General features: G+C 41.3%; 7 protein-coding genes across 13 annotated transcripts; 4 read left to right on the plus strand and 3 right to left on the minus strand.

The window, feature by feature from the left end:
* Nucleotides 1-4356: 4356 nt before the first annotated feature.
* Nucleotides 4357-13162, minus strand: LOC138590140 (translocating chain-associated membrane protein 1-like 1). Its single transcript, XM_069660709.1, has 11 exons — nucleotides 12791-13162; nucleotides 11800-11860; nucleotides 11574-11692; nucleotides 10737-10853; nucleotides 10587-10645; nucleotides 10248-10332; nucleotides 9537-9607; nucleotides 8074-8178; nucleotides 7820-7963; nucleotides 7547-7707; nucleotides 4357-7433 (listed from the first exon to the last, which is right to left on the minus strand). The coding sequence occupies exons 1-11, from the start codon at nucleotides 12908-12910 to the stop codon at nucleotides 7360-7362; spliced, it is 1116 nt and encodes a 371-aa protein (XP_069516810.1). The 5' UTR covers nucleotides 12911-13162; the 3' UTR covers nucleotides 4357-7359.
* Nucleotides 13163-18338: 5176 nt separating this feature from the next.
* Nucleotides 18339-37991, plus strand: LOC138589339 (MYND-type zinc finger-containing chromatin reader ZMYND8-like). Of its 7 annotated transcripts, none has more exons than XM_069659581.1 (21): nucleotides 18340-18464; nucleotides 18563-18798; nucleotides 23630-23700; nucleotides 24291-24454; nucleotides 26820-27041; nucleotides 27523-27636; nucleotides 27771-27863; nucleotides 28137-28224; nucleotides 28302-28375; nucleotides 28467-28544; nucleotides 28648-28763; nucleotides 29092-29567; nucleotides 30541-30669; nucleotides 30800-30964; nucleotides 31121-31627; nucleotides 33148-33633; nucleotides 33735-33883; nucleotides 34135-34215; nucleotides 34304-34382; nucleotides 34489-34728; nucleotides 36846-37991. In XM_069659581.1, exons 2-21 carry the CDS (start codon nucleotides 18785-18787, stop codon nucleotides 37022-37024), a joined length of 3525 nt encoding a protein of 1174 aa, XP_069515682.1. In that variant the 5' UTR covers nucleotides 18340-18464; nucleotides 18563-18784; the 3' UTR covers nucleotides 37025-37991. The 7 variants fall into 7 exon arrangements, with proteins under 7 accessions (XP_069515688.1, XP_069515682.1, XP_069515685.1 ...); XM_069659584.1 differs by having other exon boundaries at nucleotides 26898-27041; XM_069659582.1 differs by having other exon boundaries at nucleotides 18341-18464; nucleotides 28320-28375.
* Nucleotides 37992-38148: 157 nt separating this feature from the next.
* LOC138589376 (uncharacterized) lies at nucleotides 38149-68474 on the plus strand. The gene is made up of 16 exons (XM_069659639.1): nucleotides 38149-38227; nucleotides 40028-40093; nucleotides 40202-41366; nucleotides 41470-41728; nucleotides 42277-42570; nucleotides 42692-42872; nucleotides 55995-56529; nucleotides 56906-57065; nucleotides 57162-57278; nucleotides 57411-57512; nucleotides 57659-57827; nucleotides 57936-58557; nucleotides 58663-58816; nucleotides 58923-59012; nucleotides 59110-59305; nucleotides 60312-68474. Exons 2-16 carry the CDS (start codon nucleotides 40039-40041, stop codon nucleotides 68006-68008), a joined length of 11796 nt encoding a protein of 3931 aa, XP_069515740.1. The 5' UTR covers nucleotides 38149-38227; nucleotides 40028-40038; the 3' UTR covers nucleotides 68009-68474.
* Nucleotides 68475-70751: 2277 nt separating this feature from the next.
* On the plus strand, nucleotides 70752-73241 carry LOC138589377 (transcription factor-like 5 protein). The gene is made up of 6 exons (XM_069659640.1): nucleotides 70752-71323; nucleotides 71403-71559; nucleotides 71655-71814; nucleotides 71912-72095; nucleotides 72422-72563; nucleotides 73116-73241. Exons 1-6 carry the CDS (start codon nucleotides 70752-70754, stop codon nucleotides 73239-73241), a joined length of 1341 nt encoding a protein of 446 aa, XP_069515741.1.
* Nucleotides 73242-73554: 313 nt separating this feature from the next.
* On the minus strand, nucleotides 73555-90175 carry col9a3 (collagen, type IX, alpha 3). Its single transcript, XM_069661055.1, has 32 exons — nucleotides 89955-90175; nucleotides 89029-89097; nucleotides 87791-87826; nucleotides 87129-87200; nucleotides 86910-86963; nucleotides 85062-85097; nucleotides 84528-84551; nucleotides 84283-84336; nucleotides 82705-82758; nucleotides 82517-82558; nucleotides 82347-82403; nucleotides 82133-82186; nucleotides 81943-81996; nucleotides 81727-81780; nucleotides 81567-81620; nucleotides 81388-81441; nucleotides 81251-81304; nucleotides 81115-81168; nucleotides 80971-81024; nucleotides 80680-80724; nucleotides 80537-80590; nucleotides 80334-80387; nucleotides 79586-79639; nucleotides 79430-79501; nucleotides 78522-78557; nucleotides 78267-78311; nucleotides 77565-77597; nucleotides 76773-76919; nucleotides 76601-76655; nucleotides 76330-76512; nucleotides 75216-75293; nucleotides 73555-74940 (listed from the first exon to the last, which is right to left on the minus strand). The coding sequence occupies exons 1-32, from the start codon at nucleotides 90018-90020 to the stop codon at nucleotides 74756-74758; spliced, it is 2037 nt and encodes a 678-aa protein (XP_069517156.1). The 5' UTR covers nucleotides 90021-90175; the 3' UTR covers nucleotides 73555-74755.
* A 1897-nt stretch (nucleotides 90176-92072) lies between these two features.
* On the minus strand, nucleotides 92073-97791 carry ogfr (opioid growth factor receptor). Its single transcript, XM_069661056.1, has 7 exons — nucleotides 97518-97791; nucleotides 96896-96961; nucleotides 96727-96808; nucleotides 96557-96635; nucleotides 95826-95892; nucleotides 95140-95288; nucleotides 92073-95049 (listed from the first exon to the last, which is right to left on the minus strand). The coding sequence occupies exons 1-7, from the start codon at nucleotides 97647-97649 to the stop codon at nucleotides 93942-93944; spliced, it is 1683 nt and encodes a 560-aa protein (XP_069517157.1). The 5' UTR covers nucleotides 97650-97791; the 3' UTR covers nucleotides 92073-93941.
* Nucleotides 97792-106050: 8259 nt separating this feature from the next.
* Nucleotides 106051-108498, plus strand: kcnk15 (potassium channel, subfamily K, member 15). The gene is made up of 2 exons (XM_069660255.1): nucleotides 106051-106559; nucleotides 106741-108498. The coding sequence occupies exons 1-2, from the start codon at nucleotides 106064-106066 to the stop codon at nucleotides 107742-107744; spliced, it is 1500 nt and encodes a 499-aa protein (XP_069516356.1). The 5' UTR covers nucleotides 106051-106063; the 3' UTR covers nucleotides 107745-108498.
* The last annotated feature ends 35219 nt before the right edge of the window (nucleotides 108499-143717 follow it).

The following is a 143717-nucleotide window of genomic DNA, read 5'->3' on the forward strand; positions in this document are numbered from 1 at the left end:
CCTAATATACACCCATTAGATGCTTACAGTGTGGACGTAACACAACTGTGCTTTATTTACCTGCGCTCAGTTTATTGTTGAGACGTTCCCTCAGTGAGATTTTAAAGGACTGCAGAGAGAGAGAGAGTTGTGGGAAGGTGAGAGGAAACCGGGAAGCTGTTTAAAATTCCACACAGGTAGAGACGAGGCTTCAGGAGGGTAGTGGAACAGCTACGAGCATGCACACACACACACACATGCACACACACACTAATACAGATGTGAGACATGGAGAGAGAAAAGAAGCGAGCCACATGCAGGAAACGCTCTCTTTGATGACATCTTTCTGAGCATCTTCATTGTTTCTTTACATTTTACAGACCCAATGATTAATAAAGATAATTGTTAGATGAGTCAATAATTCTTAGTTGCAGCCTTATATGTGTCTCCTTTATATGTGACCATGTACACTATGAATAAAGGCAGAGTGGAGGTAAAGTTAATGTGAGCTTACACAACACAGGCTGACTGGAAGAATCTTCTTTCCCCATTGAGTTTTTCGATGAGCAGCTTTCATGAGGGTGATCTTCGTAAAGACGGCACCTTAAGAAGAGCACCGAGTTGGCTGGTGTTGTATCGACAGCACTTACATACCTACATATTGCCAGGAAGCTCAACAAAGATGCAGCAAGGTTAAGAGGTCACCAAGACTATGTATGCATGGTTTGAAGTAGGCTTGTGAGCGCTCACATGGACCTATAATGTGGATTCAAAAGACGAGGAAATTCTATAGAGAAGACTCCAGAAAAAGGAGATGTGGAAATCTGCCTTTAAATAAAGGAGCAGCGATAAAGATGAAGCTATGAGTAAAATTTAGCTGTCATTGATTTATGAATCATCATATGCACTCTGCCTCCAATGCTGTTTAAGAAGCCTACCAACGGTTCATCCAATGCGATTTCCATGCAATGCGATTGAAAAATACACAAAAATAACGTGGGCAGCTGTATGGCTGTTTAAAAAACTCATCTCAAATGTGTGAATAAGTGAGACGGCAAGATGGAGTGTGGCATTGTATGTTTACCGCCACCGTGGAAGAGTGCACAAACACGCTGAGTGTTGCCGAGCGAGTTCAAGCTATGGAGGAACAGATGAGACTGTACAAACACACGTGACCCTGCTAGTGCTGTCAGCTGTCCCAGTTGCAGCTGGGCCATGTGTGTGTGTGTGTGTGTGTTTATGCACATGTATGTGGGTAGGTGTGTAAAGATTCATGTACCACATGCAAAGCTTGGTGTTGCACAGCTGCACGCTAGAATACTCAATGAAAACAGTCCACACAGTCTACAGGACAGGCGTAAATGATATTCATATTACCTTTACGTTAGGGATCATTTCTGTTTCTCAATGAACGCTTGAGGCAAAAGCAACACATGCTGACTCCATAACTGAGGTCGTCACTGGCTCTGTAAGCTCGCACTGCAACATGCAAACAACAGCCATAGGCACTAATGCCACTTAAGACATAAACATAATGACCACAGCAGTTTATAACAATGAACAAATCCAAGCTGTAACCAATCGAGATTTGAGAGCACACAGGGACAGATATAAGAGTTTAGTTTAACATGTACTCTCATTATTTCTCCAGCAGTTTTGATTGGCTTTAAGCTTCCAGGAACTAAACAAGAGGCTGGAAAACCTTGGCCTCTTTTATAATGTATTAGCAGGCCAGGAACATACCAACGCTAGCTAGTTATTTTATTGATTGTACAATGTTTACCAGGATTATACATCATTTCGAGTAATTGAAAATAATAGGGAGAAAAGCTCTTCAAGATGGCAGTTTTTCTATCAGTTTGGTTAGCTTGGTTGCTAACATGACATTAAGTTCAATCTGTTTTTAGGAGTTGGACCATCAACTTTCAGCAAACCATTCCTCTTTGGTTGAGTAGTCAGCGCTCCGACATAGTCTACAGCTAACGGTTACATGATCCCGGAAGTGGTTGAATGCTAATGTTAGAATTAAACCACTTCCTAGCTTACAATACTAGCTGTTAGGCTGTTAGATAGCTAAAGTTAGCATAGTGTTTCAGGATATGATAGGAATGCTAATATTTCTAGCAAACTATAACGTTAGCTGGGAAGTGGTTTAAGGCTTGTGCTAGCTTCTTTAGCTTGACATATTTTTGATTCTAACCATCCATTGTTAATCCAGAAGCATTTAAATGATTTGTCAGATTCACTACATTTTCACCACTTGAAACCTGGAACACATAATTGCCACATTATGACAGCACTTGAGCTTCCAACGGGGCAAGACGTCAGAGGAAAATGGCGGCCCTTTGAAAATGGTAAAATAAAATCTGCACTGTTAAGTCAGCTTTCTTTCGGTCACTTGCTCGAATACACCTGCACCAGAACTTCCCATCCCTTAGATTTACTTGCTTGCTCCAGACTGAAAGCATGCAACACGATTACTACCAGTTTAGGCTTCTTCATTTTGCAGGATCAAAACATCTATTACTCGAACCTCTGTCCCTGCTTACCTTTACGACTCAAATCTGTCCCTGTGCTAACTCAAAGTTTGACTTGAAGACTGATTTCCATTTTAATTTGTTTATGCCCGTTTAGTTGTTTCACAGTTTATGAACTTCCACACATAAAGATAAATGTTTAGCCTCAGAGCCTTTTGTTATGTTTGTCTTCTGTTATTCCGCTGTTTGCCAAAGAACTTATTCTGCTTTGTTTTACCGTAAATTTTAGCACTCTGCTCAGCATTGCTCCGCCTTTCTTCTGTCTTCTCCGACTTTCTGTACTGTTTATTCTTCTGCTCCGTCTGCTTTTCATTCTCATCCCTCTGATCCGTCCAGATGTTTCCGCCCCTTCCACCCTCTGTCCTTCACCGGTCTCTACACCTGCTCCTTTTCTCACCTCAAACACTCCCCTCTCGTCTGCTCGCTCACAAATAGCCGCGAGGTCGTGAACGTCTTAGATCTCCACCCCGCTTCATGGATCACTGCGAGTAAACCTGAATGAGAGAGCAGCTGCTGCCCAATTTGCTCTTTTAAGACAATCAATGAAAATAACAAGGAGGGCCCACAATACTTCCAAAGGATTACACACACAAACACAAAGGATCACACACACTCGCGCACACATGCTCCGGTCCTGCTAATTGTCGGCTATTAGTCTGCAAGTCTGGGATTGCATGTCTTATTAAATACAGAATTTCAAATGAGCTTCGTTAAATAAGAAAGTACTCCCCTTTTAATGAAGCTAATTTATATGGAAATTACACATAATACTGACGATTCAGCGAGAGATTTATCCTCATTGGATGAAGGGGAGGAATTAAGGGGGGGGAAAGAGCGGGATAGTGATTCCCCCCCCCCCCTCTTGCTTTGGCCGATCCCTACTCTTGGACGCTGCAAGTTTGCTTTTAGAGCACACTCAGTAAGTTCAGGTCATGTATGTTTGGGTTAGTGATACAGCCATCAGTGTGTGTGTGTGTGATGGAGAGCGTGTGTGTGAACTCTTGTCCTTGTGCTGACCCTGCAGAGCTCCAGCCTGCCTCTCCGGGTCCCTCTGATCCATCATGCTGTCTGATTGCCCAGAGAAAAGCCATTACTCTGAAACAACACAACACATTAGCAGTGAGCTGCAGGTGTCTCTTCTCCGCGCGGTGCTCGTTCCTCACCCTCTGGATGCAGACGTCATGTTTACAGTGCCCTGACAGACAAACAGTGAAGCAGAGGTGGAGGTCGAACGTGTGAAATATTTGGATTAACTCATCAGTCGTTTCATTTTTGTTGGTTTTGTGCACACTTAAGTCTGCTAAACAGTGTTGAGCTGCATGCTGGGTGATAAGACAATGTTTCTGTCTTCCTCACTCTGACTGGTGATTTATTAATGCAGGTCTGTATGCAGCTCTGCCCCTGCAGACTGCCTCTGTCCCTCAGGCAAAAAAAGCTCACTGTTGCCCCCTGGTGGTAATTAGCAAAAAAGAAAAAGAGGAAAAAAAGGAGGATTTGACCAACATTTCATCATGTCTCCTGACACCAGCCCCAAAGGGAAGTATAAATGAAGAATGTTTAAAATCAAGTAGGTCTTCAAATATATCCTTAAGTGAAATAGGTGGAAAAATTTGTAACGAGCAGAAGTCGAGAGAGGGAAGCTTTAAAAACCAATACCGTGCGTTGTGAATTTCTGTGCTGCTTCACCTCAGAAGTGGATAATTATCTACAGCTCTCATCGTTCACGGTGCACTCTGAAACCCTGTTCTACTACATCTGTGGGCAGTGTGAGAAACATGTTCGACAAGTTTGCGTAATGAATAAAAGCTTTATTCAAACATGAAATAAAAAAATAGTGACAAAGAAAAATGATCAGAACGCACAAGAATTTGCATAAATATATACCATCAGAGCAGTTCAGAGACGACGTATTTGAAAAGGAAATATATATCGTAACATCTATAAATAAGCTGCAAAATAAAAACAAATCAATGCAGAATGAGTTAATAGAATACAACAAACGTGTGTCTCTTTTGTCTTTTTTTAAAAGTGGTCAATGCATTAATTGTTGTTGCCATCTAGAGGTCGCTCCTACAGCTGAATCATTGCAGTTCTTTAATTTAGTTTTCAATAATAAACAATTTAAAATTGCGCAACTCCTATTTGTAAATCACTGCGAGTCAATGCAGAGGCAGCCCAAGTGAGGACGCTGTGTTGCGGTGCCCTGACATAATGCATATTATGCAAACAAAAAGTGCATTCCTGTGGGATTATACAGGCCATTGTGTCTCGAAGCGAGGAAGGGGGGCGTGAACTGCACAGCGGCTCGTGTTTCAGAACCTGAACGTCTGCTGATTGTTGGACGTACGATGAGCAGGAAAATCTTAGAGATGGTTTCACTCTGCAAAGTTCTACATGCAGGTCTGTAATCACGACAAGAAAAAACACCTGCAGGACTTAAACAGACACAACGTGATACGTCCTCTGATCATATATTTAAACTCATGTGTCGATGACAGTGTAATATCACTATTATAAAACACGTAGTTGTGAAAGCTGCAGCGTAAGCCTGCAGCATACTGTTAAGTGAGCACTGTTATACGCTTGAGTTCATTTTGCTCTAATAAGGCCATGAAGTTAAATAAACCATTAAGCTAAGTAAATGTTTACACTCATACCACAACGTATACCCACGCTAACAGTTCAGCAAGCTTCATTCTTATATAAAAAAACAATTCATATTAATATGGATGCAAAACAAATATTCACACGTGTGTACTGAACAACAGTGAATTTCAACAGTTCCCCCTCTATAAAAATAGCTTAAAAATCTGACACATATTTCAGTACAGTGTAGGGTTAAGTCAGCTTTTTTTTCTCTTTTACATCTGAGACAGTTTTAATAACAGGCTGGTACAAACGTCCTCTGCTCCTCCTTTCCTCCTATGACACTGCCATGCACAGACGCAGGGCTTTAAAGACCACCAAAGTCCCAATAAGGAGCGCTAAAGGGAGCAAAAAAATGAGTGGCATCTTCATCTCCTCCCTGCTCTAGACTCCAACTGTCCGCAGACAGACAGTACAGTCTTTTCTGTACAGAGCGTCACATGCATGGTGGTTAAGTAGTAGAGCAGGACACGGCCGATAAGAGGGAAGAGTTTAGCCAGCAACAGTTTAATGCGTGCACTCCGTAGCAATGTCAGAATCATTGAAAAGGTGGAGCAGAGAGGACAAAACAGAAGTCACAGAATCTCTCTCACACAGGAAAGGTCATCTGAGGGGGCGGAGACGTTCGCACAGAAGCATTTAGTAACCTATAGAACACACACCGATCCACAGCTCAGTGCTTTAACACACGGGAGTGTCGTGGGAGCAGAGACGGGTCCGACCGAAGTGAACTAAAAGACAGGAAGTGGTGGTGAAATCCAACACAGGGCAGGAGTCAATGAACAGATTGTCACATTTCATGCTCTGCACGCAGGCAATTAGTTTTTTTTTAACGAGACAAGCAATAAACATCGCTGTCATCATCATTCACACCCAGTTAATTCACATACACAGTAGGCGAAACAATACTGTACCCACACGAGTTAAGTGCACAGGCATACAAACACACCTCCCATTGCACCATGGGATGTCACTTTGAGCGTAAGTGGTGAATAACTTGTCCCCCGATACCCAAGAATTAGAGAGCAAACAGAGAAGGCAAACAGAACGCGACACGAGCAGAACGAGTGATACAAACCACCGACATTATAAGGACACTTGAAGAAAGATTGTATTGTTTGGATTAACTGAACGCAGTTGCTATGTACCGCCGTGTTTGCTGGTTATAGCGTCTCAAAGCGTAGAAAATAATATCTATCTGTAGTTTATGGCAAAAATAAATAACTCAAACCTCTTGCAGCAGTTGTAAAAAGGCCACTGAATGCTTGTGTGTGTGTGTGTGTGCGTGTGTGTGTGTGTGAGAGAGAGATGCAAACTCAACAGCACATGTAGGAGCTAGCCATAAAGTCTTTAGCCTTAAACCCTCATGCATGAACATTACCATTAAAAAAAAGCTGTTTCTTGCTTTCCAATCATGCCATTATAAAGTTTTAACTGTATGCATACAGTACAGCATCTCAGGTCAAAGTAAAGCTTCCTCTTGGTGCGTCACCAAACCTGGACGAGCCCCCCGAAACAGGGTGAAGCCGATAACCAGGCTCGTGATAAAAGCAAACACAAAAAGTGCCTCAATCCTGTCATACGTAGGATTTCAAAGGCAGAGAGTCAAAAAAAATGGCAGTAAATGATCAATGAGTTAAGTACAAGCTTCAGTTTTCTGGCTGCAGCTATGTTGAATATTTAAATAGCACAAATATTCCTCTGGAGTCACTTATTTAGGATCTTTTCCCGACCGCAGCAGATCATCAAAGTGCTGTCCTGCAGAGAAACAAAGGCTTGTGAGTTGAACTGAACAAGGTCCAAACTTAAAATAACATCCCGCACAGATTTTTACGATACCTTGAAGAACACTGGTTCCTGTTAAATTACCAACTCAGTTTAAAGCACCCAGCCAGTTTGAAACAAAAGGACACTTTGAAGAGCTAAATCTATCCTGTTAAAGCATCAAAACCACCTCTGTCCTGCCAACGTCCCGTCCACACACGACCCGAATCAATAATAAACACTTCTCGCAGACGGTAACACTGAACCTTTCTCAAAAAGGAGCTTCAACTGCAAAGGGACAGTTATGTAAGGTTTCTTAGTGCGCTTAAACATTTGTTTTGGAGAGCCAAAATCTGAAGTTGTGTATAGACATAATGTCACATTGTCAGAACTCCCTCACTCAGGTTTTTTTGTCCCCCCAGTTCTTCCGTCTCTATGAAGCTTTGGCTTTTCTTGCCCGCGGCGATGTTTTATCCTCTGACTTTACAACCCCATTGGCAGCACCTCCTGACAAGAGAATAGAAACAATCCTGATGAATATTTATGTTCAACAATGAGAAGAAATTACATCATATATATTTGCCGGACTATAAAGATGCTGAGGTTTCCTGAATGCTCACCCCTCGTAGGCTCCCTTTTGTGAGGTTTGCTCTTTGGGCTGACCACCTTCTTCTTTGACGCCTGGTTCTGGCTGTGCTCCCTCCACTTTTTCAACTGGAAGTTAATGAATTTCCACATCATCCAGGCCTGTGTGAGGCAGATAGCTGCCAGACACGTCATCCTGAGGGGTGTGAAGGAAACAATTTAGTTAAAACAAAAGTAAAAGTGATGAAAAGGAAAGTAAAACCTCCTTAAATTTAACGCAAAAGCTAAAATAGCTTGGTGCTACTTGCCTTATAGTGAGCACATTAAAGTTGCCGTCTGCTAGAGAAAAGCCCTGGTTTTCTGTACGGGGCAGTCCGAAGCCAAATGTCAGAACGGAAAGTGTGAGGGTGAGGAGGCGGGCGATGACAAAAAGTAGTGCCCACAGAGTGAAACTGTAAAGGCAACAATACATCACATCAGGTTGTTCAGATCAAGGCACAACTGCCCTTTGAATATTAAACGCCAACTGAGACAACATAGACTTGTTGGAGGAAAGATTTACCCCTTCTGCTTGTTCTCGTCACTGAAGTAGAAGAGGCGTGAAGCGTGGAACAGGAGCTCCACCAGGTAGTGAGGGACCAGCAGCACCAGGCCCAGTCGGTGGAGGCTGCACATGACGGGACACAGAGAGAGGGGAGGTTAAAATTAACAGTTTTACACCCTCTGAAGACTTTCTACAAATCTCTGTGAGATAAAAAATAAAAGGAAGGGGATAAGCAAAGATAAGAGTTTCGTTTGTAGAGGTCTTCAAGGGTCTACCGGAACCTCAGGACCAGGGACCCGGACGGGTTCAGGTCCACATATTCCTCTGTTCCGGGTCTGTTCAACATTATGAGTAATACCCAAGTGGATCCGGGAAGATCCAGCCGTGATAAGAAAGCGTTCGTGATTAAAGTGCTGTGTGCTTCTGTGTTTGTATTTTAACTTGCAAAAATGTGTCATTGGCATGAGAACGTGTGGGAGGTAAAGTGGAAAAAAATGGAAGAAAGAGCAACAACGAGTTGAGTGACGTGTCACGTGACTGCAGGTTCAGAGAAACGTTGAAGCAAAAACCGGTAACGATGGATACCTTCCTCACTGATGTGGACGAAAAAACTAAAAGAAAATGAATATAAAGAAGTAAAACCTTGTTTATGCAAATTGTGGACAAGTTATGCGTAACACGTGTGTGTGTGTCTTCTAAACGAGCCGCGCGTTTGTCATCCGTCTGCGTGACAGCATGTGGACTTTCAATCAGAAATAACGAGTGGATTAGCATCTCTGTTTTTATCAACACGACATGGATAACACAATACCTGGATGTGTTTAATGAACTGTCTTGGCGGAGGATGGAGCATATGCACAGCCAGGCAAAGGGGAGAAGGCTGCGTCACACAGGTAGGACAAAAAGTGTTTGTTGGAGCTTGTTTTGACAGCTGACTAGCAGTAACTTGTTAATAGCAATCAGCTGTGAAGTCGTTGCTGATCGGGTCTGTTTCGCCCGGCCGGGGTCGGGTCCGACAGAACTCAGTTTGGGTCCCAGCTTTCAAATAATAGTGGGGTCCGGTTCCGGGTCGAACAATTACAAGTCTCTTAGGGTTCAGGCATGAAATTTTGGACCCGTGAAGACCTTTACTTGTTTGTAAAAAAGACAGGAAGAGCTCACAAACCAAAATACAGAATTCTCCATATAGAGGAAAAGTCAGCTGACCAGGCGTAGAGTTTAAAGATGACCTATGTGAATTCCGGACAATAGGAGAAAGCCAGATAGGACGAACATTGTCTATCCTGTAATTTTTATTTCACTTTTATAGCCTTTGCTGCAAAGTAAACTGCGTTTTACACACTGAAAGGTCAAAACAACTTTCTCAGACACTGGTTTGAAACATTGTCATTACTTTCCAAGATAAATTAGATCTGAGGGATCTCAGAGAGAAAACTTTTCTTTAAAAATTAATGCTAAAGAAAATGTATTATTTCACTCACTTTAAGACGTAGGCACCCGTGATGTGGACAACATAAAGGCAAATGTAATAGAGCTGGCGAGGGATGTCCTCCTGTGGGAACAAAACAAAGAGGGAGAGAAACATATTTTTACTGCACACAACAGTGATGTTTGCTGGAGGGGTATCTGAATGACAAAGCAGTTTATTATGTAGATTTTTAGCCATTACAGCTTAAATACCTCAGTATACATTTAAAAGTCATTTTACTTACTCTATATTGAAACATTCTTAAGATGCAATGATTTTATTTCTAGTCTGCGACCCTTAAAGCACAGCCCAGGCTCATTAACCACATTTTAGCTTTGACGCTAGGATGTATTATCCAAACTAATTAAGCCTTGACATCCGCTTGGCTCCAATTTACACTAGATAATGAATGTATGCAATACGTATATGCATAACAGCTACACACACATTCAGCATTTTAAAAAACCCAAATCAAAAACAGTGTTTATACAGTGGGAAAGGAGGAATAATACGTGATAGCTTCTACATGCTAATTCCACTAAGAAAAGACCTATCTCGAACCTTTATAAACATATTGCACACATGATCTGTCCATGTGTGACAGAAGACTACTCATTTACATACGTAGATTAATTGAAGCTCCTCTGCTTACCCAGTACAACTACAAAAACCTGAAATCTCTTTCTGTACAAGTACTTCATTTAAAAAAAAAAATGACACTCACCTTTCGTACTTTTTGAAAGTACAGCTCGGGGAGTGCATGGAGCCAATAGGCAATTTGGCAAATGTAGAAGAACTTCACCTGAAAACTAGAGAGGAGAACAGTTGGGCAAAGGTGAGAGCCTGTGTGGTACTTCAGCACAGACAGTTGTATTATATTATATAAACATACAACAGATCATGTTGTGCGTGGTGCACTGTTCTCTAACTTCTATTTAAAATAAAGTGCCATGCACGACAAGTCAAACCAGTGTGAGAAATGGAATCAAACAAAGCCTGACCTAATATCCAAACTATGATAAACATGGACTTTAGAGGCAGGTATCAATACATCTGTACTTACACCATGTGAGTGTGTGGGTAACCCTCCCATAAGAAAGTAGGATTTGTAGCAAAGTCCTCCTGTGAGAGAGAGAGAGAAAAAGGAAAAGCATTAGATAAAGCCCTAATGCAGGCTGGGACATTGTGTTTCTGTGCCTGCTGACCCTCGTACCGCTGTGAGGATGCTGCAGCCCCAGATGAAGGAGAACAGGTAGAACGCTGCAAGCTGTCCAGACTCGTTGAACTTGCTGTGTTTGGTTTTTGACAGGTGCAACCTCCTGTTCATTTTCTGAAATAAAAACACACATTCAAATGATCAAATGTGGATGCGGGGGACATTTAGTTCTTGAATTTTCATTTGAGAAGTGTGCTTCGTGCTGTAACTCACATCCCATTTCAGGACTAAGATATAAGGTGTAACATTTTTAATTGTAAGAACATTAGAAAATGATCTTTTAACAGCCAATTTTACTGCAAGCAAAACCTGTTTCAGTGATCACAAGGGCACCTGATTAGTGTTTGAAGACAGACATTAAGAAGTGGAATCCTGTTCTTTAAAGAGAGACGGATGTTTAAAAGAGTCTTTCTACACTGTTGAATGTGTTCCATAAAAAGGTTTTTATTTTTGGAATACAAATATTTAAAAATAGTCTTCTACTAACGCTCGCCTGCTAGCGATTTTTCACACGAAAGACAAAAGATGTGAGGAGAATCGTGAGCACTGTTTGGTTCAGAGCAAAGGCAGCTGGAAGGTGTCGACCTGATTATCTGCAAACAGCTTTGTAAAACTTGAATCATAGACAAGAATAGAGACAATGCATGTGGCAGTATCTGATGGGTTTGAAGTAAAAAAAAACTAGACAAAGACGATTGTAGTGAGTGCACAGGTTGTGTCATCTTTTATAATTGTAATGATAGTGGAGAGACATAAGTAAATAGATAATAATAGGCCACTGTGTAACAATGTGAGCCAATATGATGGCTGCTGTTTGGATGTTCATATACTCACATCGAGAATGTATTCTTGTATCAAGGCATGAAGGATGACCGCTATGAGCAGGTAGAAAAAAACAGTTGCCACATCTTTAGGGCCGTACTGGTAAAGGTTCACTGGCTCACTCTTTTCGTCTGCAGAAAAACAAAGAAACAGTTAGAAGCTTAAAGTCTAAAAGATGGCTTAAAGAGGCAGAATTAACATCAATTAAGTGTCACGTTACCATAAAACATGGGCTCACCTAGAACTTGTGTTACATTGTACTGGACTGTGATGAACATGATGGCGAACTTTGCTGTGACCTGGAACACAATACAACAAACAGGATTAATGGACTGATTCAGAGTGAGAAGAGAGATCTGTCTGAGAAGCTAAGCCTTTGTGTTAATAAACTAACTCTGTAATAGATGTGACTATAATCCTTTGAATGGTACCCAACTCTTTGTCATGATAACTTTTTGCTGACAAGTAAACATAAACAGGGTGTGAAGCTTTAAACATCAAACAAATGTGAAAAATCAATTCATTTAGGTGCTATAGGCGAGGGCTGCTGTGTCATTGCAAGAACCTGTATCCACTTCTTCCTGCATAACTGGGGTCTGGGGACCCCCAGGGGCTGCCTAGAGCGGCTGCTAAGTGCCTCTAGCAAAATTGTATTTATATTATAAGATAAGATTAAACTATGATTACTGCAATAACTTTATTGTGCCAGGATGATAGTGTGTTGACTCTGGACAAAGCAACAACCAATATTCATCTTCACAGATAAAGGATTATTAAGACAAAATCTGATCAGTTTTCACAGTATTCTCAGCTCTCAGTCTGTTGACTGGGTTTGGTTGAGGACAGGTTAGTGTGGGGAAAGCTATCTTGTTTCATTCAAACGTGGCAAGGTACCAATCAGCTCTGTCGAACCAGAAGGCTGGCTATTAAATGTGTAGCATGCAGACAGACTTCTAGCCTGACTATGTTGTTACTAAAGGCCAGGTCCACTTATTGATATACTATGGAGGCGAGGGATTAGCCTACTAGTAAAATGACCTGTTAGCAGAGTCAGTGGGCCTCCTCGCCATCTTCTTTGGCAAGCAGTAAGACACATGAGATGGGAAGGAGAAAGACACGCTAGCGCCCTGCCCCTGGAGTGCTGCTGCTGTCATATCAGCTAACGTTAGCAGCAGCAGCTAGCACGATTTGGCTAACAACAGCTCCTGTCCTGTCCACTCACACAGTACCTCGAACATCAGGCCGAGGAGGATAATCATGGCCAAACACGAAACCATGTCGGCGTGATTCTGGATCACAAACTCGTGGCTCAGCACCGGTGGGCTCTTGTTCTTCTTGCGGAAACCCATGGCTCACCGACACGGCTCTCCACTCTCACGTCAGGCTGGGTTGGAGCTAGCTTTCCCCCGCTGCACGGCGGCAGTTGGCCTGCACGTCTCAACGGATGGATGTTTGCTCTGCTCGCGGCTGATCTCTCCAGCGCAGTCAGTAAGCACAGTGAACTGCCTCTCGTGTGTTTAAAAACAGTCATGAAGATGCATCGCACCAAACCAAACACTACAGCGCAGCAACACCCACTTTTTCCTGCCTGGTAAAGTCAGATCACGGGCCCTCCCACTTCAAAACCCCATTCATGAACCGCCCAGTGTCATTGACGTAGAAGGAGAACCCAGGCCCGTGGTGCTTTCACGTACTCCACGTAAGCGCCTGTTTCAGAGGAGATAATTATTTACGTATATAGGCCTATAGGCTACTAGTTCTAGTTATTGATTCCTGTTTTAGTTTGAATAATACTTCAGAACAGCATACTTTGAAACTAAAGATCTGTTTGGAAATTGTATTGTAATATCAGAATTGCAGCAATTACAGCAACCCTGCAACTGAAGGAGAGAAAAAACCCACATAAAATAATTTAGTAAAAAATAACAAATATAACTAGTACATGAATAAAAACATTATTGAATCAGAAGCCAACAATCCAATAAAAATACACGAAAACAATACAGGGAAAAAGAAGAACAGAAAATGTGAAAATGATCAAGATCTCTTGTATTATATAAATATAAACCATTCATACAGAGGGCTCTGCAGACAAATTGTACTTTAAAGACCTTTATTATTAGTTTGTTTATTTATCAATTTCATTTTATGCTCACAAGGTGCATATTGCCAAAAAGTAATGTTTCATAAAATTAGGAGAAACTATTGGACACACCAAAAACTTTCCCCAGATAGTAAATTATTGTAGCACAAGAATAATAGGCTAGTGCCTGACAATATATTTACCCTTTGACTCCTCAATAAGTTTCATGTAAAACAGTAATGCATGACAAATACTTGTATTAACTTTTATACAATATACTTATGATAACCTGCTTAGGAATTTTTATACTTTGCCCCCTTACTGCCCCTAAACATTTTTTTGAAAGTAGAGCAGGTATTTCTGTTCTGTGATTGGCTAGGAAAGCCATTAGGTCTAACCTACCGTGTGACTTTTATTCTGGAGACAGTTTTTCGAGTGTTGCTCTTACCAGTGTTGCTCAGGTGCTCTTTGCCAACCGACGTGTAAACCGTGTAAAGCCATTTTGAACGTTCACTTGATATTTAACCTAAACCATGAACTTTACTTTATCACAATCCAGTCGGTCACGACACCAACACTAATCGGGTAACATCCTCTAGGGCTCTGTCGGTGAAAAAACGAACGTGCTCGTCAGTGCTCCCATTTAAAAGTCAACCCAAGTCGGCTACCAGGTAATATGTCGTATGATGTGTCTTGGGTGTTACCGTCATTAACGGACAATTCACTGAGAAAACAAACAGTCACATAGCTAACGTTAAAGTGGTGTTCAAGAAATGCGTCACAAACTTTCATCGCCAACCGTCAGATAACGTTTGCACTGCCTTCATCCTATTAATGAACGTTGTTCGATTTGAGGCTTTTGGGTGGTCTTATTCATCTTTTTAAACGGAGGAACGTTTATTTTTTTCATAAGGTTATTCTTTGTGGCTTTAAAATAACCGTTAAAGCAATAGTCTACATTAGACAGTCAACAGTTTGCTCTAAGACTCGAATGTAATTTACTGTTCTTTGACGCTAGGTGGCGGTATGAGACAGAATCGGGAGAGCAGGCCTCAACCTTGTCTATCTCAGTTCAGTTGTGCACACCAGCACAGCGTTAATGTAACTTCACAATCTTATCAACACTAGCCGTATACTGTACAGATATAAAAAGTTATTAGCTTTTTTAGCATTGTCATCGCCCGGCTAGCGGCACCGCACCCCCGTCCGACTGTTTCCCAGCCTCCAATCGCGTCCTCCCGATTTCAGCTTTCAAAGCCAATCGCGTCGCGGGGATTTCAGAATTTTCATCTTTCCCAACCAATGGCGCTCGGGGGATTTCAGCTTTCTAGCTCCCGCCCCCCTCCCTGCTCTCAGCCAATCTTAGCCACGCAAGTCCAACTTTCTGCGGGGAACCGGATGCGGCGGCAAACTCAAACTCGAAGCGGAATTTCAGCTCTCAATCTCAAGGTAAATGGCATCAATACAACTATTGTCATCCATATATTATTATATTGATCGTTCGCGCCATTGTGGTTAGCGTCTTTGTGTCAAATCCAGTTGTCGGTATAAAAAAAAAAAAGACCGACAGTCGTCTTGGTTAACACGGTCAATGTCTTCATTCACTACAATGATTATTGTTGTCAGCGTTAGAGACGCGTAAGTTATGTTTGTATTGTATTTTGTCGTGTTACATCGTCATGCATCCTGTATCTCCGCACGTCGTTGTCGTATCACCTCGATACTAACGTTGTTGAGGCCATTTCGGCTAAGTTTTTTATATATAGAATATAACATTGCCCTATTTCATGAGCTTATTGATTATTTATTAACATCTCGTGGAGGGAGGGGTCAGTTACTAAAAAAGAATGGGGAGTTTTGCTGTGTGGTAGGCTAAATAACAATTTCACAGTAACAGTGTTTTGTTTACAGTATGACCTTATAACTTATATATACTTCTAATGAAACTTGAATTATTACACACAACATGACCCTTACTGACCCTTACTTTTACCTGTTGTACCCTTCGTTTATGTATTTTTGCCCTATATTCCATGCTTAATCGCTATGTTTTATTAGTAGTTGTGAATAAGTTAATTCCACATATCTATACTATATTAACATTGACTTTGTTCTGTCTTATCTTACCTTATGATGGTAGCATTATGTGTTAAGATGGTGGGATTTGATAGTGTACATTTTTTCTCCTCTTTGGCCACAGATGGCTTCAACACAACAAAAACACAGGACTATGGGTGATGATGAATGGATGTGACGCCTGCGGAGGTTTGCTGCCGCAGGTGTTTGGCCGTCCGATGCAAGAAACAGGCCTGCTCCCCGCCAGAAGAAGTGGCATGACCTCTATCAGAAGGTAGAGTTGTATAAAGCAATTAGCATACAGTTATAAATGATGAAGCTAAATGTTTTTAAAAAGACACTTGCTTATTTGTTGTCATGAAATATTACAGATTGAGGAATGCCCAATGCAGCTGAGGGGGCAGGCAACTCTGTTCAGGGGCCCACAGACATGTGACTGTGGTTTCAATACTAAGAAGGTATTTGTAAACTAATATCAAATTGTCATGTGCAGATTGTTGATGTTGTATTCTTTATACTAATGTTTCTGCTTCTCTTTAGCCTCCCAAGAAAGTGTAGCCACCGAAGAAAGCGGCCACAGACCATCTACTGTCAGACCCACGCAGGGATGCCACTGGAGCAGTGGCTGGAAGACATTTAGTGGAAAAGGGCAGACATTTGTATTTTATTCTTTTTTTTTGGTATTGTATTTATTCACTATTGTGTTCTTTGCACTACTGGAGTCATTTGATTAATAATTTTTGGCATAATTTTTCTTATTTATTTTGTTGTGTTCAATTAATTGTCGTTCTATAATGTTGTGTGCGTGTGTGTGGAGATGGGGTGCGTGAAAGAGAGGGTTTGGGGGGTGGGACGTCTTTGTTTTCACTGTGTTTTCTATTTATAATAAATATGTGGTTTGTTTCTACAACAATTCTTTCATTTGACTTATTTAAATCTCAGTGTAAAACCAGGAGTCAAACAAGGTTTTGCTTTTTGCCCCACCATGCAGATGATAACACAATACAGTACCATAATATTGTGACTATAAAATTACTTAGATGGAAAAGAGACAATAAAAGCTAATATTTTCAATTCATTAGTTCGGAATAATGTCTTATAACTTATACAGTTCTTTGAATTAATGTCAATAAAACTATAAAACAATAAAACTAAAAACTGAGGTGAAATGAAAATCACACTATCACTTTCCTGCACATCATGAATGCATAATAAAATACAGAATGACAAATAGTATTGATTTCACTAAATCTGAATACTAATAAGTGTTTTCTTATGTCATATAACTCATATAACTCATTTAACTTATTTCACTTTTTTAATCTAAACAATCCAAAGCACTTTGGGTGAAATTTGTGTTGATCCAGGCAGGGATTGAACCTGCGACCTTTGGATCCATAATTCCTATTTACAGAAACCACAAATATTCAACATTTGGGTGATTTCTGGAATTATTATAAAAAATTATGAGCTGGAGGGGCTTTTCACATGCAGAAGAGCCATTAAGAGTCCTCATTTTCTCTCCTTTTCTCTCTTTTTCTCTCTTTTTCCTCTCTTTTCCCTCTTTTTCTTCCTTCCCCCTTCTTCCCCTTCTTTCCTCTTTCTTCCCCCCGCCATACAGACTATTGTTCCCCAGCTTTAGCTCAGTCGGTAGAGCATGAGACTCTTAATCTCAGGGTCGTGGGTTCGAGCCCCACGTTGGGCGAATATCGTTTTCTCTTTCACACATACACACGGTTCCCAAGAGCAGAAAACAGTATACAATAGTGCCCCGATCCAACATTTGATTTTTGTGGCAATGAAGGAGCATGCAATCAAATAATTGTTCATAGTCTATATTACAGTTTAATGTATTCACATTATATTGAAGGATATTACCAATATTTTGAAACCCTTTTTGCATCTGTGGAGGAGGCTATCAGTGTAAATAAAATCCATATACCGCTGAAGAGAACACAGTTACCACAAAATCTGCAATCCAAGATAATCTTACAATTCAATGCAGTACAAGTATAAAACCATGAATTGTAGCCCAAGAAATCCCCAGAGAGGAGACAACAATGGACTCTGTCTCAGTAAAATAGGAACATTTATGTATTTATGGCACAAGATTTCATCACACTTTGTGTTTCTATTTTCCTGAGCATTGATTATTTTCCACGGCTGTCAAATGTACAACCAAAAATACTGGTTAATCCAGTTGTGTTTAGTTTTTAATAAGACATTTGACAGCACAGTGATGACAGGAAATGCTGCACACGTTTTGATATTTTGCTCATGCAGGTTGAGTTGCTTTATTATTATATGTACAACATTTGTGGGTTTGCTTACCACTATGTCAAAATATATTAAGATTATACAGTAACAACAGTAATGTGTAACATAAAAGGCACAGCTTCCTCATTGCTCTTAGTATTTTTCACTCTTTTTTTTAACCACACACAAGTGGTTTGACTTCATGATTTATGATTTTGGCTGCCTAATTTTCTTTTCTTTATTTGCAGACTGAAGAGCCAAATTAGGTGAGGAGCTATAGCCTCTCTTTTCTCTGGTAACAGCCAAGAGGGAGGGAGGAGTTTAAACAAAGGCCCTCTCCACAGAAAAAAAATGGAGGCTTGTGCAGAGAAGCCATGGTGTCCTGCTCCTCTCAGTCTACATGCTGCCATTTCCACTTCTAAAGGCTTCAAATAAGACAACCACCGCCAGATTCTACACTGAGAAGCTTAAAAACACTCGTAGATGGGGTTTGTATGTCGTAAATACTTGTATTAATCATGTTATTTCGTGTTTTAAGGCCTAGTTCTGTGCTTATTTTTTCTTCCCCTGTCTCTGACACTCACAGTGCTGCCCCTGCCTGCACTGAACAAAGATAATTACTCAGGAAACATTTCGGCCAATCAGAGGCAGCCTTGTATCTTGCCTGTGAGGGAAGCGACCAGTCAGGATCTGGCTAACATCACTGGGGCCTGATCGCCTTGCCTGAAGAGCGGAGCCTTCCCCGGCTGAGGGCTGAGAGTGTCCTCCATGTTTTATAAGTGTTGACATAACAGTGTGTCAGGCAGCCATGCATCCACAGAGGTAAGCTCTGTCTTTTTTATCTCAACTCTCTGATAACAACATGGCTTCCTTCTTGTTGTTGTGCTGACTGTTGGTTTCTCATGATAAATGTGCACACCTTAAAATCAGTTTAGTGTGCAGCAGCAGCAGGAGGAGGAGGAGGAGGAGTTGGGGTGGATTGGAGGCCTCGCCAGGCCTCTCTGTTCCACAGTGCTGAGGAGGGTGGGGGGTTGGGTAACGACTCTCACCCTTGCTCTCTCTCTGTGTCTCAGGGTCACATGGGTGCCCCAGACAACCAGGCTGCCATACAGGAGGCAGAGTGGACCATGGCAAATCCTTTTCCTTTTTTATAATGCAAAAGAGAGTTAGAGTTAAAAATGGCACCCACATCTCCTTTCTGTTGTGGCAGTCTTGTGTTGTAGCCTGGCAGAGAAAGAATGGGGGATGGGCAATGAAAGAGGAGGGGGATATTATGTACCCTTTGTAAGTGGATTGCCTCTATGCTGTTTTCTTGTGCGTCATGCCAGGTCCTGGAACAGACGTGGGGGGCAACAGATGTGCTTGTTAGGCGGACAAGGAGCGCAAGGCATAACTGAATATACTGGTTTTCAGTTATGTTCTAATTCAGTAACAGAAATCATTCAGAAACTGAAAACTGAACGTCACATGTAAGAAACAAGTACTGAGAATGGAGTTTCCATATTGGTCAGAGGATAATCCCAAAAGAAACAAACCCTTTGTCGAAGAGAAGTCCTTCAATTCTTTCAGTCTAATCTAAAGGAGTGATATGTTGAGAACACTCTGTTCACAGGCCCTGAGTCTACAGCTCGGTGCTCTGTCGACTCTACAGCACGAGTGTGACACTGCTTCCTCCACTCTCCTCTCTGATCCTCAGACTCACAAACAGTGGCCATTTTGTGTTTCAGAGAGCTCTTATTTGGAAAACTAATGGCCTTGTCTTCACAGATCAGACAGCAGGAAGGAGAAACAGTACGAGCACAGTGCATGTTTTTGCACGATCTGCGTGTGTGAGAATATAAAACTCATCTGTCTGTTTGCTTTATGTCCTCCTTTTTTCCCCTTAGGCTGTCGTACTCTAGGTCTTTCCTGTTTTTACACATTACGCACATTGGAACAGAAATGCCCTTGTTAATTAAGGCACAGGCAAAGATATTTATAAGAAATCCACATAGAGACGAGCTGTATGAGGAAGCTCTGCCTTTTCTCACAGCATAGATCGTGTACTATGTTGCATCATCTTTCTCAGTCTCAACTGCGTGGGGAAAACAAGGAATGTTTTCTCTCTTGTGGCCTGACACGAGGCGTGTTTCATCTACAAGACAACCAGAAAATAATCGTGTTGCAATCAGCGTTTCCCTCGGATTATGACTAATTCACTCTTTCCCTAAAACCAAAAGTGTGCAGAATAATTTACTCATCGTAAAATAAATGCTTCATTGATAGTTAAAAATGTCAGCAGTGCTTAGCGTCATGGTGCTGGGACAGGTCGCCTGGGCCTCTTTCTGAAGCAACGTAGCCGTTAAACAGGACGGCAGAGGTGCGGCATAGCCACTGAGTTATGCATCACAACCACAAACATAATCTCCCATAAGGCCTTTTTTTAATCCCCTTTGGTTTCTCATAAAGAAATGCCTGTTAAACTGAAGGAATATAAAGCGTCTAACGCGCGGGGAAATCTCTGCATTGCAGCAAAAAATGCTTTTTAAGAGGAAGAGGGGAGCCTGCACACTGTGCTCCGTGTGGCAAAGCTTAGCCGACCAATAATGTTCCACCCTGTTGGCCCTGCAGCCAATTGCAGCTGCAGTTGAGGTTAAAGATTGACAATCACAGGGAGAGCAGCAGGGAGAGCAGGGGCCTTCTGGAAAATTCCACAGCCATCTTTGATTCACCCTTAACAGCCTTATATAAAATCCAGGTCAAACCTTTCTTTTTATAAAGGATATTCTGTGCAAATAAGTGTTAAACTTTGATGTTCAGACGTTGTTTTGACATTGTGAAGGAGGCGTGCTAAGACAGGCATCTTAATGTAGAATAGAATGTAAACCTCCTGCTTTTAATTATAGTGTTTTATTGATTTCAAGAAAAGCAAAAGCTATGTGTGCGCATTTCCTCATTTGTCTGCATGCGGTTGTTGGTCTTGTGAAAGCAGAATGTGTCTTGCAAAACCTCATAATCTCTTAAGGGGTTTATTGAACCAGGGTGAGTAGGATATTTTTTAGTCAATGGTGCTAAATTCAAAGTGTTTTCAATAGCAGTTTTAGTAAGACAAGTACAATATGATGTGTGCATGGAGTGCCATATCGATAGAAGGTTGTTACAGATATTTGTAAAAAATCTGCATATTCTTTAAGGAGTGAAGAACAGCTCTGCCAGGATCTGAGCATGGCTTCACAGTGTTGGTCTCTCTTTCTTCAAAATGAAATCTAATTATTCTATGACAGCAGTATTCACAGGGAAGGAGGGAAGCCAAGATCGAGGACATGAAAAAAACAAAAATATATAAATAACACAGAGAGATTGGTGCTCTTCACTTTGCTGGATTTTCTCGTGTCTCCCTCTCTGTGTTTCTCTTCTATCTCTGTGATCGACCGGGGAAGGTTTGTCTTGACAGAGCCGTGCTTTTTTTAAAAATGTTGGTCTGTAATCTCCACAGATCTCTATGGTCCTCCTGCATGGATGTGCCAGTGCCTGAGTCTGAGCCTCGGAGTGGGGGATGGGGGAGAGGGGGGAGGGGAGCAAGCTGTGGCCTCCATTTTCTGTGACGAGAGAACCCTGCTCGTCTCTCACAGGAGTGGAATCTAAAGGCATTGAGTCAGTGTTATTTCCTTTTTGTCCATCAGGTACTACATGCAGAGGGAATACTGTCAGTGTTTTCTTGAACCCACGTCTCTCTGGAATATATCCCAGAATCTGCTGAGGATTTATTTGCCTAACTCTTCCTGTGTGATGGATCATAGCTCCTGATCTGCCCTTTGGATCAGCACACTTTTTTTCCTGCTGATCATCCTGTCTTCCTGGTAGTTGCAGCATTAGTATTAAGTGTGTGGATAATATAGGGCTGTGGCATTTCTTTAAGCAGCTCTGAGCTGCCTGGTGGTGGCGAATGTTCTCTCTTTTCAGGGCTGTGGTACACGCAGCAGAGCGACTTGGCTAACGTTTTCTTGTGTTCATGTGGGCCTCGTTTGTTCTCTCAGTCCGGAACAGGAAGGCCCCGGAGGGGTTGGGGCGTGCGTGTGTGTGTGTGTGGCTGTTGGCAGGCTGAAACAAGATACCCATATGCCATATTTTTAAAGAACTCTGCTCGACCCATGCCATTTCTCAGACAACACGGGCTATGATGCATTTATTCTAAGTTTCAGATTGGTAAGCTCCCTGTGAATGCCAAGAACTCTGAATATACTAGCCTCGATGGTTGTGAGCTACAGTGTTAGCTTGGTGACAGTGTTTGATATGTTGTTTGGTAGAAAGAAGATCTTTGATCAATGTGAAGCCTCTGAATTGTGAAGCAAACATCAATGTTGACTTAGTGCTTTAATAGCTGATGTAATCACATTCATTAAATCATCCATGGCATGTATTTTAACATCCCTTTGCCTATCGGAGACCTGACTTTTGATCAACGTGGAGTGGATTGTCTCTTTAAGGCTGGAGGAGGGGACCAGAAGAGCATTCCTTAACTTTCAGAGGAGAAGAAAATGCTTATCCCACTAAACGTGGTTGACCTTTGAGTCGTGGCCTGTAAAGCCATCATCCTAGCTGGAAACCAGAGCTGCAGCCAAAGCTATGAACTGGTCAAGTGTGTGACCTGTCAGGGGTCCTTGCGAGGGGTTTTCTTCCCGGGGCTGGAGAATAAAGGCTACATCCTTGGAACCAGGCCCTTCTGTTGCTCTGACAAAGGAGGAGCCAAACACTCAAAGACTTTAATTTATCGCCAGACCCCCTTTCATTCTCATCTCTTTTTTCGCCCCTGAGGAAATGAAATGAGAGCCGGACTAGAGAGCTGGGAAATCAGGCTTTCCCTATGCTAGATGAGTGTTTTGGAGATACTGTAGTCTTAGCGTTCAGACTTGGAAAACACAAAAAATATATTGTTAATAGAAATGGCGGGGTTCCAAATGTGCAGGTAGATTGACGGATGGTGATATGGGCCAGCATGGCTACTCTAACTATACTATGAAGGAAAGATTCAGGTCCTGTTTGAAGCTTATTAGACGTATCTTTTGCTATTGGTCTCCAAGAATGGGCCCAAATCCTGCGGGGGTACGCTGTTGTTACTGAAGGGGCTTGAGAGGCAGCAGAAATATATACTGTTAATCGCCCTGAGACACAGTCCCTCCAGTAATATGGAGTACTATTCGACCAGTCGCCGTCTGTAACATTCAACATGCAGCGAAGATCAGAACCTAGTCAGACCACAATCGGCAGCCGCGGTCTCTGCTGAAGGACGGAGGTGCAGGCTAGTGTCAGCTAAATTGCCCTTTGTGTCGTTGTGAATATCAACTTGTGCTTAGCGGAGAGGAGCGTTGCCATGGTGATTGTTTCCAGTCTCATTCTTGTAACATAAAGACCAAATTCAGAGATGTTCATCACTGATATTATGGGAAGGATTCAAACTTCTTACCCCCTATGTCAGATATGTGGTGAAATCAAGTGAAAACAATAACAATGGAAACCTGCAGGGTCCCTATTGACACATCCTGAGGGACCCGGGTGCCTTAGGTGGTGTTCCACTTGTTTACTGTTATGCTGATGTGGTTTCTGAACACCCTTTCTGACTTTGTGTTTGCCTCTCTTTTTGTGTTCCTGTGTGCTCTCGTTCGGTGCTCTGCAGTCTGGCTGAGGAGGAGGTAAAGACAGAGTCTGATGTGGTAGAGGGGATGGATGCATCTGCACGAAACAAAGGTAAGTCTCTGAGGCCGAGCACCTCGCATTAGGAGTCAAACATCTTAGTTTCAGACGACGTAGAGGTTATTTACCGCGAGTTTCGAGGGCAGTGTAATGCATTTTGTTTGTCTCTGAGGATTACAAAGACAATCCATTATGCCTGGCTGCCTGCTTGTTTAGAATCTGTGTCAAGTATCAACACAGGGTCTAGTTAGTTCAGAGGAAGCCCTGCAGCTATTGTTACTATCAAGTGCTTATTTAATATGTATAAGTGGCATCTTCAATAATTGCTTTGTGGATCAGTTATGATTGCTGTCATTAGATGTTATCATAAGGACATAATTCTAAAGCTGAATTCTGCATAAGCATCAAATCACTCGGCTGAATCTGACTCGCTTCAATTTGTACCCTCTTGGTTTAAGAATGTGGCATGATGGGAATATCATTGTTTTCATCCTCTTGGTTTGTTCTAGGAATAGCTTAATGAGAGTCGAGGCCCCTTGTCTTTTAATCTTCTTAAGCTTCAGTAATGTGTTTGACTTAAGTGCAGTGAACAATACAAGTCTGTCTTGTGCCGTCTGATGACCTGATTTTCCCGCCTCATCCAGTCCCTGATCCACCGGGGTCAGCAGAGCGACCAGTGGCCCCGCAGAAGAGAAAGGTGTCGAGTCCCACCCACTCCTCCAATGGACACTCTCCCTCAGACACCTCCCCCAGCCCTCTGAAGAAAAAGAAGAAGCCAGGGGCCATCAACAGTAACAGCAAAGACCAGGTAAGGGCTCCACTATACTCAACTTCAAGATCTGGCGTGCTCTCAAAGGCTGTGGAGGATGCTGCTGTGGGCAGAAATGACGGTGTACGTGCCATGGCGTCAAAAATAATCCCACAAAAAAAACCCATCAGTGTCAGCTGCTTCTTTCACCCAGTGAGCAATTCAACACATTCCTACGCAATTCACTCACTGAAAGGGTAAATTGATAGCAAGAACCACGGCATCAACAACATGCGTTAAAACCTTTTATTGATGTTCAATCCTTGGAACTCGCTTTGGGTCATTCTGCTTGGCGATAGTGTTGTGGGGCAGCTTTGGTAGGGAATCAGCCGTAGCACCTGTTTGGCCAAGGTGTGTTCCTGCTCCAGAAACTCTGCTAAATAGCTTCAATGAACTGTAGCCCTTTTTACACTGGGGTTCCGTCACAGCAGCGTAACGAAGCTCCACCGTCATGCCACCTTTGCCGTTTTACATTGAACCAAGCCACAGTGTGTGTTTTTACACAGCGTTCCGGCGGAAGCAAAACGTGCGCGTGCTTCAAATACACACACTGACGCCATTTTGCCTCTGTTACTGTCTCCAAGGCTGAATGACTTCGCCCCTCCGTTACACCGCCGTTCGTTTTACATAGATGATGAAACGTAACAGAGGCGTAATAATCCTGCCTTGAACTGGCAGCGTAAAAGGGGCTACTCACAGAGGTCTACTGAATGGGTTTCGCCCAAAGGAAGTGGTGCTGACGACTTTAAAACCAACCTTGAACAACAAAAGCAAATGTGTTGTTAATTGCTCTGCGCAGGGATCATGATTAGTTGTGAAAATAATGATAAAAGAGCACTTGAAAGTGAAACTCCAATACCGAATCATTTCTCTACGTCACACAACGATCCAAGTTACTATGCCTGACGTGGGTGCGAATGTCAGATTGTTTGTTTCAGGAAGTTACAGAAACTTTTGGACACAGCACACCTCTAATCCGACATCAGAAACTGGTGGTTGGGGGAGGGGCTTATTAGACTGGCTAAGTTATCGGCACCTGTAGGCGATGAGAGAGCCCCACTGCCTTCATGTTCGATTCTACAATTAAAAATAAAGGAAGGAAGAATCGCGTTTGCATTTTATTTAAATCATTGCTGGGCAACCATCCAATGACCTGTCAACTCAATAACGGTTATCTACTAGTGAAAATACTGTTTAAATTAATGAAAATAACTTAACTGAGAACTCAACTGCTGCGTCAATTTGCCTAGAGGCCTGCTGTTTCCTGTTCAAACCATGGTGATTATTAAGCGTAAAATCATCCATCGAGTTTGGCCATCCAGCACCACCACCGCAAGCAACTTTGTCATCACCACAGAAAAACACAAATGACTTTGGGCTCTTTTCTGCTCTGAGCTGTAGTTTTTTTTTCAACTTGCAACGGTCAAAGTGCTAGTGCAGAAAGCATTGCGCTTAAGGTGCATAAGCAGCACACCAAACACTCACTGTCAATAGAAGACAGGAAAAAGACACCTCACTACCAAAACCGCACTTTCGTTTGACTGAGGTTTCAGTCTTCTTTTCTCACCTCCACTCACTGAGAGGTTATGACAAAAGTTTTGACCTAATGAACATGACTGAGCCACACCGCCTTCGAGAGCACGCCAGTTTTGATTTTGACTGTAGTGTAATGTCCCCTCACAGAGGGACACATGTATGGATGTTATCTGCAGTGATGGTGGATGTGTCTTGCTGTGGGTTTGAAGCAGTGCCATGAATGCATACTCAACTCAGTTACTTCATCAGTCTTAAGACATTTTGCAGCTATGGTAATTGAGCAATTTAAGTGTAATGCACATGCTTTTATGCTCTTAAGTTAAACTTTAAGTTGAATTTGCATGATTACAAAAGATACATTTGCTGTTGTTTTGTAGTTTAGGTTTGATTCTCAGATAGATGTCAACTGAATTAACGCCTGAAAGCCTGTAAGCTCAAGTGATACCAGTTAACCAGTTATAAGATTCTAAAACATCATTGTGAGCTCTACTAAGGTACTTAAGGTACTAAGGGCCTTCTCATGCATTGTGTCAGCTCTCAGGTGTAATGTGAGCTGTTTAATTAGATCATAAAGCACTCTTCCTGAAGCTCACACCCTAAAACCTGTTGGGCTAGTTTAGTTTGACTCACAGTTAAACCAGTCCCACGATCAAACGTTCAGTTAGTTTACTTGAGTCTCATGTTGGATTTAGCACCTTAACTGCCCTCTGTGCTGCTTACCCTGCTTTCCCCACCTCACTGCTGCCTTGTTTTTGTTGCACTGCACCTTTTTTGTGTTCCTGCGTGTTTTTTGAAACCTTCCCCCCTGTTTCTCTTGCCTGCATTTCAGTCAGAGCTAAGACATGGTCCCTTTTACTATATGAAGCAGCCAGCACTCACCACAGACCCTGTTGATGTTGTACCGCAGGACGGCAGGAATGACTTCTACTGCTGGTTGTGCCACCGCGAGGGCCAGGTGCTCTGCTGTGAGCTCTGCCCCAGGGTGTACCACGCCAAGTGCCTCAAACTACCAGCCGAGCCCGAGGGCGACTGGTTCTGTCCAGAGTGTGAGGTATCTCGTTGTAGACGTGTGTATGTGTGTGGCTGTACACAACTGGTTGTGGGATTAAGGCACAATCCTGCTTGCTTAGTAGAAAAAAGGGATGTTTGACTATGTGTCAGTCAGAGAGGAGGATAAAATCAGTGAAACTACCTGCTTTTGTCTGCAGTAAATCCACAAACCTACAGATTCTTTGCCCTCTGTGACACATGGTGTGACACCCCTGCAAGCTAGTAGCTCACACTTTAAGTCTCAGAGACGTTAGCGTGTTATAGATTTGATCTGCTTCTTTACGTTTAGGCAAATTTACAATGAACCTCTTTTCATTGGCACAATTTTATGTAAGTTAAATCAACGACAGCAGATGATATACATTTTACAGAAGTAAAGTAGTAGTCTAAATTAGTATCGGTGTTTAGCCCTTTGCCTGATGTTTATTTTCATCATATGTTCATTTATGTGATTAATTATTAAACATTTGTTGTTGTTGCAGAAAATAACAGTTGCTGAATGCATTGAAACACAGAGCAAGGCAATGACAATGCTGACAATAGACCAGCTGTCCTACTTGCTTAAATTCGCACTCCAAAAGATTAAACAGCCTGGGGTAAGAGAACCTTCATGTTATAGAAAGTGTTTTATGTTTGAAAAAAAAGTGCAGCACATATACCAGGAACTTAAACATCCAATCACATCTAATGAAAATATTTCTTGTTTTTCATATTTGTCCGATCCGAGCAGACTGAGCCTTTTCTGAAGCCGGTGTCTCTGGAGCAGCACCCAGATTATGCAGAGTACATTTTCCACCCAATGGACCTGTCTACTTTAGAAAAGGTACAACATCTTTCTTTCTTTTAAAATGGTTTTTAATAGAATCAAAAAAGATGCAGACAGAGATGTTTCAATGAGCAGGATAGGACAACAAAAAATATCCCACCCTGACACATTAAAAATGGGAATCACGAAACTGAAGAAAAGAAAAAGTTAACACAAAGAACATATTTATTTGTTACAGCTCACAAGTTACAGACATTAAACCAAATATTAAAAGTTACATACAATCAGTGGTCTATCTGTTTTGATTTTGTTACTTTCTCTTTTTCATAGAACATCAAAAAGAAAATGTACGGCTGCACTGAAGCCTTTCTTGCTGATATGAAATGGATCTTACACAACTGCATCATCTATAATGGAGGTAAGTCACTTTCACTCTCACAGTAATCTCCCCACTCTGCTTATTTACAAACGAAAATATAGGTTAATTAAATTAAGACTGTGACTTTATTCCAGGTAACCACAAATTAACCGCAACTGCAAAAGTCATCGTAAAGATTTGTGAACATGAGGTAAAGAAGCTTCACTTACTTGTTAAAAGCTAGTAGATGTGTCTGATTGTACAAATAAATGACATCTTTGTCATTAAATCTGCTTTTCTAGATGAATGAGATCGAAGTGTGTCCAGAGTGCTACCTGTCTTCATGCCAAAAAAGAGACAACTGGTTTTGTGAGCCATGTGTAGGTCTTTACACCATCTTACATAATATATTCAAGCAGTGTTTGTACATTTTGCTGTAGAGTTTAGATCTGTGAAGTACTCTTATTTTTCTTTCTCTTATAGAGTCAACCGCACCCCCTGGTCTGGGCTAAACTTAAGGGCTTTCCCTTCTGGCCGGCAAAAGCACTACGGGAGAAGGACGGGCAGGTAGACGCACGCTTCTTTGGGCAACATGACAGGTGAGATACGTTTTTTTTTTTTAAGTTTAAACCTGGCATTAAATGCGTCCTGGGTGAGCCTATATCAAGTTGCATCTGAAAATTACTCACTTTTTATTTGCATAAAGAGCATGGAGGTGAAATCCGATCCTTAGTGGTCACATGAGACGCATGTGGAGTCCATTTAAAAGCCAAGTACGTGACATACTGTGAGAACTGGCGACTTGTGATCGACTCAGCCAGGATGCATGTTAATGCCGGGTGTAAATGGGGCCTATGTATTAGGGATGTTGGCCAAAAACCAAGCATCTTAATTTGACAATGTTCTTTTCACGGTGCTTTCTTTCAGGGCCTGGGTCCCCATCAACAACTGCTACCTCATGTCCAAAGAGATCCCTTTCTCTGTGAAGAAGACTAAGAGCATTTTCAACAGTGCCATGCAGGAGATGGAAGTCTACGTGGAAAACATTCGCAAGAAATTTGGGGTCTTCAACTATGCACCCTTCCGAACCCCCTTCACACCCAACAACCAGCTGCAGATGCTCCTGGACCCCTCAAACCCCAGTGCTGGAACAGTGAAAACAGAGAAGCCGGATAAGCTTCGCTTCAACTTTGATATAACTGCTTCTCCCAAGATGGTCCTTGGAAAGAGTTCGACTCCCAGTGGCATGAGTCGGAGGGTCTCAATGACTGACATGCCTCGCTCTCCTATGAGCACCAACTCCTCGGTTCACACAGGGTCTGATGGGGAGCAGGAGATGGAGAAGGCCAGCAGGAACCCTGCCTTTCACTACAGCACCGGGGAGGAATCGATGGACTGCACTGGTAAATAAATGTGACATTTAAGTTAATTTTTGTTTTATATTTGTATAATAGCATTGTATAAAAAACAATGTGACAGTGTGAAAGAGGTGACTCGTAGAGGTGGACAGATTACAGCTAATTGTTTTGTGGGCTACCCTACGACTACTGTTTGATTAACTTTGACCCCTCTCATAGCATCGTTTTCAGCTTGAGGAGGCAGTTGTTCACAGATAAGACACTGGCTGTGTTCGAAATGTCATGCTATACTAGCAGTGCGTACTAGTTTTGGCCAAAATGTAGTATTTAGTATGCAAACAAAAGCCCAATTTACAGTAAAATGCCATAAACACCCGGATGTCGTACTGATTCGGAAACAATCTCTAGTATGCATCGGACCAGTCTACCTCGCCTACTGTATCCCACAATGCAAAGCGCTGAAACGTCACAACAGCAGTTGTTTAACTTCCACTTTCCAAAACCAGAAACTGGCGCCTGGTGTAGCGTACTGGGAAAAAAATGTGAACAGCTCCGTACTAGATACTACTGCCAAACGCAGTATGTAGTATACAGTATACAGTATAAAGTATGGCTTTTTGAACACAGCAACTGTTCCCTTCCTGCTTAGCAGACAGATAAAGTTAGCAACACAGTGGATCATTAGGTTTTCCCTTCAGGCAATGGTTTAAGAACAAACCACAGCTAAATGAATAGTGATAATTGGACTTACTGTATGTTCTCTTAGTAGCTAGAAACATGATTTAAATGAATGATAATGTAACTGCTCAATTTATAAATTAGCAACTGTTTGCTCATAACTTACCTGTATCAGCTTTTAAGAAGATGGAGTGTCAAAGCCTACAACTTGTTTCTGCAGCTCCTAAGAAGCCAAACATCAGTCGGCCTGTGTAACCTCAAGTGTAAAGATGCCATTTACTAAAAAACATACCTCAACACGTGAAGCTAAAATAACATTTTCATTATGTGGCAATTACAGCCTCTCCTGTGTCCGGTAAGATGGGTCCTGCAGGCAGTGTGGCAGGCAGCCCGAAGCCCTTCAACCCTGGACTGGTGCCCAAGCAGGAAAGGACTGCAGGCACAGGGGGCATCCTCAATCTGAACCTGGGTCAGTACCGACAGCACAAATATACTACCACAATGCTGTCGTAAAGGCTAATACTCCACGCATCATCCTCACTAGCATCATCATGCTAGGTAATACTTGAATATGTACTGAAATCTAATTATCCTTTCAGATCGGGTGAAGGCTGAGATGGATCTGAAGGAGCTAAGCGAGACGGTGCAACAACAACAACAACAACAAAATCAGCAACAACAGGGATCTTCATCTGCCCTCCCGACCCCAAAGAGACCCATCAGGAGCCTGGACAAGACTATTGAGAGCTGCAAGGCACAGCTCGGTACATACACTTCTCACATAGTACTATTTATACATATGTATATACAGTTATATCGGCCCCAATAACATTTTCTTGTAGTTTCTAAAACATTGAATCTATTTTGGCGGACAAAACTGCATTTTAACTGTAATTAAGACTGTGTGTTCCTCTTTACAGGGATAGATGAGATTTCTGAAGATGTGTACAAAGGTGTGGATCACAGCGACTCCGAGGACTCTGAAAAATCAGACTCCAGTGACAGCGAGTATCTCAGCGATGAGGACCACAAGCCAAAGAGCTCCGCACAGGAAGACAAAGACAGAGCAGAGAGAAAAAGGCCCAAAGCAAGCACGGAGGAGAATAAGGAGGGGATTACAGGGACAGCGGATAAGGCCACCCCTGAACCCCCGCACAAAGACAAGCAGGCCAGCAATGGCCCAGATCGGGACCTCCAGGAGAAGCCCAGAACGCCCCAATCTCAGCCCCTCACTGACAAGCCCAAAGCCCCAGAGGAGGGCAGAGCAGCTGCTACATCAGCGGCTGAGCAAGACTCTGACTCTGAAAGAGAGCTGGTGATTGATCTAGGCGACGAACATGGAGGACGTGACTCAAAGAGGGCGAGAAGAGAGGCGGGGGCTTCTGCTGCTAAAACTCCCAAAGAGTCTAATGCTGTCAAATTGGAAGGTGAGACCTTTGATATTCTATATTCACCTGATTCTCATTATGACTTGTGTCTTAGTAATGAGGACAACTTGGGGGAATTTACCCTCATGTTAGAATGGAGGAACATAGACACAGTATGATGCGGGTCAGAGTGAGCTGTCATGCATGTTCACTCACCATCCTCTCAGCTATCTCGTCAGGGTGCTGTCTGAGGTGGTTTTTCAGTTCCACTTTATGTGCAATCCATGAATCATAGATGCGTGTGTGTGTGATAAAAGACTATGGATATAATACGTTTACAAATATATTACTTTTCTTGAAGATAATATTAACAAATGACCATGACTCTTAGTGGATATGAAGAGTTATAAGAAATATGAACTGCCATAAATACAAACATACATTTATATAAACCATCTTTTTTAAATGTAATAAATTAAAGTTAACATCCATTGATTGGTTAAAATGGTTAAATAATACATTTTCAGTATGATCCAGGAACTGAGTCAGAGTTGGAGGATCAGATCTATATAATGACATCATTCTACATCAACACATTAATCATGCACTAAATGAGGGGTCATTAAAAGGTTGTTAGCAAAATTTAACACCAATTTTAGAACGCTTTACCTGCCAACAAATATTTATTTACTACGTCTATTTTATAATCAAGAGCTGTAACTACATCACAGGTATGGTTACCTGCATGTTGGCTGTAATTACGGCTTCCTTATTAACTCTTAGTGTGGCTGACTGGATTGAACTCTCTCCAGGAACTGTCTGACAGGATAATCAGTGCCCTGGTTAATTTGATTAAGTGGGTCACTTTTAAGACTCCAACTCCAACCTACCATGAGTTGCAGGAGGTTCTATAAATAGACTTTATTAACGGAAAGTAAAACCTCTTTCCCGTCACAAGTACTGGTATCCTGTACTTATATGTCCTGCATATCCAAGTCAAAAAGGTGGAAAACATTCAGTTTAAACCTTTTTTATTAATTGTGATGTTATCATGAATTTACTTAGGGTGTGCTTCAGCCTCCCCACAACCTGTACTTCCCACGATAGTGATACAATACAACCAATTCTGTTTTCTTTAAAGCACACGCTTAAATCACTTCTGTCTCTAAACATATTATGGATAATAATAATAATTTGACAGACTGCAGTGGACCATAACGCATCCATCACTTGAAGGAGAACCAAAGAAACTCTGCACTTACATGACTTCAATGCAATTTAACAACCAACAGTTGGGCCACAGATTCAGTAGCTTTATTTCACTTGTAGCAGCTGATTTAGCCTCAAGCTGCTTGTCTGAAGCAGAGATAAGGAGTGAGATTTATAGGTCTTGTAAGCTCACCTTCATCTAATTTCACACCCCTTGATTTTTTTAATGGATCAAACTTGTGGTGTTTAACCGCAAACTGATGACAAACTTCTGTCCCCTGAGGACAGTCACCAATAGACAAAAATCTTTAAAAGCCCAACTTACTTTTTTTTTAACTTTAAAAGCGTAATACGTTTTTCTTTCTGCGCAGGTAAACTGCCTTCATCTGCTGCAGCAGTCACACCATCACGAGAAGCCGCCTCTAACCTGAAAGACTCTTTACAACCCGCCATCACAGCAGCCCTCAACCTTGTGTCCACTGCAGTTTCTGGTCAGCCCAGCGCCACCACAGCAACCAGCGGATCCACCAGTGCTCCTTCTCCCGCCTCCACCTCTGTCTCCCAAACATCCCCAGTACCCGCCTCTGTGAAGAAACAGCGCCCTCTACTGCCTAAAGAGACGGCTCAGGCCGTGCAGAGGGCGGTGGTTTGGAATCCAACCAAATTCCAGACGTCCTCTCAGAAGTGGCACATGCAGAAGGTGCAGAGGCAACAGCAGCATGGAGAGCAGTCGCCAGTGCAGACGCAGTCGCAGGGGCAGGGGCAGGGGCAGGGGCAAGGGCAGGGGCAGACACGCAGCCCACAGCAGCAGAACTCCTCTTCAAGTACACGCTATCAGACCAGACAATCTGTCAAAGGTATAAACACAAGCATAATATTCATCTTAACATATATATCATAATAGAATAATTATTAAATGATGTACAATTTCCCTTATTTCCACCTTTAATTCCTGTAGGGCAACAAAAGGACCCTCCTCAGGGTACATCCTCCTCGACAGCCGCTCAGGTCACATCTGGTAGCTCCTCTTCCTTCACATCAGGAGACTTACAGATCCCCACAGTCTCAGCAGACGTGGCTGCAGATATAGCCAAGTACACAAACAAAGTAAGTTTGGATCCACTGTGATGAAATGTTTGAAATGAGAACAGGACTCCAGGAGTTAATCGTTGAGGAAAGGGCATTATTTCTCTCTATGTAATTTTCCCTTGATTTTAATGTTGCATTATCCTGTATGTCACACAAAATAAAAACAATTAAGAGCTGGTTTTAATAACTATAAAAAGGATTAATGCTCTGTGCAGGATGAAATGACTTGAACAGTTTACTAATGTGACACTTTTGCCTAAACTCTGCAGATCATGGACACGATAAAAGGGACAATGACTGAAATCTACAACGACCTCAACAAAAGCACATCAGGAAACACAATCGCAGAGGTAAAGTCATATGGCATATAGATGGACATTTATTAATATGTCATAATAATACCAGGCAAGTTTTAACCTCGGTGTATTTGTACCACAGATTCGACGGTTAAGGATAGAGATCGAGAAGCTCCAGTGGCTGCACCAACAAGAGTTATCAGAGATGAAACACAATCTTGGTAAGTTTCCTGCTGCCACGTACACATGCCTCCACACCTCTACTGAGCCGCTCTTTTCACAAATGTAAAAACATAAATATGTTCTTATCGTCCGATTTGATTGCAGAACTGACGATGGCAGAGATGAGGCAGAGTCTGGAGCAGGAAAGAGAACGGTTGGTGGCTGAGGTGAAAAAGCAGACGGAGTCGGAAAAGCAGCAGGCGGTGGACGAGACCAAAAAGAAACAGTGGTGCGCAAACTGCAGGAAGGAGGCCATCTTCTACTGCTGCTGGAACACAAGTTACTGTGATTACCCCTGCCAGCAAGCACACTGGCCAGAACACATGAAGTCCTGCACGCAGTCAGGTAACATCAAAACACACGGGAAGCACTTGTGTGTCCCATTTGGAGATTAAATTTGGCCACCTGCTTTGATAAAGTAACAAACATCTGTCACACAGTGGTTACAAAATGTATTGGCAATTATAGATATAAAAAGCTACACTTTGTTAGATGTTAGAATGTTGGTGGAGCAGGCGCCCCGTGTACAGAGGCCACCCTCCTCTTTGCACTGATCGCAGGCTTGACTCCCGGTCTGCTGATCATTTGGTGCGTGTAATCTCCCACTCTCTACTCCCAACATTTCCTGTCTATCTGTCTATAAGCTGTCCTATAAATAAAGGCAAAAAAGCCAAAATAACACTAATAATAAAAAACAAAAAACAAAACAAGTATTGTATTATTAAGTAACTTATTGTTTGTCATTAAAAGTTAAATTATAGGAAGGTAACCTAAAGGCACTTGCTTGTTTTCCCCAGAGCCTTTTAAGGCAGTGTTTTCTCAATGATTGTAACATGAACAAATCCTTCTGTTTTTTGCCCCTTTTCTGTTTTATTTAATATTCCTACTAAGCTATTTACTTGGCGAATGAATATGAAAATACTCCTAATATTCCTGTTGGTATGCAGTCAGGGATACTCTTACAGTAGTTGGTTTGTTTACAACCCACAGAGCTGACCGTAAATGGGCAAGAAGCTGAATGCTCTGTATAAATGTCTGTAAAGGAATATATCTGCTGTTGTGATGGATGCGTCTCTGGACATTAAACAGGTTTATAATTACAGTAAAGAAGTTATTTGACAGGACAGTCTTTCTTGTTCAAAAAACAATCATTGTAAATCTATATTACTTTTTTTACTTTAGCAGTTTCTTTGATAAATGCATTTTTTGTAGAAGGCTTGTTTTTTATGTTTATTTAAAACAAACAAAATCTGTCTCACTCTTGACTGCATTGAGTTTTTGAAACATTCAGATACAAATTCCAAGACAGCATAAATATGGCAGGGTTGAAGAAGGAGCTATGATATCCTGCATTTAATGCTAAATGTATTATGTGACAAGATGACGACCCCCCACAAACGCATTGGTCTATCACATCACCCTATTGTCACATTTCAGGGTGATGTGATTGAGTCTGTATCTTCTTATAAATACCTGGGATTCTTAATTGATGATTCTTTTATTATATTACATATTCAGCAACTCGTAAAGAAGTTAAAGCTGCGGCTGGGCTTCTATTTTAAAAACAAATCATGGTTTTCTTTTGCTACAAAAAGAAGACTTGTTGCTGCTACTTTTATGCCACTGATTGACTACGGTGATGTTTTATATATGCATGCGCCTTTACTCTCGACTCTGTACACCGCGGAGCATTGAGGTTTATTACAAATCTTAAGGCCCTCACTCATCATTGCTCCCTGTATGCTCAGGTTTGCTGGCCTGCATTGTCCGACTGTAGACTAAATCACTGGCATGTCCTTATTTATAAGGCAATTCTTAACTTGCCTCCCTCATACTTATGTACTTTTATTAATCTGACCCACTCGCAAGGCTTCATTTTGCTATCTGTCCCCAAAATGCGTCTTGAAGTGGGGAAAAGGTGTTTCAGGTACGCTGCTCGTGCTGCTTGGAATCTGCTGCAGGAGGATTTGGGTTTGGGGGAGCTGATCTCTTTAAATCTTTTTAAAAGTAGATTGAAGGCTCTGGAGGAAGATGCATCAGGTTATAGATGCTTTGATTAATAGCTTTCGCTATGTGACCCAGCATATGCTGACTTGCTTTTGTAATCGTTTTGTGTTGTATGCCTGAAACGTTGTTAAAATGTGCTGCTGCTGTCTTGGCCAGGGCACTCTTGTAAAAGAGATTTTTAATCTCAATGAGGCTTTTACTGGTTAAATAAAAGTTTAATAAATTAAAGAAAAAATAAACCCAGGGCCATTGTCGACTAGCCCCCGGTATCTCTCTCGTCTTTAAAAACCCACTAATGTGTAAAACTAACTGATAAAGTATGAGGTGACTTTGCAATAATAAATAAAAATGGATAACCTCGTCCTTGTCAGAGAGTAAGAGGTAAATTCTGCAGACAAACACACGCAGATATACAGTGTCCATGTTCTCATGTTATATTTTGCTTTTCCTTCCAGCCTCAGCTTCACAGCAGGAGCCAGAAGCAGAACCCTCCTCAGACCCTTCAGTCAAACCATCAGGACACTCTCCTGCAACACAGACCCTGCCCTCAGCAGCAGGATCCATATCAGACAAAAGCAACTCTCCAACATATATGGAAAAAAGCAAGGACAGTGCTGGTGTTACTGTGACCTAAGTGCTACACTACAGATACTCTCGCACGTTTTGCAAGGCCACTGTTGTGCTTGTCGTGGCAGACTTAAAGCTTCAAGGCCTGTTCATCTGTGACACATCACTTTCCATTCCCATATTTTGGTTCATCTCTCATTCAGTTTCCACAGGTCTGTGTTCAGGTGGATATTCACCATGTGAAAGTAGTCTGTCTTGAGAAATAAAATGTGAGTCTGTATGTTTTCATACTGTAGTTTTGTTTTGACTTTGTTACCACTTTGATTCAAGACTGAACAAGATTGTATAAAATTGCAGAATATTTGCTACATTAACACTTTCAATGCTGCTCTCAAGTACTTCATGGCTGTTCACTTCGTGGATGCTTTCCATATTATGAGACAAATCATTTGAAACGGCCATCAACAGTTGTTGCTCATTAATCGCGGTGCCATTAGAGGTATTTTGATTTATGCAAGTTTCATCCTCAGTTTAATACCATGTCCGCTGCATGTCATCATCCTTCGACTATGTCCTCTTCATGTCTGCGGTGGCATTTTCGGCTCATACCTGTTTTGTATTTGTAGTTCCACATTGTACAGACCTACATAAAAAAAATCTGTGATTTATCAAAAAGAACTTAAAAATGTAAACTGTACAAAGTTTTTGTAAGAAAATACCTGAACAATATTTATAGTGCTATATATAGTGTTTTTATAGTATGTTTAATTAAATCACATTTCTATGTGTCTAAACAAAGTTATTTGAAAAGAAATTACTTCACATGAATGTCAGCTCAGAGCAAACTCTGTGTTTAACCGTTTATCCAAAGCTGATGATCAGACTTTGTTTAAGAACTCAGTAGGCATAAATAAAAACTGCATTTTGGCTGGATGTTCTTTCCTGTGAGCATGTCTGTTATGAGCTTGTGTCTCGTTCGTGTTTACATATTGTACATACAATAAATGGAGTCGTGAAGAAAAAATAAAAATGCTCTGATCAACTTAGCACTGTGCGCCTTAAATCATTCAAAGTGTCAGACCTCTTTCAATGGAAATGAGCACAAATCACATTATCGCAAGATGAACAGGAAACCGCGGTGCTTTCCGCCAGTGAGTAGTTCTCGCGAGACTACGTTATCAGCAAGGCAGAGAAAATGGATGGCTGTACTAGCTAGCTACCTAGCTAAGGGAATCCATTAATAACTGGAAACTTATCATTTATATCCAAGGTATGATATCAGTTTTCTTAGATGTGTTGATGTTGAAGCGTGCAACATTCAATTATTTTGCTGGTAGCGTTGGAGACAATTATCTGTGCAGCGTGTTGCAATTATATACCAGCTGGTTAAGCAGCTAGCGGTTAGCTAAATTAGCTGCAGAGAACAATGTCGCCACCAAAAGAAAAGACTCCTCTACTCCCTTCATCGAATAATTGTTCAGTGGTTATAGTGTTGCAGGGCTAGGCTGCCTCTGTGCTTGCCTGGGGACTAAAAGTAAAGGGCTGTTAAATTCGTTTCTACTTTGAGTATGTAATTACAGGGCATTTTGGACTGGCATACTCCTGTTGATAAGAATTTGTTAATTGAACCATCTGCACCAGTCTGATTTTGCTACGGGAACACCAGACATAACAGTAGTACTTAGACGAATCCTTAGCTCTGCTAACTTAATAAGTACATTTTGTAAATAACTCAGAGAAACACAACATGTTAAATAGTTGTTTCACCTTTCTCCTCTTCATGTGTAATATTAGGGGTAAGCCTGTAGTTTTGAGTTGTGCCTAGCCTTACAGATGTACACTCACGTACATTTTACTAGGCACTCTTTGCCTTCACAACAGACTAAATGCTGGAAACGTTCCTCAGAGGTTTTGGTCCTAGTTCACATGATAGCATCACCCAGTTGCTCTGCTCAAAGTCCATGATGCAAATGTCTCATTTCACTACAGCCCAATTTTACTTGACTGTTTTTACATTTAATATCTAGTGAATGCCATTAAAAGAGCAACTAACTCTCTGTTGAAATCATTTTTCCAAAATTCATCATTTTGGCAATTTCACTTTGTTGTTTATTCTACCTGAATAAGATAAGATAGAACTGTATTCACCGTGAAGGAAATTATAGTGCCAGATAGCTCCAAAAATACAGTACAAATGAGCGAAATAGAAAAAAACAGCTTTAATATAAGTGATTATGATTAAAATAAAAAGTGTATGGGTTAATGCAAAAGAGACGGTGCCTAAAAAATATAACAAAAGTAAGCAGGAAGTAATGGTGGCAGTTAAATTGACAGTAGTATTGACAGTTATTACGCACTATTGCGCAGGATTATGAATTTAAAGATCAGTACTGTGTGCTCCTAAAGGGAGAGGCATGTAAATATACAACATTGATCCATGATAGCCAGCCTGAACTTTAAATACAGGCCAGAACAGATAAATTCTTTCACACTGTTTACACAAAACTCTTTCCCTATCGTCTGAATGACATGGCGGAAAATGAGACTGAGCAGACCAGGAAGCATTTTACCAACCTGCCATCTTATTTAGTTGAGCCTGTGACCATAGCTACATTTCCAGATGCATTGAGTTGCTGCCATGTTAATCGCTGATTATAAACTTAAGCTCAGGAGCAGCTAATCTGATGAGTGTACATACAGAAGCAGTTGCTCAGCAGTTAAAGTTAATGCAGTCTAATGCAACAGCTTGAAATGAATCCTAGTTGTGTTGAGGTTATAGTGTTGTAGTTTTTGTTGAATTAGTTTGTGGTGTTGTTAAATTATTAGAAACACCTCAGTATAGTACATTTCTACAGTTTAAACAAAGGTAAATAAAAGTCTTTATGTATTTGTGATGTATTGCAGGGCCCTTATATTAGGCAGCATTAGTTTATCAAGTGAAATTATACTTTGCATATCCTAAAATGAGGCTTTTGCAGCCTTCTACTTATTGCAGCACATCAAACTTACCCAATAGTAAACTTTGGTTTGAGCTTGTGTACTAACAAATTGTTCTTCTGTGTTTCGACAGCCTTGACACCCATGGATGTCAGTATGGACCCAATGGAAAATAACGACGCTGCTGATAATTATTCAGGTAAAACTGATCTATGAGTTTCTTATAAGTGCAACTTGTTGCCACAAAGGATCATGAATGCAGTTTTGCGTCCCTTTTTGTTAATCCTTTGTTCCTGTCTTTGTACAGAGGGGCAGCAGGGTCAGTCAGAAGGGGCCGAGTCGGGCGTGAGGCCATCCCTGTCAGAAGCTAAAAAGTCCTGGGGCTTCAGGAGGACAACCATTGCTAGAAGGGAGTTCTTAGATGTAGTCGGAGACCTAAGCCACAGTCCTCCGCCTGTCCGCAGAGCTAGAGGTCGTCGAGCAAACCAGACACCTCAAGCCTCTCAAGAAACCCACACCACCCAGAGAGCCTCTCGTGCAACCAAGAGTGTTATAGATGAGCTGGAGTGGTCTGCACCGTCATCACCTGCGTCAGAGGACAGCAAGCCAGCGTCAGAAGCTTCCGCTGGAGGGAACCTTGACCCCAGCTTATGGCAGGATTTTGGGTCTGCCTTCGACACTGCCTTCTCCCTGCTTGGCGGGGGTGATGACTTATCAATGGATATGTCAAATCCTCTGCCAGTTCCTGACAGTTTGGAAGCTACTGATGCTGTTGAGCCTCCTCCTCCACAGTCTACAGATGAAACTGAGGTGGCTGTTATCATAGACTCTTCTGATGAAATGGAGATTTCCCAGCCTGTTGTTCCCGACAATGTGGCAGAAGAGGAAATGGACAATGTGGTGTTGATCTCCAGTCAGGAGGAGGACAGTGATGAAATGACTCTGATACAGATTAAGGAGCAAATGGCAGCTAAAGGCAAGCAAGGAAGCACGAAAGCTAGAGGGGGGAAAGGTGGAAGAGGAAAGGCCAGAGGGAGGGGGAGAGGCAGAGGAAGAGGGAGGGGAAGAGGTAGAGGAAGGGGCAGAGGGAGGGGCAGGGGAGTGGAGCTTCTGTTGAGCATCGCAGACGATGAGGATGACGAGATGATGCTTGTTAATCCAGTTGAACGGCACCTGCAAGAGGAGGAAAAAGTAAATGATCCACACATCCCTTCTGAAATGGTGACCTCACCCGCTCACTCTGTAAACAGCATGAGTCCTGCTCAGCGATCGAGCTCAGACTGCATAATCATAGACTCTGATTTAGACCGTGTTACTGATGTAACTCCTGGCCAGTATGATGATGCACCAGAGGAGGAGGAGGAGGAGAAGAAAGATGATAGTAATGTAGGAGAGTATTCAAGCATACCAGACTTGGATGGGCATGACTTAGATACTCTGTACTGCATCTGTCGACAGAAACAGGATAAGAGGTACACACTTTTCTCTGCTATGGTCTCTTGGGCTTTAGAGGTTTGCGTACCTCATCCATCTGTCAGTTTCACTTCCTGATAATTGTTCATTCACTGATTCCAGGTTCATGATCTGCTGCGACGGTTGCCAGGACTGGTTCCATGGTGAGTGTGTCGGTATCAGTGCGACGCAGGGCCGTAAGATGGAGAGGCAAGGGCAGGAGTACATCTGCCCCCCTTGCACTACACGGAGGCAGAGCCAGCTCCAACCTGAACCTGAACTCCACCCTCAGCCGGAGCCTCAGCTGGAGCCCCAGCTCAGCTTGACACTAAGTCCTCGTGGTGACGAGGGGGAAGCGCACGAGGAGCCGCAAGCCCGCAAGGTTAGTGTTGCATTTGGGTTGGCAGCGATCTCCACATGGCTGCCTTTTCTCACGACAAACTATAAATAGCTTTTTAGCAGTCATTTCTTTTTTGAGAGTAAATATGTGTCATGTCACAGCATGATATGCATGATATCAGAAACATCTCCAATACCTGTAACTTACAGCTTCATGCCTATCTGCTGTTCTGCAGTTTTGCACAATTTTAAACCGTCTGAATTTCTTTTACCTTCTAATTGAAGCCAATTAACCTGATGGTTGCTGACTGCTAGCTGGAGCTTTATCTAGCCTGGCCTATGTATGTAGGGCTCTATCTGATAGGTCATGTATTCACATGCTTAGTGAGAAAGCATGCCACTATTACATTCAGTCATTTTTCTAAATCTGTTGTGACGTGTTTATTGTGCATGCTCATATCCCAATAATGATGACATAGCGATTTATTGTGCAGCCCTCCTTCATAGTATTATATTTATCATCATGAGTCATTAGCCAGTTTGCATGTCAGAAGCCTGGTCTTTGTGCCTGAGATGCAATTATGGTTACAGGAGACTGTAGTGGTGTTTGAGGAGGAGGAGGAGGAGAAGGAGGAAGGGCAGGCGGTAGCTCTTGTGACGAAGCAGGAGCCCGAACCTGAAGCCGAGATGGAGACCGACAGCTCTCTTCCTCTGTGCATTGGACCCTCGTGCGGCAAACCGGCTCTACAGGACTCTGTCTACTGTGGCACTGACTGCATCCTGCAACATGCTGCCTTTACTATGAAGACACTTTCTGGCCCTAAGGTGCCAAAATCTAAAGGACGGGGACAGAGAAAAGCTGCCACCGCGAGACCCCCTGCAAAGGTAAGTCATTTCAACAGGAAGACTGAGTGAACATTTACATGTCTGATTTAATGTGAAACCAGAGTAAAAATCTATTCTTTACTGTGTATTGTCTTTATTTTAACAACTACTTTCATCACAGGGTCAGAGGTCGAGTAGGATGTCTAAGAGATTAGCAGAAAAAGCTGAGGAGAAGGAAGAAGAGGAGGAGGTGAAGGAAGATGATGGAGGGCAGAAGGAGGCTGCATATCCCTTAGCCCGCGACCCGAGTCTCACAGAAGTTCAGGCCTCCTCCGTACCATCATCTAAGTTTTACACAGCGTGTATGTACCACTCGCTACTCACACACACTCAGATCATACAGCAGTTTACACAACACGCACCGAGTTCCTTCCTCTTTGAATCCTGTCACTACGTAACACAATTATACACAAGCACGCACACCTGGACACGTTCAAACTCTCTCTGACAAGTACAAGGTTTCGACAGTGGGTAAGTATGTTCACTTTTATAGTATTTTTGCCCAAAATGCGCTCAAACAGTCATCACTTGTCGGTTTACAGTACCATGACCAGACCAGACGCACTCATTGAAACCAGTCTCATAACTGGGAACTGAAACACAGCTGCAGTGTGCAGGGTTGTTCTGGGTAGGCAGGGTGTTTTATTGCGTTTGGTATCGGTGTCTTGAAACACTGCTCCTCTCCTGCAAACTCACTGAAGAAAAAGCCGTACGTATGCACCTCAGAACATGTCAAGCAGTCGCTGAACGATGAACGGGGTAGAAGAAGCTTTAGTGGGTGTGAAAGGAAGACTTAACACACCAACACCTTTGGTAAACTAGAAACATGCTGCGTGTAGTGGAACAAGCTGCTGCTTAGTGGTGTATGAAGAATACTTTACAGTCAAGGCTGGTGTTTCTAACCATCACCTGGCGTTCACATAAAGCATACAGTCGGTATGTTTTCACACGTTCAGCTCAAAGTCAACAGGAAGATGGCTTCATACACACACACACACACACGGGTCATCATTTCAAATATTAAACAATGGCAGTTTTTCATTTTCACCTCTAAGGATCAGGCTTGAACTGGACTTCCATCCTACGTCTGTAGACATTTAAAGTTGTTTGTCACTTGTGAAGTTACTTTTTATAAAGCTGAAAATAATCAAAATATAAACTAGTTAATTTTAGATTTTATTGTAGATTTTAGGTTGACTACTAGTGTCCACTGCGTATTTGGTTTAAGTGCTTTGACATGAGCTAGAAAGATTGTCGGACATATATACAAAGATAAGCTTTGCACTCTATATTCTCCATACCTTATTTTATGATACTTTTATCTACACACTTGATTTTATTCTGACTACTACAGGATCTGTTGTACCTATCAGAAAAGTTCTTTACCCTCAAATTGAGCACTGCCCAAATAAGGTCGTCGATTGACCTTTACATTTTGAATGACAATGAAAAGATCTAACCTAATCTAAATAGTGAACTAGTTTTTTATCGTGAAAAAATCTGTGGCTAGACATAAAAGAAACTTGATATAGAAAATACTGATCATTTGATACAAACGGACACTTTTAATATCGAGACTTCTGAAACTCTTATTAGCTGTAAGAAAGAGAAGGAAACTGTCTCTGCTGTCAATTTAGTTTGCCAATTATTATGATCATAATATCCAGACATTTGGAACTTTAAGACGTCTTGTTGCAAAAATAAATCTAACTCCACATTAAATCAGATACAACTCAAACGAACAACAGGAAAACGACATCACGTTCCCGGTAAAGATAACTCCATTTACAGTAGTTGTCCTGAAGTCCCTGGTGATCACCTTGCAGCGACCTCCCGAGACCTCATGGAGCCAGTGAGCCCCTCTCATCAGTCAGTCCACCAGCTTTCGCTGCCATGCTGGTGTCATGGTAGACATTTGTAAAACTCAGAGCACACAGTTAAACTGAGACCCCGTACATCAAACATTTCAACACTCCTCAGTATGAGTAAATGCATCAGTCTTGTGATGCCTGCTGAATGATGTTGTCGTGTCACGTTGTTGGCAAAGCACATCACAACTTTTCAAACAAGAACCGCAGCATTCGAGCACCAGCACATTTCTTTTTGTCTTCCAGTTGCATTGTCTGTTTAGTCAGTAACTCAACATATTTCTGCACTTCATGCATGGAATCCACTTTATAAACTTTGGACACACAGCATCAGAGTTCATAACTTCCCTTGTCCTTGGCTCTTCTTCAGACAAAACCCTATGTATCTCAGGGGAAACCTTTTACATCATGTCTCTTGATGCCGCAACTTATAGTGCCTTATAAAACTCTCAACACACACACACATACACACACACACACTCATCACACACATGTACTCTCTTGGAGCAGTCGTGGATAGGGACTGGGCAGCTGGTTTGGAGGAGGCGGGGCAGTTGACTTCTTGCTGCTGCAGAGACGCAGAGGGGCCTGGAGGATTCGTCTGTGCAGATGCTAGAATGAGTTTCAACCTGGAGTCAAGCGAGTGGTGAATGGGAGATTTGTTGTCACGTTTCCATGACGATGATTTCAAAGTGTCAGCTGGCCACCTTCAGAAATATGCTCCTCTGAGAAATGACTTCCCCTTCTGCGAATGAAGATGGCCGACAGTTCACCTCACAAGCATACAAACTGTAAAGATGAAGGATCGCGTACATATCGCGGGTATAGTGTTTACATAATCTTGCTTTGGCCACATTTAGTTAACAGGTAGACAATAATGGGATTAACACAACTATGCTTCTTATATTCTCAACCTCTGCCTCTCACTCAAACATGCATCCACATTTCTCTGTATAGTTACACAAACACACAAACACACAGACAGCAGCCAACAGCATTTGTAGCTTCTGAATTGAATGTGTGTTGTTTCCTTGTGATCACTGACCCGGGGTCAGCTTTTACACACTTTTTCCAATAGTTTTTGACTATTGTTCAACTTGACCTCTTATTCCCAAGTACAATAAAACAAATGCAACATAAAAGTACACACAGCAGATATTAAGTCTCCCATTACATATTTATTATCATCATACATAATGTAACTGGAAAACATTAAAAATACATTAATATGTTGGTATGAAACAACACACAGATTCATGCATTATTGAAAAGATTAAAGGCATTAACATGAACAGCTACACTTCTTAATCTCCCTTAAAACCTTAATATTTAAAATAGGGATAGACCGATTATCGGCTGGGCCGATTATTGGCGCCGATATTCGGCATTTTGACCGACGGCCGATAAGAGATCAATTTAAAACTGGGTTATTTTGGCTCTGATGCATATGCTTAAAGGCATTTAAACAAAGTTAAGTGTTGGAGTTTGTATTATTCAAAATTTTGACGCCAATATTTTCACTTTTACTGCAAATGAATATCGGCTTCAAATATCGGTTATCGGCCTCCTTGACTACTAATAATTGGTATCGGCCCTGAAAAAACCATATCGGTCTATCTCTAATTTAAAACATCAGTTTTGACACCCCTTACCTAACAGTGGAAGCTGATCAGAATATCAAGACGTTAGGATAAACGTAAGTCTTATTATAAAATACATAATAATAATAATAAAGCAAATACACACCTAACACCACATTAAATAAGGTACAAATTAAACCAACAACAGGAAAACTGATAACCCCAATAACTCCAGTTGCATTAGTTGTCCTGAAGTCCTTGGTGATCACCTGTTGCGGCCACCTCCTGAGACCTCGTGGAGCCTCTGAACGTGCAGCCGTGAGGTCCTGGCTGAGCTGCTTCCTCTTGGCAGGCAGAGGTCACGTCTCCAGCAGGGCGTCTGACAGTTTCACAGTAGGGTTGAGGTCAGGAGATGACGCAGGCTGAGATGATCCTGCTACCCAGCGATCGGCTCAAATATGTGTTTGCTGCACAGTTTTGTCTCTGCATCACACACCATCATGGATCTCATTGACCTAAACTGTACAGCTATTTTAAGATGAGTGGATTTTGATGATGCTGGGCATCAAAGTACGGCCAAGTGAACCTCAAACTGACAACTTACAGATCCTTCTATCAAGTTTTCACCTCACTTTTAGATGTGACTTTTGCAACTTCCCAAAACATACCTGTCAGTCAAGCCTCGGCTGGTTGAAATTCGTCAATGAAGATGATCTACGGTAAAAGTGACGAGTAGTGTTGGGGATGGGTTCCATTGTGACTAAAATGAAATAGATTTTCCTACAATGTAGAGTTGACGTTTTTAACTAGATCGTTTCAGCCTTTGCTCACACACAACTCATGGACTCTTAAGCACAGTCACCTCTGTCTCACACCCACATGCCGTGGGGTGAAGTTCCCATCAATGATGACCAAGCCTCAGTTTCCCATGTATGTATTTTGCATACCATCAAGGAGCATTGTTACGACTCAACAGATGCTTTTAAAAATATATATTTAAAACAGGCAGTCTCATTGGGATCTCTTTTTCAAAAGAGACCTGTACAAGTGAAACACGACACAGCAGGCAGTGGCTAAACATTGATATTCTGTTATGATTCAGTATTAAGCAGGTGCATATTGCGATCATTTCCTCGTGTTAATCGTCCACCTTGTGACTCATTGAATACAAAATAGGCAGTGGTGACTTTAAGCTACTCCTTTTTATCTGGTCAAGAGTGTGACATTCATGAAGTCCAAAGACTAAACTTCACTCACTTTGTTTATTTGTGGAGGACCAATTGGGCCCCCAGAACCTCTTCAGTGTCCCTGACACATACATGTGCAACATTTGTCTTACAGCATTCAAACCTTGCTGAGAAATTGCCTTTAAGAACAGAAACTTTAAACGACTCCACACACAAAACTGAAGACCCAGCTCCAGAAACACAAGTTGATTCCCAATAGCACGACGTGCTGTGTTTTTATTTTTATTTTTCAACTTCAATCATCGACTCTGAACTTGCAGTATTTTTTGGGGGGATTTTAGTGACCTTATGACATTCTGTTTATACAGTATCATATATATGATATTACAGAGATGAAACAAAGGTCCACGTGTGGACCTGAACAGGTGATGGTGCGGTTCATGGTCATTCTGTAAACTCTCTAACTTGCTGAGGCGACCGTGTGGTCTACTTTTTGTTATCAAGTTAAACTGCAGCAGATTGACACAATAACAAACTGAGTGGGAGATGCTGACCGGGGGGTGGGGGCACTTCTTTTAACTGGGGCACCTGCAGTATAAAAATATCTGCCTGGAACTTTCACTGACTCATTCAGATAAGTTTCTTGTCCTAAAAATAAGCAGTTCTTAAGAAAGCATTTTACATATATTTTTACACATTGTCGTGAAGAATAATAAAAATAAAAGGTACACCATCAATTATTTCATATCACTTATCTTATCTTATCTGAACACGTAGATGGTTATTAGAGTTACTGTTGCATAGAGCGACTTCCTTCTGCTTCATCGTCTTTCCTCTGTGCTTTAAGTGAAATCTCATCAGTTGTTAGCTGGAAACATGAACACATAATGACAAGGAGATGAATTGTACCAGGTGAAAGCGTTGGCAAAGTCTGAGAGAAGCTCTTCTGAGAGCTCCTTTTTTTTTTTATCCTTCTCAAACCAACGTGAGAACGAATTCTACTGAAGACACGTCACAGTCTTAGCACACTGCTGGCTTTGTTCACGCTACTTCCAAATCACTGATCCGTTCTTAGGACGATTTAATGGTTTGGTGTGAGGCTTTGTGAGGCTCCACTGAAAACACTTACATTAAATGAGATGTGATTGTTCACAAAACCTGAAATATTGCACTAGTAGTTATATGTTATGACGATGTTGCCCGTTACCTTGGTGGTAAGACAAAAAGTGTTACTAAATTTAGAGCTTAAACTAACCCTTACGCTGCTTATTAATCTGTTGATTATTTCCTCCATTATTAAATGATTGTGTGGTCTGAAAATGACCAATGACATTGTGAAAAAGGTGTTTTTGTGTTTCCCATGACAAAGATTACACCTCAAATATCCAGTTTTTTTTTAACAATTCAAAGATATATTCAGTCTGAGAACTTTTTTTTTCTTTAAAAAATTCAAAAAATTATTTATCAACCATCCAAACTGTTATCAAGCTTATTAAATATCTTCAAGATCAAACAATGTTTCACTTAGTGGAAGTTACATTACTTCAAAGAGTCACAGTTGGACTTGTTTGAAGCTGCGGTGCAGCGTGACATCCGGACGTAGTGTAACTCTCACGGGAAAAGCATGTGATCTCTGTTCAGTGTTCAGAGTCAGTCTGAAATAGTAACTCCTGTGGGGTCAGGGGGACACAGTTTAGCATCGGTGAGCTGAGTTTAATATATGAGCACACAGGTGTTTTGCTATGAGAGGTAATGTCAATCATTTTCAGGTATTGGCCAACTCTACCCACCTCTCTCCTTTATCCGCTCCATTTTCTCTGCTGTATCTGTTTGCTGCTTCATTTTAAACCGAATTACTACTGATTCACCATCACATGCTCGGAGAGCGTGCGTGTCCTGGGGCCTTCATTGGTTTAAACATTTCAATACATCATATAATTGTAGAACACGAGCGCCCTCTACTGGCCAAACCTTTAATGTGCAACCACAGTGTGACTGACGTTCTCCTGATTTCACAGTTAGTGAGAGGTGATGCCTCCTCTGTGCTCAGTCTTGTTTGCCTGCTTTCTAACTTCCCAACATGAACTTCAAAGGGTGCAGATTATGTAACCGCAGACATGTTTGAGTAAATATTAGTCAAGTTTTCTCCAGCATTATCATTTCAAAGGTACTAGGTACAAAGGTACTAGGTTATTGAATCATAGAATATTCATATAGATTTACATCATAAAAAAGCCCCTTTAACACCATTTTTTAAGTATTTGTCACGTTTGTTAAATGTATGTGTTCTAATTCAGTCCAGAATGACCCTGTTGTCTTGCCTGCATGTGTGAGCCCTCTGGAGAAATCAACACAAATTGAAACTGAAGAATCTGAGTCATTTTATAAACGGGGGAATTCCTAAATATGTTCCTGTAGACGCATGATTTGAAAGCTCTTTGCTCTGACATTTAATCACGTGTGTGGAGCAGCTATGCAGAATGAGGTTGTGAAAGAGGTTGGGAGGTGTGCTCATTTGCCATCTTGGTGGGAGATGAGAAGATTGATACCACTTGCCTATCAGCAGTTAAATAAAAGGCCTGCAGCCAGTTATCTTAGTCAGGAAGTACTCCTTCACACTGTACCGATTCTTTGTACAGAATTAATAAACACGCCTCCATGCGTTAATCAGATTTAACCCTATGTTGGGATAAGCTTACCCTCTCCATTTTAACTGTACAAAAATGTGTTTTTCTCTTGGAAAGGAAGTGAATAAGTATATTCCCCCAAATATCCAAACATTTCCGAAAGACAAACAATTGTTCAGATACATTTATTGATAACACAGTTCCAGGTCAGGAGTGAGGGGGGTCTGGGGTTAAGATCACATGGTGGTCTTATGTTTGACTCAGAAACCTGCAGACCATTGGCCGTCTGTGGTAAGTGGTTAAGAAATGATGGATAAGAGCTTGGAGTTCTAACCTTGAAGTGAGGAAGTACATTTGATGGATATTTAAATATTCTGTTTAGATTATGTTTTGCATTTGTTTGTCATGCTCTATTGACGGCAATGTCTAGCTGTTGGCCGTTATTTGAGTGGAAGATCTCAACAACTTTTGGATGGATTACGAAAAGACTTCATAAGAGATTCATGCTTTCTAGATTAGATCAATCTCACTGACATTGTTCACTTTAAAGGTTTTTTTAGTGAAACGACTTCACAACTGTTTGGGGTTTGATTACCATGAAATCTGGCACACTCATTCATGTCAGGCTCAGGATGAATTGTGATACATTTGGGGATTCTTTTACTTTTAACCAGCAGCACCATCAGGTCAGAGTGTATATTTGTCCAATACTTAGCAAATAAGCCACATTCCCCTCTTCTTCCACTGCACCTGTGTGACTGAATACAGCCTAACAGACCTTTTGGTCCTTTGTATCGTATGCAACAGGCATTAATGCACTTTTATATCATGTTGTGTTCATTATTGGAGGCCAAATATTTCATGAAAGCTTTATGCTTTCAAGTGAAAATCCAAATCGATGTCGTGTGACATGTATTACTAAGATGGAGGAGCTGGGGTAGTAACACAAGTGACTGAGGACATACTTACTGACCTGACAAAGAACAGGCCGGAACCATCTCTTTTAGGGTCCAGACCATTTGGTGTTTAGCAACTTTCCAGATTAAAAAGGAAAGAGGAGGAAGACATTCTCAACACACATTACCTGTTCAGATACTGTTTTTAGTGCCATCTTATAAAATATATGATCACGTATGCAAAGAACGGAGCTCACACTAGCTTCAAAAACCTGTTAATTGTTTGGTCAAAATAAAGAAAAAGAGGAAATGGGTACCCTTAAAGTTGAGAGTCAGAAATCTAATACTGAAATGAACAAATGAAGCATATAAAATACACATGTTCTCTATAACAGCGAGCTGTACAGTACATGTACAATATTGTGTCCGATGAGTGGAGGCCAGCTGCCATCATATAACTTTTTTTTTTTTTAAAGGGACGGTCCATCCACATACACATACCTGCCCATGTTAAATAAAGTGTTCATGAAGTATACCAACTTTTACCTGAGAATTTAGTTTGCAAAAATGTGTTCCAACTTTGCAGCATATCCCAACAGCTCTTCACAACTCTGCCTTTTTATACAAACCACAGTGATTATTTAACAAGTACATGTCTGTAGTATCATTTTCACTTTGCCTAAAAACCGAGCTTAAAACAACGCAGGTCATTGTTACATAACAGTGTATGGATTATGAAGAGTATACATTTGATCAGTCAGTGTATAAATAGGTGGGAGCTGTGGCTCAGTGGTAGAGTGGGTCTTCTTTCAATTGGAAGGTTGTTGGTTCGATCCCCAGCTCCCTCTGTCTACACATGGATTGGTCCTTGGGCAAGACATCCCCAAATTGCTGCCGGTGGCATATCCATCAGTGTGTGAATGTGAAGACTGATTGAGAGGGGGGCACTTTACGTAGCAGCCTCTGCCATCAGTGTGTGAAAGAGTGAATCCGACATGTAGTGTAAAAGCTGCTTTGGGAGGTCACAAGACTATAAAAGCTCTTTATAAGTGCAGTCCATTTACCATAACGTGACTCCTTTATGAGTTTGATTTGTGCAGGTTACTTGGCTAAAGTGTACAGTCTGACTTCATTCAAAAGAAGGCATGTAAAGGTTGATATTATAGATCACAAAGATCTATATTCATTGTATGGACTGAGATTGCTCCACCATTTGCCAAACCATTCTGAAATGTGTGCAACGATTCACATGTCCAATGTACCTACAGTCATCAAAAGAAAGTTTCTATTTGTATCATAGTTGTTTCTATCGCTTGCTTCAGAGTGAAGGACCATGGGAAAAACATGAATCTCCCTCCAAAAAGTAAAGTCCAGGGAGGAAGAAAAGCCACAGAATGTCTGAATCATCTTAGCTCTTTAGATATCTTCTTTTATTATGAGTATCTAGTGCTGAGGAGAAAATAGTTACATATCAAACAGGAGAAAAGTGCAATAAAAATTGGAGAAGATTACAGTACAATGATATGAATCAGATGTGATGGATTCATGGTAAATGGTAGAGAAGTACCACAGCTGTCATTGTGTAGAAATAGTCTTACAAGTAAAAGTGCTCAATGTGCTGCATGCCCCATTTCACAAACATATTAATCATATAAGAGATTTTATTGACGAAATAATGTATAATCATCACTGATGTTGCAGCTCGTAAAAGTGAAGCAAATTTAAAGTACCTTATGTACCCCAGGTAGCTTAATTTTTTATAATAGTTGATTTATATCGAGTATTGATCATTTTAAATGACTACAGATGTCCAATATATACAAATGTAGTAATTAAGGTTAAATGTAAATACAATTACAGGTTCCTTAAATTTGTAGGTCTACTTAAATGTAGTACTTGATTAGTGACATGCCACCAGTGAATTATAATAAAGCTTTTATTTACTCATCACTGCATGAAAGCCATGATGTGCTTAATTTTTACAGTATGTGTGAACGAACCAACAAAGTCTCCAATGAACCAAGAAAAACAGCAATGATGTGTGTAGAGATAAAAGATCAGCACAGAGAGATCACTGGGAGGTATTTATCAGTGTGTATCAAGGTTAGCAACAGAGGAAAGCTTTCTTCATTAATCTCCGGCTTTTCTAAATATAAGAGTCAGAGCAGGATCCCACGGAGTAGAGACGCTGGTGGTGGTGCTGGTTGAGTAAAGCCAGCAGGTGGTTGATGGAAACTCTGGGCTGAATCTCAGGAGGAAATGGTGCTGATGGGGAGCGGTGGGTCGCACAGTTGTAGGTCTGAAAGGCAGAATGACAGAATCGCTCTGATATTTAAACACCAGCATCTGTGGACTGAGTGGCTCCAGGACAGCGGCTAGATGGACACGGTGACCTCAGAGTTATGAATGTAGAGACTCTGAGCGAAGACTAGAGCGAGAGACAACAAAATAAAATCACGCTCTGAGGGAAAAAAGAAAAATGTTAATTAGATCTGCACTAAAGATTCTTCACAAAAATTCTAAATAAAGAAATTGCATGTCAGCATTTGATGCTGCAAGTTTCATAGATATGTGGATATTGAACAATTTAAAGAGATGTGCTGAGTTGGTAAATCATTGTTCAGTGAAAGAGTCTAAAAAAAGAGCATCATCCTGAACGACTCTTACTACTATTCTTCTTCCCCACTTTGTCTTTGAACCACACGTACACATTAGCATGATATAATACAATAAAGATATTTTTTTTATTTTATTCCTCTTAGATGCAGAAAGTCTCTTTTCTTCTCTCCATCATTTGTTACTTCATTTACACACGTTTTCCTATATCCGTTATTCTCTTCGCCTGCTGGTGCCCAAAAGTAGAGAGACGGCATGTATGCAAACAAAAAAGCAGGATCATTTACTTCCTGTTTTGAACCCTGTTGAACTGAACTGAGCTGTAGTTACAGCTTGAACCAACACTATTTTGGTGTGTGAGGCGTGGTATGAAGTGTCAAAGAGCCAGAGAGCGTAATTTAAACTACTGTAAATACTCCTTTTGTGATACTACTAATAGCACCTGCATTAAAAGAGTTTGAGGGTTTGGAGCTGGCTACCCGCACGAAAGATGTCCCAAAGTTTACGTCTCCATGCTCATGCTCAGTGTTAACTAAACATCCAAACTCATGTTTCATGTTTGCATCGTCTCCCTGTGTTTGTATGTTTGTTCACGGGTGCTAAGATTACCTTCCAGATATGCATTTTAGTTATCAGTAACATTACTTCACATATTATGAATAAAAATGTATTGAATATATTGATAAATGATGTAGACCCAACCTCAGATCTGCTTTGCAGGTTCTGCACTGTGACTGGTCAGAGCTCCAGAGTAGTTCTTAAGGACAGTGCTGGACAAAGTATTTAGATCCCTTACCCTTATTTAACACACTTGCATTAATGCATAAGCAGGACTTTGTATTTGATTTGTAGTCTGTTGAGTTGGATACATATTTATAAGTATTTTCTATAGGGATTCAAAAATATTATGGATTAATCTGATGATTATGTTCAAGATTAAATTAATTAATTGGAGACCAAAGTGACTTATTCACAAGGCTTCTTTCGTCCAACAAGCAGTCAAAGTTACTACATCAATTTATTTTCTGCCAATAGATTAATTGACTAATTTATTCAGCTGTACTTAGATAAGTTTGATAGGTTTTGTGTGCAAAACAATTTGAAAAGTAACAATTTCCTTAATAATTGAAGTTAAGGTAAAATGAACACATTTCCTTCTAAAAGTAGGGGGAAGAAGTGGCATGGAAAAAAATACTCATGTAAAGTATAGGTACCTCATTGCACTCCACCACGGCTGATGGATCCAGTGCAGAGGATTATTTTCTAAGGAAAGGAATAAAATTAGCGCCGACCACCAGCCAAATATTGAGTAAATGTTTGCTGAGACAGTTTTAATACTACGACTTGTATATTTCTCTCTCTCTCTCTATATATATATCTATATATATATAGATATAGATATATATCCTACCTAAATATGTATAGGAGCTGTATATGTTTACAGCTCTAAAGTGTTCTGCATAGATTTAGAACTGGCCAGAGCACCTGGCACATGAGGCAATGCCTTAATTGTCACTATAACAATCAACAGCCAGATGCATCAATATTTTTTATATGTCTGTGGTCTTCCTCATACAAATATGATGACAAATTGCTAGGTGCTGCGTTGTTGTATCAATTGGATGGCGCAGAAATTATTTGCATGTGTGAATGAAATTCTTCTCAGTGGTTTATGTCACTCGTCTTGATGTTACATATTGGCACTGCCTCAGTATTCATTTGAAAAAACTCTTTATGTACAAAACACTTGTTTGTTTACATTTTGAAAAATGCTTCTTGATCAAAACCTCAAATAGAAAATAAGGAATTTAGTAAAGATGACCACATATCCATGTGTTATCTTGAAGAAATTTTTAGCATGTTTAGCAGATTAAGGTTTGTCTAGCGTAAACCTTGTGCATTAATGCAACATAAAGTTGTCGATTCAGCGAATCAAAATATGTTACTGTAACAAAGTAAAACACAAGTATGTGTGACGGTATTCGTTGATTTAAATGATCCAATATCCTCCGTAATGTAAAACATTGTCTCTGAAGGAAAAGGGAATATTAACACTCATTATAATCACTTAAAAAATGGTACCTGGACACATTGGCTTAACTTTATATATTGAAGTCACAGATCCATAAAGAGAAGGAAGGCGCAGCAGTATTTATATTAAATATTAAAGTCTTTTTGTGTTGTAACATTGCAGTACTTAAAAAAGGTATAAGTGTGTGCTTAATGATGGCCTGTGTGTGTTATAAAATGGACAAAATAAAAAAATGACAAGAAAGAGGGCTATATAGGATCTATACGTCACTGTTGAGAAGAAGTGTGCTTTAATGTATAAATATATCTTTATGTGAACTGTTCATGGGCATAGGTCACAATCTGCATCCATTTAACAACTATGAAACTATTCTGGTTTACAGGCCCGGTGTGAAGTTTACAGAATATACTAATCATAATAATCAAGTTATTCACCTATGTGTTTACTTTCTCAACTAATCATAATCTGTTTGATTTATGATTATCAGGCTTGGGCAGCAAGTAATGGTAATGACTTGATTCGTAATTATTGTTTATCTTGTTACATGTTGGTTTAGGTCACAGTTAATAGACAGTTTTTTTTACTTTATATTCACAAAACTTTTTTTGTTTCTCACAGCTAAAGAGCACAATAAACAGGCCGAGGCTCGGAGCGAGGCGGTAACTCCACCAAAACAACCTCAGGAGGAGAACTCTACAGATTCTACTCCTTCCTCTCAACCTGCCTCTGAGCCAGCCCCACCACAGAGCCAAGCTCAAGTGAAACCAAAGGAAACAATCGGCAGTGGTTTGTCTAAGCAGAAATCTGCAGAATCGCTTCTCTCTTTACCACCAATCCCAGCAAAGTCCAAACTGTCTACAGCCACACAATCCCCTTCAACATCAGCTCCCAGGCATCATGAAACAGGGGCCCTTATGGTCACTAAGACCACATACGTCATACCAAAGAAGCAGTCTGCACCACAGCCTCCGTCCAGCCAAGTGTCGGCCTCAGCATCTGGCCAAAAGACTTCATCTGCCCCCACGCCGCTGAATGAAACCAGAAATCTGCCAGTGCCACCTGCGCCAAGCGCTCCTTCCTCCAGACCCTCTCAGCCCAACAACCAGGTCAGACAGAGCATCCAGCGCTCACTCAGCAGCATCCTGTTCAAAAGGTGAGTACTGATTTTAAAGGTATTTAAAATTGTAAAATGTAAGAAAACCTGAGGCTGTTATGTACCTTTTTAGGAAGTAAAAAACAGCATTGTTTGGTAAGCATGCAGAAATAAATTCAACATGTATTTTGCTACCAGGTCTTTATCAGAAGAGTGGGTCCTATCCAGATTATATGCTCGTTAATTACCTACATTTTTAGCTGTATTATCCCATATTAAAAATCTGTGATTAAACTCATAGGTTAACCTTCAGATAGAAACATTATTTATGTTTATGTTTGTCATTTTGCGAGTGTTCTTGTGTAGGAATTGCATCTCTATCTGTTGCCGCAGCACTGCACAATTACTTTGACTAACACTCTTTTCATTCCTCAAGGGTGACTGATTGTGAGGATTTGGAGATGTCTGAGAGTGAAGTTGCCAAGCTTGTTGCCAGCATTGAGATGGAGATGTTCAACATATTTCGAAACACAGACAGCAAATACATGAACAAGTACAGAACTATAATGTTCAACCTGAAAGACCCAAAAAACAAGGTTTGTTCTAAGTCGATTCATTTATTTCTGTTTTGTGATCTCTGTTCCTCCCATATGTTTCATTGCTGCTCACATTCACTCATGGGTTCTCTTCAGGGCTTGTTGTATAATGTTGTACATGGAGAGATCAGTCCCTTCAGACTGGTCAGGATGAGCCAAAAGGATATGCAGGCTGTCAAAGCATCAGAGCCAAGTCCAAAAGCAACAACAGAGGTACAGTGTAATAGCTAACAAACACAAAATCAAGGCAGATTTAGATATTCATTCAAATTTGTTATCAGACCTCTGAAGGATCAAGCAGTGTTTGCGTCAAAAGTGATTTTCCTTCTGCTTGCTTTTATCCAGGTTAAGGATGCAGCTGCAAAAGCGACAAGTTCACTGCAGAAGCCTGAGGCAGTGAAGGTTGATTTGCCAAGTTTGAATCCTGCAAGACCCAATAAACCAGCGGTTTGTACTCGCCTCATTTGCATTCAATTGGTCCATGTTGAATGCTCATTAGATTGTCTCTCCTGCCTCATACGAACATTATTATGATGATATTTTTTGTGGGTTAAGTCTTATTGTCTGTGTTTGTGTCATATGTTGCCACCCAGGAACACAAGAAAAGTCTTCCTGCTCCTGCTCCTGCTCCTGCTCCCAAGGCCAGAACAAGCCAGCCAAGCCAGGGCATTGCTGTACCAGATATTCTTGCCTGTATGCTGAAGGACACAACATCAGAGCACAAAACTCACCTCTTTGACCTGAAATGCAAGATATGTACTGGTGAGTTATAGAACGTTGCTACAGTAGCTGTTCAATACCAAGTAGACATTATTATACAATAAATGTAATTTCTAGTCCTTCAAAGTAGATTATTATTTCTTCCTGAAGGCCAAATGCTTGCTGGGGACGATGAGGAACCTGCAAAGAAAAAACCCAAGGTTTCTGAAAAAAGAGATAGCTATGAACCACCTTGGAGAAAGCCTGCAGGAGATGACTCCCCGCTGATGGCACCACCTGATTCACCTGACATGGATTCTCCAACATCATTCCTTATGGATCCTCCATCCCGCCTTATCATTGACGCTCCAGCGTTGACTATAGTAGAATCCCCAGCTTCCCCTGTAATGGATTCTCCAGCTTCCCCAACTTTAGAGTCTCCAGCCTCTCCTGTCATGGACTCCCCTGCATCCCCAACTCAAGAAACTCCTAAAGCTACTATACCAAAGAGAACATATACACCAGTTGTGATTCCAGCTGTTTCCACAGTAACCATCACAAGGCGTGACCCCCGCACTGCAGCAGGCAGGTTTACTGCTATGTCCAGTGGCACCTCTGGTCCCAGTAACACAACCCATAACCAATTAGCTCCTTATGCTCCTCTTAAAGAGACAGCATCTACCTTGCCCTCAGCACCATTGTCTTCAATACCACCAAAGAAGACATTACCTAAATCCATCTTGATGAAACCATCTTCCTCTGCAGATCCCAGACTCTATGGCACATCCTCAAGGTATGCAAATCATTTTTACTATTTTATTCTCTTTTTGGTTGTATACGTTTGAGCAAAATCAGCATAATGTGTGAGTATTATTGTATTTTGTTGTTTGTTTCTTAGGACTGTGATATCTGAACCGTCAGCTGATGGTGAGACAGCTCGGTTTTTGGCTAAGGAAGACATTGTGTGGAAAGGCTTCCTAAACATGCTCACGGTGGCCAAGTTTGTTACCAAGGCATATCTGGTTTCAGGACCTGCTGAAAATCTTAAAGCGGTAAAGTCCTGCAACAACTTTTATTCAAAGAGCTTTATCAAAAGATCTGTCATTATCTTTACTTGAGTTGACAAAGATTTGATGATTTTTTTCCTCCTTTGTGTAGGATCTACCTGATACCATTCAAATTGGAGGACGAATCCTGCCTGAAACTGTGTGGGACTATGTCGCAAAACTAAAGACATCTATTACAAAGGCAAGTGCTAGAAAAAGTTTTTCTTTATGTATCTTTTACAATACTATTGTAAATGTATCAATATTTAACATCTCTTTGTTTGTTTTTTGTTTGTTAGGAGTTATGTGTAATCCGGTTTCACCCTGCAACAGAGGAGGAAGAAGTGGCATATGTCTCCCTGTTTTCCTATTTTAGCAGCAGAGGTCGTTTCGGTGTGGTTGCGAATATCAATCGTTCCATCAAAGATGTGTACCTTGTCCCACTCAGTTCAAAGGAATCGATTCCATCCATACTACTACCTTTTGAAGGACCAGGTGTGATAATGCTTTAACTACTGCTAATAGTTAAACTTGAGATAGCACTTATGTTGCCACCACCAACACTTAACAGTAGCTCATATTCAGGCAGCAATATACCACCAAAATAAAAATATATTTTTTAGATATTTAGTTTAAGGGAATGAGTGAGGAAGACCGGCCACTGTTCCATCAACTGACAATACATAATGACAAATATCTCTTGTAACACTTTTGCTCTCTTAAAATTAAGCAACCAATTTTCCTGTCAAAACATGTTAAAAATAGATAACTACACCAATATATTATTAGTATTTTGCTATGGTATATGCTGTTGATACACAGAATAAGCATATTTCATGGCCATATATTGTTTTAAACACAGTAGTGTTAACCTCTACGGGGCCTTGTGAATTAGATTAATAATATTGCCATTCCAGTGATGGAATGATATTAAGTGTTGCTCTCGTCTATGTTCATTACAATACAATAATAACTACAATATACTTAATTCTACTTAACTATAATTAGATCAGTAATCTTATATTAGAGCTGTATTGACAACATTTGTACCCTCTTTTCTGTAAACACAGAAAACAAAAGTAAAGATTTTGAATAACATAAGCTGTTAGGTTCTCTACAATAGCATTTTTTTTCTTTAAGAAGAGAGAACAAAAAACTATAAAGAGAAACCTGAATCTTAAGAAGGCAATACAGACGGGAGCTAGCAAAGGCATTTACAATTAAAACATAATTTGGGATTCATGAGATTTAAGGTTAAATTGTTGTTTTGATTTCATTTTGCATTTGATTTAGTTGGCATAAATTAGTTTCTGAGCTTTCTTTCATTTTTGATTAATCAATTTATGGTCCCAGTGCTTATAAAAAGTCCAGCACCAACACCCATCCATTTCATGAATCTCAATAATTATCTAACTTCTCTGATGAAAATTCTGGTAGTAAATTGTCAGTATTTAGTTTAGACCTATTTTAATAATATCTCTCAATTTACTTTATTTCTCAGGACTTGAAAAAAAACGGCCCAATCTCCTTCTTGGTCTGGCAATCATTCAGAAGACAAAACGTCCAGGAAGCTTGCCCCAGGAAATTGAGGAGAAGCGACCCAAAGTTCATATGTCCAAAGACCCCATGTGGATCCCCAAACCTCCAGTCCTCTATGGTTCTGACAAATTGGAGATATTTCAACCCTACGATCCAGAGACTCCTGCAAGCACCACCCCTCCTAGTTCACCATCTTGCCCTGGCTCCCCATCAGGTTCCTCCTCTTCGGGCTCAGTCACTATACCATCTTTTTTGACATCCACTAGGGCAAACCCTTCTGTTTCAGGCTCAACTTCTGTTACTGCCCCTAAGTCCTCTAATATCAACTCTGACAAGAATCCTACAACAGAATCCAGTGATAAAACACCTCTGCAGACTATCTTGAAGACTTTGTTCTGCAATAAGACAACTGACTCAAAAAACTCTTCTGACAGAGGGTCTACAGCACCAACAGTTAGTGTTAAGAAGGTTCCAGTTTTTTCTCAGGTGTCCAAATCAATAGTGGACCCAATTGTCCAACAGTATGGACAGAAATCCAAAGTCAAAGCAATAGAAGAAGAGGAAAATGACTTCGACCGACCTTATGATCCAGAAGAGGAGTATGAACCAGCAATGGGATTTGGAATGGCTGCTATACAGAGCATAGAAAAAAATAAGGAAGATAGGCCTGCAGTATCAGGCCTTGTAGATGATGATGTGGCCTATGATCCAGAGGATGAGACTATCTTCGCCGATTTTCAAAGCGATATTGGAACGAATCCCCCTGTTCCAACTCAAACATCAGATTCCTTATCAAGCTCAACCTCCACTCAGGCAGAAGTGCCAGCTCCTACTACCACCCCAGTACAAACATCTACCCCTACTGGAGTCACAGAGCACCTTCCTACAGGCACTGTGGTTGTTTCAGCTGCAACACTAACAGAACAACAGCGGATGCTTGAGGAGCTTAATAAACAGATCGAAGAGCAAAAACGTCAGTTGAAGGAACAGGAAGAAGCACTACGCCAACAGAGAGAGGCTGTTGGTATGTTTATGGCTCACTTTTCTGTTTCTGACTCTCTCATGTCTCCCCCATCAAAGTCTCTGCCTCTCAAACAGTTGTCCTCTTTGCAGAGTGGCATAATGCAAACCGAGTCAAAGCCTTCAGAATCAATTGAGACTACTGAGACTGTGGACAGCTCAAATGTGGATTCACAAACTATTAACGTAGAGGACACAACTGCCATCCCTAATTTGAAAAATGATACAGATACTATTACAGAGCAAGATGAAACACAGGAAAATGTTAAGGAAAGTGACAAGTGTTCCTCAGCTGGAGAGATTGAAGATTCTGATATAGCCTATGATCCTGAGGATGAATCACTTTTTGACGAAATTCAAGAGGATGTATTTCAAGGAAGCACTCGTGATTCATCTTTTTCTAGATCAGGGAACAGTTCTAGTTGCAAGGGCACTTCTATGAAGTCATACCACAGCAGAAAACGAAGACTGTCTCCAAAGAGGCGGAGTCACCGTGAAAGCCATAGAAGTCCTTCAAGAAAGTCGCAGAGGCGTTCCCCTTCCCATTCTCGTAGGCACAGAGAAAGAGATAGACACAGAAGGAGTGAAAGGGAGAGGTCAAGGCATAGAGCTAGGGACCAGTCTGAACGCCAGGGTCACCATCGTAGAGAGCGAACCACGGGCAGACATTCTCGTGGGCATAGGAGATCCCCATCTTCTCCTAAGAAAAAAGATTCTGTGTCCCCTTCACCAAAACAGCACAAAGGACTTTCCCCTCAAGTTCTTGTAGAGAGTAACACGTCATTTATGCCGCTAACTATTAAAAAAGACCCTGATGGAAATCAGTTAAAATGTAATCTTGTTGAGAGCCCCAATAAAGAACACAAACTTCTTCACAATGTGAAGGTTGAGATTTCAGAACCAAAATCCCATGATCTTGAAAAACATTTGATCAGTGACCATGCCAACGAAGGTGGTGATTCTTGTACACAGATGGATATACCCTCTCAACAGGAAACTCTGCTTAACAACAAAATTGAAAGTACAGTTCCATTAAGAGAAATTGATCCGCCCATTCGAGATTCTCCTGAGAGCCCTGATCCAGAGCCACAGTTTATGAAACCTAGCAGCATAGAGAAAAGTGACCCTGTAAAGATTGAGGAAATCAGCGAACCAGTGACACATAACAATATATCATTGCCACTAGTTAAAGTTGAAAATAATTGTCTGTCTATGTGTGGTCAAGGAACACTGTCCAATATTCTGTGGCCTACTGTTGGAGCTCCAATATCAAATGTTAGAAATTTAGATTGTAGAGCTCTAAATCTTCATTGTCCAGGTTTTGGAGATGAAGAAATGAAAGAAGTAGACAAACAGATAAAAGGGGACAATCCAGGCTTGAAGCTTCCAATAACAGTGGGTCACGTTGAAGGACATTCAAATCAAGATACAGGCTCACATATTCAGAGCTCAGGACCTGGAATAGATTCTGTGACAAAGTGTCCAGGATTTGGTGTTGGTAATCCAGTAAGAAATCCAGGACTAGATATACAAGAGTCTGGACCTAGGGGACAACAGATACATCTTAAAGAAACAGGAATAACATTCCCAGGACCTGATATGAGAGGTCCAGGCATGCAAACATCAAGTCCTAATATTTGGGCTCCTGAAAAACATATAAGAGACCAGGTTTTTAGGGGTCCAGGGACAAATTTAAGTGATCAAGGGACAGGGATGATTGGAACTGGAAGCATGGATATCCAACAGCACAATACCGATAGAGTTATCTCAGGGCCAGGCATGAGAGGTTCTGGGATAAGCAGTTCAGTGCAAGATGAGGAAAGTTCTAGTGTGCAAGGCGTGAATCCACAAGAAAAAGGACAAGGCCCTGATTTGAGAGACAGTGAACCTGAAAAAAGAAGACAAATGCTTGTACCAGCAGTAGCAAATTCACATATGGAAAGATCAGGCGTACAGGATCAGATGAGAGATCCAGTCACAAGGGGGCAGAGTCCATCTATAACGTGCCGAGGAAGTGCTGAAATGCAATCAAGGCATAATGACAGTCCAGTTTTAGATGAAAGGGGCCCTCTGAAAAGGCATTTTCACCCACATGGAATTGAGAAAATTAACATGGGCCCTGGTCAAATTATTGGTAGTATGGATGGGTCAGACAAAAAACATCGCACTAGTGAGTCACATTCAAGGAATTCAGGCAAAGAAATGGGGGGAGAAAAAGAGGGGAGAAATGTACAAATGACTCAAGAAAACAGAGGTCCCATGCCAAAAATTACAAATCCAGATTGGAGAGCTCCAGGTCTGGAAATAAGTAAGATAAGTCAAAATAAGGGTCAGAGTCCACATATGAGGGATCCACACTGGAAAGACCCAGGATCAGAGAGGGGAGATGAATGGAGAGGACCAGATAGGAGGGGATCAGGTCCAGTCAGAGGACAGCCTGAGTGTAGAGGTCCAAACAGAGAGAGCCAGGGGTCTGACAGAAGAAGTGCTGGAGACCTAAGTTTTAGAAAACCAGGGCCTGAAATGAGTCTAAACAGGGAAGACCTCAGGCATGAAAGGAGAGGACAAGGAGGTCCAGACTTCAGGAGACCAGAGCCTGAAAGGAGAAGTCCAGCTATGGAAGGTCCTAAGGCCAACAGAGAAGGACCAGATTTTAGGGGACCTTGGTCTGAGGGGCGAAGTCTAGATATGGTTAGTCTAGGGCCTGACAGAAGAGGAACAGAAGACCAAAATGTCTGGGGACCAGGCCCTGAAAGTAGAGATCAGACTGCGGAAAGTCCTGGGACCGAAAGGCAAGGACTTGGTAATCCACATTTTAGTGAACCAGGGCCTGAAAGAAAAGTTATTTTTATGGAGGGTTCTAGGCCATCCAGGAGAGGGCCTGGAGGTCCCGATTTTAGAGAACCAGGACTTGAAAGAAGAGGTCCTTCTATGGAGGGTCCTGGGACTGAAAGGAGAGGATATGGAGGTCCAGATTTCAGAGGTCCAAGGCTTGAGAGGAGAAGTTTATCTAGAGAACGTCCTGGGCCTGACAGTAGAGGACCTGGAGGTCCAGATTTCAGAGGGCTAGGCCCTGAAAGGGGGAGTCCCGCTATGGAGGGCCCTGGGCCTGACACGATAGGACCTGGAGGTCCAGATTTCAGAGGACCAGGGCCTGACAGGAGAGGACCTGGAGGTCCAGATTTCAGAGGACCTGGTCCTGAAAGTGGGGTTCCCGCTATGGAGGGTCCTGGGTCTGACACGATAGGACCTGGAGGTCCAGATTTCAGAGGACCAGGGCTTGACAGGAGAGGACCTGGAGGTCCAGATTTCAGAGGACCAGGGCCTGACAGGAGAGGACCTGGAGGTTCAGATTTTAGAGGACCAAGCCCTGAAAGGAGAGGTCCCGCTATGGAGGGTCCTGGGCCTGACATGAGAGATTTCAGAGGACCAGGGCCTGACAGGAGAGGACCTAGAGGTCCAGATTTCAGAGGACCAGGTCCTGACTGGAGAGGACCTGGAGTTCCAGATTTCAGAGGACCAAGCCCTGAAAGGAGAGGTCCCGCAATGGAGGGTCCTGGGCCTGACATGAGAGATTTCAGAGGACCAGGACCTGACAGGAGAGGACCTGGAGGTCCGGATTTCAGAGGACCAGGTCCTGAAAGGGGAGGTCCCGCTATGGAGGGTCCTGGACCTGACATGAGAGGACCTGGAGGTCCAGATTTCAGAGGACCAGGCCCTGTAAGGAGAGGTCCTGCTATGGAGGGTCTGGGACCTGCCAGAAGAGAACTTGGAGGTCCAGATTTTAGAGGACCAGGACCTGAAAGTAATTGCTTATCTATGGAGGGTCCTGGTCCTGACAGTGGAGGACCTGGAGGTCAAGATTTCAGAGGACCAGCACCCGAAAGGAGAGGTCCTGCTATACAGGGTGCTATGCCTGACAGGAGAGGACCTGGAGGTCCAGATTTCAGTGGACAAGTACGTGAAAGGAGAGGCCCTGGAGGTCCAGATTTCAGTTTACCAGGACCTGAAAGGAGAGGTTCTGCTATGGAGGATCCCTGGAGTGACAGGAGAGGGGGCAAGGGTCCAGATTTTAGAGCACCAGTTGCTGAATGGAGAGGTCCAACTATGGAGGGTCTGGGACCTGCCACAAGAGAACTTGGAGGTACAGATTTCAGTGGCCCTGGGCCTGACAGGCTAGATACCGGATTTCAAGGCTTTAGTGGTCCAGGACATGACAGAGCCCACACTATAGACATTCAAGAGCCTGGAAGGAGAAGACCAGGAGGTCCAGATTACCAGGGAATGGCGCCTGACAGGTGTAGACCAGGAGGTCCAGACTTTAGAGGGCCTAGGTATGAAAGGAGCAGCCCCTCTATGCAGGGTCCAGGGACTGACAAGAGAGGACCAGGAGATCAAAACACTTGGGGTCCTGAAGGAAGAGCACCATGTATTGGGGGTTCTGGGTCTGACTTCATAGACATGGGGCCTGAAAGAACTGGTCCAGGTATTGGATGTCCAGAGCCTCACAGTAGAGGACAGGGAGGACCACATTTCAGGGAGAGTGCACATCCAAATATGGAGGGCCCAGAGCCTGCTGGAAGAGGTCCTGACATCAGGGGACCAAGGCCTGAAAGACCTGGTTCTGTGATGGAGGGGCCAGAACGTCCAAGCATGAGAGGACCAGGGCTTCAGCATTCAGGTCCAAATATAGAGGGCCCAGGGCGATACAGGAGAGGTCCTGATATGGAGGGCCTAGACTCTGATAGGAGAGGTCAACACTTCAGACGAGTGAGGCCTGATAGAACTGTTATGGAGGGTCCAGGGCCAGAAAAGAAAGAAGGACAAGATTTTAGTGGACCAGGTTTTCAGAGTAGAGATCAAGAAATCCAGGGCTTATTGCCCTACAGACAAGAAATGGAAGGCTTCAGTGAACCTGGACATGAAAGGAGAGGGCTAAATATTAAGGGCCCAGGACCAGATTGGAGAAGATCAGGTGGTCCAGACTTCAGAGGCCCAGGCATCAGGCAGAAGGGCTCAAATACTGAAGGTTTAAGGCATAGCGATGAAAGAGGAAGGCCTGACTTTGGAGGGTCAGAATCTATCCAACAAAGCCCAGGTGTAGAGGAAACTAGAACAGATCGGAACTTTAGGGGACGAGGGCCTATTAGGAGAAACACGAGAGGACCAGGGTCAGATTTGAGCAATCAGGGAGATGGATGGAAAGGGCCAGATTTCAGGAGCTCCGCACCTGATTGGAGAAGCACAGACACAGAGGAACAATGGTCAGATGAAAGAGGGCATAATATGATGGATACAGGAAATGAAAGAGAGTTTTTTGGTGATGACTGGCAAAGACATGGCAAAAGGGATTTAGGGCCCATTCAAGAAGGTAGAGATGAGCAGTTTCTAGAACATAGAAGGCAGGGTCCTGGAATGGAATGGAGAGGCCCCGGAAGTAGGGGGCGAACACCAATACAGGAAAGACAAAATATGCCATTTCCAGGGCCTTTAGTAAGGCCAGGTGATGAATGGAGTGGTCCTGATCACAGTGGTCCAAGGCCTGTCCAGGATGACACAGATATGGTATGCCCTGGGCCTGGAAGGGGAAGACCTGGAAGTGAATGGAGAGAGCCTCATAGAGGGGGCCCTGGTTCTTTTTTCAGAGGGGAAAGACATCCTGACAATAGAAGACAAGGCCATGATAGAAAAGGTCCAGACATGAGAGAACCAAGATCAGATATAAGAGGGGTTTCAGACATGAGGAATGAACATATGCAGCCAAACTTCAGGGGGAGTATGAGAGGGCTAAACATGGAAGGACCTGAGGCTAATAGGGGAGGTCCAGATTTGATGAATTCATGCCCAAACAGGAGAGGATTTGAGTTAGAAGGTCTTGATAGAAGAGGCCATGGCGGTCCAGATTTCAGACATCCTAGGCCTGAAAATAGAAATTCAAACATTGACGGTCCAGAAGCCGATGGGAGTGTAGACATGGAAAGCCATGGAACAGGTAGACAAGGATTTGAGCATGACTATAGGAGGGAAAGGAAAGGTCAAGACATGAGAAGACAAAGCCTTGATAAAACCGTTATGAGGGGTTCAGCACCTGAAAGTTCAGATATAAGACATGGCTTTGGGAGGTGGAATACAAACACTGAAGGCACAGGATTAGACTCAAGGGGATCCGGGGCAGCATCACCTCATTTCAATAACCCAAATCAGGTTACCCCATTTCAAGGCCCCAGTGATCCTCATTCAGCACTGTACACTGTACCCCTTGGTGAAAACCTACAAAGTCAGCAAGTAGTAAAACCCCAGAGACACAGAGGTGCCTTACTTCCTACTCCAACAGGTCTCATGCGCTTCCCAAATCATATTATCAACAAGCCTGATATCGGCAGCCTGAAACAAAAACAAAAAGGTCACCCATCGGACAGGGAGTGGAGTAGAAGTAGGAAAGTGAGTTGTGAAAGAGAGTTGGTCAAAGGGAAAAAGCAAGACACAAATTCTGCTGATAAAAAAAGCACACCTTCAGATGGAGGCACAGGGGGAAAAGATGGAAAAAAAGAAGAGGGCAATGAAAATAATAAACAGGGGGTTCATGGTGCTTGTGTAGAAATTAAAGCTGATCAAAGTTTAGGCAGTGATAAAAAATAAAAGCAATAAAAGCTCCACAGGTCAGTAAGGCTGTTGTAGTACAAAGTGTATCATCACATTAAAAGCAGAACATATTGAATGTAATTTCTCAAGGAAAGTGGTTGTCCATGTGTTATAATTTCAACGTGACCTACAGGCAAAACCATGTGAAGGATCAGATGTTGAAGCTTGATATGGAAATGCTCAGACGTTTTTAGTTTATTATGTTTTAGTTTGTCTTGTTGCATTTCAGTCGCTGTGTTTATTTTTATTTGATTATGACTTAATGCCTCCTAAACTTGTTTTGATTGATTCAACTACTTGATGTGCATTTGTAGTTGGAAATAGTCAGAAAGTTTGTGTACAGAAATGTATAGTTTTTTTTTCTTTGTTTTTAACATAGCCATGGTGTCAGTACAGTAGCCTTAATATGGCTTTTATGTTCTTCTGCTGCTAAAATGGCTTTTTTTGTTGTTTAAAAATGCAAGAAAACAATAAAAATGATACTTTTTTAAAAATTCAATGTAGTATAATTTTATTATCTGTTTTTGGATTCACAAATTGATGCTATATGGGGAGTACTCAAATCTGTTCAAGAAGAACAAGGTTGTATTTAAGAACAGTGCTAGCACTATTCTGTTTGTGAAAATACAGTATAACAAATTCTGGGTAGACTTAAAAAAAACAAAAGACTCTTAAATATTGATGAAACATTGTCGTTTTATTTTGCTGATTCTGTCTCTTTAGAAGCAGTATCTATAAAAGGCATAACATTACAACCTGTTTCAAGGAAAGAACCTCCAATTTAAGATGAATAGAGACATAATAGCTGATTTCTTTTTTTTTCTTTTTTTTAATTAATCTGTGTGATGTAAGAGGATTTAAGACATTTAAATACAAATATTGATATTACAATATAGTAATATTTCATAAAAAGCAAATTACAAAATAAAAGTACAGCAAGTTAATTAGTCATAAGAAACGTTGACAAACATTATAGCATGACACCCATTTCAGGGAAAAGCTTTGTGGCTCTTGTTTACTCTATACGTTATACAAGTTGCTGGCCAGTAAACTCTTGAAACATAAAATGGGCACTGTGCTGGTTTGTCTTGTTTTGAAATGCATAATTTTATTCTCGCAACTAAATTTTTTACAAAACAAGCATTTTTTTTTTTTGTTTTTCTGTTTTTTCAAGGGTTCTTGCTGTGTTAAGCAGGTAGGGTGGACACAGAGAGAAAGAATCAGAAAGTCCGTGAAAAAATTCAAATAGACTGAGTCTGAATGCATTTTATAGTTTGGCCCACAATTCTCTTCAGCATCTGAAAAAACCATGTCTTGCCAAATGGGGGCGACAGAATTCAGTTTGATTCAATGCATTACAATTATTAAGATTCACTATCATTTTTGGAAGTGGTCATTATTCAAATTGTTGTTTCGTTGAATAATTAAAACAGACTTCACTGACAGTTGTAGTTAGTGACACAATTTAAAATATATTTTATTGATATCTATAAGCCCTTCTAGATAACAATTTATTGAGGCATATTTATTTTTTGTCTTTTTGCCTTTATTGTATAGTAAGCTAAAGAGAGATAGAAAATGTGGGGAGTAGAGAGTGGGGGATCTAGATAACAGATTAGATATACAGGTATACACCATATAGTCATTGGTATAATCACAGTGTGATGGCACACAGCTGTCATCAAACACTCACATATTGATTGATTTCTAGTTTAGCCTGAAAAGTAAGAGAAAATTACCCTTTTGAGTGCTCAACAAATCAAATCAAACGTAAAATCTTAGGTTATAGATGTAAAATAAATGTAGTGAAGTATGATAAATTCCTCCAAAAAGAAGTGCAGTTGGATAAAATAATAATTAAAAAGGGCCTCAATTTTGTAAGTGTAATACTACAGTAACTCATTAAGTATTCCTACATGAAGTTCGTTACATGTTACCGCATACAAAACCCCATTATGTAATATGTTAAAGACATAATAACATTTTAAGATCTAAGAAATCTCTCTCTAACATCTAGGGGAGAAGAGACTTTACCTATTTTATTTAACTTGTACTTTGGAAAAGTTCATGAGTATATAAACTTTGTTTCCTTTCATCAGTGTCTTTTCATAGTTTGTCATAACATATCAGTTATTGTGATACTCCATTTTCTTTCTGTACAAAATATAACATTTTATATTATTTCGAGGCTTCAACTGTCACCGGGATTAGACACCAAGTGAGTCACCGGCTATCATCGGTCAAGGAGTTGGCAAGTAAGTTAAAGATTCAAGAGTTAAGCCCATTTATAGAGCTGAATAATAACCACAGCTTTTATAAGGAGCACATTTTTTATTCAGATGAATAAGTAATGGAAATTTTACAAAGGTTAGAACAGCTTTCAGAGGGCGAGTTTGCCAACCGCCAGCGTCCTAAAGGAATTACGAACGGTCAGGTTAGCTTAAAGCTTCCGGTTTGCTAACTTAAACTCACGCGCTAGCTGTGTTATGACTTACATGACTGACATCTGTGTGTATGGCGTAAAAATTGGTTAATGTCTGCATTTTCTTAAGTAGTACGTTTGTTAAACTCTAACAACAGTTTATACTACGTTCACTTGCGCCATTTTAAGAGTTAACGTTAACATTAAGCGTCTAACAGTTATTTCAACGTTAACAGCCAGCTCGTTTTACGCTATTTGCACTGCTCTATTTAAATGTTTACAAGTCATATTCTTCTCTATCCCATGTCCAGAGGGAGAATGTCGTGCCTTTCTTCATCCTTTAAAACCAGTCATGTGTCACCTTCAGTCAGAGAGCTCACCTGTGACTCTGCAGGGGTGAGCCAATGCGGATGTTTGACACATGACCAGGGGCAGATGTTGGGACCCGGGCTCAGTCTGATGGAGATGTCAGAGGTTGAATACTCACACTTTCAGCATCTTATCCAGTCAGAAATGGAGATACAAGCCGTGCCTCCAGGCGAGCCGGAAGCCAGATCTTCACCTGCTACAGTGATACTTCAAGATGCCAATGGATCAACAGTGACTTCTCCTTTCACAACCACCCAAGCTATTGACCTCTCAACTTCCACAGATGAACACAGTCTGATAATGCCTGGAGAAAAGACACCAGCCTCCTATGGAGAGATCCCAGGTTTTGTGCTGGCCAGAGTGAGAGGGGTAGACGGTCCGTCTGAACCTCGTCCCAACACCAGCAAATGTTCACAGAAGCGATCCAGATCAGCTGCTAGAGTCTGCTTGGAGACGAGGTTTAACACCATGTCCGCTGACACCCCAAGACAGCAGGATATTCAGTCCGCCGTTCTTAGCAAGTAGGCTTCACTTATATAGTCCATTTTTCTTTGTTAGTAAACACAGCCCTATATAAAAGACTTTGTTGTTCTGTTTCAGTTTTTTGACCATACTTCAGCAGTCTGCAGAGGCTAAAGAGGCAGCCATACACCCTCAAATGCACAAGTGGATGAAACCAGACAGAGCAAATCTTTATGAGGTTTCCAACCCATTTGTTGGGGGTGTATTCAACCCAGTTACAAACATGTGTGAACAAGTATGCTGAAAACAAAATACAATTTCTGACAGCTTTATCTCAGCCACAGGAAATACTCATGGACTAAACCTCTTTTTCCTTGCTTTTAATTACAGGTGATTAGTCATATTCCCCACATGGTTGAACCTCAGCATCCGAGTTTAATCATCCCGAAGAGTTTTTCAATTAATTTTGGCCCAGAGAGGGTTGTTAAAAAAGCTTACTCCTCAAGTGGAAGCAGCTCAGCAGAGGAGCAACAGTTGGTGAACATAGAAAGTAATCATTAGCAGTCCAAACTTTGTATGATTTCATAAGTTAGCTGCAAATGCATAGATTTGTGTCAATCTAAGTCGTACACTCATGTTTTTCTCAGATGTGTTAACGTCGGCTGCCTCCAGGAAGCAGGGTAGCACCCGCAGCCATCAGTACAAGAAGGGTGCAAAGGCTGCCCCGGGCTCTGCTGGAGGATCAGGAAGCAGCAGCAGGAACAAAACTCAGTCTCACATGTCACCGAGCCAGCGCAGGGAGAGACACAACTGTAAGGAGAGGGAGCGCAGGTGAGCAGTCCTAACTAACAGCCGATAGCATGTCTGCAACCTCCTCACACAGTTTGTGACGAGGGCTCATGAAAGACTAACTTAGAAATCAGTGTTTTTTCAGGTTGTCTTCAATGCAGGTTCCCAAGGCCCAGGCCCAATTAACTTCTATTAAACTTAGTCAAATATTGGGTTTGCTTTTTGAGCCAAAAAAACAAGACATTTAATGATGTCACACTGTGCTCTCGGATACTGCGGGTGCTTTTTAAACTGTTTTGTGGTGGACAGCCTAAAAAGTTTCACAAACACTGATCTTTAACACCTGTATGGTCTTTGCTGCGTCACAGGAAGAAGATCCGTTTGTGCTGTGACGAGCTGAACGTGCTGGTGCCATTCTGTAACTCCGACACAGACAAAGTCAACACCCTGCAGTGGACCACTGCCTTCCTCAGATACATCAATAACACTTATGGAGACACATTCAAAGAGGTACGTTTGTGTTGTTTGAACATTGATTAATGTAAATCATTTTTGCCTGGTCATCCTGAAGCTGAATTATTGAGACCATAAACCTGAGGCTAGAAGATAAGAGCTTAATTACACTGCCTGAATAATAAGTACTGCTACTGACTTATATGAATTTTGGTATTTAGATAGTTCAGAGCATATTTGTTACAATTTTACTCAACTTTATACAATTTACTGTGATTTTGAAATTGATCTGCATGCTAAATTCATGGTCACAAATTTAAACAAGCCATTACCTGCTGTTAAGTCTAGACGGCACAGACTTGGTCTGATCTGTCATTAACCACAATAATCTGCAATTCTGGGACGCTTGTTTAGCTCAGTGGTTAAAGCACGTCCCCCGTGTACAGAGGTAAAGGTCTCAAAGTAGCGGCCCAGTGTTGCTGCATGTCATCCCCACTCTCTCCTCCCATACTTCCGATTCTATCCACTCAACTATCAACAAAGGCAAAATGCCAAAATATAATCCTTCACAAAAATAATAATAACAATCTGCGATTCTCTCCCTTTAAGGAGTTTAAAAGGGCATTCATCAACAAGAAAGGAGTCATTCTTAAAGCCAGCCCTTCTTCAGTCCAGGACCCGATGCAGCGGGACGTGGACGAGACCCTCAGCATTCCTCTTGCAGTAGAGCAATAGAGCCCCTCACTATTTTAACTAAAGAAGCACACAAATGTTTGTCTGTGTGTTTTAGAGGTCTGGCTATGGGTAAGTTTGATGTGGTAACATTTTAATTGACAAAGTGTCTCCCTTTTACAATGATTTAGATTTGGACAGGCTTCAGTCTTGGACCATGTGATGTCTGTATTCTCCAGCCGCATCCTAACGCCACGCCGACATATTCTGAAAGCCATGATTTATAAAAATGGCTTTTCCAAGAGTCATACATAGGTGGCACTATTTCTCTTTGAAAAATATCTGAGATATGATTAGATTTCAGCTCCCCAGCAAATTTTAATTACATGAGCACATTTTTATATAATTGATTTCAACTTTTTTACACTTTGTTCATGTTTAAGGTTCAGTTTTCTTGTCCACGTTCAGTTCTTTTATCACATATTTAAGTTTTTTGAAAGGAAATACGCGTTGCTACTTTAATGACTTGACTTTCATACTGTTGAGCATTTTACTCTGAAGTACAGACTGTTCATTTGATATGTAGAGAAGAGTAATGTTTTACTGAAAAGTGGCTTTATTTGTTCTTTCTTACAACATGTCGCTGTAGCATCTTACTGTACATACAACAGTCACCCACAAATAATAAATAGTATTTAAGGTCATGTATATTTAATAGTTACAGCACCGGTAGTACATAGTGGATGTGGTCATTGCAGATTAAAAAAACAAAACAAGGAAAGAATTACTTTGCTCCTAAGCCTCTTCAATTGATTTTACAATGACTGGTTTTTGCATCCACGAGTTTTATTTTGTTTCAGATTCCCAAATCTGGAGAATCAGCTTCACATGTAGTTAAAAAAAAACAAGCTGTAAAAATATTATCAAAAAGTTTTTTTTGCATTAATCTACACAATTTCTCAGCACCTGGGTATTTGTGTTTTTATTCCTTTGACAGCACACACACAGCTCCTTGACAGAGGCTTTTCACCTCTGCTGCTATCTCATATTTTACACTGTAAGCCTGTATGTTGAGGTAACACCTGTGATTTACATTAAGGGGGCCATGATACATGCACATTCACTTTAGACAGTCACTGTTGTTTTTAGAGTTTCATCTGCCAGAAGGATGCTAACAAAGCTAAGCTAACGGGGGGCATGGAAACATGTACAAAGTTTTTATACACAAAGGACTCATCATTCATTTTCCAGTTGTTTGTAAGTCAAGTCTTCTTATGTGATACTGTAGTATTTGAAACAATGTGTTTGTTCTCTTGGACTCTTCCGTGTTTCTGTCCACTTATTTTCGGGATGTTATCTTGATGTTTTTGTCTCTCAGTTGGTTTTCGTGTCAATCCTCGGATGTTCCTCGATTCCTCTGACAATATCACACCTGTTGATGTTCCCATGTTGTGATACATGTATTTAAATAAAGAGGAACTTTTATCTGTGATCACTCTCTTCTTTCGCTCCTTCCTTCCCTCACGTATCGGCCGTCCTCTCAGGGGGGGGTGGCGACAGGTGGCAGGAAGTCACGTTTAATGGTTTTTGGGGTTGGATGATTTTCCAGCGGCTGCTGCTCCCTGGCACGCTGTTGTATCACAGATTCCAGGAGGTCCCTGGTGTCCAGTCCTACCTACCCTGCCTTGCTCTCCAGGCTCACCTGGATCTCCTGGAGATCCATCACGCCCATCCTTGACAATTCCAGGTACACCTGGAAGACCTGTAGAGAGGATACAGAGAATGAGCCAAAGAAAAGTAATGCTAACGGTTTTGCTGCTTTTTTATTAAGATTTTAAAAAGTTATATAAAGCTGCATAATGAATCGCACTATTTTGTAACACCTATGACACCTCTTTTTTGGGCAAGACATCTGTTAGGATGATTCATTCCAAATTTCCAGATGGTATCACGACAGGCTTTGCTCACACAGCACATTTCACAACTTGAACATTTGTAAGGAACAACGTTCCAGCTGTACTGTTTAAGGCCACATACCCTGGAGTCCTTGGTCTCCGACGGGGCCATCAAGGGCTTTGCCAATGGATCCCTTATCACCTTGCTCTCCAACATCACCTGTTGTTAAAAAAGAACATTTTAATTAGTGATGAAAAATAACCAACTTACTGTATTGTATGCTATTTGATACTCCCACTGCGCTCCATTTCAGAAGGAGAAACTGTTTTGTCATTTGATAAACGTATTTCATTAGTGACTTGTCAGAATAACATGGTACATTGCAGCAGTGTTTCCTTTTTTAAGTTTACTTTGAATGCAGTGTGCATACTAATGACCGTACAACTTTGTCATTACATCGGGCCTTGAACTTCGCTCACACAAAATTTGAATATTGTTAAAAAAACTGGTTGCTTTGAAGATACAAAATGCCATTTTCTGCGCTCGCCAGTGACGCACAGTCTGTAGCATGTCGGCTCAGTCGATGCGACAGCTGCACAGAGAATTACGTGTTCAGAAAAGTCAAGAAAGCATGCTGGCTTGCTGCTGAAAAATGCAGTAAGTTAAGAAACCGTATGTTGGCGTAATGTATTTAACATACATGCATTGGGATGCACTAAATCTTTTTCTGGAGGTATGGGTATTGGATGTCTAGTTAAAGTGGCAGTTCCACAAAAAAGAGATATTACCCATTTAAAACTTTCATTTAAGTAACTGCTGAAGGCTTAAACAGGTTAAAACTAACAAAAATAAAAGCACATTTTTATTGCAGAACATTATGCTGTTCTCTTTTACAAACACACACCCTCAGATTGATCCTTTAATCTTTCCCATGTCCTTTGAAGAGATGTTGGAACTACAAGACTAAACTGCCTTCATGTGTATACAATATTTAAATATACTGCTGACACAAATATGAGTTCCTACCTCTTTTACTTTTGATACTTGAAGTACAATTTGCAGATTATATTTCTACACTTTTAGTGGAGATTAGTAGGATTTTGAAAACAGGGCTTCCTTCCTTGTTGAATTAATGTATTTGTAATTTAACTTTAATACGGTATTAATCATAATAAGATGTGATTGTACATCTGAAGATGTGATTTCTGGCTCCAAACAAAAGATCAAAAGTCTGCTCTGATTTCATGTTTCATACCTCTGGGACCTGGGTCTCCGAGCTCTCCCGGCAGGCCTCTGTACCCCGGAGGTCCACGGGAACCTGGATGCCCGATAGAGCCAGCGACTCCTGTCTTTCCTGGAGATCCAGCAGGGCCGGGGCGACCCACCAGTCCTGGGGCCAGGGGTCTTCGAAGGTTAGCAGCCAGCTGTGCAATCTGATCTGCATGATGGGAAACACCAAAACATTACCTCCCATTTTCTTCAACACTGCAGTGAATGGCAGACACAGATTCATTAAGATGTCTCACCATCGATCATGGAGCCACACAGCTCTCTGATGTGCTGCTCACTTGCAAGCCGACCCTAAATCACAAGTAAATAGGACATTAATATCATAATTATAACCTAATATAGGCACATTAAATTTACATTTCTTATGTTTTACTTCGTTACAAGCATCCTATAGCGGAGTATACTTACGGGTACACCTGTCTTTCCTGAAATTCCAGGCAGACCCTGCTCCCCTTGGAAGCCCATTGTTCCTTGTTTTCCGGGGGGCCCTCTCGCCCCGAGCTCTCCTTGTGGTCCTGTCACGCCCTTAGGTCCCAGTTCACCCCGCTTTCCTGACTGTAATCAACAAGAAACACCCGTTCAATAAGTCTTTATATATTCCACAAAATGCTGAAATCAATTTCTTCCAACCTGGAGCTAAAAGAATCCATAAGCCTCTGATCTGATTGTTGACTAAACACTAACCAAAGAGCAAACTGGGTCTGTTGAGACAACGCGGGGGCGGACTCATATGGCGTCTTGTAGCCTGATAATTACTCCAACGAGCACAGCACACAGTAAATGAGACCACGAGAGCGAGGCTCATCACTAGCGAGTCTCTAATAGCATAAATTGTGCGGCAGCTTAATGTGACTCGTCTCTCTCCCTTGTGGCGATAGCAGCGAACAGGCCAATAAAGCTAAAGCAGCAGTACCAATCTCTAATTAATCCTATTAAACCTGGAATGTGAAGCAGAATCATGTGCAGTGAGTCTGACAAGTGGGCGACAGCTCAAAGCAAAGCACCAGGTTTCAATGTTTGGTGAGGGAGGGAGTTTGGAACAAACTTGTCCTGCGAATAACACCCACTCACAACATCTGATCCAAGTCTACTTAGTGCTAATAGGCAAATATCTAGTGTGTTACTGTGATTACAGTGAAGTTATAAAACATGTCAGAAGAAGTAAAAACACAGTGGAAATGAAACACTGATGGAGCTCACCTGTCCTTTTTGTCCAACCGGGCCAAAGGGACCCTGAAAATAATGACACATTTGTGTTAAACAGATATTAAATATATAAAACAGACTGTTACATCGCACTCATTCAACAATCACACTTTAATTTGTAAGGCACCTTTCATACAGTTAATGCAATTCCAAGAAATACAATTGATTTAAAGCTCCTGTGAAGAGTTTTTCCCTGGTTAGGAAACAGACTGAAATTAATTTTGATTACCAGACCATCAGCGACAACATTGATCATTTGTATATAGTTATTTTTAATGCCTGAAACTACTGTCGGAGGGTAGGTGTCAGACGAAGCGGTTAACTGCACGCTGCCTTTGTTTATGTTTACAAAGGCAAAAATGTAAAGTGATACATATGACTGAAGCAGGATGAGATTTTTTGTTAAAAACAAACACTTAAGCATGCACAGGACAAAATCAGCCAAGAGATAAGAGGTACGGCTTTGTCCACAGGGGGCGCCAGAATCAACACAAACTGAAAGTTCCTCACAGGAGCTTTAAGTAAATGAATAAAGAAGTCAATAAAAAATAAAATGGACAAGAGGAATTAGGTGGAAATCGTGCAGTTCTGGATCAATTCTACTAAACTAATTACTGCTAATAAAGTAATGGGTCTCTACGAGTCATTATACCGCATGTGTTTGGATTTTGATCAAGCAGTAGGTAAATGACTTACAGGTTCTCCATTCTCTCCTGGTAAACCATCACTTCCTGCCACACCCTGGAGACACAACACAACACAAGAATTTAATCTCCAAATTTCAGTTTGTTTTTCTTCATTGAAACAGTTGCCCCGGACCAAGAAAAATCAATACTTTTAGCATCAAAAGAAAACAAATTGAGAAACAAATAACTCAAGTTTCTGAAAGAAAATAAGGTGAGCCCCCAACGGAGGTCATATTTATGCATGGCCAGCTTTATGAATATTTACCATGTCTCCTTTAGCTCCAGAAGCTCCAACTGGACCCTATATGTTTGAGAAAAGAGAGAGAGAGAGTAAATACATGAGAGTCATGTAGAGACATTTTGTGGACGGCCGGCTGTGGCAGAGGGACGGGGGGGATGAAGGGAAGTGAGGTGGGCTGCTTGAGGGGGAACCATAAAGGCCGGCTTTGTTCTGTGCTCCGATCGTGAACAGGAGGCCTTTTTGTGTCTGAGACCTCTCCTGGCTGCAGTTTGAGTTTGTACCTCTAAGACTGAGGAGGGACGACCTGGTTATTGACATACAGCAGCCTCCCATCAGTGTAGCAGGATAACTGTCATGTCTGTGCTCTGTGTGTGAATGTGTTGGAAATCAAAGGAGGGACTTTGATGAAGACTTTTGTAGTTTTAGGGTCCTAAACATGTTTCTTTTGTTCATTATTAAGAGCTGTATTGATTAGTAGATCATTTGCTATCTACTATCTTAATAATGACTTTAATGTTGTGAGTCAAAATTAGCTGCTTTTTAACAATTGTTTAAATTATTTTTGTCTCTAGCAGAGTGTCTTTACATATACTGGTGACAAAAATATATATATATATTATATACAATACAATATATAGACACTGATAATAATATAGTACATTCTAAGAGTCTAAAAAACAAACATAAAAAGTGTATCTTGTACCAAAAACAGACTTTGGGACGTTTTTGATATTTGCTGACATTTTACAGACAAAGCGTTTTATCTCGAAAACAACAGGTAGATTATTTGATAATATCATTAATTAATATAATCAAATAAAACCCATTTTATGTTGATAAGAAGTTGCAGCTCTATACAGCGCATAGATTACACCGCATGACGTCACGTATCCCTGGGACACGTTTAATCTTGTCTCCCACGTCACACTCACCCTTTCACCGAAGTCTCCACGGATTCCCGTCGGACCTGGAAGACCTGGATCTCCCAAGGCTCCTTTAACCCCCTGCAGTGTGTAACGCACGCAGCCAGTGAGTAAAATCATCCTTTATAAAAAACTGATAATGATTGTTGATGTCATGAAACTGACCTGGAAGCCTTTCACTCCCTGCGGCCCGGAGTTGCCCGCTGGTCCGATTCCTCCCTGTTTGGAACAGACAGTGTCATGTGATCTTACTGGTTACTGGGAAGAGGATACAGTAGTAACACAAGCAGCATGTTAATGATGTCTCCCCTTGAAAAAAGATTTAACATTCAGCAAAGAAATAAAAACAACCTGCACAATGTTTGTGTGAGGTTTCATTCATTATGCAGTGAGGAGTGCGTTAATTCCTGAGATGTTTTATCCGTTTTTCCTTGCCGCAGGGTCTGATGTAAAAAACACAAGGACCCCTCTGTTTATTAAGTCCTGCTTTATGAATACCTGCTCTCATCACTGGACCTTCATTGCTAAGAAACTCCACCTTAACAAGCCACTGTATCTGCTACAATAGTCTTAGTAAGTTTGCAGCAGAATATCGTTGACTTCAAGGAGCAGCAGTTTAACGTCCTGCTATTCAATGTCATCTAAATGTGAGCAAATGAACGCTCTATGCTGGAATGCTTTATTGTCTTTATATTTATGTCTTTATGCATTGAAAAAAACACACTGGCTATTACATCAATATACTTTAAAGTGTTTAATACCTCATCTAAATTCAGATCTGTGCAGTCTAAGAGGCGTCTTAATGGTGCACACATTATTCTTACCGTCCTGTTGAAGCTGTTATGTCTATGCAAGCAGTGCAGCAATATTCATGTATGAGTGGCCTTAGTTAACAGTGTTAGCGTGAACTCACAGCCACTCCTCTGGGTCCTGCGATCCCCCTCTCTCCTGGGATGCCGATGTCACCCTGAAAGCGGACAGAAAAGTTGCACAAGTCAGGGACGTTTAGAGTCGAGGTGTTACATTGTTTAAGGTTTGATGGAGGGTAAAGTGACATGTCAAAGAGGCTGTGACCCGGTGTAACCCCCCCACGATAAAAGCCTGTCAGATACATACAGGAATACCTGGCTCTCCAGAGGGTCCCGTCTCCCCAGTCTTCCCCGGGTCGCCCTGGTGTAAAAGAAGATAACAGTTATCCTCCGTGGGTCTTATCTCGGGTTAAAGGTTAAAGATCGTTTCTATTTTTGTGTGATACTCACAACTCCTCCTTTGGATCCCTTTGTACCAGCCTTTCCTTGGAGACCCTGAGACAGAGAATACATGACTATAACTCCACGATGCATCCCATGTGACTTTGCACTTGCAGTATTTTCATTCATTTTCTTTTTTCAGGAGTTTAGCGCCCCATTTTCACTGATCAGAGAGCTATAAAGAGTGAATACTACAGTTAAACTGCTACATAAACTGGAGAATCAGGGTCAACAAGGGTTAATAAGATCCTTTATTATCAGTTAGACAGGAAATACTAGATTTGAATAAGAAATACTTACAGGGAGGCCGTTTGGTCCTTTCTCTCCGACCACCCCATGGCGTCCAGCGTCACCCTATCGACACAGACAACACTGTGACATCAGCTTTACTCAGGCTGCAGACTCACAACTAATCTACCTGCAGAAAGAAAAGGTGCAACTCACCTTCTCGCCATCTAATCCTGGTGTCCCATCTTTGCCATCTCTGCCAGGGATACCCTGAAGAAGACATCAAATATAATCCTTGTAGTTCTGATATGTGATGTAATAAATACAGATCATTTTTCTGATAAGCACTTACAGGCTCTCCTTTGGGTCCGGCTCCCCCAGGACCTCCTTTGGGACCTATTTTACCCTGTTAAAAGACACATTAAAGGTGTTTATTATCCATCTTATGCGTGAGAAAATCAGGGTCACATATCAAAGTCTTAAACTCACTATTTCTCCTTTGGGTCCTCTGAATCCCTGTGGTCCCTTTTCCCCGGCGTCACCCTGGAGACATCAGATGAAACACACACAGCTATTCATTGATGGGACCAGTTGTCTACTCTGGCTGTGAAATACTACCAAACACTGTTTTTAAATTTCAAGCATGTTACGAACGAAGAGAGACTCACTGTCTTTCCGATGATGCCGGTGATGCCAGGTTTGCCTCTGAAACCAGGCAGGCCCTAGAGACAAAGGAAAACTACTGTGAGCACATAAGTTGAAATGTCGGCGTTGCAAGTGATGAGAAGAGAAAAAGAAAGGAGCGATTGTGTTCGTAAAGTTGCTTACTCTGTCTCCTACAGCTCCCATAGGGCCCTGTAATCCTCTGAGACCACGTGGGCCCTGAAACACAGCACGAGAGCAGCGTGAAGAAACACTCAGGATGTTCAATCATTCCTCAAAAAAGGGCCTGAATATGTTGTACTAAATATATGCTATTGGACAAAAATGCTGTGTAGATACCCGAGGAAAAGTAACCCAAACTAATGTTCTGAGAAAACTCACCTGCAGACCCACAGTCCCAGGAATACCTGGTGGGCCAGGTGGACCAGCGTCACCCTGAAGATAGAGAACATGACACTCAGGAGGGCAACAAATCAGGAGGATATTTTGCACAAAGAGTTAATCTGTAACCTCATTAAAGACATTTCATCACTGACAGCAGCCAAAATATCTCCATCAGCTAAAAACTCACCTTCTCTCCGTCTTTCCCGAGCTCTCCCTTGTCTCCTTTGTGCCCCGTGTGACCCTACATGAGCAAAAACACACACGTTTAAAGACATACATAAGTCAGCATTAAGGAAATGTATTGTAAGACTGCAGGGCGACATAAGTTGTACATACTTCCAGACATCTTTAGCAGCATATAAAGCATTTAACATATCAGCTGTGACAGAAACTATGTTTACCTTGAATCCTGGCATCCCAGGAGGCCCAGAGGGACCAGGGGGGCAGATTGCAGGACACTGCAGAGGACAGAGACCAAACACTGAGCAGGACTCTACACTCACTGCATGCAGAGGATGCATCTGTAGTTTGACGCCATAAGACAGCTCGCACATGTGCACAGGCAACTTACCAGAAGGTCACCGCTGAGGTCTTGAAGAGTGCCAGGAAGACCCTGTGAGAGGGAGAAATGAAAACACACATTTGGTATTCAATAAATTCATAAATATTCAACAAGAAATCCACTAGGTAGCAGAAAAATACATCACATGACTTTATGATACCAGCATCCCCAGTTATCATGCGCACAACGTTACTTACTGGAGGTCCATCAGTGCCAGCAGTTCCAGGAAGTCCTGGAAGACCCTCAGCACCCTGAGAAAAGCATTAATAGAAAGCAGAAAGATTAGAAATATCTTCAGTGCCAGTTTAAAGAAATGATGAAGAGACAATCTGTAACAATACAGCTACGCAAAGTCATCTGGACCGTTACGACAATCACCTGACGACCCTAGGAAAAAGGGGGATACCGGGTGCTCAAGGTAGCAAGGTGTTAAACTCCATGTAAGAGCCAAATGTTCTTGAAGGCTAAAACCCTATCGAGGGAGGGAAGCCACTGGGCTTTCTTCAGGTACACTCGCACCGAGCCGAGGATGTAGTTTAAACCTTTATTGAATCAGGACGTCACTCGTAAAAAAACCAACGATATCAAAGAAATAAACGCCGACCGCTTTCAACCCTCATCAGGTCTTCCTCAGGGCGTGGCTAGGAAGAGTCATGACGGTGAGGACCCTGTTGAAGGTAGGAAGGCTCTCTGCTAACATTAAATCTGAGTTTAAAATGTGGATGTATGAACAGGACGTCATCACAACTAGTCGGAAGCTTATCCGACATCTAACTGAAACATGTTTGAAGTGAAAACAAGCACTTGCAGTGAGACTAGATTGTAATTGAAGTAGGAGACCTCCTGTGAGTTAAACCTTGAATACAAAATATGTCCATATTTTAAAGATTCTGGATTCCTCCCAGGGTTATGCTGATGTATTTCTAAGACAAGGTTGCTGAACTTTTTTGTGGAAAAACCATACCAGACATAAATTAGAGATCCAAGCAGAGGATTTTTATATGTAAAACCAGGTGTAACTCAAAAAGTGCATCTCTGTAGACTATGGTAAACCTCATATGAGCCTGAAAACAATCCTAATACTGACCTGAACTGTATTTTTAATGCTAAAACACACCATACTGTTGTGTCTTCTGAAACATGAAGTGATTATGAGCGTCAGATAATCCAAATAAAGTGTGACCCAGTGACACACTCGGCCAGTCCACTTACTGAAGAATCCTTCCTCTCCAGTGGGTATTCTTATCCTCCTGCTTGCGCTACATCATACTGGAATTTAGGGCAACGTTGTACTTGTTGGCTCTGCCTTCTCTGTCTTCTTTTAAACACATCTCTCTCTCTCTCTAGCCTTCTCTCTATATTTTTTTTGTGCTGAATACATTATTGTACCCGGAGCTTGCATGGCAGAGCCTGGGTCTGTTGAAGTTGCCAATGCTGCTTGGGTTGCAGTGACCACTAAGGTTCATGTGGTAGGTTAAGTGTAAGTATTGGGATGAGGGCATAAGGGGAGGGGTTTCTGTCCTTATCGTTAGGGTACAAGTATCTTATTAAAATTCAACGGAGCTCTAATAACAAGGTCGTGTACGACTTTTGCTGCCATAAAACTAAACGGATGATACGTTTTGATGAATGTTTTGTTTGGCTAACTGGCTATTAAATCGAGCATCGAATGAAATAGAAAAGATAAGAAGAATTATCTCATTGTAAATCAAATGATGTATCTGCTCCGTGAGGATGACAGGAAGTGTAATTGGGAAGATCAGGCAGATACTCACTGCTGGACCCTGTGGCCCGACTCCGCCTGGCAGCCCGTTGGTTCCAGGTAATCCCTGAAAACAAACAACAATCAGTGCGCGCAAGACATCACAGCACATGTGTTGACTAAGTATAAAATCAGGGCTACATTGTGAATCATGCACAAGGATGCAAACAAGCTGTGACGTGTAAAGAATGATACAAAAACACAACAAACTCTTTCTGCATATAAGCGTGATATAAAAAGACAGCGTTGTGTACTCACTGCAGCTCCTGGTCTCCCTCTGCCCTACGGAAGACACAGGAAGACAAATTAAGTCACAAACACCGAGGGGATGATTAGGTTTACTCGCAGCATCAATATCCAGCCTGTGATGTATGACTGCATTAAATCCACTGTGAAAGTTTTTCTCAGCTTGTCGCTGTGAGGTGGATATATACTTTTGCAGCCCAGTCAGATAAGAGCAATCTATAATCAGAGAATTACAGGACAATATATGACACTGTCGCTTTAAGGGGTCCTCATTATCTTTGTGTTAACTGAGGGCTACCTGAGTCTGATTAGAGCTGAGTTATAGCTTTGGATCTACAGGAGAAAAACATGGAGCTTAGGAGGATGAAATTATCCAATGCAGTCAACAACGGGCGCAGAGATACGTGGATTTATGTGGAAATGTTTTAGGCGTAACGTTGTCACTAGAATGGTTCGAGTAAAGTGGTTGCACATCAGAGGACTGGAGGGAAGTGTGTGCACCCATGTGTTGTTTCTTTGGTGTTACACAGTATGTGGGGTACTTACAGGAGGTCCAGCTGGCCCAGGAGGTCCAGCATCACCCTGCAGAGAGCAACACAAGACACCACAGTCCATCTCTTAGACATAATCAAACATATTCAGAACATTTGAACATAAACGGACACAATGGAAACTTTTCTTTCTCATAGTTAAAAAGAAGAAAAAACATTGGGCTTATTCATTCAAAAGTCGTGCAGGCACACTAATAAGAGAGCCAGCCAGAGTTTTAGCAATATAGCAAAATCTTGTATTATTGATCCACTATTTATGCATATCCTCACATTTTATCTTGTTGTTTATCTTGTTTATATTGATGGCATGTTTTAACTTGTTTTTACTAAGGGTTATCCTTTTAGTCATGAGCACTCATGTTTTACAAGTCTGTTTTGTGCTGTCTATTGTGTGTGTGTAAAAGGAGGCTGACTCACTCACTGTAAACCAAATCTATCTACGGGTACAATTGAGGTAACCTAACCTAACTAAGTGTTCACTGTGAACAATTCAAAGTATTTTAACTGATTCAATTCTTAACCTGTCTGTGAAGTTTGTCTTTTTGTCGTTGACAGGCTGCCATTAAACATATCTTTAAAGTTATTATAAGGGTGGCTACTATAAAGCCTTGTGTAGGAGTTGGTATATGTATGTGCTGTTTCACCACCTTAAAAACAATGGTATAAAAGCACTGATGTATAATTTTGCAATATGTTAAAGTAGGCAAAAAATCAAAGAATCCATGTTAGAAATAGATTTGGTATCAAAGGTCTTCTTTTGCAAATCAAAGCACTTCATATACGCGGTATTGTTAGCCTTGGAGGACATAATAACAAAAACTTTTGTTCTAAGATACTCTTCCACTGAAGTCTCCAATTTGATTACATTTTCTTCTATTATTTCATCAACAAAAAAACATTCCTACAAAATTCTTCCACAAATAAATGATCAAATTGTGTTTTCCTGCGGTGCCTCTTCTCGTCCTCCTCCTCTAACTCTTTGTTTACCTCTCACCCAGCTGTATTTGTGTTGCCTGAGAGGACCAAAGACTCCAAACAAACAGGCCTAACACAGTGATGCTACTTTTTCAATGCATTCCTCAGTCTGCAAACTAGACAACAGGGTGTTCTGGTGCACGAATCACAGACAAACATTTGCGATGAAGCTAAAAATGACTTTTGAATAAAAAAGTAAAATTAAGACCGACATCATCATCACGGTTAGCTGATTACCTAATGTAGTTAGCTCATGCTCCGTCTCAACCTCCAGTTTGATCCTGACTCTTCAGCACCATGAAGCAGCCATGACAGTGTAATAATCTGCGTAATTAGGGACATTGGTTGATCAAGCTTCCTTATTAGATTGGCTAATTAGTTGAATTGCTGGGAGGGGGGTTTATCAGTCTTCAGACAGTGTACTTCTTTCCTATCTTACATCTAACGCAGGGATATAACAGTCGTCCTGTTTAACCATAAGATGTAGCAGTGTACATGAGGTTTGATGCTCTCTCTCTTGTTGCTGTCTGAGGATAATACCTGTTTCTCTCTCATCGGGGCAACAGATCATCATCCCCTTCAGTCTCACAGATTAGTGGGAAACAGTGTGCATTCCGGGCCGGATTAGGGAAGCAGCAGAAATAAATCCGATTCTGATCCCTCATTAAAAATATTTCTCCCCACGAGGCTGAGCCGCCTTGACAAATCCAGGCCGACAGAGGAAACACAGGCCTTGTCCCCGTTATACCCTCCTAAAGATCTTCACACGGCACTATCCAATCAACACGCAGGATTTTTGCATACATATGTGTCTGTATGCTTTACTAGTGTCTGACTTAAAGTGATCATAAGACTGAGACACACTTACTGCTTCCCCTGGGGGTCCATCCTTCCCAGCAGGACCATCAGGACCCGTCAAACCCTGAAGAGAGAGTACATCAGTCAGCTGCACATCACTTCCTCCTGCTCTGCTACATTATGGCATAACTGTTTAGGCATTGACTCTTGACATTTATTGACAAAGACAAAGGTGGTTTGTTGGTGTCAGACGAGAAATTGTAAGTGTGAGTGTTTATTGGACACTTACGTCGACCCCTGGAAGTCCTGGCAGGCCTGGTTTTCCTGCTGACCCTGGTATTCCAGCTTTCCCTTTGGGACCCTTCAAAGACAGATTTATAGATAAGTTTTCTCGGCTACCGGACATTATTTTTACTCTTTATTCTAACTCTTTAATCTAAACACTAAGAGACTTTTGTGGACACTTTTTCCATATCAAAAGTTTAAGGATAGACTGTGCCGAAGAGATTTTAAGGCCTTTGAGACAAATTTGGGGTCATAAAAGGGACTATATGAAAATGACTATGAAGGGTTCAGAAAAGAGGGAGAGTATTTTAAGTTTGTTCTTGGCAGAAGGTAGAGTAGTTTTTTTTTTGGGATCGCAGAGGAGGGTCTTTAATTTTTTTTTCTCTTTAAATTATATTTTTGGCTTAATTTAAAATATGCTTAAAAATATATTTATGGATTGTTTAGATGTACTCTAACAGGTTTTCTTTGACACAGTTTTTTATGAGTACATCTCACATGAGAAATTGTTGGTAATGAAAAGGAAAGGTCAATATGAAGGTTAAAAGAAAACAATAACCCTGGGGGAGGAGCTTCATTTTTTACAAAGTAACATTTAGTCCTGATCAACGGGCAAATAATTTTCATACAGTCCCTTAATGAAACTTGAGTTGTAGGAATACTTACAGATTTCCCCGGCAGTCCAGCAGGACCAGGTTTGCCCTGTTAATGAGAGAGAAAAAATAGTAATTAAACCAACAAAATGCATTTTATGTATTTATTATTTGCTCAAGTTAGCCTTGGTGTAAATTCTTCAGTAACATAGCATAATACCAGCAACAGTACTATCAAAGTGACTGAAGCAGCTAGTGTTTGGTCTGCCTTCGCACAGAGGATTTGATGTTTAGCTCCTGCAGTGACTGGGGGAAGAGCAAACACTCCTAAAGTGACCCGACGCAGGCCGGTCACATGATTACAGCTTCAGTTTGGTTTGAGGAGGGGGGCTGAAGGTGTGAGCTGAAACTCTAGATGCTCTCACAGGGATGGGGAATGTATGAATGGGCTCTCTGTGTGCCTAAACTTTACTGGAGACCCAAAAATAATCACAACTAAGGAAATACCCGGACCAACCTTTTTTTCATTAAGCAGAAAGTTAAGACAAAAATCAAACACATATAAATAAAGGAATACAACATTTAAAGGGCTTTACACATTAAGTCATCTTTATACTCATGTTTTTCTTTTTACTTGGCTTAACCATAATCCAATTTCCTCTTATGCAAACTAATTCGAATCACTTTTAACCATAACATTAGATCAGCAACCAGACATAACCCTTAAACAGTTATAAGTCTTGTGGCTTAAATTTGAGGCTGACTGATATTATACTGTATGAGTTTACCAACTACTGAAGAAGTACACAGCTTAGACAGTATAAATATAATGAAACCTTTCATGGGTTCAATGTGAGAGGATAATTAACCAGGCAGTTTTTCAGCTTCAGTCGTCTCTTTAATAAACACACGCTCCAACCCTGCCTACCTGACATGCACGATTATGATTCCGTACTCGGAGGAGGGGCTTTGGGAGGAGTCAACGTGATAAAAACTAACATCTTGACATATTTCAGCCACATTTATGCACAAAGAAAACACTTTATACGGAAGATAGCTGAGTAGGAAATCCAGAAGTGAAACCACTGACTGAATGTTTACAGGAAGGCTGTGGCACAGATTTCAAAATATTGTCCTAATTTTTGGTTAATCTGGAATTTGACTTTGAGTAAATTTGTCACAGAAAGAAAATAAGGTGCTCACGTCTATTGTTTTATCGACTCACTGGAGTTGGTGGCACCAAAACTGGTCAAAAGTTAGACGGCACATTGGTAAAGAAGTTAAGATACGGTTGGACCCTGGTCAACTCACATCAGTGCCATCCTTTCCCAGTGGTCCAGGGGGTCCTGGTGGCCCAGTAGCTCCTCTGGGGCCCGGCCTCTGCAACAGCAAATAATCAAAACAGGAATTTATCTCCTTGTCATATAATCATTTCCACTGTTACATTTATTACCACAAGTAATGCATACATTTAAAGGTGTGATATGATCTGAATAGTATAGAAAATTATAAATCTTGTAGCCTATATCTTTTGATAATCACAAAGAAAATTAGCAAAAATTCTATGCTGTAAAATTGAAATTATTTGGCTTCATTCGTACGGTGGAGCTTTGCATAAATCAGATTCGACATAGCTATAACATTTTTAAACCACGATGCAAATAGGCTCAAATCCCCTCTTGCGCACAGAAAGGAAGGCTCAACTAGATTTACATGAATACAAACATACACCAAAAGTTCACAGTTCATCTAAACACAATAAACTTATTTCACTGAGCACTTTTCAAATGAGCTTCAGAGTCTCAGCTCAAGTCAGGGAGCCTGAATGAACAGAGGTGGCATTGTGCACTGTGGCACTGATCTCCAATCTGTGCATTCCTCAGGTTCAGGGAAAACATAACCCCAACTTCAGCAAGGAGTGTGAAAAGCACAGACACCTGCACACAATCAGGCGGACATGGGACAGTTGTAACAGGCCTACAGAGCCAGAGAGACCCACACTCTGTCTATTATAAATTATTGTTGAGAAGGATCACGTTTTAGGATAAAGGGCATGCAGGTCAGGCCTGAGCTGCTGTAATCAACATCAACAACACAAACAATAGCTTTTCTTTTTAATAGGTGAGCCTGCAGGACTTTTTGCAGAAAGTTAAGGCTACAAACGCTACCAGCAAACCCCACAGAGAAACCTCATACAGGCAGCTGGATGAAAGGATGCAGCACTTGCTAACTCTTACCTGGGCTGAGGAGGATGTCAAAAGCTGGCACAGTAAGAGCACCCAAAGTGCAGAGAACACCGCCATGGCTCCCTGTCGCCCTCACAACCCCGAGTTTAAACGGAAAAAGGTCAAATCCCTGGTTCCCGGTCCTCTCTCACTCCCCCCCAGCGTCCGCCACGGAGCCTTCCTTCACCTGACGGCGCTTAGCTCCTGAATGGCGTCCTCTTTGGTCCCAGATAAACCCGAGCCTCCGGCTGAACTGAAGGGGCTGAACTCAGTGTGGAGCACTGCACACAGGGGCGAGGGGGGAGAGGAGGAGAGAGGGAGGCGAGGAGGCAGAGGGGAGACCGTTTCGGACACCAGGAAAGTGGGCCGTGCTAAAAACGCTAAAAATATGCGGGGTTTCCTGCTCGGGCCAATTAGGGGCTGGCCAAAAAACATGTCTCAATGTCTTTGAGGTAAAAAAAAAAAAAAGTTTGAGTTCTTTAAGTATTCTTTAGTTAAAGTGTGTAGAAGAACAAGGAGGGATGCAGCAGTTTACACTCTCAGAAAGCCTTAAAACATATAAAAATTGTAATAATTGAGGCTAACACACTATGGAATGTATGCATGAAGCTCCAAAAATCCTTCATTCTACATTTCCCATAATGCAACTCAGCAGCAAGTCTTCATTAGTCTATCCGCATACTATTTGTAGCCAGACTTTCAGTAATAACTTTATAATATTCAGAACAAAGCAAATTGTTTTGTACTATCCTTTTAGAGGCACAGACGACTATATTAAAGTGTTTCAACAGGCTTCTCATCACGTTTTAAACAAGGAGAATTCCCCCTTTATTATTCACGTTTTAATAAGAGCAATAAATATTAATAACTGCAGGGCGAAAGAGACCAATTTTGCTCCTTCAGTCCAATATAACAATGTGTTTTAGGGGTGCCTTGCAACATGAATCGTCTACAGTAAGTAAAACCATTTCACCGTGAATTATTTTCAGCAGTGGGGTGGATGAAAAGTATGGCTGCAAGTAATGATTATATTCTGTATTGATTAATAGTTGTGGCATAATAGTAATTATAATACTGAAGAAATGTATGTCAAATGTATTGTTTCGTCTGTTTAAACCCCAAACACTACAACATAAGCAGCAAATCCCACTCATTTAGATGCTCAAACAGGTGAATGTTTGCTATTAATGGTTAAAAAGTGACTTCAATAATTACTCAATAATCCCAAAAGTTGCAGATTTCTGTACAAAAAATTGACTAATCGCTTCAGCACTACCACAAAGCACATCGTCAAATATAAACTGAAGTGAGCTGTATACTTGTATATGCGTTCACTTGTAGAAATGCAAATAATGTGCATACTTCGTTCATCTACTTCATGTATATAAAGTAGACTGTGACATTAATTAATATTCTTTTCAGCTCTCTTTGCACTCTGTAACCCTGGACTAGTTTATTCTTCTTTGTAATTTACAGAAGCTAGTATAAACATCTATTTTTACCACCTACAACCGGATACATTATAGTCTTTTTTTCTCTGTTTACCCATCTTTTTAGTCTCTGTTTAGGCTCTATCTCCCTGAAAATGTAATGTGTAACACTGAGAGAATCGAGTGATTTTCTGTGAGACATTTAGCCAATTAAGCTGATTCTGATACAGTGGGACACAGATGAAAAAATATTTACCGCTAATTATCGACTCAAAAGATCCACTTTCTCAGTGTAAAGTACAAGCATTATCTGAGCACTGCTCTTAGTCCAAACTTAAAACAAGCCAACAGAAAGTGTTAGACGTTTTATTTATAATGTTCCAAACAGGGAATGGGTAGATCTATAGATAGAGGCTGGCATGGACAATGCAGAAAACAAACAGCAAACTCAAAAGTACAGGATGTATTTTTCTTTCCTGACTCACAGCCTCGACTGCACACTGATCCTGAGGTCTGAACAGATTGTGTTGCATCAATATCTCCCAACATCTTCCCTCTGTTGCGAGTCGTGTCTTCACTGAGGCTTCGGTCTGCTTGTTGGAGAACAAGACGAGAAAAGATATTTCTGACTCTATGCTGAACCGTGATATCAAAATAAGAGTCTCAGGAACAGGAGCAAAAGCTGACATCTACCACAGTGTTATCCTGAGAGATACAATTTAATAAACTATAAGGGGAGTCAGACTTTGGCTGAACACAGATTAATTTCATAAAAACATCCAAAAATAGTAGAACTTTATTCTGCTTTGACAACAGCCAGATATGTAGTAGGGAAAAGTCATATATAAAGAATTTAGCACTTTTGTAAAGTTATTACCTTTTCATTATGTAAATAGCAGAACTTCAACAATTAATCGTGAAAATTAAGTGCAAATACAAAAAAGATGCATCAATATAATCAACCTGGCTTGTACATTTGATGACTGCACCCATGTCAAATTAACACACAGAGGACTTTAAATCACAGCCAAAGCTTGATCAGGTCTGCCAGCATACACACGTATTGTACAATCAACCAGTCTTATCACATTTTTGGCAAGGCTCTCGGATGTTTAAAAGTCTACCTCCCAAACCTGCATGAAAACATGCAGACTGTGCAACATTTTTCAAAATATAACTTAAGTGACATTCAGTCTTAAATCCATTTGAACAGCAGGGTCCAGCAGAAAAAACACAAACCAGGACAGAAAGTCGCACAGAAACAGCTCAAAAAGGGAGAAAAAAAAAGGTCTTTCAATTATTTCATATCAGTGCAAAAGAAAATTCTCAACTGTTAACGTATTAAGGTGTTAAAAATGCTGAAACCAACTCATTTAATTGATATGCATTAATAAGAGTGCTTCCTGTATTAAATATCAGTTGCTGACCGTCCCACCTTGAAGAAGCCTGGTATTATTCTATAGTTTTGTTACCGTCCAAAAATCCAATAAAACCCAACAATGAATCTCGCAAAATCACAATTCATGTCTGTGTATTCAAAGCCTGAAGCAGCTTATCTCTCTGTTGTCCTGAAACTATAGAACAATCGGTGAGTCACACTGTTTCAATGTCTGCCATGCTTTATCCTTTCAATTCCACTTACATTGTCTTGCTACTGTAAATTCTCACAAATCCCCCGCTGAACACAGCCCCCTAAAAACCACGACTCCCGTTTGAGTAACAATTGATAAATACAACAGCTGCCTGCTGTAAAATTTGTTATAATCACATCTAAAAACAAGCAGGGCAAAAGACAGAGAAGTCATGAGAGGTTGACTTTAGCTGAGATTCTCCATTGTACAAATGGGAATCCTGGTGAAATCCTGCGATTACACAACTGTAATAATGAAATATTGATTTAAAGTTTCATAGGAGGGATCCTTGAATTTGGTTTTCAAATTGTATAAACTAGAAATTGACGCATGAATATCCATTATGGATATGAGAGGCTTTCTTGCTACAAGTCTTCAGCTTGTGTCTCTCAAGTATTATGTTTTATAAATCACAATTTGTTCAAACTAAGTAGAGGTGTGAGAATAAAAAGCATCTTCAGCAATAAGAAGCAGACAGATCAACAAGCAAAGTAATCTCATTTTGTAACTAAATTTCAAAGGACATTTGATGCATGTGTTTCTTCACTGATTGTTTTTCAAGAACAAATAGATAAGCTGGCAAGGCTATTGAAAATGTGTCTACTGACAACTCTGGATGCGTCTCTCCGTCTCATATCCCTCACAATCTATCTGGTTTCCTGTTGGTTTTGGTCTTGACATGTGATTTGCGTCCAGTAATCAAAAGTATAGAATATCACCAGCCTCTTAAATATCGTCAGATAACCATGTACAAACTGAGACTCAACCACTCCCACATTAGAGTGAGTTAATTAATTCATATACTCCTTCAAAGTGAAAAGAACCAATATCTAAACACCAAATATAGTAGAAATAAGGCCCAGAAAAATCATACTCTGTCCCTATATTACATTTCATTTAAGCTCAACTAATGTATTTTCTCCAATCATCCATCTTGTTCATGAGTTCCCCATATTTTGGTCTGAGCTTGAGGGGTTTGATTCCATTTCAATATCCTCCGACTCCTTCCCGTTTGTCTGTTCATCCACAACTTTCTCGGAGCTCGTCAGTGACCCGTTTGTCTCTGACACACTTTCCTGTGACGTTTCTTCCTCTTCCTTTTTATCTGGCACTTGACTAAAATCAGTCCTTGGGATTTTTTCCTCCCTTTCTGAGGAAAGAGAGGGCGAGTGTTTGGAAGTCTTAAGGGGGGTTTGCGATGATGGGCTCGTTTGACCAGTGGCTTTATTAGCACCAGCTTTCTCATCCATCTGCCCACTGGCCAAGTCCCCAGCGGAGCCGTTGCTTGGCAGCACCTTATTATCTTCTCTCTTCTTCTTCGGTGGTTTTTCAGTGTCTATGTCCCCATCTGTTTGCATAATGTTGTCTGCTTCCTGGAGGCTGTCCTTTGAGTTGTTGGTAAGTTTGAGCTCGCTGTCGGCACAGGGCTCGGGTTTTGACGTCACAGACTCAGGACTGGTCGACTGATCCATCTCAGCATCTTCAGCATCATCTGTTGAGTCACTTTCATTCCCCAAATTTTCATTATTGGACTCACATTCAGCATTTCCATTTCCAACAGTCTCATCGTCTGGTTTTGGCTCGGGGGATGCTTCAGACTGTTTGTTTTTGTCTTTACTTGCTGTTTTATCAGTTCCTTTCTGAGCCTTACTAACATTATCCAGTCCATCCTCTTTCTGTTGCACTGCTTCTCCATCTTTGCTTTTACTCCTAGAATAAACTTCCTCTTTCCCATCTCCATTCCCAACTCCATCAGACCGTTTCTCTGCCTTTCTGAATTGTTTCTGAAACTTTCTGGGACACCACACAAACTTATCCTTTGGCTCAAAGTTAAGGTACGCAAAACGCACAAGCTCCTGGCGTTTCTGTTTGTCCAGGACAGCAAACAGAAAGTAGTCGAGCACGCTGCGTTTAACACTGCTAAGGGTCTTTTTGACTAGGGTCTCTTCCAGGAAGAAGCGCACAAGCGGGGCCTGGTAGTGCTCAAAGCCCAGCTCGCCGAGGCTCTTCAGGATGCGAGTGATGCGAAGGTTGTTGTGCATATTCCTGAGAGAGATGAGACGGTTGAAGGTAAAATTACAAACCAAAAAGCACATACATCTGATAATACTTACATGAAAATATCTGAATATTTACCTCTCAAGGTTTCCAAATCGCTCCTTCCAGTTATCTGCTCGTTTCACTTCCCCTGTGTCTTTGTTGACCAACCTGATGCCATAGAAGCCCAGCATGAGTTCATAGGACTCGACTAGTCGCTTTTTGGCTTCCTCATTCTTCTTGAATGCCTGGTGAGCATACACAGCGGAAGCAACAATAACGCAAACCATTACCACAACATTTAGATCACACCTACAATGAAAAATACACAATATTCAAAATGTTACGGGTATCCAATAAGAGGACAGAGCAACAGGAAGACATGTAAGAGATGTATGTGTCTTAAACCACTGGACCACCTCTACGGCAACTTTTGCAGCTTCTTTTGGAAAGAATTTATCACTCAAGCAATGACTGATGTCAGTTTAGTCAAACAAAGGCAGCTGATCAGTTTTTGAGGGTAATTTAACATGTCGACAGCTCCCTGATGGGATGCATCTCTCGCCAAAGCATCTGAAATACAAATTCAACCTACTGGTCCATTCTAGCTTTGCACTCATCAGATATGACTTTGTGGCATACAAAACATTACAACATTAATAGTCAAATATATTTGATGTGTAGCTTTGTATTGTGTCTATATAAATAGATAGTGACTGTTGACAACTAAACTCTCAACAATAAACTGTTAGATTGATAGAGTTTTTTTTTTATTATACACGTACCTCAATTTCCTTCTTGGTGAGTTCTGAAGCCATGTAATTAACCCCCGGCTCTCGCAGTGGAAACAGCCTTGTGATGGCAAAAGGAGAAACAACACAGAAGCAATTAGCATCTAATGAAACTACAAGTATTTCAATTAAGATAACGTCAGCTTTCTCTACAACTGTTCAAGAGCTCAACATTAAATTTACTTTTGGTGTTTCCTCCTATAAAAACTCCAAATACAACTTAGAAGCCCTATGATTTAACTAAAGACGCCCTTCTTATAAACACACATGACTTCTGGTATCGCTGTCAAATCTTTAGATGTGAAGGCTGAGAAGAAAAACTGATAATGCAGATGGCAACTAAGCAAGGACATTGTTTGAAAATGTTTGAATAAAATGTAATAAGATAAAATATTACTTCATCATTATTCCATTAGCTGTGACCATCCTCACTTCAATACGCCTCATAGATCTCGAATCCCTTCCCCCCAGCAGCATTAAAGGGCATAAAAAGCAGGTAACCTACTGACTTTTTACTGCACAACAAGCCCACCGGAAACAAGCCATGGTGCAACAGACATAAGTGTTTCATCTGATCAGCTTTTGCGTTTTCAAGTAGCACACTTCATGCACAACTGTGTTACATGCTTCCAACTGCAAGGTCACCAGAATATGATGACGTTATCTTTGTAAATGCAGCCTGGACACAGTCAAAACACACAGCACAAGGCAGAAAGTGTACGTACCACTGAATGTACGAGTGAACTCTCTCCAGTCTTTTGTAGTCATTTTTCCACTCCTTAAGAAATGATTCAATGTAGACATCTGTGGCAAATGACAAAGATCATATCATGACAATCCACATACACTTTCGCAAATGCTGAAATTATCTTTTAATAAAGTCTAAATACGTTACCATCTGGAGCAGAAGGAAATTTATTAAGATAAAACTGCAAATTGTTCATTTTGTCTTCTGAGCACTCATCATCAGTGAGATTCTGAAAGAAAAAAAACAAGCATAATTTGATGTCTCTCGTTGTTGATTGACAAGATATTTTTAGTTTGACTATTTGGCTGTTACTTACTGGATATCCTCTTCTGTAGTTCTGCATGTCCTTTGCTGCTCTCATATTTCTTGGCGTATGATGCCACTGTGAATGAAAGTGAAAGTGAAATTAGCCTACATTAAATGTCTAACCGTTATATAAATTGTTAGAGAATACTTCAGAGTGGAATTTACAACAAGTATGACAGGATGAGTTATATTTACTATTGATGCCATGATCTGTTATATTTCCAATAATTGTAGCAAGCTGGCATAACGTTATACATGTTGACATAATTAAGGCCAAGCTAACCCACTTCAAACTCCGGAAAAAAGGCTTAACGCTCGATAAAATGTTTCATTTTAGCTGTTAATAAAAAAAACTATGCATAGTAGACACCGTAAGCTGTCCAAAATGTATGCTTAGACGTAACAACGGTGGCTTACAACCCATAAAAAGTAAGCTAACATCAGCGGCTAGCTAGGCTAGTTAGCAAGCCTGCAGAAGAGCAGCGTAAAGCTATCATTAGCTTTCCAGTCATGGCAATGTTAGCAAACGCCTAGCCGGGTGCTAAAGCAACGAGTTACAAGTCAACGTATCCCACACCATAACATGATTTAGGTAATGTATGGTTTGACTTAGTGTTCAAGAAAAAGCGTACAGTTACTAAAGTCCATGCAGACTTGTTTTTGTCTTGGCATGACCGACGGGTTTGGCTCTCTCCGGCCGGGTCGTCTCCATCACTCTCTGGGTCCCAGGTCGAGTCGTACTCACAAACACAGTCGTCCTCCATAATTAAAAAAATGTTATATGACTAGCTAACGCTAAATAAATGTGTAACCTGATTTAGCAGTGTAAACTGGTACGAATCAAGTTACACTTGCATGTTCAGGTTATACGGGGACGGCTCTGACCATCCGTCTTTCCAGTCTACCATCGTCAGACAGCGGCACCGTTGGCGGCTGCAGTACTGATGCTGCCTTCAGGTGCTCCCCCGACGTAGCAATTTCCTAATCTCACATAAATTGATACACATTTGTCATTACTTTAAAAGGACACGACGTCTGTTAAAACAATAGTCTTTTGTAACAATTAACTTACAAAATAATCCTACTTGTACGGTGTGGTTGCTGCCTCAGGGGATCACCCTGTATCTACAGATCAAAATAAGTAAGAAAATAAAGGTAGGCCTACACACGTAATTTATTACTGATCCTGGAGGTAATCATCAGTTGTTCTCACGAAGCTATTTGTCTTTTTTTCGATCTAAACGTCCTCTTTTGACAACTGTTATCAGATATATTACTTAAATGTGGCGTTTTATGCAGTAAGTGACATGGTTATTGGACTTTCTAAAATACATTTTGTTTTTCCGACTCAATGGAAAGGCAGCACAATTGCTGTGTTGGTTGAAGGTGATAAAAACTGCAAACCAGCTGATATGAGTCAGGCAGCTTATCTTAGGTACAGGAGAACTCTTACACTTGAATCTTATATAACGAAAAACAACAGCAATGCAAAAGATAACCTAAGATTAACAAATGTATTACAAAAACACAACATGAAGTAACACAAAAATGATGCTACAATCAAATAATAGGCCTAACAAATATATTAAAAATGTTTTAGATGTATGTTAGCAAAAAAAAAAAAGATAGCCAGGCTTGTTGCTCACCGATTTAGATGAAAACAGATCTAAAAAAATAAAAAAAAAGTCAATATTAAAGCATGTAAATCATGCTGGTCTTAAGGAATCTCCTTCTAACTTATTGTTTTTACATATCTGATATTTTTATTTTGTATGACGTGACAGAAGTGCTCTTACGTACAAGGGGTAATAAATGTTGCAGATTATAATAAATCAGATAACAGTGAAATCACAGCGTAAGAGGCCGTTTTAAATGCAGTGTGGGGAAGCTACTTTGACAGCATAGATTTTCAAGCAGCCAATTACTTTGAACTGGAAGAAGACGAACTACATCAAAGCTACTACATGAAGAAAACTAGTTTGGTTAACTTAAGTTAGAAAAAGTAGTTCAAACTACTTTCTAAAAAAGAAAAGATCAAATTTAAAATGTGCTATAACTAAATCATAACAAAATGCTAGCCAAAAATGCTAATTGAGCTTATTGCATATAGTTCAAGTACTGGTCTTAAATACAAATACCAGAAAGCTACTACAAAATATAAAGTACTCTTTTAATCACATGTAGTTCACTCGCCAACACTGTTGATTTGCAGACTAATAAGGAGGAAATCGGCTGATGCTTGTAGATATTGAAAATATGGTGATGTTAAGTTTTGTACGTGGGTAAACCCATGTGTGTTTAACACATTGATGTTAAACCCAAACATCACAAAAACATTTAGAGCATATGCAAGCAACTGTAAGAAAACAGTCAAGGAACTGCTAATGGGATTTTAAAGAATACACTGTTTGCTGTCATTTTCTTCTCAGAGACTAGTCGGTCTTAAAATAAAATATGTAGGGATTGTAATAAATCAAGTGTAATTTTCTCAATCGAATAGGGTTTAAAAGCCCTTCATAAGTGCAAGGGGGTGTTTTCAAACTGCTTGTTTTGTAGATTATCCCACAAATAATTTCAGCTCCATCGGCTTTATTGGTGTCATTAACATATTCGGCGGCACTTCTATGTTGCAACCTTTAGAAATCACTACAGCCATTAAAAACTCACAGTCCAATTTATCTGCAGATCCTGTCTGAGGTCTCTTTAGAAACATCTCACATGTTTAATATCTTCAGTATATTGTATCATAAATTGGATTCAGTCTTCAGACTGTAAAGACCAGCAGCACAAAGACAGAGTCAGAGGTGTGATCGTATAATTGGACCATGATGTCCATCTTTCCAGTAATTGGACGGATGCATTCCCCCATGGGAGCATTTTTTACTATTAGAGTGTATAAATAGCACTGTGTATTATCACAGGGGATTCAGCGTTGAATGGCCGCTGGTGTGGGTTTCTATTTTTGGTTGTAGTTACTGTGGAAACCAGAGGGCTCTGCAGGCATCCAGTATTTGCTGTTGCTATTTAGTGCCTGTGCTTTATAAAATGGATTCCCTATTGGCATATTCACAGTGAGCTCAATACAGATGGAAAGATTTGTTAATGTACACAGAGATTATAATAATTATGTTAACCCAGACTGGCTGTGTTTGTAGGGGATTTGACATGAATTTGGGAGTAGTTTACAACTCAACCTCCCATCATAACTGAGTTTCCATCTTCCTGTTTATCCTTACACGCACCTGGTGGGCGGAGTCGAGGGTCATCTGAGGATGGTCTGCTCACAACATGTTTTTATCAGCTATTCGTAAATAAAAGACCAGGTTTGTGTGTAAAGTCCGAGTCACCAGTTCCTAAAAAACATACCAGCTACTTTAAAACCCAACTTAAAAAGGTCGCGCATGCGCATTTACCTGATTCCTGATTTAATGCACCACCCGGCGAGCACGCCAAGGGACCCAAATCAAACACATCCAAGCCCAACAGGTGCGTGTTGCTAATTGCTAAATGCTAAAATGTTCACACTCCTCAAGGTAACTTCTTCATTTGCAAACTTGATCATGATCTTTTGCCGTCAGTGAGATGTTTGAGGCCTTTCTGCTGCTTTGACTGTTTATGTCACAGTTGTGACTAAAACGTCTTTTTGTAGCCCAAAACTTTGACGAGCAGTTGGATCGAGGGATTAAGTGGACTGGTGTCAAATTAGACTGGTCCAAGAAGTTTCCATTGCGGATTGTTTGGGACTTCGCAGTGCACGAGACTTCCATGAAGCCTTTCAGACAGGTGAGTACAAAAACTACAGATAGAGACAACCTCAAAGTTGCAATGCAACGTGCAACAGGCATGTAAGTGTTCAGCCCTCTTTGCTTTATTTTGTGTCTACAGCAGCTGTGGAGTTTACACTGTTGACACATCTCTATGTTGTCTACTTTGATTATGTTCATCTGCTGTTAAACTGGCATTGATTGATTTTCTGTAGCATAATATTGCTTTGTTGTGTCTATAGTTCTTTTAAATTATTGTTGGCTATATATTATCGGAGTTTTGTCCTCTTTTCTGTATATAATATTAGTGAGGCTGTGCCGAGGAAGGCCGTTGCATATTTATAATTGATAATCCCTCACTAAAAACAATCTCTTTGAAATGTATTGTTGGAGTGGACATCAGGGCTGTTCACAGCATCATACTATATTAACAGTAATTTGACTTTTAAAATGTTGATCTGAAAAGTAACTAATTACTACATCTGTCAGATAAATGTATCAAAACTATGACATAACCTTCTTTTAATATAGCGGAGCAGTCGTGTAAAGTTGCATAAAATGGAAATGTTCAAGTTTAGTACAAGTCCAACATAAACATATGTAAGTGCAGAACTCAGTTACATGTACTTTAGTTTATTCCATCACTGGCATGTGGTTATGATGTATGGGTTATAAGTTACAAGAAGTTAACCATAGTGTGAATTGTGAGGGTTATTTTAGCTACAAATATAATGCACCTTTTACACTGACTGCTTTGTTTCCACCTTTCATTTTTACACATATACACTGTATGAAATGAGTAGGCCTGTAAACAGTAGCCAAGACTGTCTGTAATGCCACAATGCATTATTGGACCCAATCATGACAGACTGAGTTATACAAGTCCTGTGATGTGCGGAGGTAGCTACCACCGTCACTTACAGTTCATCTAACAAACGCTTAGACATTGTTTTTGAGCATTCGTCTGCTTTATAACAGAGGGACAATTACTCTATAGGATTTCCTCTTCTGTGAAGCCATAAACCACTGAGGAGGTGGAAAAATCCAACAGATGTTCAATGCATTGCAAGAACAGAGATAGGAAAATTCTAAGAGGTAACTTTATTTTACTGACAGTTGAACAAAGAGAGAGGGGAATTCTTTTCTTCAGAGGTATGACTGAGAAGTCAACGTGACGATAGAAGATGACACACAAGGTCTGATGAACTCTTGCAGCCTCAGATATCACCACATGTTACACACACACGCGTATCTTTTCTCCCTGGTGTACAGCACAAAGCAGACAGCACCAAATATAACTCCGCCTGTCAGTGACACATCTGAGGGGATAATCCTTTAGTCTTATGTCTTCTAGTGTGCCGTCTATATTCTCCTCTGGAGATGAATGCAGCTACTTTTACCATCACATTTACAGTTATGGTCTGTCCTCATGGTAGGGCAGAGATCCAAGTGTGCATTTTATGTGGGACTTGTTGCTACTTTTGCAAGCTGCAGTACTTGTTTAAATTAATGCTTGATGCAAACTCATTACCACATTATGTATATTAATACTCATTATTCCGTTCTGTGGCTGCCTTGGCCTAACTTGGCCTTAAAGTTGCAATACTTAAAAGTAAAAATACCCGTAATAGTGATTGTGTGCATATGTTACCTGTCTGTTTTTTTAATATATCAAACTATTACAAATTAAATCTCTTAAAGACAAACAAAAGTTGAGAAAACACTCGCAATACAACTTCTATAAAGAACTTGTTCGGGATCATTTGAAAGCATCGCATGACCTTTGAACTTTTCATTCATCTTTTCTGACCACCTCTCATTCATGTTGGCTTAAACGTTGGGAGTAAAAGATTCTCTTTTGACCCTAAAATTCTGACAAGATTCATGCCGTAGCTGTTATTGAATTTGTAACAGAGCAACATTTGAGCCGATTAAACTGGCCCGTTTGCCTTTTTAAAGATTTATTGTCTTCGATTTTTAAATGGCTGTGGCACATTTTCTTGCCTCTTCTTGGCAATGTGTTTGCTTTGCTGCTGGTACATAAAAGCAGTGTCGTATAATGTTAGATCATGTAATCAAAGCCTCCTAATTCCTGCAATCTCCCACCGTAGCTGTTTTTCTATCATCCTGCATATGTTCAGACTTTTGTTCAGGTGACAACTCTGTAAACTCTCTTTTTTTGAGGAGTTGTCCAGAAAGGTATATGTTTTAAGTGAGTGCTGTATCACTATTTCACAGTAGTCTCTGCATACATGCTGTAATTAAATGCAAAGGTAACTAAAAAAGCGTCACAGGAAGGTTCGGCATCTTCTTCCTGGTACATGGAGCCATAAACAGAAGAAGTGATGATTTTTTAAGAAGCTTATATAATCAGTAACAGCAACTTTTGTATGTTTTTTAAGAATAGTCCTTCACCAGATTAAGATGTTTATATCTTTCTGTCCTTTTGTTCTTGTCCTCCTTTAACAACAGGTGTATCTTCACAAATCTGTCTGTATCACAGTGTCCCTGTCTGTAATTTTCTCCTCTCCTTGTCAAAGCACAGCTGCTGTTCCCTGCTAAAGACCACCCTCAAAGTTTGGCTTTTTACAGACGAGCTTAATTTCTAGAAGCCTTCCTCGAGCCTTTTGCCAGATTTGCATTTTATTTTTTCCCGCAGAATTGGCAGATGGGTTTTATTTAGAAGAGAAAAAACGCCTCCAGGCACAAGGTCCCTTTTTTTCTCCGCATGACGCCATGTGCATCTTTTAAAACGCTTTTGTACCATCTGCATATTCTCAGACAGCATCACCAAAGAAACTGCAGAGGTCTTTTTGGTTTCAGGAGATAAAAACATGGACGAATGCTTTGTGTGGACAGTGTTTAGTGTGATAAAATGGGGAAAAATAAAACAGGACTGCTGGCATTATTTGCTGGAAAATGAGAGCCAGGAAAAGGAAAACTTTTTTTTTTTTAAAGAGCTGAAAATCTTCTTTCTGCAGTCGGTTATTGTCTCCTTTCTCCCAAATGACTTCTATTCCAGCTGTCAACAAGAAACCCAGACACAATTATGATGTAACAAATGTGGAAACTAACACAGTAGAAGAAAATGAAGCACTTTCATGAACCTGCTAAATTCAAGTTTAGGCCGGATTTTCATGAGCTGTGGTTTAAAATCATTAAAAGATATGAACAATGAGGCATTATGAGCAAGAAAGTGAACAATGGATGACATTTCCATAATCATTTCAGTGTGTTTTCATTGTTGCATGTCGGTAACTGAATGAAAAGTACCTGAGAGAGCAGACAAAAGAGAGAGCAAAGCTAAATCAATGGCGCATCTCTGTGAGTCTAAATACTTCTCCTTAAGCCCAGGGCCGACGGGGATTGATGGGCCTCCTCACTTTGTTCCAGGTCCTCGGGCTTGAAAAGGACGCGTGTACAAGCTGTGTGGATTGATGGCTGCCTGTTAGCGCTTCAGGTGCCTCTCTTATCAGCTGAGATGTAATTGATTTATGGAGAGCTGCTTTGAATCACAACAGGGATGCAAGTGTGCTGATTTAGCCACTTAACACAGGAACAGGGCCGCAGAGAGCAGGTCGCTGTGCGTGAGAGGAACAAAAAGAACATACACCTGCAGCGGCCTGCGTGTGCGTCTTATGGCAGCTGTAACATGATGCTTCCATTCAGTCAGTCTGACACAGCAGTGTGATCTAACTGTGTCTGACAGGAAAGATCCAGCCTGAATACTGATACAACATAATTCATCGAGCGAGAGCCCGGATCATTACGCTCAACGTATTACCTCACGGACAGTCTGTGATTCTGGTTTAAGTAACCATGGCAACCAGTTTCACCTACAGTAGGATTGCAGAAGCATCTCGTGCAGCAGTGTCGTTTATTTAGCGACTGTACGTGCGTGCATCAGTTCTCTAATGTGCAGTACCCCCCCAACACACACACATGCACACACACACATACAACATGTTTTCAGAGTGAGCAATGATGTCATGATACAAAGAAAGACAACTGCAGTAAGTGTGCTTCTATTTTACTGTTTTATTTTGTCTTTGTATTAAACTTTATGTGTAAGCACATATGCGTTATACATGAATTAGAATTGTATATTGTAAGGTTCTTCCTTTTTGCTGAACGCCCTCATCCATGTCGACACTCCGTCCCGCCCACTACGCTCTGCCATTGAAAGGCGCCTGGTGCTCCCATCACAACAGGGCCTTAAGTCGCTTCTCCTCAGTAATCCCCCGGTGGTGGAATGAGTCCATTCGGTCCGCAGAGACCCTTTCCACCTTTTAAAGAAGAAGCTAGCTCTTTCATGAACACCCCTGCACGTAATGATATTGATGATGATGACAATGAGGATGTAGCTTTTGCTGACTAGAATTTTCATGATGATGATGATGATGATGATGATGATGATGTTGATGATTTAAAAGAACTAAAAAAACTAGTGTCCGATGGCACTTGAAGCTGTTTGTTGGCACTTCCTGTCTTGTCGTTGCTTGTGTTGTATTAACTCTCAGATGTACGTCTCTTTGGACAAAAGCGTCTGCTAAATGAAATTGTCACATTGTAACATTTGTGTTATACGTAGTTCTCACTCCTATTTTTTTTTACTTTATAACATGCTGATTTTTAAATAGTTTTTATTTCAAAGCTGTACAGTTACTATGAGATCCTGCAATGTTATTCTTACTAGATCCCAAATATATCATCTCTGCTAGAGTTCTCTCTGCTTTGACATTTTGCCTTGAGCACAGAATGAGACTTTAAACTCGTAACCAACCAAAGTAGCAAACCATGTAAAAAGTATGATGTGAACGACTTAAGCCACTTAAAATTTGAAAAGTGATATATTGATATTTGATATAAAGTTGATATATTGAGATATCCTCAAACAAAATTCAGTTTTAATTCATTTATTAAATTTTAATTTCTTTCACAGGCCCATTCAGATAATTTTTAATGTCACCTACAAACTCTTTTTGTATCAGTCGACTTTTTCTTGCTTGTGCTTCTAAACATTGGACCAACTTACAAACTATTTTATTCAGCTCTCAACAAACATATCTTTGTAAATGTGTGCCTTTCTTCTTGAATCCCTGCTTTTCCGTGTTCCCCAGCCTTTGGTGTGCAGTTACAAAGCCAGTTTAAATGCGTGATCCCTCTGGTCGCTGTCCATGGTGCTGAACCCCCCTCCTCTTGTGTTAGATGGTATCTGCCGGGTCGAGTCAGGACCTCACTTGTTGCACACAGCTTTGGTAACACTGAACACTGGTGTCGAATCTTACTATGAGTTTTCCACAGATATTATTTTATTCACCGCTTTTTATTGGTGACTGGTTTGCGCATGCGAAGAGGCAAGCTGAGGCCACTCGCTGAGACTGATGACCGCGTGAGAGCATCGATCGCTCTCAATGCTCACAGCAGGATATGCGCCTTTTAACCTGAACGTGAAATCTGAACCTGATATCACAGATTTCCAGTGTTTTTTTCCACTGCACGCCTCCGCCGCTACTACGTTTTACGCAACAGGCTGCAACACCAATGTGGAGTCTACGCTGAAGACCAGTCCCACCACCTGTAACTGCGCCTCGCTGCTCGCCGACTTTTTCATGCCGACACCGAGGATGAAGAAGCAAAACATCCGGACCCTGTCGCTCATCCTCTGCATGTTCTCCTACCTGCTGGTCGGCGCCGCGGTGTTTGACGCGCTGGAGTCCGAGTCGGAGAACTCCCGCAGGCGCATCTTGGAGCAGAAGCGCAACGAGATGAAGAAGAAGTACCGCTTCTCCGAGGACGACTACCGCGAGATCGAGCGAGTGGTGCTGCAAGCTGAGCCCCATCGCGCGGGGAGGCAGTGGAAATTTGCCGGCTCTTTTTACTTTGCCATAACAGTCATCACCACCATTGGTAAGTTGATGTAACGCTTCTATATTTGGGCATGAAAGATGTTTTTCCACTGCTTATTTACAGGGTAACATTTATTATTTTAAGGCTTGTTTTAATTACAGCCCAAATCATGTTTTAGCATCTAAGCATTGCTTCAGTATGCGTCACCATGTTCCTCTCATTTTCATCCCTCGGCTTTAAGGGTATGGACACGCAGCACCAGGCACAGACGCAGGAAAAGTCTTCTGCATGTTCTACGCTGTGCTGGGCATCCCTCTCACTCTGGTCATGTTCCAGAGCCTGGGAGAAAGGATGAACACATTCGTCCGCTATCTCCTCCATAAGATGAAGCAGTGCCTGGGCTTCCGGCGCACCGAGGTGTCCATGGAGAACATGGTGCTGGTGGGCTTCCTGTCCTGCATCGGTACGCTGTGTGTCGGGGCCGCAGCCTTCTCCCACTTTGAGGGATGGAGCTTCTTTCACGCTTACTACTACTGCTTCATCACGCTCACTACTATCGGCTTCGGGGACTTTGTGGCCCTTCAGAAGAAGGAGGACCTCCAGGAGAAAACTCCCTATGTAGCGTTCAGCTTCATGTACATCCTGGTGGGGCTGACTGTAATCGGGGCCTTCCTGAACCTGGTGGTTCTCCGCTTCCTCACCATGAACACAGAGGACGAGCGGAGAGACGCTCAGGAGAGGGCTTCACTGAAGAGGGACAGAGGCCTTTTGGACGGGGGTCTCCGCGTTGTAGGGGAACAGAGCAGAGACAGCCGCAGGGAGAGGAACAGGAGCAACGCGGTGCACAGCCATAGCCACAGCGCGCTCTTCCTCCCAATGGAGGAGGGAACCAGCCGCACAAACCTCATCGCTTCCCCGGCGGAGGACCAGGAGAGGCAGAGAAGCCCCTGCAGACACAGGCTGCATTTTCAAATCAAGACAGGCAGACGCAGGCGGGAGTCCAGCCTCAGCTCCCTCTGCTCATGTGTGTGTTACCGCTTGGGGAACTATGACAGTCCTCTAATGTCCCACGGTGAACACCACGGCTGCCATATTAACTCTGTGTACTACAACTCTGTGTCGTATAGGATCGAGGGCTGCTCGCCGGGGTCCAGGGACAACACGGGACTTTCTTCCCCAGGAAGCACACTCTCACCTGGGCACAGCTTCCTGGAGTTCCCTCGATCACGGAGGAAGTCGGTGTAGAAAGACTTTAGAGGGGGGGGAGCGTTTGCACAAACTGTACACAGTATTTTCAATGTTTTACATCTCTTTCGTGCATGTCTGAAGACACTGAATCTGTCTGTTGTGGCTTTAAAAACACCTTTTTCTTTTTGTAAAGCAAGGATGAGATTTCTTATCCTCTTTGACCACAACATTCTTTCTGTTCTGCCGTTTTCCTCGCATGTCAGCCAAAGTGCAGTGCATGCTCCAGAGAATGTAAAGCACACAATGTGAATGCACGAGTGCTTTGTAAAGATGTCAACAGTCGGGCCTTTAATCTACTATTTTAACACGAGTATTTTGGATATAGTGCTTATTATTGACTGTATATCTGTATGTGAAAGATCCTCAGTGGCTCCTGCTTTAAACACAAACTTTTTCATGCCATAGCTAGAAGATGTCATTCAACTTTTCTATTAAATAAGCCTTAAAGAACTTCGACCAAGCACAGGAGATACGTGGCTTCTTAGCTCAGTGAATTTAATAAATCCTTTTACTACTTAGATATGTAATAACTCTTCAGTGCATTGTTCGCCACTGATGCACTCTAATGTAAAGAGATTATGATTGTTATATGACTGATGGATGTAGCACACAACAGATATGTAGCAGGTTACCTGTAAACTTCCAACAATCCTGGAAAACAATGTGTCACTTTCCAGCCAGGAAAGTGTTATTTGGTTTGTAGTCAGATATAATGTGAGCCTCTTACAGTGTTTTATTAAACCAAAGGAAACGAGCGATAAATGTGTGAGTGTTTTTATTTACAGCGCATTTTAAAGTGATTGAAAACATTTTCCTATTACCTGTTTTTACCTGCAGGAACCTTTGATACAATAGTAGAAGTTAAAGGGTGCATCAAAGGGTTAATAACAGAACTCTTAGGGATATTATAACAGGAATTATGCTGACATTTTTTTTTACAGTAGAGGATAATGCCAGTAAGAATTAAAATGATTTGCATGTCCAAAGACGTATAGATGTGGAGGTTAAATGAGCTAAATCCGCCTGTAACGTTTTACTACGTTCACTAAGTTTTGTATCAACCACGTAAAGTATCTCAATATTTAATGAAGAGCTGCTTCACCCTAAATGTTGGTCTCTGTAGGGGCGCTGGTTTAGCTCAGTGTGTAGAGCAGGCGCCCCATCTACAAAGGCCACAGTCCTTGACGCAGCGGCCACAGGTTCCACTCCCACCCTCATCCCCCCCTCTCTCTCCTCCCCATATTTCCTGTCTCTCTTCTGCTGTCCTTTTATAATAAAGGAAAAATGGCCCCAAAAAATAATCTTTATAAAAATCTTTATATCTTTTTTTGGCCTTTATTGATAGAGAGGACTGTGGACAGTGTTGCATACAGGGGAAGAGAGAGTGGGGGATGACATGCGGCAGAGAGCCGAGGGTGGGAGTCAATTTAAACTTAGACAACTTTTAAACTCGAAGTTTCACTTTTTTTTTTCTCACCAAATCAGAACTAGGAAAACACCAGTGATGACGTATCAAGCTTTCTCACATATTGTTGAGTAATTCTTGAGAAACGTGTACCTTTCTTTGTTATTTTATGCTGTTTTTTCCTCTAAACTTCATCACGATTCAGAGGTAAATATTGTACTTTATACTCAACTGCATTTATCTGACAGCTTAATTTTATATTACTTTACAAATTCAGATACATTACATTTAAAACACACAATCATTTTATGTAATATGCTGTGTGTTACAGACTGAACTAACCAGAAGTATTTCTTTTTACAAAGCAGCTTAGTTTAGACTTTTTATACTCGAAGTACATTTTCTAGTAATACTTAGGTGCTTTACATACATGACAATTTGGATGAATGACTTTGTCTCACATTGCTTACAACTTTCTACATCAGTATTTCTACATATTAACAGGATGTGAATGCTTTTGCATGTTTTTTTTACTCAGGAAGTCCTAATTTGTCTCCTTAGTCTGGATTAAAACCCTCCTCCTAACTCTCCCAAGTGTTCCTGTCCGTTTGAGCAATGAAGTTAATAATAAAATGGCCACAGTTTAAAAGAAAATACCTCCACCCTGGAGTGCAGCTCACAATAATTCATCTCTTTAAACACCTCGTCTGCTGCCTTGAGATAAAATCCCATCATGGGTCATAACATCTGCACACTGACTCCGTTTGCTATTTTTAGAAGCTGTTTTCACTTCGCGGCCAGGGAGAGAAATCATCAAGTCTTTACATAAGTGTCCCCCAAGCAGAGATTTCAGCCATCTGTTGATCTGCTGGAAAATAAGCTACTTTACATATAAATGTAAAAGTGATTGGGCAATAGAGTCTGAAATGGTGATTGGTTACGAAATGCCATCTGCTCAGGCTCCTCTGGGGCAGAAGGCGGGACGTTTACTCTCTCTCTGACATTGTTACATCACACGCTGTAAATCTGATTCATTCCTTAATGTGTGCAACAAGTGAGGTCATTCAAAGTGTTTGTCCACTCAGATACAAAGTATTTTCATCATTCTGGAGGATTTATGACTTAGAAAAAGGAAGATGCAATAACTTTGACAAGGGCGCCCTCTAAAGGGGAGTTTAGGAATAGAAAGTCAGACTTGTAACACACTCAGCCACTAGAGGGCAGTGTATGCCCGTGGTTTGATTTACTTCAGACACAATGAGCAGTATTGTAGTCACATGCGAAGAAAAAAGTGAACTCTCATCCCGTCATTTTATTTAATAATGTTTTTGCCTTTAATTCTGTGAGAAGGTTGAACTGTAAGAAGTAAGTGTAAACCTGAGACCTTGTGGCCTCAAGGGCCTCTTGTCCAGGTTGTTGACAAAGTAGTTCACAAATGCTGAACAAGAAGCACACAAATGAAGTCAATCAATTTTATTTATGCAGCCAAATATCACAAAAAACAAACAGTCCTATAAGCATGATCCCCTCTACCCTTGTTTCCTTGTATTGGATAAGAAAAAACTCAATCGTGTTAACAGGAAAACAATGGAAGGAAGTGCAACAGAGGAGGTATATACACCGTATATACGAACAGATGGACAAGTAGACATAACAATATCACATTACTGAAAATCAGGACTATATTATAGACAGATTTAATGATACCATATGGAAAACATGGATCCAAAATTGAAGTCTACACAACCTGCGATCCACCATGAAAACCTGAAGATGGGATAGGTTGTATGAAAGCAGGAATTTAAAGGGACAGTTCGCTTTTTCTGAAGTGGGGTTGTATGAGGTACTTATCAATAGTAAGTGTACTACGTACCGTAAAAACACAGAAGCTAAACTACGCACCGCTGCAGACGAGGTCAAAAGTACCACATACTTTGGACACTTTACAAGTCCTACATTTAAAATAGTTTAAGTGTACGCTGTATTTTTATTAATTTTTTTTCACAGCCCTTTCCTTTGGCACTATGTCTTACTCCCCACAAGCGCCCTGTATACCTACCTATTAGCTGTGCATGTCAGTGGTTTGTAGAAGAGACAACAAAGAAAAGAAAATACAACATTATGGCTGAGGCAAAGTGCTGTGTGACGTCAGTGTGAAGCGGCGACAAAAGACTAAAATACAGTGCAAACTTAAACTGAAATATTTACATGTAGGACTCGTTTAAGGCTAAAGTACATGGTGCTCGTAACCCCGTCTGCAGCGGTGCTTAGCTTAGCCTTCTCCTAACATGGGCCGTGCTGACTGCTATCTACTACTGCCATGGTTCTCAGCTGGTGGCCTGGGACCCAAAAGTGGGTTTCCTATGCATTTACATTCTTGAGCCCGACAGTAGTTGCATTTTTGTTGCACTTTTTAAGTTTATTTCTGTTGAAAAAAGGCTGTTAATCAGATGAATTGTAGAGGGAATATGTTGTTCTTATGCAAACTGCACATATTTTAATGAAATACATTTGAGTGGTTGTCATGAGTTTCTAGCTTAGTTCTGGTTTTGTCTTGTATTTCGGTGTTCAGTTATTATTTCTTGTTTTACCTGGTCACTTTGTCTGTTGCCATGAGTTTTCATCGTTTAGTTTTGCATCTAGTTTATTTTGTGTTCTTCTCAGTATTTAGTCTTGTTTAGTTAAGTCAGGTCCGGACAGGATCTCATGTTTATTAAAGATCTGTGTGCTGACCATCAAAGAAAGGTCGGCTGTAAATGTTTATTTCCGTATTGTTGCTGTTGGATCACACGGCTGTATGCTCACGTGCTTGCATTAAACGGACACTGGACAGTTAATATCTGTGGGCACGATTTTGGTGCCACGTAGTTATGCTTGAGGATCATAATAAATGTACCTCTTATTTGTGTGTGTGTGTGTGTGTGTGTGTGTGTGTGTGTGTGTGTGTGTGTGTGTGTGTGTGTGTGTGTGTGTGTGTGTGTGTGTGTGTGTGTGTGTGTGTGTGTGTGTGTGTGTGTGTGTGTGTGTGTGTGTTAGATAAAAAAAAAAAAAAACATGTATGACATCCATACATTCGGCTCTGAAGCAGGGATGTCTCATGTTATTAAATGTCTGTTGCCTGGACTCCTCTCTCCTCGTGTCTCTTCCTTGCCTCCTCTGCCCTCATCTCTGGTGGGAGGGACTAAGACGCGAGGAGAGGAGAGAAGAGCCTTTTGTCTGTTTATCCCAAGGTACGTCTTCCATATTGATCCCCTTGTTTGCCTATGTATTGTTTTTGATTTTGGATTACCCGCCTCCTTGTGTTTTCGCCTGTTTTTGTTGGCTCTTCAGTTGGATTTTTGTTTTATTAAATCATTTATGTCTGAACTATGAACCATGACATGGTTAAACAAAATCGGGTCGCGATTCATCGTTAAGGAGGTGGTGATGGGTCCTGAGGCTAGAACCACTGATCTACTGTATGTAGTACACTTACTGGTAAGTAGATCAAAGGACCTGCACTGTCCCTTTAAGGTGGGTGATGCCACAAATTGGGTCTCGATCCCATAAAATACCAAAGCAACCAGTATGAACACTGACTCTGACCTGTGTCGTTATATAATACTCACATTTAACATTCAGAAAAACATAGTTCATTGTTAAAACATACATATATTGTAGTACCTAACAAACATGTACTGTTAAGAGAGCTACCCTAGGAGATCAATGCTCCGTGCACTAAATGTTTATGTGCCCAGAATGTGATCGAACATGAGCCGGATCTACTTCTTTGGTCCTGATCCTTCTGACAATTATTCATGCTCACCACAAGGCTTTGACTCACTCTATAGTATTGATATTTCAGGCATCGACCTGACCAGAGGTTGCAGACGGAACACCAAATCTAACCTATTTTCTGAGATGCAGTCATTGATTCTGAGATGTCGTCTTATTGGCGTCACATCTCTGAACCCTCAGCGTTTAAGAGGGAGGAAAGATACGGATGTAACCCAGACACTGGGGAGCTTTTCATAACTGTATGTTACTAATGCACAGAACCTTTGCTCAAAGACCGGCCCAAAAACTGGCACAAATTCAGGACAGAAGGACTTCACATTCACGCAGCAGAGAGCCTCAAACTTTTCTAACAAAGAGGCTAAAACTGCCTCAAATCTCATGGCATGGTGTGTTATTTCACTTCACAGCCACTTCACATGCTAGTTTCATTTCTCGCATAAGAGGTTCAGGTTGAAAAGCACGAGTTTCCATGGCTATAATCCCGCTGCTAATTAAATTTTTTGTACTGCCTATTATCAGTGCAGCATTTCCCATTGTGTCCAGAAGGTAAAATCCATCCTGAAGTGAACTGAAACACAGAGAGGTGATTTTTCTCTGCTATTACATTAAAATTCCCCCCGACAGAAGAATCCCTTCATCTCATGGAGCCATTTTTATTATCCAGCCAAACAATTTTAAGGTTTTGTGAGGTGCTTTTGTGCTGAAGGCCATGGATCAAAGAAAGGTGCTACAGTACATCTGCTGAAATGAATGATCTTGAAAGGGATAATCTGATGGAGACTTATTAGAATGAGAGCTGCTGCTGGTCGTCTGTGGAGAGATAATTATAGTCTTCTGAAGATCACTGCAGATGTAAAAATGTAGTCTGCTGTAAATTAACATTATTTTAGCTCTGGTTGGTGAGTTTATCATGTGACAGTGAATGTATAGTTTCTCATATAAACCTGTATATGTACAAACTGTATGTCTTAAGATGAGGCTTAGCTCGTGAGGCATCAGTCGTGTTCTGATTTCTGTTTGTAGTGCGTTTGTACTCCAAGTAGTATTGACCAATCACGTATCAGCAGGCGTTGGTTGCATGCAGGAAAAACAGCCTCCCATTGATGGTCATCTATCGACAATTTAGCTTTTAATTTAGCTTTTTATATTTTATATTTAACAGATATGTACATGCAAGTACTGCTAGCAATCTATTCTTAGACGTCGCCTCTCAACACCAACTCTATCGTTGCTTTTCAGGCTGTTAGTCAGACTGTGAACAAGACTAGGTCAAAACCTAGTATGTGGCTGACCGCATCAGGTCAATGTGCGCTTTAGACGGCAATGTGTTACAAGGACGTGTTTGAAAGCAGGTGCCCGCTGCGGATGTAGGTGAGGTCACACACAGACCCATGTGTAGGGCTGACTCCGGCGGTAACTACACTTTTTGGTCCTTGGCATTTATAAGGCTTGCAAACAATAGAAATAAATCTGGCAATAATCTGTATTCAGTAACTTTCCATTTCATCGTCATTGTCTTCACTTGTCAATTATTTTTTCCTGATATGCCTCATCAACCAACAAAAATTAAGGTTTCCATTTAATCATATGTCCCCTTATTTAATCCTTATCCATTAATTTGTATTAATATAAATGTTAGATTTGTGTGAATCCGCATATTAATTGCTGACAAAGCAATTAATATGTAACTGGTCATCTCATTGAGACACTGAGGCTGTGTTCGAAATGCTATACTACATACTAAATACTACATACTACATACTTTATGCTACATACTACATACTAAATACTACATACTATATACTACATACTATATGCTACATACTAAATACTACATACTACATACTATATACTACATACTATACTACATACTAAATACTATAATCATACTGCATACTATATACTGCATACTACATACTAAATACTACATACTACATACTACATACTACATACTAAATACTATATTCATACTGCATACTACATACTATATACTACATAATATATACTACATACTACATACTAAATACTAAATACTACTTACTACATACTAAATACTATAAACTACATACTATATACTATATACTACATACTACATACTACTTACTATATACTACATACTATATAGTACATACTATATACTACATGCGACATACTGCGTTTGGCTGTAGTATGTAGTAAGTAGGAGCTTTTCAGATTCATTTTGCAGTATGCTACGCCAGGCAGAAGTACAATAACCGCGTCTTTAGCTATAGCGCCCCCTTCTGTGGAATGCTGCTGCTGTCATTTCAACTGCTGCTGTGATGCTCCAGTGCTTTGCATTGTGGGATTCAGTAAACGAGGTAGACTGGTCCGATGCATACTGGAGATTTTTTTCCGGGTATTTTTGGCACACTGCACATTTAGCTTTTGTTTGCACACTGCAGACTACATTTTGGCCAAATCAGTACGTACTGCTAGTACAGTATGGCATTTTGAACACAGCATGAGTCCCATTCTTAAGAGAGACTCGTTCCAGACAACAGCAGTGAAGCTACACAAAGTTTCAGAGAGTACAAGACATACACTGACAAACATTGTAAATAAATCACACAGCAAAGAAGTGGTAATCGGTGGTCAGATGAAGGACGACATACAAATCAAATAAAGGTGTATATAAAACCAGGTGGCCTCAATGTTATGAAGAAGGCTTCTGAATAATTCTTCTCCTTCAGTGTCGTGACTCAGCAAAAACCCTTTTCACCCTCTTTTTCGGCCATTCTTGGTCTTTAATTTTGGGTTTTTGTTAAATACTGACCAAGGTCTCAGGCAAACACTCTTTTTAAATCACTGGTAATGAAAAGTCCTCTCCTCCTCCTCTCGAATCGTCTTTAAATTCACAGAAGTACTCAGAGTCCAGGAGACTAAAATGGGTTGGAGGATGCAGAATTCACACTCGCCGCTTGGAGGCAGTGACACGTCAGAAAGCTCTCACAATGTGCCTCCTATGTTTGCTCAGCTGTAGCTTGTTTGCCATCATTAACCCCCCCCCCCTCAACACACACCCCCACCTCCCCCTCCTCTTTACTACTGCCACCACCGATCTGAGCATGAGACGGAGGTAAGCGATGATGAATAACAATTAAGATCCCTCTGAACGGGAACCAAAGCAGAGGCCAATATCAATATGAGATTTTTATGCGCTAAGTCTTTCATCGTTCATTTCAGGACAAATGTTGACAGAGCACGTTGCAGCGCGGCTCAAACAACACAATAATTAAACACTTACTTCAAACTGATATGTGAGCAAATAAATTGGACACGGACACACACACACAATGCACACACACCGCACACACACACAGAAAAAGGACAAAATAATGACATCCATTCTGCTGAATCCTCTGCAGCAAAGTCATTAATGGTTTTAAATGAGGACGAGCTGCCACTGATACAACTGATCTGTGTGTGAAATGGAATTAGTTGGCGGAGGATGACAAGAGGAATCTTTTATAGCCAATACTCATTGCTCATTGTGCCAGTGTAAATGATGCCTTTTGGTCTGCTGCTCGCTGGTTAACGGATGATACTGACGGCTCAAATTTTCTGCCTCCCATTGACATGTAATCAATTAAACTGATAGAATCATCAGTTTAATCAGTGCTACATAAAACTCTATCAAAGATGGCTGCAGTTAGTGTATCCACAGGTGGAGAAAGTTACTAAGTGCACTTACTGGTGTCTTTAGCATTTTATGCTGTACTTACTTTTACTCAACGCTAGGACATCTTATAAGAGTCTGAGACAACATAGTGCAGCAGATAGACTTTATTCAGGATCAGGATCAAGTTTATTGCCGTGTAGGTTTACACATACAAGGAACTTGGCCTTTAGGTGCAGAACTATAAACACAGAAGTAGAATAAATTGAGTAAAAAGCTATTTAACAGTAGTGCACCTGCTGTCAGTGAACTTAGTAGAATAAGATAAAAGAAGAGACTGTAAGAATAAGATATAAAAAAGCAATAAAATACAAAATATGCACACCAGGTGTACATATCTGCAGGTTTGTGCAAGATGAGGGTAGGGCAAATATTTAACAGTACGAAATAAAAAACGTGCAATGTATAATATAGTATAATATCTAATGTATATAGGGCTGCACAGTGGTGCAGTGGTTAGCGCTGTTGCCTCACGGCGAGAAAGTTCCTAGTTTGAACCCCGGTTCGGACGTAGGGGACCTTTCTGTGTGAAGTGTGTATGTTCTCTCCGTGCATGTACTCCATCTTCCTCAGACAGTCCAAATACACGCTTGTTAGGTTCATTGGTGACTCTAAATTGCCCGTCTGTGTGAGTGTGAAAGGTTGTCTGTCTCGATGTGTCAGCCCTGTGATTGATTGGTGTATATATAGTTGGACGACGCGTCTCCATCTGCTCTCATTGTACGGAATTGATGCCAAAACAGCCCCTGTGATACCTGCTGCCATCTTGCAATGGTGACTTCATTTGAGTCTGCGCAGTAGAGATCAGCAAGTGACGCCGCTGTAGCCACTTCCGCTAACCAAAACACACACTTAAGTTACCGAATAAACAGCAAGGATCCCGCATGCCGGCGTGTTTAACAGCAGAACAGCTTCTTGTGTTGGTCTGAAGCAGACGTTCACAGATATGGAAACTTCAATGACTGTAGTTTTAGTTACGATCCTCCTCTACTCTGTTAATCCAGAACAGATCGGCTGCAGGAGCCGTATTTGTCAACAGAGCTGTCAATCATCCTTTTTACAGCATCAAATAAGTAATTTATAATAAGCTTGAATCAGCATGATAATAACTAACTATGACAGAAACAATGTTTGAGAAAAATGTATTTGTCGTGTATTTTGATTTTATAGTTTGACTCATGTCCCATCTGTTAACATGGAGGAGGCGGGCTTTATGACCTATACTGCAGCCAGTCGACAGGGGAGCGCTCCAAATATTTTGGCTTCACTTTTAGGGAGCTGTCATGTCGTCCATCTTTTTATCCAGTCTATGGTCCAGAGTGTAACGCTGCCTCTTGTCTCATGTCCTTCATGTGTAACTATAGAATAAGTTTAGGTCAGCACAAAGCATGTTCTTCCCTCAGCTGTCACATACATTTCTATGAACTTACAGAGCACATATAGGCTGCTTCCCAAGTCTCTTATTTGATATCTCCTCGCTCCTCGCTCGAACCGGAAGTAGTTCTGGAGCCGCCATATTAAGGATTGTCTCAAAGCTCTTATCGCTACTCGGAGGAGTGAGGATCAAGGGGAGAGGAGGGAGTTCCAAGGAGCGATAAGCGAGGATACAAGAGCAGCCTCCACCAAAGTCTTTTTCTAGCTGGCACGCCCCCTTATTAGAGATAGTGATTGGACGCTGCAGCAGATCGGACTTATGTGAAACTTCACAACATCACTGGAGTTTCATATCGCAGAGAGGAAGAAGTGGACCTTAAAACAGACTTTACAGGGCGCCTTAAAACCGATTATAAACAACGTTGGTATAATGAGTTGGTATTTGACAACCTGTGATTGTTTAGAACGAAATATTGATCATAACTTGTTGTAAAATATATAAAATGCAGTGAATAACTGCAGATTTGATTTGTTTTCTGAGTCAACATCTGAGGAAAAATAAGTAAATTGTCTAAAAATCAAAAGTGTCAAAAACAGATTCATTTCTATTAGATTTAATCTAAAAAAAAAAAACCTCTTGTCATGATCAGTTATTTCCCTGTTAACTTTTATTACGGATGAATGAATGAATTCAGAGGGAGCAGGAGAGTCTCTCTGTCAGCAGGTAACACTTTTTACGTGTGAGAGTGATCATCAGTGAGGTCGGGTTTGATCAGCTTGACGTGATTTCTATTTACCCTGAAACTTTTAGCCTAATAAATCATTTTCATAGTTCATGAATCGACAGTATTTGGGCTTATTAAATAATTAATTCAGATCAGAGTGTCAGTGATCAAAATTTTTAATAATGAACAAATAATATAAAGACATAGTGCTGGTAGGAAATGTCCGTATGGCTCTCCTTTTGGCCTCTCTTGGTTTCCTCACATCTCTCCATGCATCTCTGGTGGGAGGGACTAAGACGCAAGTGAAGGAAGCATGGATGCAATTTAAGAGACATGAGAAGCAGCCCTGGACACTAAACCAGTCCAAGGCTACTCAAACAAAGGGAACATGAACAGAGTATGTTTGCTAAAGCTATGCACAAAGGCAGGAAGATTCATACAGAATAGCACAAATGATAAATGATGTCTCAATTCTGATTTACTTTTACAATAAGCGGTATAGATAATGGATGGATGGAGTCTGCTTTATAATAGTGGGGTCACAAGGTGAGTTATTGTAAAATACATAACTGCAATGTAAACAGGCTGTGCTGTTATGTAGTAATATACATAATGAGAACAGTTACAATATTTACCTTTTATTCTACAGCATTCATCTATAAACTATAGCTTCTTAATACCTAGAGGAATAAGATTTTGCACAAAAAACATATATTCAGCTTAATAAAGTTTAGAAAGTATAGAATAAACTAAAAGTACCTGAAGAGTTACAGTAGTTTCTCCATCTTGAGCAGCTTTACCTGTGAATGCATCAGTATTAATACTTGTTTATGCTACAAAAACCTGTTTCATATTAATACACATTTACGAAAGATTTAAAAGAAAAAGTGCCAGAAAGTATGACACAAATCAATTTGATCCAATAATACAATAAATGCGAACATACAATTTATGTAATATGATCTCACAGGCCTACTTTTATTTAATGTATTTAATTTAAAAATGGACTGTGTACAGTTTAAAAAATAAATGTCACCTTTTGATGCACCATACCAGAGTATAGCTTTAAGCTAGTTTGCATCTGTAGTCCCCTGGCAGGTCAAAAAAAACCAGGACAATAACAAACAAACAGACAAAGTTACACAAAAAAGAACACACCAAAAATACGAAGCCACACACAAAGCAGCGCATCATAAATATATACTCGTCAAATAAAAGCAAGCCGTAAAGACCATGAGATGGAAATCAAGGTCCTTTAGTACTGATACTATAATGTCTTCGTCACTAGGTGGCAGCAGAAACACAACAATGGCATGCATCATACTCTTGAAACTTGTAGTGAATACATCAAGATGCTTCATGTAACATCAGCACTTATTTGACGTCGATTGTGCGTCCACCTGATGAATGTCAGACCACAAGTCACTCTCCTTTAGGTCTGTTTCTGACCTCCACACAATCCTGAGGGAAAGATTTGACTCTTAAGCTGGTAAATGTTTCACTTTGCTCTCTAGCTCGTCACTTATAGGCTGCTTCATCTTTCTTTTAGAGCTTTCTTTGCTGGAAACAGCTCCCCGATGCAGTCGGACAATGAGCCGAAATGAGCTTAAATAGCATAGATAGGCTGAAGGGAAAAGTAGCCTATGATGTTACTGTGGTTTTATACAATTTGATCCATTGTAAATAGGAAACACTGATTAAAAAAGCAGCTGTAAGTGTTCATAAGATGACATCATGTGGGTACCTTTATGCAGATTTCTCTCACGTTGTTGTGTTGCTCCTTCACTTATGTAAAGGATCAGAGAGGACACTAATTCCACTGTGAATATCTGCTGTTTATCTGATTAGTTAGATCATCCTCTGGGGCCTCGTGTCCCGGAACACACACACATACACAGACATGTATCACCAGAGCTCCTAACAATCGATCTGAGCTGCTGACGCTCTCCGTCCCAGTGCCTCATGTTGGTCTCTGAGCAATTAGCCCGCTTGCATCCCAGTGAGTCCACAGCAGATACGTCGCTAATCTCCCTCCCTTTTCACTTTCTCCCTTCCCTCTATCGATTCTTTTATCTCCCGTTGAACGTGTTCCTTCGCTTTTTTCCCTCCGAGTTTGACTGTCTGACACATATAACTGGAGGTGTGACAGTTTTACAGCTCTCACACTAAATCCTTTTATTTGCCTGTAAAGGGCTATTGTTGGGAAGTCAGTAATGGATGTGTGCGTCTAAGGCTGTCAATTCTGTGTGTGCGTGCTTGTGTATGGGTGCGTATGTGGTGCGTGCGGACGGGTTTGTGTGGGAGTGTGACACTAAGATGTTTCTTTTACAGCGCTGTCGTAAAAAATAGACATTCATCGCCCCGGAGAGAGAGAGAGCAGCCATTTCTGTTCCACAGCAAAAAGGTTTCTGGACTCTTTGGAGATTGTAGCTTTATGAAGGACTACATACACAATATAGTGTATGTGTCTGAAAGTTTGAGCCTTTCTGTTTGGCATCCCTCTGAATGTGTGCAAATTGCACTCATTCACAACAGGATATACACTGAGTGGCTTTTAGAAGGGCACCTATTGTGTTCCTTTATGTTTCTTTAAAAGTATCTATATTGGATGTAGCCACTGTGATGTCACCCATTGGTTTATCAATAGGTGTTTTAAAGCGTCAGCATTTTGGCTTTCTCCATTGACGGGATTCACTAACTTTTGGAGCCAGCCACAAGTGGCCACTCGAGGTACTGCACTTTTTGGCACATTTTGGTTCATATTAGTGCTGTCAAAATTAACGTGTGAATTTTTGCGATTAATTTGAAACATTTAACGCATTAAAAAAATAACGCAATTAACGCAGCTGTGTTTACTTCCTGTGGCAATTCCTGTGAGTGTTGCCAATTAAGTGACTCTCAAAACCGACTCGCGACAAATTTAGTGTCTTTTTCAGACCAGTGAAAAGTATTGTCTTGGAATTCATTCCCATGTTTGCTGCTCAGAGTAATCGTAGTTCACTGCTCCTTCTACGTTAATTTCATGATTTTACATTTAAATATCCATTATTACAAGCTTCAGTCTTAAGAAGAAAAAAGCGATTAATCGCGATTAATCACAGCAAATTGTGCAATTAATTAGTAAAAAAATGTTTATCGATCGACAGCGGTAGTTTATATTCCACCATATACAACCATTTCCAAAACCCTAAATGTGACAATGTGATACTTTTCTCTATTTTTAAGCATTTTTTCCCCGCCTCTCTTTTTGGGATTGACTCGCTTTTGGAGTCAATCCCAAAAAGAGAGGTGGCCACTCGAGGTACTGCACTTTTTGGTTTATATTCTAACATATTTGACCATTTCCAGCTCCTTTAATGAGACAATTGTATTCTTTTCTTTATTTTAGTTTGAGTTCAGCATTTTGGCCGCCTCCATTGTCGGGATTGACTCGCTTTTGGAGCCAGCCCCAAGTGGCCACTCAAGGAACTGCACTTTGTGCACTTATGTTCAAACAATAATGCAAAACCATTAAGGATTCCAGCTCCATAAGTGTGGTAATTGATGCTTTTCTCTATCACTCAGAATACTGATCTGGCGTCTTGGAAATTGTGACTTTTCAAAGAAAAAAAAACACTTTCCAGAATGAAATGGTTCATTAAGAAAACCCTTTTGAAGGTGAATTTAGGGATTGAAAGTCATGATACCAACACAAAAACAAGCCAGTTCTGTGTGTGTGTGTGTGTGTGTGTGTGTGTGTGTGTGTGTGTTGTGAAGCATCAGAGAGAGATGGATCTGTTCAGTAAAACCCTCAGGCTCGTGTTTAAATGTCCATTCTTTAAATTATATAAAAAAGCCGGGGCCTCAGCCCAGCAGGAATCTTCAGTCACAATATAACTTAATGAATTGGAAAGAGCCCGAGATGGACTGCATTTAGTTTTTAAACTTCGCACAAAGTAATCAATGCATCTTGTTTTATTTCTTTTTTCAAACTCGCAGCCAAAAGACTAATGACACAGTAGCCATCCAGCAGTTGAGTAAACACGGCTGCGGCTCCCTGCTGGCGGCTGCATGCGGTGACCTGGGAACGAAGGAGCACCGTCGTGCTGACTCGCTGAATCTGAACGCCACAGAGGCTGTTTTGTCACTGTGCCAAGCGTTCGATTTGTTTAGAGACACAATATGGCCGTCTTGGCTGTGTGCTGCAGAAGACGCCGGGGGAGCGGGTACTTGCCAGCCAACTTTCTCTTGTCGCTCTCTCTCTTATTTTTCACTGTGAGGCCACACTCTGCGGGAGCATTCGAACAAGGAAATGTGCTTTCATGGAAGATTCAAAGGCGTGATCAAACATGCAGTGTTCTCCCCAGTAATCCGACATTTTGACACTTTCATTGTTTTCTGCTTGATTTATTGCTTTCAGCCTCATAATGTATTCATTATGCTGTTTTTTCTTCAAAATGATTGTTTTTATTCACATTACTTTACGCTTTGAAGCCAAATATCTTAATGAATAAGCTTCTAACAAATAAACCTGTTTGAATGATTTCTCCTATGACAAAAAGCCATTATTGTTTTAACATAATGACTGCATTAATCGTTGTGATAACAGCGTTATCATGAGTCTGATCCGTCACCCTCCTCTCTACTGCAACAAAAGCACCTAATAGCAACTGTCAGAAGAAAACAACGCACGCATTTATGTTGAGGTATTAATCCAGCTCCATCAAAACTCTGCTTTTCAGCGAGATGAGAGCTGCACAGCCACAGAGATCAAACTTAAAAACATTCATCCGCGTGATGAGCCAGTGTTGACTCGGGAGCAGATGGCAGACTGTCTGTATGTTTGTCTAAAAGATAAGGCTGATATTATTTCATAGGTTTGCCATTGTCAACAACAAATCCCATGAAAGGACCCGAAGCAACATGTTGTCTTTCTCTTGAAACCTTCTCTGCTGCATTAGCACCAAGGCCCGTTTTTCCTACAGAAGATATACATCTTTAAAAATGAGACACAAACACATTTCCTGTTAAAAAAAAACTAATTAGTGTCCATAAACAGTCGAACACGGTACATTTTAGCAAACGTTATTTCAAAGGTAGTAAATTGTGATTTTTTGGGGACTATTTTCTGCAGCGAATTAATCACCATGTTCTCCCCCCAAAGTATTCAAATATGGCAGCTTGGTCAGAGGCAATAAAAAATGTACAAACATCAGGTTAGACTTTCAAAAGTTGAGTCAAGTTGGGTAAAGTAAGTAAGAAATATCTGATTGGACTTCAGTAAAAAGCTTGCTGAGAAACATACAACAAAAAATAATATTGGACATTTGTTTGTACTTGATTCTTGATTTTCTTTAGACACCATAGCACTGGGTTGCATTTAGCTAAAGATCATGATTTGGGTTTTAATAAGGGACTCCGTAAAACTATGACATTTGCTCGGATGGCTTTGATTTTCCAAGATATATCTGGGACAGTGGCGTACTCCGTAGTTTCAGGGGCAGGGGCACCCGCTGTATGCCAATGGGCACCAGTGCGGAGAAAGTTGTGATGCGATATAACAACGTGTAGAGGCATACCATGAGGGCACACAGGGGTGTGGGGGAGGCAAACAAATTTTCCAACATGTATCATTTATCCATGTATGTATGTATGTATCATGTATCAACCTAACCAAACTGTGACAGTAAAAAATAATAATCCTGGCCTCCTACAGGGATATATAACAAATTCTAAAGAGGTAACAGTGTTGTAGTCGAGTCACCAAACTTGAGTCCGAGTCGAGTCTCGAGTCCCCAAAGAAGAATCCGAGTTGAGTCCAAGTCGAGTCCTTATTATCTGAGTCCTGAGTCGAGTCTCGAGTCCCCAGTGTTCAAGTCCAAGTTGAGTCCGAGTCCCCAAAGAAGAATCAGAGTCGAGTCCTTATTATCTGAGTCCGAGTCCAAGTTGAGTCCCCATTATCCGAGGCAGAGTCCTCAAGGTTTAATTATGATAAAACTAAGCAGAGCTTACCTCTCCATCATCTGTGAGTCCATGTTTACACCGTACTCGGGTCTCTGAGGGTGTGATTTTGTTAAAACACGGAGCCAAATGATCAATAAATTATAATAAATGATGTTGAGCAGCTTTCAGGTGATTTCTTTGTGTTGTATAGATGTATAAATGTCCTCTTCAATTATTTACACTGCACATTAAACTTTAATTTTATTCACATCATCCAAGTACGTTGATATTCTTTTTGTGTACTTACAAAGGCAGCTCACAAAGAGAGGCAGCTTACTAACATTTGGTGTAAAATCTTTGAAAGTAAATCGCACAATTTGTGGAGTCAGACCAGCTGCTGAACAAGACGGCAAGTAATCGCACATGCAGATAAATGCACGTGAAAGATCTCACTCCAAACTCAATCAATTATTCAAAACAATAAAACAGTCCTTCAATAAATAAGTCGGAGTCCTCCTCTCCGTCTTCCGAGTCCGAATGCTGTCAATGCGCGAGTCAGAGTCCAAGTCCGAGTCATCACTGCTCGAGTCCAAGTCGAGTCAGGAGTCCTGGACTCGAGTAATACACTGCTTGGTAACACACGAGAATTGATCCCCTGTCCTCTGTGTGAGTCCCATATTTGTAAAGCTGATTAATATGTCTCCTAAAGCCTTTCCCAGTAAGCTTTCTAGTTTTACACCCAGTGGCACATTGTATTTAAAGTTCATCCTCTCGCTTTGCCCCTCCTGATAAAGGATTTGTACATCTAAATAGTTAAACATGTTTTGCCTGTTCCCCTTAGTATCCAGTCATGCTTTACAGCAGCTTTCACCAGCTTCCACTGGGACTATTTTCTGCTGAACAAAAGGTCCAAAAAAAAAAACCTGAACAAAACAAAAAAGCAGTGAAACCTGTCCCGAGAGACGCGTAACTAGGATATCAGAACTCCTCTTATTCAAGTGGTGACTGAACTCTCAGCAGAGGATAACTAATATTAGCTGGCTGGTTACATATCATGAGGGGTTTGTGTGCGTGTGTGGCGTACAGATCATTTAAGGCCTTCCCTTTTGTTGAGGTAATTATTTTCAGGTCTATATAATCGTTCCTTATAATTACAAGCAGAATCAAACAAACATTCAACAGTGACACCTTATTAGATTGACTGTGTATGTTTAAAAGAGCACTGCTGAATAACTGACTGATTACCTGTCATTAAATGCAGCCCAGTGTCTCCCTGACTCTTTATTATTGGAGCCCAGTTTTGTCAAAGAGGACAAAAGACTGAATGGATCCTTTCAGGTCGCAGGTGAAGCCTTTGTGTCCGTCCATAAGATGGAAAAGTAAAATGTCAGCACTAGATAGAGGATGGATCATCTCTGTCACCAGGTCAGTGGGAAAATGGAGCCTTTTGAAATGTGATGTAAATGAGGACGTCATGTATTCATAAACCATTAATGAACGCTGGGAAGGGACAATGCATCCTTTTTATAGTCCTGTAACAATAACGTTAGTAATTAGATTTACAAATTAAGTGTATGAAGTATGTTGGACTTTAAATTAAGTGTATGTAGGGCTACTTTATACGTCTATTCATGGCTGGATTGTTGGGCGACAATGACATCATTTTAAGACGAGGCTCTGATCGAGGGGCCGGTTCATGGTAGGCCTGTTCGGTGATCAATACATCCATTATCTATACGGCTTATCCTGGCTGGAGCCTATCCCAGCTGTCATTGGGCGAGAGGCTGGGTACGCCCCTGAACAGGTCGCCAGGCAATCACAAGGCCGACACATAGAGACAGAACACCAATCACACCTACGGGCAATTGTACAGTCTGTTAACCTAATGAGCATGTCTGACTGTGGGAGGAAGTACGAGGAGGGAACACACACGCGCACGGGGAGAACATGCAAACTCCACGCAGAAAGGCCCACTATGTCTGAATTAGGATTCAAACCAGGAACCTTCTAGCTCTGAGGTGACAGTGCCAACCACTGCACCACCATGCAGCCTCAGTTTAAACCACTGTTTTCTATATTTAGTGTGCGACCCCTTAAGAAAAGTTTTTCTTGGGATGTTTTAAGGAGATCAACCACTGAACTAAACTTCCATCCAACCAGATATCCATCCTTTATCTATGCCGCTTATCCTGTTCATGGTCGTAGGGGGCCTGGAGCCAATCCCAGCTGTCATTGGGCGAGAGGTGGAGCACACCATGGACTGATTGCCAGTCAGTCACAGAGCTCACACATAGAGACAAACAATCTTTCACGCTCACACTCACACCTACGGACAATTTAGAGTCACCAGTTAACTGATCTCTATTTACGTGGATTTCCAGGAAGGCAGGTGTTCTGTTTGAGCAACGCTTGTAGTCCGAGTAATATTGACCAATCACGTATCTGCAGGCTGCGGCGTATGCAGGAAAAACAGTCCGTGACGAGAGCAAAAGCGCTAACCACCGCCCACTTTAGATAACTTGTATATTTATTAGTTAAAACTACCTCCTACGTACATTGACCAGCTACAACAGCAAAGTTCTGCTTACACATTGATGCATCACTACAAACAAGCTACTAATGTTGCAGAATAATCACACACTGTTATAATTTTTCCTGCAGAACCAGTGCTGTGTTGATCCCCTTGTTTTCTTGAGTCTTTTTAACATTGTTGTAGTACTTGTAGTTTTCACGCTCATAGCCAGTTTCTACAGCATGTTTTTCTATTGAAAAAACCCCCCTTTGAAGAAAATGTGTGATTTCCTTTAAAAAGAACAAACATTTCACTGGCAGCCAGAGATAGTTTGAGTCAACGTGTTGACTGGCAGAACATGAAAAGATGAAAACAATACGTTGCTAAAACATCAAGTACAACTCTCAGAAAAGCAGGGAGACTTTTTAGTTTGAATCCTTTGCTGAGGCTGAGTGAACATTGATTTAGTGATCGACAGATCTGCTCTGTAAAAAACGCTGAAAGAGGTCACGATGTTGTCGAACATTTGCATGGATGTTATCGAGAAGGGACTACGATTATTGTTGAGTTCTGCAGCGTTTTTGTCATTTCATTCCTTTCTTTCATGTTCGTGCCACCTCGTCAAATTTCATCTGATGAAACCTAAAGTAAGTGCTGAGGCTCCTCACTGGGGAGGCACAATGCGGGGCATGGGGAATTGGAGAAATGAGGGGAGAAATGTAACGAAGGCGGAGAAAAGAAACCAAATCTGGAAGACTTCGAATCGTAAACTTTTTTTGTGTGCAGCTAAAATAATTGGCAGGGAGAAAGGTGTGTCAGATGTGACCTAATAAGCTGCAGCAGATATATTTTACCAGCTGCAGACTGTCTCTCAAACTACCTGTGTGAATCAGTGCATAAAAGCATGCATTTCTCCTGTAGCTTTCAAAGCGTGCTCTGGTAAAACAGAGATCATAATGACAGTATGGATCTCAGTGGGCTTAATGGCAGCAGGGTAATGGGATAAAGCTGATCAATACTATTAGAATCCAGCTTCATCGTTAGTTACACTGATGGGCAACTTTCCCCCCCCTCTCTATTTAAATCACACAGCTCATAATAATCTGCTTTAATGCATTTGTTTGCACTCTTCTCCTGCTCATCTTTAACAGTATCATTAAAATGTCACACTCGCTCTGCCGTTGTCTTGGCAGCAAGGGTGAAACTTTTCCCCTGTAATGGGCTCGCTATTGAACATTCACTGGTAATTGAACAGTAATGAACTGTTCTGTGACCTGTGGTGTGTGAGTAATTGATTCTGAAAGGCGTGTTTGTAGGCCCAATGTGTGTCTACATGTGAGCAGGCAGTGTGTAAAAGGCAGCTGTTGTTCCGGCTCTGCAGGCTGTCGTTGCCTCTGCCGCCTATAGATGTTGCTGCTGCACTTCCTGTCGCTGCGTGCACACACACCGGGAGCTCTCTCTGCTTTGGCTGTGGGTGATCAGCCCTCCTGAAATGAAGAGATCTCTGTGGTTAAAAGCTGCAGGTGCCCACTTACTGTGGATTAAGGTTTGTTTTTGTTGTGTGCGGGGATTATTGTGCGTCTTGGTATCGTTCTTTAGTTGTTCCTCAGGCTGTTTCTCAATCTGTTTTCACTGATCACAAACAATACTTCCAACTAGTTCCTCGTGTGATGCTGAAATTTTGTGTCTTCCTGAAAGATTGGTCACCCCGAAAAACGATAGTCCAATCAGTAACCAGGAATGGCAGGCCTTTCAAGCTTCAGATCCCTCAACATGTTGAGAGGAGCGTTGAAAGGCGTTGTCTTTTTCATCAGTTTCATCACTAGTACAAAAGTATAAGAAATGGATACACTAACCTTTATCTGAACTGCTAGCATTAGCATCTAAGGGTAACTAGCCTGCAGCCTCCTTTACAGTATAGGGGTGAGATAAAGTATCAATACAGCAATATATCGTCGTCCTGACTCGTGCAAACACAATTATCATTAGGCTGTATAAAAAGAGTTCCCTGCGTAGATTATGTTTTGCCTTTATTAGATAGGACAGCTGACGAGAGACGCTTGTGACATGAATGAGGGTAAAGTGAACGGAAATAAATTAATCGAAGAAGAAGTTAATTAGATATCGTGTTGTATCGTTGTTAGATTGTTTTGCAATACATCAGTAATCGCAGAATCGCTATATCGTGATATTATTGTTACCATGGGCAACGTATAGCGTATTGTATCGGGAGTTCCGCTGTGATTCCCACCCCCAGTACAGAACGCATTATTTCCAAAGGCAAGGTGCAGTTGCTAGCCAATCGCTAACTTAATTTGGGAGTTAAAGGTAACAACAATTTCTGTCTAGGGCCGGCGCATTATATATTCATCCTCAAATCCTTGTCTTGAGGAAAAGTGATACAATTTAAAAATCCTGACATTGGGGTGCTTGTTAAGCTCAGTCGGTAGGGCAGGCACCTCATATACAGAGGCAAAGTCTTTGACGAATTAACCCAGGGCTTGAATCTGACCCTTGTGCCTTGGTGCATGTCTACCCCCCTCTCTTCTCCCCACACTTCCTGTCTATCTCTAATGTCCTATCAATAAAGTGAAGATGCACACTTTTTGTGTTTCAGCCTTCGTCTTTCACCGTGTATGAGCAATCATGTGTATACGTAAACATGGCGAGACCCTCCACAGATAAAACAACACTTAAATGTGTCAGATACGTAGTTGTTTGACCTGCACTTTGAGGGGATCGTTAAGGCGGGTTAATTCATTGAAGGGTCCACAAACGACGGTCGGCTTTCTTGCATTTCAAGCAGTTTTATGGTCTAATTTGGCAAATCGATTCCAACAAAGATCCAATAACTTTCAACTTAAGCTTGTTTTAATATTAATGGAGTAGTATTTTAAGTGTGCGAAAACTACGCCTCAGCCTGTGCTGTAAAAACTAAAGATCCTGCAGAACAAACAAACATGTCTGCATCTTAAAGCCACCCAGGCTCCATATTTCTTTTTAATTCCTACTTTCTTTTTATAGTGCACATTCCCTTTCTCTTGTTTTGTCAACATTTTTTAAGGGAGCAGTTGCCTTGCAAGCACAAACGTTGACGTGCAACGTTCACTAAAGGCCTTAAGGCTGAGCAAATGTCCAATCTGCACCTCCCCAAACACATTCCAGCACCTCTCTCCTTATTGCCTCTCTGTTTGAATGTGCGCTGCAGAGTAGCCGCTGCATTAACCTACCATTCACCTCACCGGGCTCATCTCTTTCATTGGCCCTTCACTTTAATGGCCGTGGCGAGGTTTTGCCTTGAGCACAGATGGCGAACAACATGAAACTAGGGGGACCGTCCAGGCTTACGGCCAAATGCTGCTCTTTGTGCGGGCAGGTGAACTGTTTGGAGAGTGATGCGCAGCGACAACAGGCCAGACATGACGAACACAATCATCTCCCGATTGGCCCGATCATTGAATAAAGATGTTTGTTCTCGTCTCCTGCCTCTCGCTGGAAAACAAGCGATTGTTTCAGAAAGCACAAAAAAAAAAAAAGCTGTCATGAGAGCTTGTGATTTCAGCTGGAGCGCTGCTCGGTGTTTTATTCTGTAATCTGCGTCGTGGTCCGGCGTGTGAAAAGGGGCTGAAATGGATTTGATTGCTTTTGCTTTTAGAAGTGATGAAATGGGTCAGCACACACGCTGTTGATTTGAAGTCATTGTCACCGTCAGTTTACCTTCATTTGCCTCTTTTTTTCTGGGGCGCATCATAGCAAACCACGTTTGGATCGCTCTCTGATTGCAGTTCCAACAAGTGTCAATGAAACCATGAATACCTGCCACTCACTGATGTATGTATGTTGTGTGCTTTACAGAAAGTAAAACAGCCAGCATCCAAAGAGAAGTGGTTTGTGGAGAATCTGTTGTGCTTTATGTATAAAAGTAAAGAGTAGCCAACCTCTCCTGCTCTTAATGAATGCTTGACTGAGTGCAGCAATTACAGGAGATAGCTCCATTAAGCCATTTACTTTGGCTCAAAGTTAGGTTGCCTTTAATTGGCTCTATCTGGAAAGCTTGAGAGAAAAACAAAAGCGTGTATAATGTTTAGCTGCGTGCAGATCTGCAGAAACTGCGGCCTCACTACACCGTACATATAAAGCTTTTACAGTATAGTTGACATGGCAACAGTTGAACCCTGATAAGTTGTATCCCCTAAACGTCATGCTTCAGTCATACTGTCAGGAAACAGTACACTTCTAGATGTGAACTGTTCTTTGGGGATGCTCTCTGCTCTGCAAAGGAAAAATGTTGTCAGCGAGGTTTGTGGATGAAAAGTAGTCGAGATTTTAAAATTGAGCTTTTTTTTTTTCATAAAATGCTTTGAGCAACAAAAACAGAATTTGTTTCACCTCCATCATATTGGGGTCACAGCAGAAGTTGGAGCAGCAAAGATGAGAGAAGCTCGGTAAATAAACTATCTGCATAAGAGTGAGACAAAAGTGTTTGTTTTTGATGATTTGGGCGGGCTTATCTGGATCCACACAAGTAATGCTCCTTAAACAGATGGGGAAAAATCTGTATTTGTGCAGTAATGTGGCACATTCAGACAGAAATCTGCCTCCCATTCATTTTTTATGTGGAACAGGGCGTGATTCATTAGCTGTGACCCTGTGAGGTAATACAAGCAGAAGAGAAGAAGTGGTGCTGATTGTCTGTAGAGTAGTGCAATAACAAGGACAGAGGCTAATGACAGTAAAATGTTTCATAAAAATGAAATGCAAATCTATGAGGGACGGGTCCTGAATTTAGAATGTTTGAATAGTCATTTATTTATTAAAAAAAAATCTAAGAGTTCATGCGAATATTATCTCATCTTAAAAACATATGTTTGGCTGACCGCCGGGGTCGGCCCTACACACGGGTCTGTATGTGACTGACTGACTGAGTGACGGTACTTTCACAGCCGTGGAGAGAGAGAGTCGCAAAATCACAATGGCAGATCATGGAGCATATTGGACCTCCACTGACACGACCCTCTGTCTATCTGGCTCTGGATACTTTGTTCGGGGAGTAGGTGGGGCTGCTCCTCGCCTACGTCCACAGCGCGCACCTGGTACCCAGTACACGTATTCGTACTGAACCATTTCGGTACAGGAGTTTCAGTACGGGGCAGATGTGTACCGAATGCAATCTTCAACAGTGGGCTTGTTTTGTGTGCAGAACATATTTCAAATCCGAGTTCTCATATGGACATATTAAGTGGTGGCCTGGGGGTTTGTTTAGCCTCTGCCTCATGCTCCGCCTCGCACTGAGTGCACCACACACACAGAGCATGCTTAGCCCAGCCGAGCCTCTGGCTAGCTAGCGTCATGGCCGATGTAAATGAGAAGCCAGAGCTTGAAGACCCTCCCCTTACGTTAAGTCTCCCCTTTGGTAACACTTCGGTTTTCCGGTGAAATACAACTACAGACAAAGGCAAGTGGATAAGACAAAAGCAATGTGGCGACATTGTTCAGTAGAGATCGGGCATGTTGCTGGCAACACGTCAAACTTGCTAACTCATTTGAAACGGCACCACACAAACTTGGATATCACCGCTGCAAGGAAAAAGACGAGCGTAGTACAAGCACAGCTCCCTTTGGCAAGCTGGAACTGTTAATGCTGCACTTTAGTCAGTGTGGAAAAGTTCAGTTCTTCAAAGAAAAGAAATCTGAGCAGGCCGAAAAGCGGTGATTGTTAATGCTGCACTATATAATTGATAGTTATTGTAAAGCAAAGGGTGCGTCTAATTGGTGGTGGATGTGCAACACCTGACCCTTCCTGACATTTTAACAGCCTTTGCCTGGCAATTCAGATCAGGCCAAAGCAATAAAAAACGCCATTTGTGTTTTTGTAGCAGCGGATCGACGACCTTACTCAGTTGTTAAGAACACAGGTTTCAAACACATGTTGAAGGTGATTGAGCCCCGGTATGAAATTACTTCTCGTCTGTATTTCAGCCTGAAAGTCATACCAGCCCTTTATGAGCAAGTAGAAGAGGCTGTTGTCCACGACTTGTCCAAGGCATCTGCTGTACCACTCACGACTGATGGATGGACATCCAGAGCTACTTAGAGCTACTCAACAGTGACTGCCCATCACGTCATCCCCCGAGTGGAACATGGTAAGCCATGTTCTGCAAACTCGCCCAATTTATGAACAACACACAAGCACAAATTTGGCAAAGGGACTTAGGGAGGCAGTGTTGGAGTGGAAGTTGGAGAGGCCAGGAACTACAATTCCTGTCACAACAGACAGTGCTAGAAATATTGTCAGTGCAGTCAAAGAAGCAGGACTGGGCCTCCAAATTGGATGTTTTGCACACACAGTTCATTTAGCTTCACAAAAAGCCACAGGACTCAATCAGGTGTCCAGAGTGCTCGGTAAAGTCGGAAGGGTTGTGTCTTTTTTTCGCTGTAGCCCTACAGCTGCATGCACAATGGAGAGCAAACAGGAGATGCTTCATATGCCAGAACACACCCTTCTTCATGATGTCACCACCCGCTGGAACTCCAGTTACGATATGCTGGAGAGGTACCTCGAACAGCAAGCAGCTGTGTACTCAGCACTGACAGAAAAGGCCCTCGAGAAGAATAAAGACATAGCCACGTTGGCTGACCAGGATGTGAGAATGGCAGAGGAGGTAATTGAGGTCCTTAAAGCACTAAAAACCCTCACAACACTGATGAGCACTGAGGCTGCACCTTCAGTATCAATGCCCCTCAAAACCACAATGCTCAACTCAATGGAACCCAATGAGGACGACCGTCCAACTGTGAGAGAAGTCAAGGCTGCAATCAGAGAAAACCTGGAGAAAAGATACTCTGACTTCATGACTTCCTCCACAAAGGCACAGCTCTTGACTAGTGGATGATGCCTGTCGTGACAGAATCTAAAACAGCCTCATCACAACTATGGAAGAACAGGTATTGTATTAGTTTTCTCACGCATACAATAAATGTCTTCATTGCTTAAATTGAAACACTTGCTGCTACAGTGTCAGTAGTACTCGTATTTAAAGACGAGCTGAAACGGCATTTTGGGAGTATCTAGCTTCCGTATCGTGACGTATTTCCGAGTGAAACAGGACGTGCACGCGGGACATATCATTAGAGGGATTTGATTTGATCGTTGATAAGTGGGCGTAGACAGACGTTCTCCACAGGGCAGTAGCTAGCTAACTGACCGAGCGTTCTTGGTGCTCTGCGGCCAAATGTTGCAGATTGATTGGTTGAAATTGGTTGGTTCTAGCTTATGTAAGCACACGGGATATTTTTTTTTTACAGGAAGAAAAAATGATCGGATTTTGATGTAAGAATACGAAGAAATGGATTTTCCGTATTTTTTTTGGCCTATATTGTTAAATAGATGCACAATATTACCGGGGATGTGATCTAAAAGGATTAATATGACATTTTTCATTTCACCTCGACTTTAAGTTATGTGATTGAGAGTGAGGAGGCCACAGGAACAACAGTAGTCCGTTCATCCGGAGGCAGAAGACACCCAGATGCATCTGAATCATCTCCTCCTGTCAAGAAGTCAGGTATGGCTGAACTGTCTGGTGATCTCTTCAAGAATCAGGGGGGAAACAAGCCGACTTTGCAGCTGGTGAAGGAAGAGGTTACTTCACACAAGGCAGTGGACTGCATTTCACTGGATTCTAACCCACTTGTGGAGGACCAATGAACCCACATATTCTCATATTGCCAAGTTAGCTGTACCAGCTACCTCTGTCCCTAGCGAGAGGGTATTTTCTACAGCTGGAGACATTGCAACTGCCAGCAGATCTGCCCTTTCTGCGGACAATGTGGACAAATTGATTTTTCTGGCAAGAAACATGAAAGTGGAAACTGAACAAGGCTACAAGCTGGAACTGTTAATGCTGCACTTTAGTCAGTGTGGAAAAGTTCAGTTCTTCAAAGAAAAGAAATCTGGTCAGGCCGAAAAGCGGTGATTGTTAATGCTGCACCATATAATTGATAGTTATTGTAAAGCACAGGGTGCGTCTAATTGGTGGTGGATGTGCAACACCTGACCCTTCCTCAGAAGGAATACACAGGCATCCAAGGACTAGATTCAACAACAGTCTTTAAATAGTTGCACTCTGCGTGACAGGTCGAGGATTCTGTGGTTGTGAATGTGTAGGTGTGGTTATTCACCCTGATCGTCACAAAACACAAAGTGAAACTTAGACTGAGCAGCGGGCATGTGGACGTTGCTTCTTGGGAAACTGGAACAGACTAACTGCACTTGGAACGGGGTCCCATGATCAAGCTAGGGCAGCTGGGAAATGTAGTTCTACACAGATAACGGAGTTTTCTACAGTTATAGTTCAATTTATTTGAGAATCGTTTATTTGAGAACTTTACAGCAGTATTCTATTCTATTTTTGTTTATTTTAAAATTGTATAAAATAATTATACTGTTTTGAAGAAGTTCATAATAAACTAAGAGCATCGTTTCCCCTTGCTGCACCGAAAATGTACCGAACTGAGATGTTTGTGTACCGTTCCACCTCTACTGAACGTGACTTAAAACTTTTTGCAGTCTGACAGGAGATGGAAAACCAATTAACTTACATTAGTGACTGTTTCATATGTTCAATAAAATGTTCAAAGGAGTTTGCTCAATAGTTTCCCAACTTTAATTCAGAGTCCATCAGACCAGTTTAACATTTATCTGGGCTTCCAGGAAGTATGTCCATGACTTTTTGTTCCAATCAAATGCTTTCCCCCACTTCCTGCTGTTCTATTTTCAATGCTTAAATATTTAAATTTGATGTTCCACATTCAAACCTATAGATATGTATGCAGATACGAAACAATATATTAATGCAGAAAATTAAAAACAGACAGTTTTGACAACTTTTTAAACTCACCCCCTTCGGGTACTTTCCCAAAATGGAGAAAGAAGAAGTATGGGTGCAGACAAAGATGGTGTTCTGTTACACCCCTGTAATGAACTGCCGCCCTTCAAAGACAAAGCAATAGAGGAAAAAAAAGGTACATTTCTTTTTTCAGTTAAAAATGTTCAGCAAGTCTAGCTTCTTAAAAAAGCCTCATGCTGCTGCACCCCCTGCAGACGAGCTGTTTTACAGCCATCATCTTCAAGGAACTCCCATAATTCAATGATTCTCTTCTCTTGCTTCGCTCAAACGATATGTCGAGGCAACCGGAGCTCCAGACACAAATACTTGTCAGAACGTGTAATATAATGAGGGCAGAGGGGTTGTAGGAGTTGATCTGTCACTAGATGGTGATTTAATTACCTCGTGTAGGAAGTGTGGAGCGCTAACCTAAATGCTTCTGAGGCGGCGACAGATCACTGAAGGTGTTATACTGTCAGCTTTTCTGTACCTGCATCACGAGAGAGCGCCTTATTGTACGCAGACAATTCCAGCACACAGAGAAGCTTCAGGATGTTTCACACACACAGAAAGCTCCAGATATGCTGTTTACGCTATTGTGCATAACCTTGCTGCCGTGAAGAATGACTACAAAGTGCTGCTGCGTTAAAAAGCAGCCTGAAAATGCACAAAAAAATGATTTTAAGAGGGTAAATAAATATCTGCTCGTCTATTTCCTCCTTAAATTTGTATTCAGTTGATTCTATACGGTGCTTTTATACAGATGCTTTTCATATTAGCTTTTTCTTAAACACACCTGTAAATACTTTCTGAGCCGTTTGATGGATGAAGCAAATAAAAAGGTGTCTCCGTTTACCACCCAGGCAGAGAGCGGTGAATTTATTCAGGCACAGTTCTAAATGTGCTTTCAGGAAGATGATTTTCAGCTCCGATATGTGCTTTTGGACCGCATTTTGCGCCACAGAGGTGATTAAAAGCACTTTTGAGTCATGAGAATTACTGCGTATGCCTCTTAGCCTAATGCTCCGCCAAGAAAATGATCTACCTGAGTTTTTTTCCCCTTCAATCCCTCTCTCCTTGACTTCTGCACTCAGGCTTGTTTCACTCCTGCTTTTTCTGTAATCTCCCAGGTTCTCCCTTGTCAACCTCCCCCCCCAAAATGTATCATCTATTCTTTCTCTCCTTTACCATTAGGGAGACGCACATCAGACTGCACCGACTTTGAAATGGCTTTAAACCGCTGCCAGTGGAAGGAGGGGATGGAAGCAGACGGAGGAGGGTGCATTAAAGACTTTAGAAGTGCTCGGGATAAATAATCATATTTCTATGCACCCACGATGCTGGAAAAGCACCATCTGGGACAGGCCGTGGATTTGCATTACAATATAAATGGGAAGTTGCTGGAGCTGAAAGGGTGATGTGAAGTCATTCAGCCAGCCCCCTCACTCTCTGACAGGTCGCACCCCCCCTCTCCCTCCCCTCCTTCCTCGACACCAGGCAGGCGGCAGGCGCTCGGCACTTTGTTGGCGCTCGGCACGCTGGCGCACTTTTGTTGCTTCGCTGCCCCCCCTCCCCCTCTGCCTCCCCCTCCACAACCACCACCACCTTGTCTTTTTTTTACACACAAGCCCGTCTTTTTTTTTTGTCAAATGCCACATCTCCACACACATGGAGCACCCGATAGCGTACGCACCGGTGGCTTCTCTTTCAGATGTGATCTTGAGTGAACCCTCAGAGCTCTGGTAAGGTGCACTGGAGACAAGGAAACGAGCAAAGAGGAGGTGGTGTGAGAGCTGGTGCTGGTGGCTTATAGCAGGTACATAATAAAACTGATCCTCTATACACATAACCTCCTCGTCTTTGAATGTGCCCACTCAACTCAAACACATAATGAACCTTGTTTGTTGATTAAAAAGGAATATATTCGTTTCCTCGTCGATCTGGTGCCGCTGCAGAAAATGTTAATGTGATTTCACAAATGAGACTGTGGAGCTAAAGGGCACAGGTGATTTGTGCTTGTTTTATTAAACTTTGTATTATTTTACAGCAACTTTTAAGCCCTCTGTTCTGTTGCATTTTAAAGAAGTGATTCGCCCCTGGAAAAGGCCACTGTCAGTCAAAGCTGGTGTTCTCTGTAATCGATAGAAGCAATTGAATTGAAATTGGCGCCATAGCTGTGGAGAAAGTTGTACAAACAGCTTGTGGTTTCGCCCATTCTACATTCCTACAACACCCAGCATGCATTGTGCCCCTCCCTCTGAAAGGAACGGCCCAGCGAGAGACGCTGGAGTGAAATACTACTGTGTTGCTGCAGGCAACGGCTCAGAGCGGTACAGAATCTGAAATACGATGAGAATATACCGGTGGATCGTCTAAAAAATCTTCAGGTCTGCAGTCTACATTTCAAACCTGATGATTTTGAACGAGACATGACATCGGAGGCGGGCGTCCTAGATTGAGGAAGTGTAGTTTAGCGAGCTCCCTGGCCTCCGCCAGATGAGTTTTCAAGGGGCCAATGGAGAAGCGGATACCGTCCTTCAAAGGCACAGAGCTAAATCGCATTTTATTTCTACCATAATAGCATTAGCTCCCCGTAATAGCATGAAAGGACTGAGGTTGAAAATCGGCGAACTGGCCCTTTAAGAAGTCCTCGCACGACTGTACCTCACAGGTCGAGGCTCCTCCGTCTAACAGCACACAAACAGATTTTTAATACTTCATGGAAGTTGGCACTACTTTGCACGACCGCACGATGTTAACAGCAGAGCGCTGTGGATAGGCATCATGTTCAAATGACTGATTCTGCTGCTTTCAGACTGTGAAGCTGCTGAAACACACTCTAAGTGGTATGTTGTGTTTACTCGTGCCCCCACAAGAGCCCTAACCGAGTGATTACGCTCACGGGATGAGCTTGTTGATTTTGACACATTATGATTGTTCAGTTTTTCCCACAGTGGTTTTTACTTTTGCTTGTCTGATCCGATATTCAAGCAGTGTGATTTAGACCCTCCTCATGAAACTTTAACTCTAACTTGCTGCAGCGCACATTTTGACAACTTGTGTATTCACATGAGCATTTCCTTCGCAAGCTTCCACAATATAAATATGAATAAAAACATGACATGAAAGGAGGAACATAATGTCAATGACTTCCTGCTTCTCACAGCAAATGAGTCACAGGAAAATATGCATAAAGTGTTTCCACTAAATAAAGCTCAGTCTGCCAGAGGACAGATTAACCCAAAAACTGAAGGAAAAACAGGGAACGTCTCTGAAAATGTTTCATTGTTTGGATCGCATTCTTAGTCGCTAGCCTGCTGTTGTTTTCAGCGCTACCAGAAAGAGGATGAGGGCCTGTTTGTAAATTAAAACATTGTGATTTAGAGGTGATATGAATACTTTAAAAGTCAATAAGGAGACCAGAATGGATCAGAGCAGATGTAGTGGGAGGAAATTCACATGAGACAGTGAAGTGAGAGACAGCCTGTTTCAGGATTCCCACCAGGCCCTGATAAATTTCTCGGTAACATTGAGGATAAACTAACACACGTGTGTTTTCTTGACTTAAACCGAGAATTATGAAAGAAGAACCAGAGCAAAAATGGTGGCACTTTTCACCACCTTTAACTGTCATGATTGTGACAGTAAAAGAATGCCTGCTATCATAAGTGATGCTATGATATATCTCATAGTTACTGTTCATATTGTTAGCTGCTTCTCTTGGCCACATATAGACTTAAGGGTTGTTATTATCGTGTCTTGGTAAGGAGGAATAAACCATACTTACATTAAGGCAGCAATGCCCAGTGGTAGTTATGTAAGGAGCAAAGCAAAGGAGGCAGTAGGGGGACGTTGTAGAGTATGTAAAACCATCATTAAAACCACCAATAAAACAAACATTTAAAAACTATAAGTAGTTACTGGATGGCTGCACAAATACAGGTACTTTGTCATCCTTTCAGCGACCCATACACACGAACAAGGCAGCATCTGTTTTCCTCCTACATGGCTGATTGGTTATGTTTAGGACAGTGGAAGCTCCGAGCAGTTAATCTGAGCGTCTGATACTGCCGCAGACTGGTTTACGTTGGAGACGCATTAAAGCCTGATGCGTCTCATGCAGAGGCTGAAGCACCTTTTGTCTGACATGCAGAGGGCTGTGACCTCGCTTCGCTATATGACAACTTGGGTATGGAAAATGAAAAAGGTACTGTAGCCCAGGAGAATGGAGACCAGGTGAGGTCATTTAACTGATGTAAGTTGTGTTAAGTATGAAACTTTATTTGTTCATAGCTTCCTTGAATTTCAACCAAAACAACGTTTTCTGAAAACCGAACCAAGTAGTTTTTGTACTTTTTATCTTAGCAGTTTATACCAGGTGTTTATAGCTGTTACCATGGTAACAAAGGTCTGCTAACACTCGTCGCTGCAGACATGTTGAGAATAATAGATTGTTATGCACCTACTTACCTACTAGAATGTGCAGTTGGCCCTGTGTAAAGTTTTAATAGTTGAGACAACAACTGATAACGTGACATTTATTGGCCTTTTAACATCTGAAGTGGGTGCTTATGTTAAAAATACCCTCCAGTGAAAACCAAATGTGTTTCACCTTGTAAACATCTCCATGTGGTGTTGTTCATGTGCTACAAGACATATCAGGGACAACATAAGCAGTCATCTCCATGGCTGGGCCTGTCTGCTTTTAAACTGCAGTGTACCAAGGACAGGCTGAACAACATGCTTTCAGATTGGCAAGGTTTGAGACGTCACAAACCTATGGCAACCACTTCGGTGATATGCGAGCCAGCTGTAGCCATCATTGTAAATAGCAGCTTTTCATTTGTGAAAAGATATCTTGTTCATGTGGATACCAATTAATCCCTCTCCACTCAACGATCCAGGCCATGTTTCTTTAAGGAACCAGAAAGGACAGCATTTCCCTGCTTCAGTGACAGTGAACACAGGACTTGTGGAGCTCAGGTACAGAGGTGACATGGCTGACTTTTTCCCAATCTATTCACTTTGTCTGTCTGCAGCTGTGCAGACCTTTCAGTCGAATGTCCCATTGTTTTCTGCTGCGAATCCCACACAGTTCCTCCATTTGAAAAAAAAGGAAAGAGATAATAGCAGCCTTTGTTGGATGTGGCTTTGAAATATCACATTTAAATGGATGCCATTTTAGAAGTGCAGTTGCTGTTAAGTTTGAATAAAATGTGATAACTTGCATGGGGAGATAATACTCATTAAAACCCAGCCGCTCCACGCTGAAGGAGAGATGGTACATGCATTCAACCTTTTAGCAGGAGAGAAAAGGAAATTTCAAGCACACACACAAAAAAAATCAGTGGTAGAATAAAAAAAGAAATGAAAGCACAATTATTGTTTCAGCTTAAGGAACATTAAAAGAACAGATCCACCTTGCTTTGTCCCTTCTCACTGCTCTGCCTGGTTTCCATAATGTCGGCACTGATAGTAGAAGTGCTGACAACTCGTGCGGCTTTGTTTTTTTTTTACCCTCCTTCTATCTGAGGTAGTTTTTGTTGTCGCAATTGCTTTAAACATTAAGCAGGGATTCAAACACCTTGCGCATTTTGGATTATTTGTTCACGATCAAAAGGATGAAACGAGAGACAAAAAAGACGACAATGAAACAGGCTGTTTGAGGCTGTGTGTGTAAGTGTGAGCAATCATGAACAAAACTCAGCTGAAATCAAACACATTTAAAGAATAAATCATGTTGCATGTTGGTATTAAAGTAAGATAAATACACACAGTTTGTTTAATCTACATAGGCCGACTGCACACACTACATAGCATTCATTAGCAGAGACGATGTGAGGATTCCCAGTCTGATAGTTTCCAGTCTTTTCTTTCTCTCTCCACAAAGTTTCATGTTAAGTTGGAGCGCTGCTCTTTACTGTTCTCTGGATTTTCTGTCAGCTCAGCTCATGCTATTCTCAGAGCTGTATTAATTGTTCGCTCGCTCTTTGATTTGCCTCATTTAAAAGGTCTTTGGTTAATTTAATGGATCGCAGAGTGAGCTTTTCAAAGTCCTGCTGGGTATAAAAAATTGCAGACAGTAATCACACATCATTAATCTAAAAATACTTCCCAACAGCGATTGCTTTTCTTTAAGTCACTTCTGCCGAGGGGTGACTGATGCATACACTGCGAGCGAACTGAAAGTCAAAGTATAAAAAGGTGTTATTTCTAACGGGGCTGAGTCCCCTGCCTCACATTACAGGCTCTATCCTCCTGGATGGACTCTGCACAGCTGCCTCTCATTGTCCTGATTAGCTGATTGTCCTCAGCTGCTTCAGTTTATTTTGGCCGAACACTGCATTAACACAAGGTCGTCATTAATGAGGGGAGCAGGAACATCTCCCGTTATTCTAAAATGACAGTGTTCAAGTATTATTATCTGCTGGTTACTTCCACTGCTAGCCTTGTAATCTTCTAGCCTAAATGAGCTACTTTTGTTTATATATGCAGGCGCAACTACTCAATAATTTGAAACCAGATACAGACTGACAGTGAATCTTCCAATAAGACGACTGATACCCCTCCAATCTGTGCCTGCAGCCAGTTAGCGTAGCCTAGCATAAAGACTGGAAACCGCGCAAAGTGGCTAGCCTCTGTCAAATGTAAAGCTTACAAATAAATGCATCAAATCTGTGGTTCACAAATGCTTATCTGTTAAAATTACAAAAAAAAAATGTTGGTGAATTACGTGCCGAGCGACTTCTTTGCTGTGTCCACTGACTTCCTGTAAGGAACTGTTATGCTAACAGGCTGCTGGTATTTAAGGTGGCTACTTCCACTGCTAGCCCTGCAGTCTTACATCTATGCAGCCTAAATTAGCTACTTTTGTTTATATATGCAGATGTAACTACTAAATAATTTTAAACCAGATACAGACTGAGAGCGAAGCTTCTACTGAATTAGCGGAAACAATTGAATTGTTGTTAAAGTAATGGTTTGACATATAGCGGTGTATGAAATAGCTGAGGGCCAGATAAGACGACTGATACCACTCTTATCTGTGCCTGCAGCCCGTTAGCATAGCCTAGCATAAAGACTGAAAAGGGGCATAACCGCTAGCCTAGCTTACTAAGCTAGTAAAGCTTACTAATAAGTTAAATCTGTGGTTTACTGATGATTGATTATTAAACAAAAATTCTGAAGTTTAAAAAAAGACATTTTTGTTTGAGGGCTTGGTGCTGGATGAATGTCTTGCCCAGATCACTGACTTCCTGTGAGGTGCTGTTAAGCTAACAGGCTGCTAGCAGTATAGAGCTTCATGTTTACTAGACATGAGAACAGTATTGAACTTCAATGCAGCAATTTAGCACAAGGGCATTTATTAAATTTAGAACTACTTGTTTAATATTTACATGTACTTTAATGTATAGAAACTAGTTTTTTTCTAGATATAGTGCTTTGTACTTACGACCTGACATGAACTCAGCGCTAGTCCTCTCTCACCTCTTTGTCAGGTCATAAATCTTTGCTTCTATGCTTGATTTTCACGCAAAATCTGTCTGAATCAGCACCTGCAGCCTGCTGTGCGCTCACCAGTCTGTCAGATTTTTCCTGCAAACTACAGCACCTCAAACTTTTCACTCTCTCCTCCTCTGTCCCTGCTGATCTACAATATCTTTAAGCGA

This window comes from Semicossyphus pulcher, unplaced genomic scaffold (assembly GCF_022749685.1).
Source record: "Semicossyphus pulcher isolate SPU_LCO1_2020_fin unplaced genomic scaffold, fSemPul1.0.p SCAF_13, whole genome shotgun sequence".
NCBI lineage: Eukaryota > Metazoa > Chordata > Actinopteri > Labriformes > Labridae > Semicossyphus > Semicossyphus pulcher.

Excerpts from the sequence above, each read along its gene's own strand:
- LOC138590140 (XM_069660709.1), bottom strand. The coding sequence starts at position 12,910 with ATGGGTTTCCGCAAGAAGAACAAGAGCCCACCGGTGCTGAGCCACGAG. Across the intron at positions 11,861-12,790 it reads TCCTCGGCCTGATGTTCGAG|GTCACAGCAAAGTTCGCCAT; the intron begins GTACTGTGTGAG and ends ATTGTGTTCCAG. Across the intron at positions 10,333-10,586 it reads TACCCACACACTCACATGGT|TTTTCAGGTGAAGTTCTTCT; the intron begins GTAAGTACAGAT and ends TCTCCTCTCTAG.
- LOC138589339 (XM_069659581.1), top strand. Across the intron at positions 27,637-27,770 it reads AAAAGATTAAACAGCCTGGG|ACTGAGCCTTTTCTGAAGCC; the intron begins GTAAGAGAACCT and ends CGATCCGAGCAG. Across the intron at positions 34,729-36,845 it reads GAAGTCCTGCACGCAGTCAG|CCTCAGCTTCACAGCAGGAG; the intron begins GTAACATCAAAA and ends TTTTCCTTCCAG.
- LOC138589376 (XM_069659639.1), top strand. The coding sequence starts at position 40,039 with ATGGATGTCAGTATGGACCCAATGGAAAATAACGACGCTGCTGATAAT. Across the intron at positions 57,066-57,161 it reads TGAAAGACCCAAAAAACAAG|GGCTTGTTGTATAATGTTGT; the intron begins GTTTGTTCTAAG and ends GGTTCTCTTCAG. Across the intron at positions 57,279-57,410 it reads GTCCAAAAGCAACAACAGAG|GTTAAGGATGCAGCTGCAAA; the intron begins GTACAGTGTAAT and ends GCTTTTATCCAG.
- LOC138589377 (XM_069659640.1), top strand. The coding sequence starts at position 70,752 with ATGTCGTGCCTTTCTTCATCCTTTAAAACCAGTCATGTGTCACCTTCA. Across the intron at positions 71,815-71,911 it reads ACAGTTGGTGAACATAGAAA|ATGTGTTAACGTCGGCTGCC; the intron begins GTAATCATTAGC and ends TGTTTTTCTCAG. Across the intron at positions 72,096-72,421 it reads TGTAAGGAGAGGGAGCGCAG|GAAGAAGATCCGTTTGTGCT; the intron begins GTGAGCAGTCCT and ends GCTGCGTCACAG.
- col9a3 (XM_069661055.1), bottom strand. The coding sequence starts at position 90,020 with ATGGCGGTGTTCTCTGCACTTTGGGTGCTCTTACTGTGCCAGCTTTTG. Across the intron at positions 87,827-89,028 it reads TGGGAAAGGATGGCACTGAT|GGCAAACCTGGTCCTGCTGG; the intron begins GTGAGTTGACCA and ends TCTCATTAACAG. Across the intron at positions 80,591-80,679 it reads AGGGATCCAAAGGAGGAGTT|GGCGACCCGGGGAAGACTGG; the intron begins GTGAGTATCACA and ends CTTTTACACCAG.
- ogfr (XM_069661056.1), bottom strand. The coding sequence starts at position 97,649 with ATGGAGGACGACTGTGTTTGTGAGTACGACTCGACCTGGGACCCAGAG. Across the intron at positions 95,893-96,556 it reads GTTCACTCGTACATTCAGTG|GCTGTTTCCACTGCGAGAGC; the intron begins GTACGTACACTT and ends TGCCATCACAAG. Across the intron at positions 95,289-95,825 it reads TCACCAAGAAGGAAATTGAG|GCATTCAAGAAGAATGAGGA; the intron begins GTACGTGTATAA and ends TATGCTCACCAG.
- kcnk15 (XM_069660255.1), top strand. The coding sequence starts at position 106,064 with ATGCTCACAGCAGGATATGCGCCTTTTAACCTGAACGTGAAATCTGAA. Across the intron at positions 106,560-106,740 it reads AACAGTCATCACCACCATTG|GGTATGGACACGCAGCACCA; the intron begins GTAAGTTGATGT and ends CTCGGCTTTAAG.